We start from the raw sequence: 139,972 nt of genomic DNA, 5'->3' as shown, positions 1-139,972 counted from the left end.
ACATAGAATAAGGGAGTTTTGGAATAGCTTCAAACAGCTAAATATATATGTAATTGGAATCCCAAAAGGAGATGAGGAAGAACAGAAAACCTATTTGAAAAATTAATGGCTGAAAATATTCTGAATTTGATGAAAACCACAAGCCCACTGATCCAAGATGCTCAATGAACCCCAAGCACAGGAAACATAAAGGCACATCATAATCAAATTCCTTAACTCCAGTGATAAGGAGAATATCTCAAAAGTAGACAGAGGAAAAAAACATGTCACATACAGAGAAACAAAGAGTAAAGTGACAGCAGATTTCTTACTGGAAACAATTTGAGCAAGAAGACGGTGGATAAACATCATTGAAGTACTGGGGGAAACCTGTCAACCTATAATTCTATACAGTGAAATTATCTATAAAAAATAAAGGCAGGGATTCCAACTTCAGATCAGTAAGCACACTCCACCTGGACTCTCCCTCTGGACATGACTGTGACACCTGGACATGTGCATGGACAAGTTATCTGGGGACTCTGAAAAGTAAATTGCAGCAGGAAGATTGAGGGTGGGGAGCTAGATTTCAAAGTGCCACTGAATCAGCAGCGAGTCCACAATTCTCTTCATTAGCACCTGGCTGAACACAATGTAGCTCCAAACCCAAAAGTGGGCACTGGCACGAACAGAGAAACATTTAGGAGAAGCTCTTTAATTCTGGGTTAAAGAGCAGGAAAGGGGCCCTGTAACACTCAGAGAAAATGTGGAAATCCCACATCTTTCCTCTTCTCTATTCTCTCACATCCCAGCCCCCAAGAAATCCTGTGGCATTTTTAACAGAAACCACAACAGGAACCCACAAGTGCTGAAACACCAGAACTTCCTCTTCAGTTAGTGGATCTGTGATGCCAAGAGGGCAGGGCAAACACCCATTGCTCTTTTGCCTCTTTCTGTTCTTTGCTATTTGGCACCAGATAAGGGCACAGTCACAGAAGTGCATGTCAGAGCTGGGTAACTAGAGCTCTGGGTTTCTGGCCAAAGGGCTGAAATGGGCCATAGAGTACAGGGGAGATTGCAGAGATGGAAACGCTCTGGAAAGCACCCCCATACATTGTTTATGAACTCCTGGTCTCACCTCCCCAACACTGCACAGAGTGTGAATCTGATCCTGGACAGTATACCAAAGACTTTGAGAGCTGAACCACCTCCAATACAAAGGTCCATGCTAGAGGATGCACATGTGGGACAGGACTGAATAGAGCTCCAAAGGCTCTGAAAATTGAACTGACACTGGACCCACAATCCACAGAAGATGGGTTGGAACCTGTGTGTTTAACAACCAGGTTTGTTGCTTGCTGAAACAAAAATATCAACATTTTCCGAGGAATTTAAGTAAATCCAGAGTCTCATAACAAAATATTCAAAATGTCCAGGATACAATCCAAATACAGCATACAAAGAACCAGGAAAGTCTCAACTCACATGGAAAAAGGCCATCATTGCCACTGAAAAGATGACATGGACACTGGGATGATCTGACAAAGACTTTAAAGCAGCTGTTATAAAAATGCTCCAACAAGTAATCACAAACACTCCTGAAACAAAAGGAAAAGTAGAGAGTGTTGGCAAAGTAGAAAATATAAAGAAAAACCAAATGAAAATTTTAGAACTGAAAAATACAATAACTGAATTTATTTTTAAAAACTCACTGGACAGTGGATCAGAAACAATAGATGAAAGAGCCAGTGAACCTGAAGCTAGATCAGTAGGAATTATCAAATTATAGAGAGAATAATTATTGAAAAAATAGATTCAGGAACCTCCAGGATCAAAAGGGGAAAAAAGAGGTCTAGCATTTATGTCATTGGAGTTCCAGAAAGAGAGGAGAAAGAGTACAGTGCTGAGGCAAAATGAAGAAATAATGACTGAGAAGCTTCCTAGATTTGGTGAAAGACATAAGCCTACAGATCAATGAATCTGAGGAACCACAAACAGGACAAACCCAAAGAAATGCAGCTCTCCCCTGATCCAGGTGGTTCCTTTTGCACTTAGGAGACAGAGTTGACAAGCATATAACACAGCAGACTCATTACTGCATATACCCAGATGCTGTTGCAGCAGAAACAGTACATTGAGTGGGCCCAAAAGGCCACACCTACAAAGTCACTTTGACCTTTTTTTTTTCTTTACTGTGATTCTCTCAAACCTTATCAGTTCAATTCAGCACTTCTAGAGTTATAGTCACCACCTCCAGGAGATCCTGTAACTTCCAGGCTGAGTGTATTAGTCCGTTTCTATTGCTTCTAACACAAATACCTGGAACTGGGTAATTTATAAAGAAATAATATTTATTGCTTACAGTTTTGGAGGCTGGGAAATCCAAATTCCAGGGAACACTTATGGTGAGGGCTTCCTTTAGTGGTGACTTCAGTAATGCAGGGTCTCACATTGCAGGAAAGGCAGAAGCAGGAGAGAACTAAACTCCTCATTCCTTTTCCTTTTAAAGCTCTCAGAGCCATGCCCATGACCACCATTAAATCATCAGTGAATTAATCCATTTACTTGGTGTTTTAGTCCATTTTGTGTTGCTATGACAGAAATACCTGAGACTGGGTAATTTATAAAGGAAAGAGGTTTATTTGTCTTACGATTCTGGGACAGCTACATCTGGCACAGGCCTCAGGCTACTTCTACTCATGGCGGAAAAACAGCAGGCAGCCGGCGGGTACAAGCAGATCACATGGTGAGAGGAAGGAAGAGAGAGAAGCAAAAGAGGGAAAGCAAGAGAGAGAGAGAAGGTGCCAGGGTCTTTTTAAGCAACGATTACTCGCAGGAACTAACAGAGCAAGAACTCACTCACTACCCCTCCTCCCCCAGGGAGAGCATTAATCCATTCATCAGGGATCCACCCCCGTGTCTCAATCAGTTTCCAACACTGCCACGTTGGGGATCAAATTTCCACGAGTTTTGGAGGGGACAGCACATCCAAAATCCATCACTTGGTCATGGTACTCACAATCTAATCACCTCTTCAAGGCCCCACATTTCAATGATCATGATAGGAATTCTCACCCTCGGTGGGGATTAAGCTTCAGTGAGTTTGAGGGGACATTCAATCCACTGCACTGTGGGTGAGGAAAGGAGGCAGAGGGTAGCTGAGGGGGATGGAGAGAAGGAAGGAGAAGCCAAGAGGTGTTTTCCTGTTTGGCTCCTCATCCCAGGGTCCACCTCCTCTCCTGAGCTCCTCCTAGCATCTAGGAATTACCCTGGCTCAGGGACACTTTTTGCCCCCTCACTTGCCACCATGGCTTCATCCTACATCCTTGACAACTTCGGCCACACCAGCATTCAGCCCCTTTCCTTCATGGGACCGCGCAGGATGATGACTTGGGTGTCCATATCCAACAGAGCTATAAACATTTGATCCCTCTCCTCCCTGAAGTTCCCCAGCATATTTGGATGAGTGTGTAGGGCCTTTGGTTCCCACTTGGGGACAGAGAGAACTTGGCCCCACCCCTAACCTTAAAGTAGATGAGGACAGGATAGAGGGGGATCTGTGGATCAGGGAAGCATGGAGGAACTGTCTCTGCGCCAGCCTGTGAGACACACTGACTTTCAGGTTCGAGCAGCCTGGCAGCTGCTTGTGGCTCAAAGGTCGGTGTCTCCGGCCCATCCAAACCCTCTCACCAGCTTTGGGAACTGCTTAACCCTTTCTCCTCCTGCCTGCAGGGCAGGGTAACAGACAGACCCATAATGTTTTCAGCCCACCCAAAGTCCTGCGCCAGTGGCGAGGACCCCAGGACCTTTTCTCCTCCCACCTGGAGCAAAAACCAAACGCATCCTTTAGGCTTCTCGTTCCAACCCTACCTGCCCATGTTCAGCCTTCACCCGCCTCCCAGCCCTCCCTTACTAATGGGCAGCAAAGTGGAGGACCATGTCCCACCCAGGTGGGCGTACAGTTTGGCCAGTACATCTGCTACCAATTCCTGCGGAGTATCCTCAGGTACATTAAGCAGCCCAGAGGACCTGCATTGCCTTTGTCTTTCAGCAGGCCACATGGCCGACAGAATCCTAACCTCATCACTAACACCTCCAAGTCAGAAACTATGATGGGGCTGAGATGTTACCCTATTTGCAAGCTAGGAAGTTAGCCCGCCACAGTTTTACATACGTATTCAGACAGAAAATCACAAGACGTGGGGCCAGAAAAACAGGACACTTATTGCTCAGACCAAAAATAGCCTCCAGAGCAGTATCTTAACACTGGTTCCCCCAGCCCCAAACCCCACAGGGCAGAGCAGCCACAGCAAGCTGTCACCTGCATGTACAGCGCAGTGCACCACAGCAAAGAAACCCAAAATGTTGAGACCTGGAGCTTATATGAGGTGGCGGGCACATCCACCTTTTGTCCCCTTTTGAGGGACCCTATTGTGACTGGAATGTAAACAAACCATCTGCAGGCGTGGGAGCGGCAGCCCCCCAGGTGTACTCTTCTGGAACGTAGCATGCACCCTTGGAGAGGCACTTGCTGCTCTGTCAGCTGGCTGGTGCCCTTCGCTCGGAGAGCCCTGACCAACCACATGGAACTGTGAAATATTCATGAAGAATTGCCCTCAACAAGTGGCTGATCAAAATGCTTCCTTTTGGAGGGATTCATTTCTGGCTTTCAGAGGAAGTGGAAGGGGCAGACGGAGGTGGGCCCCTGCAAACGCCTAGGACGGGGAGCCATCCACACGACACTACCATGGGCAACTGCAGGAGTGACTTCAGACAGAACGGAATGACCCAGCTTGGACATGGACTGGACTCCCAGACCACAGCAGTTACCAGTCAGCTTCCTTGCAAGAAAGGATCAGATCCTGGGTGGGTGGAGGCCCCAGTGTAGCCTCACTCCAGGGGCAGCAGGAAGCGGTGTCTGCACCCAGTGCTGCCCGCCGTGCCACACCACACTGGACCACTCTCCAGGTGAGCCAGGGGCTGCAGAGCCAGGGTACCATCAGGACCACACGGCTAACAAGTCACCTCTGCCTCCTGAGTCAGAAGTGTTCTCAGGGACATTCTCTATTCTTCTCTACAAGAGCAGAGTGTCGAGTCCAACTGCTGGGGTTCAAATCCCCGCTCTGCCCGTTGCCAGCTGTATTCTCAGCCTCTCATGTCTGTCAAGGGGGCAATGTCAGTGCCTGCATTGCCAGGTTGTCTGAGCGCCAGATGAGCTCACCAAGCACCCGGACTGTGTTGTGAACAGGGGACATGCTCAGTAGCTGCTAAAAACAACCGACCTAGACTCGGCTTCTCAGCCCCAAAGGTGCTGCTTAAATCCAAACCAGGTGTCCACCCACCCAACCACTACCACTGAGAACAACTACCCCTCCACCTCTCCTTCCTTCCCAGGAGGAACAAAATTAGCTGTTTTAGTTTCCTAGGGCTGCCATAACAAAGAACCAAGGCTTGGTGGCTTTAACCACAGAAAGGCCAGAAGTTCGAGATCAAAGTCTTGGCAGGCTTGGTCCATTCTGGATCTGTTCCAGGCTCCTCTACCACCTTCTGGTGCTTTGCGGCTGTCCTTGGCATTCCTCGGCTTACAGATGCATCTCTCCAATCTCTGTCTCCATCTTCACATGGCGTCCTGTGTGTGTCTGTGTGTCTTCAAATTTCCCCTTTTTATAAAGACACCAGTCATGGTGGATTAGGATTCACCCAACACCACTATGACTGCACCTTAGCTAATTATATCTGCAATAACCTTATTTCCAAGTAAGGTCACATTCTGAGGTGCTGGGGTTAGGACTTGAACATAGGACTATCAGGCCTCGTGGCCGGCTTATCATCAGCACAGCCAGGTTAAGCAACTTTCCTCTTCTCCCCTCCCCTTTGCCTCTTCTGTTCTGATAACTAAAATTCCTCTCCTGGGTAAACATTACTGTTATCATCAAGGGAACATCTTGTAGGCTGCATCTAGCAGGCTTCGGGCTGGAATGCTTTGTACTGAGATACTGGCTAATCAAGAGCCTATAACTTAACCTACCAGATGTCATTGGATCACAAGGACTGTGTCACCTTGCATATCATTGATTTCAAAATTGCCCATTACTCTGTCTAAACCCTCCCTAAAAGTATTGTAAACGCCATGCTTTCCTTAGTTCGTGGGAACTGATCTGGTTCAGTCTCCCCTCCACATTGGTGGAAAAAACCTTTTGGCTGAAATGTCTCCTAACTCAGGTCTCTCTCTCTTCTCCATCTCGCCAAACCTAACAGGAGTTTGGAGGGGGCACTACTCATGCCAAGACCCAGCCCTCAGGTTAACAGATGCCAATGCCTTCCTGCCCAGGAGCCTGTGAGGAGGGGTTGGTGTTACAAAGTGGCACTAACGGTGGAGGGGTCAGTGCACGGTAGCCTGGGTGGGACCATAATTGGGCTGCTGGTGTCCTGTGGCCCCTCAAATGTCCCTGTGTGTCTACTTCTTTCTCCTTGGGTTGCGGGGGGCAGCGAGAACCAGTCCTTGGTACAGTTTTTCAGAACAGAGATTGCTCTTCATGGTTGCAACTTTTGGGGGAAAAAGCCAGGCAGAGAAGGGAGGCACAGAGAGCTAGCGATGGGAGTCCTGAGTCCAGGTGCCTCCACAGCAGCAGATCCAGAGACGTTCCAAGGCAAGCCCAGGTAGGGCCACTGCCAGCACCTGCCCGGCGGCCACAGGGCACCACCAGCTCTGGCACACCTGCCGAGGAGGAGCAGGGCAAAAACTGATTTCCCAAATTGCCATGGTTCTAATTTCCCTTGCCAAGAAAAACAAAACCACCAGGCAATTGCTCCTTGTTATTCTCTCTGCTCACGGCATTTTTCTTGGGTTCCTGGTAATTATCCACTGTGCCGGTAACTGCATCAGAGCGCAGACCTAGGACCCCAGTGACAGGCATCTGGGCCCATGCATGACCCCAAAGCCCCAGCAGACACATCGGTGGGGCTAGGAGTGGGTTCTCCTTGAGTGTCCCAGCTGAGGCCACAGGGGACCATTCAGGGAGATCCTCAGCTATACTGCCAGGTGCACTGTTGGCGGGAACTCAATAAACTGCAGTGTGAAGCATTTACTACTTACACTAGCCTAAGTAATTTAAGTTTGCTGGAAATCAACATCATGTTTCATATTTAATGAGCTTTCTGTAAAGCAGCTTCTTCTGTCACTGGCAGGTGTCGGGGAAGGGGCTTCAACAGCCAGATGCAATTTTAATCTCCCTCCACACACAATGCTGAATAATGCACCATGTTTGCAAAAGCTTTGCCTGAGGCTGCAGGGAGGGCTGGGCCTTTTAGCCCAGGCAGCCCGGCATTTGCTACAGAAGTTCAGAGCCTGGTCTCCTGTTCTCTCTGAACACCCAGGACACTAGACACTTCTTAGGCAGAGCTCAGGGAGCTATGGTCAGCTGAATAGTGCCCCCAAAGTCGTCTGCATCCTAGTCCCCAGGACCTGTGAATGTGCTACCTCATGTGGCAAAAGGGACTTTGCAGATGTGATTAAGGATCTTGAGATGGGGAATGGGATGGTTAATTTTATATGTCAACTTGACCAGGTTAAGGGAGGCCCAGTTAGCTGGAAAAACCTTATTTCTGGGTGTGCCCATGAGAGTGTTTATGGATGAGATTAGCATCTGAGTCAGTGGACTGAGTCAAGAAGACCCAACCTCACCAGCGTGGGTGGGCACCATCCAATCCATTGAGAGCCCAGACAGAACAAAAAGACAGAGGAAGAGCAGACTCTCTCTGCTCAAGCTAGGACATCCACTTCTCCTGCTCTTGGACATCAGAGCTCCTGGTCCTAGGGCCTTCAGACGCTGGGACTTACAGCAGTGGCCCCCATGGTTCTCAGGCGTTTGTCCTCAGACTGAACTACGTCACTGGCTTTCTTGGTTCTCCAGCTTGCAGGTGGCAGACCATGGGACTTCTCGGCCTCTGTAATCACATAAACCAGTTCCCAAAATAAATATCCTCTCATGTATGTACACTGATATCTATATAGATAGATAGATGATATAGATATGTAAAAAGATAATATAGACAGAGACAGAGACATAAACATAGTACAGACGTAGATATCCTATCAATTCTATTTCTCTGGAGAACCCTGACTCATACGGGAAGATTACCCTGGATGATCTTAGTGGGCCCAATGTGGTCACAAAGTGTCCTTACGGGGGTACCAGAGTGTGAGAGAAGACACTACACCGCAGGCCTTGTGTATAGAGGAGGGGCCACAAGCCCAGGAACACGGGTGGCCTCTGGAAGCTGGCAAAGGCGAGGAAACGGACTTTCCGCTAGAGCCTCCAGAAGGAACCAGCCCTGAGGACCCGTTTTAAACTTCTGATATCCAGACTTAAGAGAACAAACATGTGTTGCTTTAAGCCATCAAGGTGGTGGTAATTTGTTACAGCAGCCAGAGGAAATGAATACAGTGGCCTCTTTTCCAGCTTTCCCCCAACCAGTTGGTCGATGCTGGCTGAACAGTTTCTCTACAAGGCCTGGCTTCAGCCCACCTCCCACCACGCCTGGCTCTGTGACCTCAGGCAGGCAGCTCGTCCTCTTGGTGCCTGAATTCTCCTCTCTGAAATGAAGACAACAGAGCATGCAGGGGAAGCGGTATGGTCTCAGTGGCACCCCTGGAGTTGCAACTGCCTGGCCCAGGACTGCATGAGGATGACATGACTTACATGCATGACACATGGGAAGCACTGGCCTCAGTGTCGGCACATCAGAAGCCCATGTAAGGTGGAAACACCCTCTACATCAGCATGTCCGTGTGTCCAAGGAGAGATGAAATAAAGAGACCCAAACAGCTCCAAAAACTCAGTTGGGGATAACTGAGGCTGAATGGAGGGGCTTGGTGCTACATGAAGGGAGGGTTTGGGCTGGCAAAGTCACCTGCAGGACTCACGTGACATGACAACGCCCTCGGAGGACCAGAGGAAGGTGGAGAAACCTCTCACCTCCCTCTCAACCCCAGCATCTCCTCAGAGAGAGACTCGAGTTCCCCTGAATGTTCTGAGTCATGAGTCCAATATCCTGAGCACCAGCACAGAGGCCCTGGCTGAGCTTCAGGGACACACAAGGATTGAGATTCAGCTGCCACCCCAGGAAGCCCAAGGTATGGATGGAGGAAAAGACCCACACAAGGTACCAAGATGGCCTGCGGAGCAAGCGCTCCTGCACGTGGGTCCAGGTAGGATGGAGGCAGGTCCCACTCCCCAAGGGGCTGGAAGGGGCTTCATGCAGGAGAGAAAGCCTGGTTGCAAACTGTCAGGTCTTGGGAAAGGACTCCAGATGGTCCCAACTAAGAACAACAGCTGTCATCAGGTTGGAGACAAGCACACAAGTCACTTGCTAAGGACCACCCAGGGCAGGGAGGCTTGGGGGAGAGGGAGCAGACTCGGGGGCTCTGCATGAGGCAAACAGACATGACAGTTCTGCGGCTGATTCCGTGAGGGGCTTGGAGGGAAAGGGAGTGGCAGGTGACTCTGCTGGTTCTGGCCTGGGAGGCGGGGAGGACACAGCACAGCACTCTCAGCCAGAGGAGGGACGCGGTCAGGGCGAAGGCCGGGAATGCGGCTGGGAACTTGGCTTAGGGCTACAGACTTTGAGGTCCGGGCAGAACCCTCTGAGGGGCTTGCTGCCGCAATGTAGAGCTTGCTCAGAAGACAGCTAGCAGTGACAACAAACCAGACAGAGGCTGCCGATGGTCGAGGCTCTCTCTGAGCGAGTGGACTCTTCCCCCATCCTCTGTTCCTCTCCCAGGTGCTGACAGCTGGGGGAAGCGCCTGTCACTCCCCTTGCCCACACCGGCAGGCGGCAGGGAAGCACGCAAAGACTCTGTGGGGCACCTTCCCGGTGGGGGTGGGTGTAGAAACATTAACACCATCACAGGCAGGAGGCAGGCCCCAAAGAAGGACGAAGGAGCCGTCCGGTCAGTTCCACGTGTGGTCTTCCACCCAGGCCAGCTCCTCACAGCTGCCCTGAGGTCATCATGGCAGCAAAACCCTCAGGAGGGCCATCCTCAAAAGGACTCATCGGGAAGCCCGTTTCTCGCTCAGCCAGCCACTGTCAGAGTGTCTGTAATGACTTCAAACTTTTTCTTAATCCTCAGTCTCTGCAAGTATCTAACATAATCCATCTGTCCATCACCAGGGAAGAATGGAGCACAATGAACAGGACTGTCCCCAAATGACCCCAGACCACGTGCCAGCTGGGACAGGGGCTTCTCCCAGAGAACAGGCTGCGCCCAAACCCAGCATCCCGCAGATTCCACCCAGGCCAGAGGGCCACAAACCCCATAGGCCCAGGGGCCTCAAGTGCTGCATGTTGGCACTTCCAGACAACCCCGGTGCTGAAAAAATGGCAAGCTGGTTTCTCCCAAGTGTGCTACAGAAAACTGGGGTCATGGGGAGGCACCGTCCCTCCCCTGGGACCCAGGCCAGGTTCTCTCTCACTAGTGGACTCCAGGCCTGTCTGTCTCTCGTTCCTCCCATGAAGTTTACCCACTACCCACATTGTCTGACGTTGAGAAATTTGACACAGACACGGGCGTGCCACTGGGGAGAATGAGGAGGTGGGACCCAGATGGCCCAGCTGGCATGACACTGAGGCCCCTACCCATCCCTGGGTCCTGACCCTGAGAAAGTGCAGGATGAGGTGGACATCCAGGAGATGGGTGCTGGTGCCTGAGAGTCCCATGGCCTTGGGCACGTTGCTTAACCCTTCGGTGCCTCCCTTTCTTATCTATTAACTCAGGACGGCAAGAGCTGGCCATTTGTGAGCACTGACTGTGTGCCAGACACCGTGCCTGACGCTTCGTGGGCGTCCACGTGTTTTCTCCTCGCAAGACTTGAGAGGTGGGTATTAACACCACCCTGACTTCACTGATAAGGAAGCTGAGCTGTGGCTCGTCCCTGATCCCCAGCTATGCAGTGTCAGGAAAGGGACTTGATTGAAGCATCCGGCTGCAGACGGTCACTCCGCGCCTCCTCTCAGGACAGCAGCAGCTGTACCACAGGGTTCCTGAAAAGACTCAAGGAGGTTAAAAGGTGCACAGAGCCCTTTAATTGTGGCTGCAGAGGACAAGTTCTGATAAAAACTGCACTGCTACTGCTATGGGGGAGGACAAAGGACAAGGGCAGGCATCTCCAGATATAATTACTCCTGCTAATAGATGAAAAAAAAAACTGTAGAACGGGAATATCACCATTTTGCAATGGATCTGGGCTGCAGGAATAAAGTGTCATAGACTGGGTGACTTAAAACAACAGAAATTATTCTCCCACAGTTCTGGAGGCCAGAAGTCCAAATCCAGGCACCAGCAGGGTTAGTTCCTTCCGGAGGCTCTGAGGGAGAATCTGGTCTGGGCCTCTCGGCTTCTGGTGGTTGTCGGCAACCCTCGGCATTCCTGGGCTTGTAGACGCCTCCACCGACCTGCCTCCGTCTTCATGTGGTGTTCTCTGCATCTTCACAGGAGGTCCTTTCTATGTGTCTGTGTCCAAATTTCCCTCTCTCATAAGGACAGCAGTCATTGGATTAGGACTTGCCTTAATCAATTACAATCTCACCTTAACTTGATTATTTCTACAGCATCCCTATTTCCAAATAAAGCCATTTCACAGGTACTGGGGGTTTGGACTTGAACATATCTCTTTAGAGAAGACAATTCCACCCACGACACCTGCTAACATCAGAAGGACTGAAACCAGACATTACGTGCCTCCTGTTGAACGAAGCCAGCACCACCTGCAGTCTTGTCAAAAGGACCAACCCAGAGTCTGATTGAGCCTCTGGTTTCAGCTGCCTCTTGCCAGAAAGTACCAGGACAGAGGATCGAGATCAATGGTGCCATGCAGATGCCCAGGCACCCATAAGTCAAGTGGCCGGGATCACCATCAGATAAAGCGTAAGGAAAAGAAAGGCATCCATGGGAAGCCTGCCTGTTGGAAGAGACTCAGAAGACATATGGGGTTTGAAATGATGGGTAGCACTAAACCACGTTCCCTTTCTTGACGTGGGAAGTGGTTTTAGGGGTAATGCCTTATAATAATCCATGAAGCTACCCATGTGCTTGGTATGGTTTTCTGTATGTGTTTTATTTTACTATAAAAAGTTTTCAAAAGTTAACTACTCTATTAAAATGACCATTGTGTTCACCATCATCTTACATCATTCTACAAATGTTTATAAAGAGTTCCATGTGTCCAGCACTGTGCTGTGTGCTAAGAATTCAACAATGAGAAAAACAGACTTGATCCCTGCCCTTGTGAAACTTGCCACCTGGGGCAGATGGGTGCTGGACAGATAATAATCCGTCCACACGATAATCACACAAATGACCACGTTATTCCAGCATGAGCAACTTGAGGGTAAAAAAGGGACCCTGAGTCTGGAGGTGACACATGGAGCTTTTGGGAACGATGGATATTGAACCAACATTTTCCTTTTCCACTGAAGACAGAATGGGTTCTGCTTTTGTCTGAAGGATACGGGCTAAACACTAGGAATAATAAAAAGTAGTAATGATATTGACGGCTAGCCTTCATTGACCAATTACCATGTCCCAGGACTTCTAAGAGTTTTAGTTCTCACAACAACCCTCATTTATGCATGAGAAAAAAGCAAAACTGCTAGCTGTTGTTGAAACTTTTTAAAATTGAGGTGTGATTTACATACCAAAAAATGCACAGTTCTGAAGTGCTCATGTCTATGAATTTTGGCAATGGTATACACCCACATAATCACCACCCAAAAGAAGAGGCACAGCAGGACTTTTCCATCCCTAGAAAGTTCCCTTGGCCCCTATTCCAGTCCATGCCTCTCTGTCTGAGGCCATGACTTGCATGTTGAAAAACTCGATCAAGGCAGTTTTAAGAAGCCTTTCTGTCCTATTGTGGCTGCAGCTCTCCCTGAAGGAAGGACCGGGCCGGGTTATGTCTCCAAGGTCCTTGGTGCGTCCCTGCCCAGCATCACCCAATCCTGCAGAACTGGGCAGGGAAGGTGCCAGACAGTGAACACTGGGAGGGGACGGTAGGCATGGCACACAGGTACCTCTCACCCTCGGACATGCAGAGTTCACCCAGTGTAGCTGCATTCATGGGGTGAAGGCACAGAAACCAAGACAGTCCAGGCAGCAGGCTGGGCAGACACCCAAAGCAATTCCTGGAAGGGGAGCTGTTTCTAAATGGTTAAAAAGCACTGCTGGAACCGGACATCTGGGCCTCTCTCTCTCTCCTAGGCTCCACAGAGCTGGTGGTGCCCCCTCTCCAGCATGCGGAAGGCCGCTGCATCGGGCTCTTTCTCCGACAGGTCTATCTGTTGGTCCCTGGAATGTGAGTAGGCACACAGTTCCCGGTGGTGACTTACCCTCTGCTCCCTGGTGTCCCAGCCAGCCACCTTCCCCTACATGTACCTTGGTCACCAGGTAAAGTGGCCAAAGAGAAAGGAGAGGTCTCAAGAAAAGCCCGGTCCCCTGGCTCCCCGTCCGTGCCTGCTCGCAAAGGATGACTTCCTGGAGCGTGAAGAGCATCTCCATCCGCCACGAAAGGTCTTGAGGAAGAGAGAAGCTGAGAGGCAGATGACTTTGCCTCCCTGTTTGGAAAAGGGAAAAGATGTGCCTGCAGAAGCAGCTGATGCTGTGGGCTGTGATGAAAGGGCAGGCAGAGCTGGCCTCCACTGCTGGCCTGCCCAGCACACAAAGGCTTCCTCCAAAACATGTGGGAGACCCACGTGACCAGCGAAGCCACAAATAGCACTGGGGAGGCAAGCCTTTGTAGCTGGTGAATCGCCTGATAGGGGTCCAGAGGTGGGAGGGAGGCGGTCAGGCATCGTGCTGGGAGGATGAGGAGCCCTCGGGCACCCGTCCTCTGTGCCGGCCGCTCAGAATAGCCCTCTGCCTCCTCTTTGGCAAGCCCAGGGGTGGTGATCGTGGAAATAAATCCCCTATCCTATTAACAGCCCTTCAGGAGGGCTCCTGATCACCTCTGCCTGGTCACGACCTGCCATCCTGGGCTGTTTGCAGCACGTGTTTTTGGATAAGAATTTGGCCTGGAATTAGCTCTAGAGTTTCTCAAGAAATCTGCTACATGAATGTCAGCCAAGCGCCTCCGGAGGTCGTTTTTCGTCCCGCATGAGCAGAAATGCATGTGCTTATCCCAAAAAAGGAGGTTACGTGCTGACTCCCCACCCCCGGCAAAGACAGTGATGGAACTCAGATGTCTTCCTCTGTGCCCTTCACGGGGCAGCTCCACACAAACAGAGCCTGCCTTGGAGGAAAACTGTATGAGCCTTTCTCTGCGGGACTAGAGGCTCCGAAGTACTTATAGCCACCCACCTGGCCTAGTTAGCCCCAAAGAGCGAGTGACCCTAAATGGGAGGAGATGAGAGAAAGGAGAATCTAGTCTGTTGAGCCCCTACTAAGTGCCAGTCCCTGTGCCAAGTACAGCAGGTGCCTTGTCCCTGCACAGAAGCAGGTGCACTGGACTCTGACCTCTGGGCACCAGCACATAGTCCCCTCTCCTGGGGACATTTATCTCCCTCAGTAGTGATGACACAGATTCATCATTCCGATTCAGCCAACTCCACCCCCAGCTCCCGTGTAGGCGCTGGTGATGGGCTCATGGCAGGACACAGGACCCAATCAGGGCACTCGCATGGCAGATGCCCTGGGGGATGGGAATTTAAAATATACCATTATCTGCCGGTGTTGCCCCCGCCTGGAACTCGAGGCTGAAGCCCATGCGGAGGAGAAGAGGACCAGATACCGAGGCCAGGCCCCGGGATTGGCAGTTACAGTATCTGGTTGTCCTTTCTTTGGCTTGAGCTAGTCTGGGTTGTTTCTCCTTATCTCCTGCAACCCAAAGAGCCATAAGGGATGTCAGCCCCACTGTCAGATAAGGAGACAGGCTTAAAGGGATCAGGTAATGCTGTCAGCTGAGCTCAATGTTTTAACTCAGATCAGTCTGAATCTGCCTGGAGTAAATCACATATTTCATCAAATCTAAAATATACCGTTATTTGATGGACCACTAAAAAAGAATTTAAAATGCTGCCAATTAAACTTTAACACAATGCTTTCCCATCACTTATAATTTTATTTTAGAACTCTCGAAAAAAAAACTCTCTTAGATTTAGAGTTTTTTTATGTCATATTTCCTTGTATAATACAGAAAAAGGAAAACATAAGTGAAGTACATTAGCCCCTGTTATTTCGAAATGTCCTCGCATTCAGAGCCCCTCTCCTGAGTCACCTTCTGACTCAGTGTGGATGTCTGTGGCTTCCCACACAGTGTCGTTGTCAGGAATAAGGACACAGGGCATTTCTTCAAAGACGGCCCCACTGCTGCGTCTGGGACTTTCTTCCAAGCTGCTGACGCCCATTCCGAGTTTTGATGCTGGTAATTTCTAGGATTAAAAAGCAGGGTTTTCAGCCACAATCAGGACTCGTATTTCTTCTTCAGTTGTTCACGTGGCACCAGGAATAACCACCCAGTTCACACGTGAGCAGGCAAAGACGATCGCTGCCTGGCTGCCACACTGGCTGTCCAACGCACCCAGATTTCAGAGATGCTGGAACGTCTCTGAAATGTGACGATACAGGGCAGACCACAGAGGACTTGCTCATTCACTGTCTCACTTAACCCTGACAACATTAGTGGCAAGTATGTTTATCTGCACTTTACAGCAGGGACCCAGGGATTCGGCAGTTAAGCATCCCCAGACCACATGGCTAGTAAGTGGCAGAGCCCTCCAGAGCCAGTGTTCTGTTTAGAACAAGGGAAACGCCAAGGTGGAGGAGACAGCATGGATGCCTATAAATGCTATTTCAAAAGCTGCCTGTTGTCAAGTCTTTGAGGGCACCCAAATAACATTCCCCTCTTCACATCCAAGTTCTAGACCAAATAAGGAATAAGCAAACGAGTCAGAGGACGGAGAACCGAAATCTCACTGTGATCACAAGTGAGCCACACAGGCCTCCTGCCCCAGAGCAGAGCTGCTGGAGGCTGAGTCGGCCGGGCACTCGGGGCTCACTGCCTCACCCCACGCAGTCGAGAGGGGAGGAGCAGACACCCGGTCCCTTCAGCTCGCGACCGTTCATATTTTGTCTGCATCCAACTAGCAAGGGTGGACCACGGCTGTTACCCATCCACCAGGAGGTTCAGCCGGCTGCCATGGGGAGGAGCGAGGGCCTGGCCAAGAGGCCAGAGCATCCGGAATGGACACCAATCTGCTGGAAGGAAACATCAGGAGTGTGCAGTAAACACCCCTAGCACCCGCACTGGCCATCTGTTCTAGGGGTGTCAAAGGTTCACCTGCAGAGAACTCTCTCCTGTTGGGTGGGGAAATCCCACCAGTGGGCCTTAGGACGGAGCAGAGATCACGCGCGGAGCCTGGTGCAGAACGGGGAGGCTGGGAGGGCACCAAGCGGCCGGGCACCCACGCTTGGGCTCGGTGAGCGGCCGCACCTCTGCAGAAGCCTTATCGCACAGACCAGTCTGGGTTCGATCAACAAACAGTGTCACTCCACAAATTCCAGGAAAGGGAGTTCCATATAGGAACTATGGTTCTTATAAATAAGGGGGTGGCTGGGGAGGAAGGTCTGGAGGGAGAAGTGGAGAAAGTCACAAATGCCTCCAGCCTGAAGCCTGGGAGCAGGTGGGAAACTGGAGCTTTGGAGGAATCCTCGGAGCCGAGGCCACTTTTCTAGCCCACCAAGTGGCCACCATGCTATGGAGGGTTGGACAAAGCCCTGATGTCTGTCACTGCAGCCGGCCACCAGGACCTCCCAAAGGTCACAGCTCGGCTTTGCTGCCGCCCCAAGGATTTCACATGTTCCTCCCCCAGAAAACCCCACCCACTTGGGGAGACAGGTCTGGGAAGCACAGCCCCCAGCCTTGGCTGAGATGGTGTTGGCGAGTTGACAACAGACGTCCCAGCCCTCTGGCTGGGGTGAGAGAGATGAAGCCATCTGCATTCTGGAGCATGAGCAGCAGTCCAGCCACAGGCATTGGGAGGGGATCACTGCAAAACTGCGGTGGGCCAGGGACATGGAAACAGTCCAGTGGAGGGCCCAGCGTGGCAGGAAGGTGGAGGGACCCTTCAGAATGACGGCAGTTACGATTCTGTCTGAAGTCTTTTCCCTTCCTGGGGTATCTGTGAGTCAAGGGAGGCCTGTGACCACGGAGCAGGGGCTGATGGGCAACAGACAACTTTGGGGGACACTGTCAGTCTCCCTGGGCAGGCAGATAAAGAGGAGGGCAGATGCATGGCCTGTATGTGCTGTGTATTAAAGGAAAGCTTTCCCGGGGATGTGTGTAGGTCCACACAGCCTCTGCTGACGTGGTCTAACTACCTAAACACCTGCTCCAGCAAACATGACATCAGCACTCACACACGCGTTCAAGGATGTCGCCAGGCAGAGCTCAGCCAAGTCATTGGGGGACGTACCTTAGCCCCCGGTGGCTGCTGCTTCTTGCCATTGCCTCCTTCTCTGTCCTAGAAAATTTCAGTTGTCTCCTGCCTTGGTGATTTGTCAGGGTTCTCCGGAGAAACAAAACCAATAGGACATGCGTACATAGAAGGAGAGACTTATCGTAGGAATTGGCTCACTCAAGGATGGAGGCTGGGAAGCCCAAAATCTGTGTCAACGTCAGGCACAATATAGATGCTCAGTAAATGCTTGTTGAATGGTTGGATAATTGAGATTTCAAAACTGTGTTCTAACCCAAGCCTGCCTGATTAAGGCCCAAGCAGTAACCTGTGGTTTCTTTCCACAAACATCCACGTCGACACGTTTTATTTTCAGTCCTCTCCTCAAAAGGAAAAAAAGCACTGTCATTTGTCAGTCTTTCAAATGCAGCCCCAAGCAGCTTCGTCCCTCACAGCCCAGTAGGTTCCAAGCCACAGGCAGCTGCCAACAGGTCTGCAGGTGGCGGCGCACTGTGCAAGCTCGGCGAGGGCCACTGTTCGGGAGAGGCCCCTGCCTCCTGGGGCCGTCACGGGAGCCCCATGAACAGTAAGCCATCTGGCAGCCGGGGACCACCTGTGTCCAACCACCATGCATGGCATCTTCCGGTCACTGTGGAGGGTGCCCTGCTTTGGCCTGGGAAGATGAGGCTGCAGGCAGGCGGCCTCGTTGAGGGGACCTAAGTGCCAGCCAGGATGGTGGGGCCCCCCAGCAGCCCAGATCCAGGCCAGGACTGGGTACCGCTCAGAGCTGCAACTCCATTCCTGTGGGCTCTGCAAAAAAAGCCCAACAGCCCAGGGCAGCAGCTGCTCTCTGGACACAGGAGGACCATACCTGCATCTGTGTTTGTGTTGGCACCCAGGCCCCCGGCAGAACCCCTGACACTGTGGCCAGCAGCTGGCCCTGGGGAGAGCAAGGCCAAGACACTCTCCAGGTCTTTGCTTTGCTTCTGCTCACCACCAGACCATGGGCTCTCTGGCAACCCTCAGGGCACAGCCTCTCCTCTCAGGTCCCCACAGCATGGGCAGCAGCCCCCAATCACCACCCCTCCAGCAGGCTCAGTTCTTGGAGGAATCTGGATCATACTGCTCCTGCAAGCAGGTGTGGCAGCACTCAGTGACGTCGGTGCATGTTGAGCAGACCTGACAGTTGACCCGCATGTTTAATTCCAGCTCTGTTTCTCTGCCCCGGCTAACTGAAGACTCCAGATAAAGGTGCTGCCTAAAAGACTTAGCAGAAGGGCTGGGCTCCTGTGCACGGCACAGGGAAGGTCCCCCAGGCAGCAAATACTGAGAGAAGGGAAAGACAGCAAAGGGGTGAGGGGGCTAAGGATGCTCCGCCCAGGAGGTGAGCAAGCCCAGGCCGGCACCATGGAAGCCCCACCCTGGCTCAGACCAACTGGGAGAGGCCCAGAAGAGGGCGATTACAGTGGATTAGCAGTTTCCAGGCCATGTAGTAGCACACACGGATCTCAGGTCTCCCGAGGGCAGGTCAGGTGCAGGCCAGCAAGCCAGCTCACTGCATGACACACCCCACACTGGGAGCAGCTGCTGCTTTGTGCTAATACATTTTTAATATGCTGATTTCACTCCCTGGCTCTTGCCAAGGTGTTGGATCCCTGAGAAGCCGAAAATTCCCATTTTCTACAGAGGCAGCTGCTGCTCACTGCAATCCTGGCCTTCCGGGGAGATTCTGAAGGTCACTAGAAAAGGAGCCACCTCCCTTGCCTCCCACCTGCCACCCACGTCCACGCCTCCTCGGTGAGAGCCACTGGCTGAGCCGGCGGCCAGCCAGGAAAGGTCAGTGAAAGGCCAGAGAGACTGTGCTGTCTGCGCACCGGGCTGCCCATTCTCCTGTCTCATCCTGCCCCCTGGTGTCAGGACAGAGACACCCAGGCTCAACAAAGGCCTTATAACTGGTCACTCTCCACTCCACGACAGCTCAGCACCCAGCCCCTCTCCGAAGACAGAAACCCTTAAGGGGTGAACTGTGGGGGGAGTCTAGGTCCAAATCCTGTATGTAGCACCTCCTTGCTGTGTGATCTTGGGTAAGTTACGTCCCATCTCTATGCCTCGGTTTCCCCAGGTGCAAATGGGGGCAATGAGAGAATTTATCTCATAGGGTTGTTGTGAGAATCACATGAAGTGACCTATGGGAGGGGCTTCGCGCAGTGCCAGGTACAAATCAGAGTGGGGACTCAACCACCAAGACATCTATGACATCATCCCCCACCATCAGTCAGTGGTCACTCCTGTCACAGAACACCACAGCCCCATGCCAGCCACCTTTGCAGGTGGAAACCTGTTCTCTGCAAAGGTGAGAAACTGGTCAGAAGTCGAGGTGGTTGAGTCTGCGAGACCAGGGCTTCCCCGCCATCCTCAGGAGGCTCTCCAGCCCTCCCTGGTCCACCTACCCACTCCTAGCACCACCAGCCCCAGCCTGCAAGCATGGCTCTCTGTCACTGACCCCACGGTCCAAAGTGTCCTCCGCATAAACGCCCAGGCCCGGAGGCTTGGAAGTTAACTGGAAATGCCAGGCTGGACCACAGAGCTCAGCAGCAGCTCTGACACTACAGGGAGTTGGGTGTCCCTGACGTTGCACATCGGTGAAGCAAAGTCGAGAAAGCCATTACTAGGAAAAGCTCCACTGGGAGCCCCAAGCCAGCAATACCACCATCTGGATGCAGCACTCTATCCTGCAGGTGACAATAAGAACCACAGACTCAGGTGCTACTGTGCACAAAACCTCAAAACTCCACTGACTTTAAAACATCTGACTTTCAGAAACCCCGGGTGTAACTGAACAACAGCAACTACACCTCCGTGGGGTAAGGATAATGAGCTTTTCACCAAACAGGGAAGGCCGGCCTCTGGTTTGGAGAAGAGGCTGGGGTCATGCTGGGACCTGCCAAAGAGAGGAGCCTCGCTCAGGTTCCTGGGGATTTGGGGAGGGAAACAGCCATGCCCCTGCAGACTGGGACCCCGTGTTCATCGTCACAGTGAAATGGCAGCAATTGTGTTGCAGGTCACCCCAGTGTGGCACCCCTAGGCTTTAGCCGGCCTCGCTTGGGAGCAGCGCAAATATTAAAACATTATCTGTGTGACTCTCTGCAGGAAGATTGCATCCCCTTAGCAAGAGAATAAAAAAACTTAGTAAATTAAAAAATTATTCAAAAGAACATTTCTCTCTCTCACTGAGAAGGCAGGGCACCTCTTTTTCCCTGAGAGGAAGAATGTTCTATGAAACCGCTTTCTCCATAATCAGGTGCATACAATTGGCATTAGTTCCAGGGAATTTCAACAGAAATCAGGAAAAAAGAGATAAGAAAGTTCCAGCCAGACCCACCAGGGCGAGATTTTATTTCACTTTCTCCTTTGTGTGCTTACATGGGGTTTGAGAGTGAATGTGGTAAAGAAATTAATCTTGCCCAAAAAGAGGCCTGATCTTTGTCTCCAGCTGCACAGAGGGGACTTCTTAGACGCCCTCCTTGACAGGACTGTCATTGTTTGCTGGGGCCTGGGTCACCCTGGATAGTCCAGTCATGTGACATAGGGCGGGGCTGGCCATGCCAGAAAGACCAACTGCCTGACAGGGGCGGGGGCTTGGGCCACATTGTATCAGTCAACCAGAGACGGTGATTGACCACGCTAGCAACCGCTTGATCAATCACACCTACATCACGGTGCCCTAATATGACACCGAGGCTCAGTGAAGCTTCCCTGATTGGTCATACTCTGTGCGTGTTATCCCCCATCGATGCCAGGAGAGTAGTGCGTCCTGACCCCACGGAGAGGGGCAGCAGGAGCTCGGCTCTGGGCACTTTTCCTGGACTCTGCTCCACGCAGCCCTTCCTCTGGCTGATCTTAATCTGCATCCTTTCCCTGTAAGAAACCATAACTGTGAGTACAGCAGCTCTCAGTGACTTCTCTGAGTCCCTCCAGTGAATTATCGAAACTGAGGGTGGTCTTGGGGATGCCCGCACTTGTGAGTAGTATCAGAAGCGAGGTCTTGTGTGGGCTATGTCCTTTAACTTTGCAGTTGGCCTGAACTCTTGCCAGCTTTCTGATCTGATATAATTCTATCTCCTGGAATATTAAAGTTATATATTCCGGAACTGACAGATCCAAGGAAAAGATTATCCCCACCTTTCACCTCTAAATTCACGCCAACCGAAAACTCCAAACGGTTCAGTCATAAAATCCCAGACAAGGCCCTGACCTTGTTAGCTGCTCCGTCCATGCGCCATTGCCTGGCAAACCCAGAGATGCATGTGGGACCAGATAAGAAAGTGGGCCCTGCCTTGTATTTCTCACCCGGACTTTGAAAAGGAGGATGGAGCGAAGCAGGAGGGAACTTTGCTAGAATAAGACAAGGTGAAACCGTTTCATTAGACAGCCAGGAGAGAGCCGGGGAGCACGCCAGCCTTGGCAAAGCCACCATCCGAGAAGCAAGGTTATGTCCACGACATTAGTTCACATCCGTTAGCTGCTGTGAATTGGCGGCAGGTAGCCCCAGCTGTTCCACTTACATCCATGTACAGTGCCATTTATCCAACATTTAGCTGCCTCGAGATGCACTGACCTGAATCTGTTCTGGGTTCTCAGGAAACAGCACGTCAGGGATGCCAGTCACAGGGAGCTTAGCAGGCAAATGCCCTTCAAGGAAACTGGGGATTCCTCTGTGAAGAGGAGCCAGCAGAGTGAACAGAGACTGGTCGAGTGCCATTCTGCTTCCTAAGCCCATCCATGAAGTGGCAGACCCCAGCCTGACCAACGGTGAGACACAGGGGCCTTTCCAGCTCTTCTTAGTGCCCCTTCCCTGCTGACCTGCAGATTCGTGTGGGTCACATCTTTGTGAATTAACCATCTCCCTTACCGAATACCTCTGATCCTCCCTGAGGCCAGCCACGTCGTTGGGGTAAGTGACAGTTTCCTCCCTACCTGCATTTCCAAAGCAAATGCTGCTGTTGCGAGATCTCTCCAGCCCCACGGCTCTAAGAGCAAAACGATGCATGACAGCGGCTCATCTCTCAAGTGGCTGGAAGCCTCACGCACTACCCCATCCTCCAGGGCAGACACTCTGCCTCCCACACCTGTCCCTTATCGCACCCTCTGACGGCCACAGCTGCCCCTCAGAGGGTCTCCGCTGCCTTTATCAACAACTGTGGGGAAGATGCAGGCGCATTATGATGTCTTTGTAGCCCAGATGAATCCTGTCTGATGTGAAATATGACGAGATTTAGTTCTGAGAGACCACATATGGGAAGGGACCTGGATTTGAGTTACTTGTTCCCGGCCCTAATTGGGTCTATGTCCTGCCAAAATGCAACATCAGAACTGGTGGGGGCCCCGCTGTGTCTTCTCCTGGGTGGCCTTTGCCCACATCTGCAGTGGCAGGGGCACACGGATGCTTGGGCTTTGTCAATGAGGGTGATGCCTGGACACAGGCAGTTCCTGAAGAAGTGACTATTCCCGCACACGGCCCAAGAATCATGACGTAGCCAGAGCAGAAAACCACCACCAGTGAATGACCGTCACATTTATGGGCAAAATTCATGTCCTCGATGGCTGTCCCTAATGTACCACCAATATTTAGCCAAATAAGCCAAAAAGGGTGATGGGACACAGAAGCATCTGTGAGTGGGAGGCAGAAGTACATCTGCAGGGAGAGACTAATTCAGACATTCCGTCTCACAGTCTGAGCCTCTCTTGGTGTTCAATGCGGTCATCAGCCGGTTCCCACCACAGCCAGTAGCCCTCGCGACACCCGCTTGACAGCAAGGGCGCTCTCAAAACAGAACTTATTCATCTCTGTGTTTTAATTACTGCCTACCCAAAAGGTTCTCATGAAGTGGCTTTTTATTTTTCACCTAGCAGGAAATTTAGCCTTTTCCAGGCTCTGCAAATCCCAGGCCGTTTATTCAAAGGACACTATGACTGCAATCCCACCGTGCAGCTAGCAGACGGCTGTGAGGGTGCAGCGCACCCACCACTCGGGCGCTGGTGCCTGGTATGTCTGAGTTCATGATGTGAATTCTCCCGTCTGACTTGCAGTTTCATTTGTACCCACATGGAGTATGTCCTTCGTGTTGTCAGGACAACTGAGACTGTGGTAGTTCCCAAAGTTCAAATCCCTTGCAGGATTTCTCCCTTGCTTTGTGGGTGCATGTTGATCCCCAAGCAGATCGAGAGAGTTACCCCCTCGCAGGCACCGCACCCGCTGGTTGTCAGGGCCCTCACCATTTGGTGCTTCCTGCAGGGTTTCTTACAATGCACGTACACAGAGCGCAACAGACAGACGTTCAAGGAATGAAATGAATAGATTCCAACAACAGCAACAGGGTGCAGAAGAGATGTCAGGAGACAGTTCCTGGTTCATTCTGATGTGTTTCCACAGGGCCCATGTTGACGGAATGTAAAGGCACATGAGGATTTTCCTGGGCGTACGTTTACATCCTACTCACCAGAATGACTCTGAGTTGCTATCGATAAAAACAGAGGCACAATTAGATTTTTAGTAGACATTTTTTTTGGCAGTTGGTTGTTTATAGGGATCCAAACCCTTGACCTTGGTGTTTTAAAACCACACTCTAACCAACTGAGCTAACTGGCCAGCCCGCACAATTAGATTGTTAGAACACACACAATTGATTGCAGATAAAAGACAGAGCCAAGCATTCAAACACAAGTGAATAAAAAAAATAAAATAAAAATTAAAAAACAAGTGAACAGGATTAAGAAACTCTGAAAAAGGAACCCTCTGAGTTTCCTGCCAAGGGGGCAAAGATGAGATAGAAACAAACTGTGAGTTTAGGGATGGCGTTTCAAGCAGGTCTCTGATCAAGCCCACTGTGACAGGCCACAGATGATAACCTTCCGTCGATGACAACTTTACTGAGACAAGAGCAGGTATAATCGACCCACTGTGGTATCCAGATCCCAGCAGGTTGTAGGATATTTGAAGCAGAAAATGGTCTGTTGTCCTCAAACATTTTAATGTCATGGGCTATTGATTAGCCTACAAAGGAGGCTACAAAAATTCCATTAATGTTTAGCTGCTAGTGAGAGCTCCAGGAGGGGGGCCGCGGCCTTGGGCTTTCCACTCACCCTCGCCCATGCACAAGCCCCATCCACCTGCCCCTCCTTCGCCATCTCTGCACGCATAAAGCCTGATTCCAGCACCACCAAGCCCAGAATGCTTTTCTTGACCAAGCTAACTCTATAGAGACCATTTCCTGCTCCACACCGGTGGCTCTTTGAAACTTCTCGGCCTTTTCTGACTCCAGCAGCAGGAGCTCTGCAAGTATCTCAGGTGCCTTACGAGACTCTGAGCCCATATGTCCTATTCCAACCCACTCGCACCTGGCAGGACCTTGGCAAATTCATGTGGGATTGACTCATGTAAGACATCAAAACATTTCTCAAAAGCAGACGGCAATCCTACTGTAGAGTTATTATTGCCCAGCAAAGTCAGGCAGAAGGAGAGGGTGGGCTATTCAGAAAGCTTTTATTCAGGCCAATTAAAATGGAACGTTAAGAAAGCAGGCTGTGAACTTTTTTTGCATGCACTCTCTCTCTCCAACTATTACACCTTTCTTTTAAAGATAAAGGGTCAGAGTGTAAGAGACAATCCATCATACAAGTTACCATCTCTTGGCAGTAATGTGACAGCCCCATCCCAGGGTGGCCTCAGTTGATGAGTCCACTGACTGCCAATTAGTTGACAATTCCCAATTTCCTCATCAGCCCTGCGGTGTTTGCCAAAAGCAAGTACATACCAGTGTTGAAGCACTGGGTTTGTGGAATGGCGAGAATACAGTGTCCTTGGAATCCACAATCCTCAGCCTCTTTGTGTGCACAGCACCACTGTCCACCACTCAACAGATTTCTGAGTACCTACCAGAACGTCCAGGCCACTGTGCTAGGTGCTAGGTGCTGGGATCAGGTCGGTGAACAAAACACAGTCCCTGCCTTCGGGGGCTTACAATTCATGTGGGAGACCAGCCACACACAAGGACTGCACAGACATCACAGGCCTGCCCTCATGAGGATGCCCTCATTGTGCCCCTAATCCTAGAAGGGTGGGAGGTACAGCTGATCAGGAGTGAGGAAAAGAACTGTGCATGAGGAACCTAGAAGGACATGCAGAGGCTTGGTTTGGTCCTGTGTTCCCTCCAGGATCTCTTGCAATCCAAGAGGCTTGGGGGGATGCAGAGTGAGAATTCACAAATGGCTCCTCTACCCACTTCAGCACCTCCCATCCCCAGGAGGCGCAGCCTGTCCAGACTGGGGCTCCACTGGACATCAACCACTCCTCAAGAGTCCCTGCCTGTGTCCTCTGGTGGGTCTGCAGGGTGCTTGGGTCCTGGAGGTGAAGGAGGGAAGAAGGGACCCCTGGTCACCTTCTACTCATCACTCCCTCCAACGATCCTTAGCGGACCTCCTTGAGCAACTCTGATACCACCCAGCACACATGCTGTCACATCACGTGGCCTCTCTCCTGGGGCTTTATTGCATTGCATATTTACAATTTTTTATGTGATATTTCCACTAATGCCCATCTCCCCACTGGACTGAAGGTCTAAAAAGGCAGGCAGAATGTCTCTACCGAGCTCACTGCCACCGTAATCCCAATGCCTGGCACACACAGGAGCTCAGCAAACATATGCTGAGTGAATGAGTGAATGAATAAATGAATGAATGTGCCATGCTCCAAGACTGAGGGGAGAGAAGAGCCCAGCCTGCCACCATGACCTGATGGGAAAGTGCAGAATACTAAAAAAGCTATAATTAGCCAATTTCGTTAGGGGAGGGCCTCTGGTGATGTTCCCCAGAGACATAAAATTAAGCTGATTTGAGGTTTGAAAAATGAATTAGCCAGGCAAAATGGGGTGGGAGGAGGGCTGTGGAGGGAAGGTTTTTAGGCAGAGGGGAGTGGGCCAGGAACTTTGCAGCGAGCCAGGGGTTGATTGGGGAGCACTGTGAACAGCAGAGGTGAAAGGAGTGGGCACTGGGTCCAGATGAGTCTGGAGTGGGAAGGGGCAGCAATGGGCCAGCTCAAAGGGCCTTCCACACATTCAATCAGCAAACATTCATTGAGCACCTACTCTGTGCCAGGCACCATGCTAGGCCTTATAGGTCATATTAAGACTGTTGATCCAGATCCTAGAAGCACTGAGAAAGCACCCACAAGCTTTGGAGGGGTCAGGCCACCACTGTTGTGTGATCATCCGTCTGCTGTGAGCAGTACAGGCCAGAGGGGAACGAGGACCAGCTGTGAGGCTTTGCAGTCCAGCCTTAGCAAGAACTGGTGGCTGACTGGATGTGGGCAATAAGAGAGAGAGACAGAGAACTGCCAAGGCTGACCCTGGGGGTCAGGCTGGAGCAACTGGGTGGCTGGAAATACCATCCACATCATAGACTGGAGTGAGGGAGGAACAGAGCATATTTGTGAAGGAAGATCAAGAGTCCTTTTAGGATGTTAAACTCCGCATGGCACAGAGGCTGGAGCCCCAGTTGGGCTCACTCTGGCAGTGCAGTATTTATAACAATTGACACTAACCATAAACTGTAGAGCCAAAAACTGGCTGTGGCAATCAACCCCAAGTTTATGAGAACTCTGAGCTCTGAAGGACTCCAGAATAAAACGAATGAACCAAGCTTATTATGAAACCAATCTCAGTGAAAACCGGTTAGGTGTTTAATAGACTACTACTGCTCTGGTTCTTTCTTAACAGCTGGCAGCAACTACATTAGTTTCCTTTTCAAATGGATTTTCTGCCAGTTGCACGTCTGTCTCTTCCCTTCTGTGTATGCCATGGGAAATTACGTGGTGAGCAGCATGGGGCCGGGAAGCAAGAGGATGGGGGAGCGTGAGAGAGAGAGAGAGAGAGAGAGAGTGTGTGTGTGTGTGTGTGTGTGTGTGTGCGCACTAACACTGCAAGTGTCTTCACTCATTGCCAGAGGCAAAACCCCACGTGCAATCTAATTCCACGGTTCCACCTTATTACCTAACGACGCATTTCTAAAGAGAAAAAGGAGCCTGCACAGTACTGAAGAGCTGGCAGAATCCTTAAATACACTCACTTTTTATGCACTAAAAAGAGGCATCAACGGTATGTCTAGGCTTTGAGGGAGTCATTCCGTAAGAGCAAGGAACATTAACGCTTTTGGAAGGGAATATGAATCACACCTCTGCTAGGGAACGATGCACAGAGGGGCCCTCAAGCAGTCCATGAAGCAGGAGTCCAACATAGTTCACTTTTCAACCTCTATAGTATAACTGGAAAACCTAATGCTTCTGACAAAACTGCCTGATTTAAATGTTCTCATCTGTTAAAAAATATATATATATATACATATATATATATATAAACAAAAAAGGAAATACCACTCATTCGTTCCCGAAGCACAGCATGGGGCAGCCTCCTATGCACCTGCCCACCTGCGGAGCCGGCCGCCCCGGGCTCCGGCCGACCCCAGCGCGGTGTCCTCTCCTGAAGACACACACGGAAGGGCCCGCGGTGGGGACGATGCTGGAGGGCGACGCTGCCTTCTGGCTTCGTCAGCACCTCCCTGAGCTGAGGCCCCGGACTCCGCCCGCACGGAGGCTGTGGCCCCTCCGAGGGGACTCAGCCCGGGTGCAGGGGCCGGCGTGCCTTGTCCACCGAGGGCGGGAAGAGGTCGACGAGAGTCGAGTGGACGGGGGGCCACTGCCGGGGTGGAGCCGTCCGTGAACACAGCGGGGCCGTCCGGCAGCGCCCGGCCCCTCCGCGGGGACAGGCCGTGGAGACCCCGCTGGCCGCGCGGCCCGGGAGAACTCGGGAAGCCCACCCCGCAATGAGGGCGAGCAAGAATGCCGGACAGAAGTCCCTTCCCGCCCGATGCGGACACGTGGCCCGGCGCGGCCAGGACGGGCGCCCCTCACAAACACGGCGGCGCCGAGGCGTCGAGGGAAATGCCCATCTCAAACATGGCCGCCCGACCGCCCGCCTTCTGGCTTCTGCTTCCTGCCCCAAGGCCCCAGCCCTGGGACCTGCGCCCCGCCCTCTTACGTAAAAAGCCGTTTGTTGGGTCACATGCCTGGGATCACCGGGCTGTGATTGGCCGGCCCTCTGGTGACGTCAGACGCCGCGGGCTGAGGGCCGCGGGGTTGCGGCTCCGCTGAAAACCGTTGGGGCGAAGCAGGGGGGTGGCGGCTGAGGCGCCGCTCACACTCATGAGGAGCCGGAAGGTGAGCAGCCGAGGCCCGGCGGTGCTGTGCCCGGCGACGCGGGGGCTCCGGGCCACCCACTGACTGGGGAGCCGAGCAGGGGCCACGGGACGCCTCGGCCGATGGGCCGCCTGCGCCAGGGCCTCATCTCGAGGGAGGGGGCTCCCGACCAGTCCCCCGACCACTGCCCCGAGCTGGGGACTCCCGACCAGTCCCCCGGGGAGAGGGGCTCCCGGCCACTGCCCCGAGCTGGGGGCTCCCGACCAGTCCCCCGAACACTGCCCAGAGCTGGGGGCTCCCGACCAGCCCCCCGGGGAGAGGGTCTCCCGACCAGTCCGCCGAGCTGAGAGCTCCCGGCCCACTGCCCCGAGCTGAGGGCCCCCGGCCAGTCCCCTGGGGAGAGGGGCTCCCGACCACTGCCCCGAGCTGGGGACTCCCGGCCACTATCCCGGGGAGGGGGTCTCCCGGGCCACGGCCCAGGGAACTGGGGGCTCCCTCTGCAGGACTGGTCTCAGTTCGTGGAGGTGTAGCTGGCTGCGGAGCCAGATGCTCATGTCCCTCAGTTGCTGCCATCCAACGGTGGTGGCTCAGCACGTGACCCCAGCTTGGTCCTAGTTAGGTTTTGTGCCAAGTGGGGTGGTGGGGGTGAAATTAGAGAGAAAAATGGAGGACAGAGCACCTGCCACCCCAAGTGGCTTTTCCCCAGTGTCCCCCTTCACCTGGCCTCTCGTGGTTTGTTCAAATGGAATGGCCGCAGGTGAATTCTAATTCCTTTCTGACAGACTCTGACTTTTGATGGAATTGTTCAGCCTGTTTACATTTAATGTTATTGATACCATTTCACTTTTTTTCTTTATACTTGTATCTTTTTTTGCCCCCTGTTCAAGTGGATTAAAGTGGATATTTGCTTTTGCGTAAGTGAATAGTTTCTAACGTAACATTTTAATTTAATGAATATTTTGCTATATTTTTTGCTTCTTTCCCAGTGGCTGCTTTGTTTTACCACTTATACCTTACTTGGTCAACCAGATTTATATTAGCTTAATTCCAGAAATGTTACTCTTATATAGCCGTTTTCCCTTTACCCACTTTTTGTGGTATTTATTACATCTATTAATGTTACAGATTCAACAGTAGTGTTATAATTATTACTCTACCATCTGCAGTCATTTTCTTAGCTTAATACAGCTTAGCATCCACTAGCTCTTTTGTTTTATTGGCAAATATAGGACATTACGGTATATATTATATACATATTATCGTATACAATTGTTTTTAAAATCAGTTAAGAGAGGAAAGAAAAATATACATTTAAGCTATCTTTTATAAGCACCTAATTACCTTTACTGGTGCTCTCCGGTTTCTCTGTGTGGATATGAATTACTTTCTGGGGTTACTTGCTTTCAGCCTGAAGAACTTCCTTTAGTATTTCTTATGAGGTGAGTCTGCTGGAAACAAATTCTCTCAGGTTTTGTTTATCTGGAAATGTCTTTTGTGGCGAGGGTTGCCTTTATCTTTGAAGGAAAGCTTTGCTGGATACAGGATTCTTATTTGACAGTGTTTTCTTTGAGCACTTTGATTTTTTTTTTTTTTTTTTTTTTTTTAAAGATGACCAGTAAGGGCATCCCAACCCTTGCCTTGGTGTTGTCAGCACCACGCTCTCCCAAGTGAGCTAACCGTCCATCCCTATATAGGGATCCAAAACTGTGGCCTTGGTGTTATCAGCACCACACTCTCCCAAGTGAGCCACGGGCCGGCCCTTGAATATGTTTTAATATTCTTACTGTATTGTGGCCTCCATTGTTTCTGCCAAAACATCAGTTGTTCATTTATTGAGGTTCCTTTCTAGTAAGGAGTCCTTTTCCTCTTGCTGCTTTCAAGATTTTGTCCTTACCTTGACTTTCAGAATTTTTATAATGATGTGTCTATTTTTTTTTATCTCTTTGCATTTATCCTTCTTGGAGTTCAATTCTTTAAGATTCCTGGATGTATAAGTTGCTGTTTTCAATAAATTGGGAAGTGTCTTAGTCCATTTTGTGTTGCTATAACAGAATACCTGAGACTGGATTATTTATAAAGAAAAGAGATTTATTTGGCTCACGATTCTAGCGGTAGGAAGATCCAGAATTGGGCAGCTACATCTGGCAGGGGCCTCAGACTATTCAACTACAGGGTGGAAAAATGGAAGCGGAGCCGGGAAAACGGAATGGGAGCTGTGTGTGCATAGAGATCTCCTGGTGAGAGAGGAAAAAAGAGAAACCAAGGAAGCCAGATTCTTTTTAACAACTGCTCTTGCAGGAACTAGTCCATTCCAGTGAGAATTAGTACTCACCCCCGAGGAAGGGCATTAGTTCTGTTCATAAGGAATCCACACTCATGACCCAGACACCTCTCACTAGGTACCACCTCCCAACACTGCTACATTGGGGATCAAATTTTAGTATGACTTACGTTGGGGACAAACCATATCCAAACCATTGCAGGATGTTTTCAGCCATTATTTCCTCAAATATTTTTCTGCTCCTTTGTCTTTTCTTTCTGCTAGTCCCATTACATGTATGTTGGTGCACTTCATGGTGTCCAACATTTCTCTGAAGCTCTTTTAATTTTTCTTCATTCTTTTTCCTCTCTGTTCTTTGGCTTGCATAATCAATCAATCAATGCCTTGGGTTGAATGTTCCCCCAAAATTTATCCCCCCACTGTGACAGTGTAAAAAATGTGGGAAGTCTTATTATGGTAATTGAAAAGTGAAGCCTTGAAGAGGTGATTAGATTATAGGACCATGCCATAGTGAATGGATTAATAATGGTGGTCAGGAGCATGTTTCTGAGGGCTTTAAAAGAAGAGCACATAAGAGGTTGGTCTCTCTCTGCTCCACCATTTTCTGCATGTGAGACCCCTGGGTCACAGTCACCACCACCAAGGCCTTCTCCAAATGTGTTCCCTGGACTTTGGACTTCCCAACCTGTAAAACTGTAAGCAATAAATTTTGCTTTCTTATAAATTACCCAGTTCTGGGGGTTTTGTTATAAGCAACAGAAACAAACTAATACAATCAATCTTCAAGTCTGCTTATTCTTCCTTCTGCCAGTTTATATCTACTAGTGTGCCCCTCTAGTGTTGTTATTGTTTTGTTTTGTTTTCTTTTTGATTTTACTTTGTTGTACTTTTCAACTCCAGAATGTCCATTTGTTTTCTAAAATATAATCTCTCTCTTTACTGACAGTCTCTATTTGGTGCACCATTGTCATATCTTTCTTTACTTTATTCATTGTTTCTTTAGCTCTTTAACTTGTAAAGGAGTAATGGCTTCTTTTAAGTCTTTTTCCGATAAATCCAACATCTGGCCACTCTCACAGGCAGCTTCTGTTGCCCACTTTTATTCTAGTGTATGGGTCTACTTTCCGGTTTCTTTGCATACTTCATTTTTGTTGGAAACTGGACATTTTAGATAATACATTGTAGCAACTCTGGGTACTGTCCCTCACCCCACCCTGGGGCTTGTTACTGTTAATAAGATTGTTTATTTGTTTAGTGACTGGGTAGGTTATTTAGTCAAGTCTGTTTCCCCTGTCAGTGTTCAGCCTCTGATGTTGCTGTAGGGGGCTGGGGCGGGGGGGTAGCAGCAAGCTTTGGGTAAGCCTACAGCCACCCTGTGATACAGTGGTTTTAGTGGGGCACTTTTCCTCTCCTTCCCTGGTCACACCCCACTGTTAAACTCCACTATGCCAATTGATTGCTCTACTGTTCTCAGCAACAGCCTGGGGTATAAATTGCTCTACAAACCAATGTGGCTTCTTTGAGAGAATAGTTTCTACAGTCAGTGTTTGGTTAGTTTGTTCCAGCTCCAGCAGGGCTCCTCGAAGCTGGTTCTCTCCTGCAGACTAGCTTATCCCACAGCTGAGCCTGTGTCTTGATTCTCCTCCCAACTGCCTTTCGTCACAGTGACAGCTCCCTTAGGCTTGAACTTCACACTCTGGTGCAAATGAAGTCAGTGCCTTTGGGAAGACATTGTGAGCTCTCTGTTTTGTTGTCTGCCTCCCCCCCAGCCCCCACCCCATCCCCAAGGCAGTACCTCTGAGCCAGGGCTCTGTGGCTGGGGACAGTGACACAGAGGCTTCCCTCTGAATGACACCCCTGCTCTAGGAGCTGAGCACTCTTGGGGGGATGGGGGGTATGAGGGCAGCAGCAGCCTGAGATCCCCTCTGCTCACCTTTCCTGGCCCAGAATCACTGCCTCGTGAGCCGGAACAAGAGTGGTGGGGCCGGAGTCTTCCCAGCACGCTGCACCCAAGGTGGAGCCTCCATTCCACAAGTAGGGTTTGGCCAGAAGAAGGGAGGCCCCTCCCCTCAACCTCACTCGCTCAGGACTTAGCCTTCGCAGCAGGCAGGGTGAGGAGCACTGCTGTCCTGCTCCTCCTGGGAAGAGCGCCTTCCCACGGGGCTGGGCAGGGGCCCTGTTCGTGGCTGCAGCAGAGGGGCGTCCACACACCACAGACTGGCCTTTCTTACCAAACTTCTGTAGGCATTCTTGAGCAGAGGTTTCTTCAGTGGCCGTCTGCCCACAGGACCACTCCCAAAGATGTATAAGCGGTTGTTTCTCTACTTTCTGCCACTTCTGCTGGGGAGAGGGTCGGCAAAGTTCCTGGTGCTAGATGCTGGAAGTCAGTCTCTTCCAGCCCTTTTTGGAAAACTACATTTGTGCTTCTGACATCCCAGCTTTTAAACTCTCTACTTGGAATAAGAAAGTCTTTGGTTTTTAGAATGTTTATGTGGGAGCAGTCCACGTTGCCCAAGTGAAGAGCAAGAACTCAGCGAGTTAGAAAAAGTGTCATGGATTCTTGACATTTTGGAGCGGGTACCTTAGAGCTGGCTTCCCCACGATGAAGCTGAAGCACTGTTACATCTGGCTCTTGCAAACCCAGTGGGACAACACATGGCCCGCTCAAGTGCCCAGCCCCACCCCACCGAAAGCATTTGGAAGCACCCGCAACTGGAAAGGGCCCACACAGCTTAGAACATAGAGCCGTGACAGGTTCTCTGGTTCCGTCCCTTCTACGGGAAGCCAGTCGGTTCAGGCAGCTTTTGGGGATCACATCCGGGATGCACTGTAGTGATGGAGCAGGGACTTCAGAGCCAGACATCACTTATGTAACCTTGAACAAGCTCCTTGCCCGAGCCACCCTCATCTGAGGGGAGGATGCTGCACTTTTTGAAGCTGTTCATGCACCCTGGCACGGTACCTGGCACATCAGCACTAAGAGATAGCAGCTGTGGCCATCTGTGTCGGAGGACTCCTAGCAGGAAGGAGTGGATCATCAGTGGCTTTCTAAGACGAAATATTTGTTCCCTACTGTGCAAGGGACAGCATTTTAGGGAGACAGACTTGCTCAGGACTGGGTGGTAGGATTTTGTCCCTACAAGAGAGAGGTTCATGGCAGCTCTTAGAGGCCCTATGACCTCTGTAGGCTTAGTTCCCACTGTGTGACTGTGACCGTAACTGCTACCAGGGCTCTTTCAGCAAACCTCTGCTCTTCTTGAGAGGATGTGAGCCCAGCCCCAGGTGTGCCCACAGCAGCACCTACTTCATCTGGCCTGTGAGCACCTTGTTTGTACTGCCTGTAGCTGGGCAGGTGCTGTCCTTCCATAAGCTGGAGGCATTTTCTTTTCTCTCTTTTTCAAAATGCATTCTCCAGTGGCCGCAGTATCATGGAACCTTGGAGCTGCCACCTCCCGGGGCCTTTGGAGGCATCTTGGGTAGGGATGGGTAAGGCTTCACTGTTGACAATTTCTAAACTGGCCCATTTCCTTTTTTATTTCTTTTATCTGCTGTTCGACAGAGTGCCCTTCATCCGACCCCTCTGGATTTCCAGTTCAAGGGCTTGTTGTGACAACAGCTTTCGAGCCTTTTACTCACAATTTCTACCCTTATTACTCATATTTATTATTTCTGTTTATTACTGACTTTTATTTGTGTCACATTTTAAGGTGAGATTTAAAATGTATTACTAAATGCAATATGGTATCCTGGACTGGATTCTAGAATAGAAAAGGGAATTCATGGAAAAACTGGTGGAATTCAAATAAAATCTGCAGTTTATTAACAGTATTATACCAGTGCTGGTTTCTTAGTATTAAAAAATGGACCATGGTTGTTTAATATCAGCAGAAGCTGGGGTAAGGGTACATGGGAACCCTCTACTATTTTCACCACTTTTCTGAAAACCCAAAATTGTTCCTAAATAATTTTACATTTTATGACTTTAATTCTTTTCTTGTTACTAAGACTTTCCTTTGCATTCAGGATAAAATAGCGGCGGACCAGTTTGTTAATATTAAGATTGTGAGACAGAAGCTAACTGCTTTCAACTAGGAAAATTAGGACTACAGTTTAGGGAAGAGCCTGAGAGCAGGGCTGGCTTCTGTGTCTGATGAAGCCACAGGTATCTGTGAAGATAATAAAAACCTGGGGGTGGAAGGAATTGCCTTCAGGTTTTCTGTTGGGAAATTTCACAACACGCTCATGTTTCTTTCCTGAGAGCATTTCTGAATGACCATCTCAATCTGGTCCAGCTCACAGTTGGAGTGCGATCTTCAGCCCGCCTGAAAGCCCGAAGTTGTCCCACAGCCAGGTTGGCCTCTGCTCAGGAAGTCACTAGCTCCACGTCTGCCAAGACAGCATGTCTGGTGAGCCTCACTGCCACAAAGAACACCACGATCTGACTCACAGGTCCATTTTTATACAAAATTGTCACTCTAAGATGTGTCGTATTAGAAAAATACTGAATGTTGCCTATACGAGGGTACTTCAGAAAGTTCATGGAAAGATTCACATTATCTTTTAATTCTATTTTTTCACGAACTTTCAGAAGTACCCTCAGATACCAGAGGGGGACTATTTCAGAGAAAAAGGTGACACTGCTATAATTGCTTCCAAAGAAAGATACACTCTCCAGTCCAGGGCTTCCTCCCTAGCATCTGCCCACCAGTGTGTGTGTATCTCAGACACTTGGGCTCTGAGGCCCACCTTTGCTGATCATTCAGCTTGGCAGGTGGTCCGTTGGGTGGTGGTGGTACATTACTACTATACTTTTGCCCTAAAGCCTGCAAGAGAACTGTAAAGCAGGCTTGGGGGAGGAATCACTGTAGTTTGCTGTTCAATAGAGTGCAGCTGTTGTTTCGGGGGGAGTCTTGGTTCCTAGACTGACCCGGAAGGTAGAAGTGCTTCGCCGAGCCCACAGCCCAGTGGGTGGGACTTGGCTGTACCCCAGCAACTAGCAGTGTCTCTCTCAGTCAATTACGTGTTAAAATGTTCTTGAAGTCAATTTAACAAATACTTGTTGGGCACCTACTACATGTCAGGCCTTGTTGGGTGAATAAAGCAAAGATCCCTGCCTTCGTGGAGTTTATATTTGAGTGGAAATGAAGGAAAACTGGATTCTTGCATTATAATTTTTTAACGTGTAAATACATTCTTCTGAATTTGCCTCAGAAGATATAGCACCCCTAAGGAAAACTGCCAGTGTAGGAATGATGTTGGGACGTGTGTCTAGCTTCGTTCCCAGCCGTCAGTTTGGATTTTCTTTGGTGGCAGAACAGTGAAACAACTCTGTTAAAGTTGTGGTTACAGCATTTACATTGTTTGTGATGTGAGAAGAAATACTGGCCTCTGGATTGAGCCTTTTTTATTTGCTAGACGTGTCTGGTTTTCCCTTACATTTTTTTTTCTTTACAGACTTCTTCATCACACAAAGCCACGGACAGAAGAACTTCCAAGAAGTTCAAGTATGACAAAGGCCATCTTGTGAAGTCAGAGTTACAGAAACTAGTCCCTAAAAGTGATTGTGCTTCTTTGCCAGAAGAAACTCCTGAGACCCCTTGTAAAAATGAGTTTGCTGGAGACGGTGCCTTGCTTCTGGGCAGTAAAGCTGGTGTTGCCACACGACAAGAGACTGCTGCTCTTCCCCTGGGTCACTGCAGAGCTGTGAGTGATCCTTGCTCAGGAAAGACTGAAGGTGGCCTGTCCACACCAAAACACAGTGCCAGTTCTGGAGCAGAAGAGTCTAATAGCAGTGCCACCGTGCAGGATGAGTCTGTGCTAGAGTCAGAGGAAGTCCAGACGCCCCCACTTCAGATAGACAACAGCGTCTTTCTAGACGACGACAGCAATCAACCAATGCCTGTGAGCCGATTCTTTGGGAACGTTGAACTCATGCAGGTAAGACAGTGCCTCTTTCCTCCATAGGTACTCAGGCAGCAAGCTGCACATGCAAGTTATGTACTCCCAACCCACTGCTTGGAAATAATGCCTCAGCACACAATTAAACAAATTAATCATTTTAACCCACAAACAGAAAATAAAGCATTTGCTGATGGCTTGCTCTCACAGCCCTCATGTGTGTCTGGACCTGCCTCCACAGGGCTTGTCGTTGCATGAACAGCCACCCAGTACTTGCTGCTCTCTCTTTTGTTTTGAACTCAGTCTTTCCTTCTCCTCTTTACTTGATCGACCCAGCAGGGAAGAAGTTCTTATCTAGAGACGAGTGCTGGGACTCAGTCATCTCCACACGTCTAAAGGGAGGACCGCTCTGCAAGACCCAGAGCTGGTGGGTGGGGTGAGCAGTGTTGTGCGTGACCAAAGTGTCTGATCTCTTCCCCTCAGGACCTGCCACCAGCATCCTCATCTTGTCCTTCAATGAGCAGACGAGAATTCCGAAAAATGCATTTCAGAGCCAAAGATGATGACGATGATGATGATGATGCAGAAATGTAGAACATATACAAAATGATTTCTTTGCCTATTTAATACAGTGAACAATCTGACAAGTTAGCACATTACAAGATTTATATAAAGTGTATCTCCAAGAGAATGTGTTGTTAATCACACTTCAGAACTGACCCATAAATGTCAATGGTGCGAAACACCGAACACCTGTGGAAGGTTTACTGTTGTACCTGGGACAGTCTTTGAGATCATAAAGCTGCTGTTTCTGTGCTGATGTCTTTTCTTACGTACGTACGTACATACACGAGGATGATTTGAGTCAGCTGGGGGGACTTGGGGTTAATGAGAGAGACCTTGGTAAAGAAAACTCTTCACTTGAGCTCGCTAGTTTTAGTAATATGCAAGTTTATTTTCTATTGTCAAAACATGATCATTCTGATGATTAATTCAATACTCGTTCTTAAAGAACTCTTTATTTCTGTATATGAAGCTGAAGTTGACCTTGGAAGTTTTGCAAAATACATGTGGGAAAGAAAGAAAATATATTTTGAAAATATTTTTAAAGTCTTATGTCCCTAAAACTGTATTCCTTTCTAAAATGTTTGAGAGCCAAGTGGAGGAAAGGATTCTATTCCCAAGTCTTATGAGGTTGGGCCTGTCTCTTAGATCCACTAACCAGCGGGAGAGGCGAGGCCCTTGGGCTGAGCTCTGACCAGAAAGTGACATGGTCCCTTCCCTTCTCTTCCCCTCTGTCACTCATCTGTGCCGTAGAAGTGTTGAGCTTCCTCACCCTGTGTGTTGGGGAAGGCTAGCCGTCCAGAAAAGGTTGTGCTCCCTTCCAGGGTGTAGACGTGTTCCACCCCCGCCAGGGACTGCGCTCCCCAGGCCCCTTGCACAAGGAGCGCCTTGTGACATGCTCACCAGTGGGCAGTGGAGAGAAGCCACGTGGAGCTGGCTTCTCCACTGCCAGTTCCTGCCACCAGCTGCACGCAGGGGCCAAGCAGAGCGACCAGGAGGAGGGGCTGAGTCCCCGGTGACCAAGCACAAAGAGGAAAGGCTGCCTGCTATGTGGGACTTTTCAAGAGAGAGCAAGAGTCTTAACTGTTTTTGAGCTGTTACACATCTCTGGTTTAGTTATAAACAGCAAGGCTTAACCCCATTAAAACATCCTATGAAGTACAGGAAGTATTTTACCTAACAGATAAATTGGGAGTAAAATGTAGCTGAAGTGTCCTTTAATTTTTCGGCTCTTTTACTTTTCAAAAACTGCCCTCCAAAAGCAACATTCCCCAGCAGTCAATCTCTGCTTCCAGTGTGGTCACGTTCCTATTAGCTATGACCTTATCCCACAAGAATAATCTTGTGATTTATTGATCAATGAACTATAACTTGCATGTTGCTCACAAAGCCATTTTATGGTAGCCAGGGACAATCATTTACAACTTTAGATTGCTACATGAATGGCTAATAATAACAGGACCTGTGTCTGTGGTGTCAGAGCTGCCTCAGATTTGAGAATTTTGTCGTTACTGTAAGCAGACGTCTGCAAGCAGCACTGTCCTGAATGACAACACTCCTGCAGAGGAGATACATTGCTACAGTCCCAGCAAAGTGGATAGAGTGTCTGTTCTGGGGCCATCCCTGTCCACTTGGAGTTTCTAACTTGCACTGACAGGCCTCCCCAGGTAGAGACACCTTCCTAGTCTGCCTAGACTTTTAAAAGTAGTCCTCTGAAAAGAAGGTCCCCGCATGCACTGCTTTTCCTCTCTAATTGGCAATGCAGCTTAAAGTGAGGCAGGGCTGTCCCTTCCCCAGGTGACAACTGGCTCCACGCTGAAGACATATCTTTCCGTGTGGCAATTTGGGGAGTCTTTGAAGGACAGAAAACCCCATGCAGAATCTCCTAGGTGGTGAGACAGTGGCAGAGATGGCAGGTCTAAATCAGTGAAGGTCACCATCAAGTTAGAGTGAAGAAGTAAAACGTGGGTGTCCCAAGTGAGGAAACAGCCCAGACGAGGGCGGTACTGCGAGAGCCTTGCAGGATGTTTGGGGACGGTCAGTGAGGTTGTAAAGGGACAAGAGCAGAGGACTCGTTGTGTGTGTTCCCGAAGCAGAACCACGTGACAAAAAACGGGCCAACGCAGAATGGCTGTAGGGCTAGTGATACAAAACCAATGCAGAGTCAGCCCTCAGGACAAAGTAAAATCTCAAAAAGCACGTTAAAATAACTAACCGTGAGCACCCCAGTGATACACTCGGCCTGTACTGTCTGCCAGCATCTAAAATGAGTGCCCTACTGCGGGAGGCCAAGTTGTGTTACAAACATGAATTTTTAGAAACAATTTCTAATGTTTGCTTTGCAAAACTATACACACGTGCTTGAGCAGTGTAAAAGAATATTAGTAGGTGCGTGCCGAAAGCACTCCTTGCTTCACAAGATGGATTCTTGCAAAACTGACAACAGAAAAAACTGTATTTTCCTCCTCCCTATGCACACCGTGTTGGGACCCTAAGACCAGCCTCAGACTCAACGATTCTCTAGAAGAAATCACAGGTCTCAGAGAATGGTTAATTATAGCAAAAGGATACAAACTGAAACGGCAAAGAACAGGGGGCAGAGTCCAGGAAAGACCAGGTGTGAGCTTCCAGATGTCCCCTCCCAGGGGAGTCACATGAGGATCCGCTGAATTCTCCCACCAATGGCGGGTGCCAACCAGGAGGCTCAGCCAAGCCTTGATGCCTTGGGTATTACTGGGGGTCAGTCATGTAGGCATGGAGTGCCCACGTGCAGACCCTAGCTGCTTGCACCCAGGCCCCCCGCCCCAAGTCAGACTGATGCAACAGCACCAGGGCTCCAGGCACACAGAAATACTCCCAGGCAAGAGATTCCAAGGCCTCCGGGGTTCTCCCAAGAGTCTGGACTGGGAAGAGTTGAAGAAGTAAGTCATCCCCTTCCTCGATCCCTTCGACAGCTCCCCCTGGCCTCTGCAGTTAAAACCCAGTCCTCACCCTGGCCTTAACTCACAGCATGGTCTGGCTTCTTAACCCTTTGACCATTGTCCTTCAGCCACAGCAGCCTTTTGTCAGGACCCTAACATGCGTCATCGGGCCCCCAGCTCTCTGCTTCAAATCCCCCGCCCACCCCATCCCCCCCCGCCTCTGCCACTCTCTCCATCTTAGCACCGTAACTCAGCTCCTATGGCAGGCTGATGGCCAGCTGTTTATGGTGTGCCTCCTCCCGAGCTGCAGGAAGTGGTGTTCCCTGCAGCCTTGTGCCCTGCATGGAGGCTGGCACAGGGCAAGCTGAGGCCCTCTGCAGACCCCCCTACAGGGCCTCTCTCTTCGAAGCACACTGCTGACACCAGGACCCTCCAGCAGTAGGTGACCCTCACGCCCATAGATCATGTGACTCCACACTGTCAGCACTTAGATTTTTCTCCCTCCTTTTCTGTGCAAATGCACAGACCATTAACCCATTGCAGGACAGCTCTCCAGGTGGCCTTGGACCAACCCAGTTCCCCCACTTCTCACACGTAGTTTTCAAGAATAAATAGTTTTCAAGAATAACCGTAGAATGCCCGGGAATGCAACATCCTGAGTCAGGGAGAGACTGCCTGGAGCAGCCTGTGCCGTTCCTCTCTCCCCTGGAAGCAGGATGTCCTTCAGAGCTTTGTCCAGGGAGTCACATGTCATATAACCCAGGTGGGCTGCCTTGCGGGAACTCTCAGCTGTGGTACAAGTGGGGCACAAACAGTAGAGACTCCATCCACCGCGAGCAGCTTTCTTGAGCCTTAAGGGATCAGCTCACAACGGATCTGAGGCTTCCACTGTCCCCTGCCACCTCTCTGTAAAGTAATAAACCCGCTTCATGTAACACATGAGAGAGTTCTGTCTTTCCAGATGCAGACAAGTTGATAACCGGTTCACAGTGAACCCGTTTCACACACGTTTTGCAGAGGCCCAGCTACTTTCTCTAAGCTGGGAGTCTGAGGGTCTGGGTGCCAGAACTCCTCGCTAGTGACAACTCTCCTCCATAGCAACCACCTAGCACCTCGCCCAGCTGAGGACCCAGAAGTGAGGAAAAAAATCCCCAAAGAGCGGCGGCGCGGCTGGGAAGGCCTTGAAGCCTTGCAGCACTTGCCCATAGTTCACCCACGCGGAGCTTGAACCAGCCTGGATTTCCGGTGTCCCACCTAGAGCAGAAACGAAACCTCAGATTAGGAAGGGGGAGGAGGAACAGGGGACAAGATGGGACAACAGTGAAGGAGGCCCAGAAGTCCTAATAGACATAAAATCTCAGAGAGTTGGCTAAGGGAGTGGCACCGTGGAGCCGTGAGGTAGAGGGAGAGTTGCCCTGCATGTCCGAGGCAAGCTGGCAACACCACTCGGGAGCTGTGTTTGAGAAGGAAGGACGGCCATCGAGAAAGCTTATAATCAAGAGACTAGCTGTCCAGGGTGCACGCCACTCCTGGAAAATGGAACAGCTTCTCCCACCTCTGCACCTCACGGCCGTCGGGCCAGCCTCCTTTTTGCACAGGTGCAATCTGCTGAGTTCCAGAAGTTCTCCAGCCTGTGCAAGGGGGATCTGGGAAGAGGAACCACGCGTCCTGGCTCCTGGGCCCCGACTGTCCCACTTTCCTACTTTGCTGATCAGACCACATAAACACCATGTGCCGTAGGCAGGACTTCTAAAAGTTACGCACACAGAACTGGCTTGTTCCGAGATACTGCTCTGTCAGTGAAGAAAATGGAACCACCCAGGTCAATTTTTAAAACATCATTGACCCTTGTTTTTACCCTCGTGTTCATCATTAACAGTGAGTACAAACTTATTTGACATGTTTATTTTTGGAAAATCTTTATTGCTTTTTCTGATTATACAATAAATGTAAAAAAACCAACTACTATAAAACGTATGACTTTTTAAAAAGTACACTTTAAATGCTCATTTCAAAAAACTCAAGTAATTATAAAGTACATGATTAAGAAAATGAGTCCACCATAATGCAATCCCGCCTGGCCCCACCATTGCTGCTGCTCCCCGCTTGGCATGCCTGCTGCACACTCTGCACACACTGCACACGGGGAAGGCGTGCACACCACCCTTTCATAAAACAAAGGGTCACACTCTGCAGAGTTAAGCATCCTGTGCATTTAACATAAACACGTATCTCATGAACGCTTAAAACTGCTATACAGTTTTGCATTATGTAGCTATATTAGGTTGAATCATGAAATTAATATATGACCATTTGTGATCTACAAAAACAGCAATTTCATATTGTTCAACATAAAGCCACTATCAGCTCTTCCCCTGCTGACAGACATTTGGAGGGCTTCTCACTTTCTGACAGTATAAACAATTCAGCAGTGAATGTCCTTGTACATTTTTTACAGAGTTAGAAACATTTTACTTTAAAAGTGTGACACCTCTCTTTTGGGCATTTAGAAGAGTCAGAGGATGGGGCTGGCCATTTATCGTGGAAACAGAGACTCAACAGAGAGCTGATGGATAAACAACTTGTCCCTTGGCCACGGCACCGTTTTAGTATGGAGACCACACTACATGAACATACAAAGTACTGGAAAAGTAGAGAATGGAGAAATCCCCGAGCTCAAAGACAATTCCCTGTCCCTACCAACCCGTATGACCAGGGACCCACAGAAGTCTGTGAGTACCCCAAAGCTGTTCTCTGGAAGTTGGGCTGTCAGAGGTATAGAAAACAGACTCAGAAATGGACTGAAATCAGATTTGTAGGAAACATTTTTTCTTAATTTTTCTAGAGACTACTGGAGTTACAAGGAAAGGAAACTAGCACCTGTTACAATCACACGCACCCTGTGGGGCCATCACAGGGGTGCAAAGGCAGTGCATGCGCGGCGCTGGCATTTCCGAGCAGGCCGCCGCTTCTTTGCCCTGGTCTGGGGCTTGTAGATTCTGGTCGGGTCACAGTTGCACTTGTGGGTGGTCTTCGTGTGGCAGGCAATGTGCACCAACTTCAGGTTCTCTGATGTAAAGAGCAGGCTGTAAAAATACTCCCAGTCTACTTCTCTTCCATCTCGTTCCCTAATTGCTTCCGCCAGCGTGGGGACGATGGTGCGTTTCTTTTCTATTCTGCAAAGTGAGGGAGAGACAGTCATCTGTGGCTACGGTGCCACAGGCCACAGGTTGCTGCAGCATGTTTCCTATCAAACCACAGAGATCCGGTTTCTACTTAAGTGTAGCTAAAACATAAAGCCGTGTTTGGCTGCTTACAGGAAAAGACCAGTGGAGAATTTTCAAGATTGCAAAAGGAAGCACACACAGAAACGGCCCCAGAGGACCGGGTGGCAATGAAACGGGCAGGGCTTATCCAACGGGCCCAGGCACCACTCTCCGAACGCGGCCAGGCCTGTCTAGCAGAGCCTGTGCCAGTGACGCAGCACGTCTGACTTCTCACAACTTGATTTGTGGCCATTGTTCAAAATGCTGAAAAGTACACACAAAAAAAGGGAGTCAACCACATTCCATCAACAATTTGGCTTATTTGCTTCTGCCTTTTCTCTATGTATATAGACTTACCAGAAAGTTACACAAGAATATATGAGAATTTTTAAAATAGAATCATCAATAAAGCTAAAGTCACCTTTGACTGCCACCTTAACTGCATTTCCCTCCTTCCCTTCCCAGATCAGTACTCAGGTTCAATATTCATCTCTCCAGTCCTAATCTTGTACTTTTACATGCATGTATGTGTGTCTACTTAAAAAAATACAATATGGCTTTGTGTGAAATTGTTTCACTTATAAACAATTTGAAAGGCCATGCAATAACAAGTGTAAGAACTTGTAAACTGATGACATGGAATTAGAAAGACCACGGCTGGGAGGGCTTGTGGCCAGATGGGGGACTAAACTGGCCCAGATAGACTCCTCTCCCCTATGACACGGGAACGCTGAATAAGTACCCTTTTTAAAAACACAAAGTTGTGATCAAAAGAAAGAAGGGGGCTCCCCACAGGCAGCTACACTCTGGGGGCTCCCCAGGGTCCCGGTCCCTGATATAGGCCTGAGGAGCCCTCGAGGGTGCGGAGTGGGGGCCGAGATCCCACTTCAGCCACTAAAGAAACGGGAAAGCTTGCACTGAGTGCAGGACTGTGGGTAAGAGGAAGGGAAACCAGCCACTGTGTCAGTTACCTTCTGCTGCATAACCGACTGCCCGAAAAGCAGTGTTTTCCGGAACTGGCCTGGCTCGCTGGCGGGGTCGACCCTCCTCCTCTGTGGTCTAACGCCCTCAGGGGTGAGGTCAGGCTCCCTCACACAGGGACAGCAATGTTCAGAGGACAAGCCCCAGTGTGCAAGCACTGAGCAGGCCTCTTTTGCTCTCTGCGTCCTGTCTGCTGTTGTCACGCAGCCAAGCCTGAATTCAGCATCAGAAGGGGGGCGGGTGGGGGTGCACAGGGTCCAGATGCCAGGAGTGTGGCTCCTTGGAAGCCTCCTGTGTAACCCCCCTTCCACTGACACCCACAGAGCCTGAGGCCTACGCCTTGCACAGGCATGTGGCCCAAATGTACAACACCAACGTGGCACAGGAGCCAACAGCAAGAACTAGTATAAAATTGTTCAGAACCACTGAGAACACTGGGCCTCTGGAGGAATCGAGGGCAAACCGCTCCGCAGGGATCCTGTGAGAAGTGACGCACAGAGGACACCCACGGGAAAACAATTCCCACTGCACATGAGCCCAGAATCCAAACGCACGCACGCGTGCAGAAGGAACAACAACACTGCGACAGGCAAGGGAGGGGACCAAGCAGCACCATCAGCACAGGCCTGCCCAGGCAGATCACTCTGCAGCAGACCCTGAGAAGCATGGGAGTCCCTGAGACCCCAGCTGCAGGGCATGGGGTCCCCAGACCCCCACTCTGACACCAGCTGCAGGGCATGGGGGTCCCCAGACCCCTCACTTCTGACACCAGCTACAGGGTTCAGGGGTCCCCAAGCCTCCCTCACTTCTGACACCAGCTGCAGAGTTCAAGGATCCCCAAGCCCCCTCACTTCTAACAACAACTGCAGAGTTCAGGGGTATAAAACCCCTCACTTCTGAAAACACTGCAGAGTTCAGGGGTCCATGAAACCCTCTCAGGTTCAATAATGTACCAAAGGACTCACAGAAACCACTGAAAGCTATTATACTCATGGTAACAGTTGATTACAGCTAAAGGCTATGGATTAAAATCAGCCAAGGTTAAGAGGTGTGTGCGGCAGAGCCCAGGAGAGTTCCAACCCAGGAACCCAGGTCACCCCCCCATGAAGTCACAGGCAGCACCAGTTTTTCCAGTGACGCTGTGTGACATCACACAGGGAGCACCGCCAGCAGGGAAGCTCACCGGGCATCAGTGTCATCGGTCCTTACAGGCCCTTTCACATGGACATGGCTGACTGCCCATGTGACCAGCCTCAGTCTCCAGCCTGTGAGGTCAAGTGGATACCGAGTGACCCAAAGCCCCCACCCTAAATGTCGTTAGACTATCCAGTGTGGCTTAAAGATAAATAAAGTAAATATAAAGATGCTCCTCCTGTCAGGCAGGACATTCCAAGGGCCTAGAGACATCTTCCAGGGTCAAAGACAAGGGCCAGACCTCTCTTTGGACCAGGTTAAATTCTTCACACACAACCATAAAATAACTATGCTTAAAACGGATGATTAAAGTGACTAAAAAGAAACAGAAATAATGAGACAAACTGGATAAAAGAGGCTTTTTTAAAAAAGAACCCAAAAGCACAACAAAAAAGGCAACACCGGCACACAGACTGGACAAGCTGCAGCTGGAGAGTGCGAGAATGACACGGGGAGTGCCCTGGTGACAGAGCACCACAGACTGGACACACTGCAGCTGGAGAGCACGAGGGGGTGACACGGGGAGTGCCCTGGTGACAGAGCACCACAGACTGGACACACTGCAGCTGGAGAGCACGAGGGGGTGACACGGGGAGTGCCCTGGTGACAGAGCACCACAGACTGGAACCACAGACTGGACACACTGCAGCTAGAGAGCACGAGGGGGTGACACGGGGAGTGCCCTGGTGACAGAGCACCACAGACTGGACACACTGCAGCTGGAGAGCACGAGGGGGTGACACGGGGAGTGCCCTGGTGACAGAGCACCACAGACCGGGCCTGCACAGCACACATTCCCGTTCCCCGGTTCTGGAGTGGGAGTCCCAGGTCCAGGTGCAGCAGGGTTGGTTCTGGTGAGTGCTCCTCCTAGCTGGCAGGTGGCCGCCTCCTCACTGCATCCTCACAAGGCGCGAGGTGGGAGTGGGGAGGAGCAAGCCTCTTCCTCTTCTTATGAGGACATCAGTCCCACTAGATTAAGGCCCCACTCCCATGACCAAGACCTCATTTAACCTTACTTACCTCCCAAAGACCCTATCAGCAGATGCAGTCATATCAGAGGTTGGGCTTTCAGCAGGTGAATTTTGGGGACACAATTCAGTGCACAGCAGGACACAGTAATGCAGCAGCACAGAGCTGGCAACATGAAAGAGCAGACAGCACGAGGAGGGTGGGATGAGAAGGCCCCGCACGGCCCAGACCCGAGACAGCTCTGGAGGAGCCACACGGGGGAGCGCGAGAGCGACACCCGCCGGATGCTCATGGACCTTCCAAACTAAAGAACAGCAGGTCTTCAGAACAAAGACAAGTCCTAGTCGCAATGAAAAGAAAGACCTGTACCTAGAGACATATCATTTTCGAAGAGAAAGAGAACACTAAAACCATATAAAAACGGCAGAAAATCAGACTAACAGACTTCTCAAGATCAGATGCTGGAAGACAATGGAATCTTTCTTCAAAGTACTGAAGGTAGATACTTGTTAACCAAAAACCCAATATTAGCTAATTACTCAAAGGTAGAAGCTGTGTGCACATTTTCAAAGACTGGAGAGAACTCACCCTCCCAGACCCTCGTGAAAGACAACAAAGGGCCAGACACAGAAACAGGGTGTGACAACAGCACGAGGGTGAGCAGCACGTGGGGACAGAGATGGTGGCTCTGCTGGTGACTGTAAGGAAGTGTTGGCCACAGACACACACCAGCATTCTGTGCAGCATTAACACAAGGGGGTGCTCTGCAAAAAGAGCACTGAAGGGTGGAGTGACAGGCAAGGGAAAAGAAAACTCAGTTAAATCAACAAAAGACACCAGAAGCCCCCCAAAAGGTAAGAAAATGGTACAGCAAACAGGAAACCCAGAACAAAGTAGCAAAAACAAATTCAAATCTATTCACTCAATGAAATATCCAATAAACATTAGCTGCCTGGCCACTGTGGCCAGACACTGGGACACAGCTGAGAGCGGGAGACCTGCAGTGTTGCTGTGCTGGTGGAGACAGCAGTGTCCTATCACACACACGGGCTCCCGGCACCCACGGAGAGATGGACAGCCTCAGATGAAAACAAAAGGTGGCTAAACTTGCACGACGAGACACACCCAAACCCAGTGACACGCAAAGGTCGAATGAAAGCAGTGGAAAATGCCATGCTAGCCAAGAGAAAGCTGGCAAAGCCACAGAAACCCAACGAAGTGGAATTTGGGGCAAAAGCATTATGCGTATAAAGAAAGTCTTAGCACATTCACAAATGTTGACCATTTACAAACAGAACACAGTGGAAGATACGTAGGAATATAACAAGACATTGAGAACAAGCACAAAAACAAGTCTGGAAACCACACACCTCTAGATAATTCATGGATCCAAAATAAAATCTTCCATCTTGCTTCCTCTCGCCATGTGATCCTGCACCTGCCAGCCGCCTGCCACTTTCCACCAGGAGTGGCAGCAGCCAGAGGCCCGCGCCAGATGCAGCTGTCCCAGAATCGTGAGCCAAAGAAACCTCTTTTCTTTATAAATTAGAAAATAAAATAAAATAAAATAAAATAAAAGCATAATGGAATTAGAAAATGTTTAGCACTGAATGACAAATTCTGAACTTGTGGGATGCAGACAAAGCAGCATTAAGAGAAATTTGTAGCCTTAAATATATGTTAGAATACAAGAGAGAGACAAATGAATGATTAAGCACAAACAAACCCAAAAAAGGGAGTAGGAACAAAAAAATAAAAGCAGGAGTTTACTAAGGGCCAAAGACGGCCAAAGACCACTGTGAAGAACGCTGTGAGGGCAGTCCACCATGGACAACACGACCCGCACACAGCAGGTGACACACAGAAGACGGCGTTGGCAGAAATGCCCTCCGACCTAAGCAGAGGGGATACCTGCTTTCCAGGGCCACACTGCGGCCCATCCCCAGAGGCAGGATTCTTCAGGGCCAAGGAGCGAGGCCCACCCAGAGCCCATGTGGAGACCCCGTCACCACCCTGCCCTGGCCATGCTCCCAGTGCCTGGGACCTGCAACGTCCTTCCCAGAGGCCTCCAAGCTGCTTCAGGGCCTGCACAGGCCTCTTCACCAGTCCACCCTCCTCGGACAGGCTTCTACCAGTGCATATACCCCTAGCCTGAGGGGCGGGGGTTGAGAGCCTGGATGTACCATGGCAGGCTCCCATGGCATGAAGTGGCACTAGGTGTGGGACAAGAAGGGGCAGGCCTGGGATGCCAGGCCACAGTGGGCCAGGGGCCAGCTCCCCTGTGCTGCCACATTCCAGAACTCCAAGAAATCTACGAATTCTTCTCGAACCTGGAGCCTGGCCTTCCAGGCCACAATGATGTCTTAGTCCAAGTAGGAGGACAGCGTGTGTTTTATTCACAGTTTGTTTGCCTTTTAACTCTTAAGCATTTAAACATGTGGCAGGTGACTTTGAGCCCCACAGATGTCAGGGCAGGCCTGTGGCTATGGCATGGAGAAAACAGGCTAGTGTTTCTCCAACTTTTTCATAAATGGTGGTAAAAAACACATTTTTCATTAAAACCCAATACACATATCTATGTGTAAATATATATATTTCAAAAGAAAGAAATATAACTAACTGAAACAAACATTTCATGAAACATGCCTCTGGCTCATGCTGTGCATTCTGTTCTAGGCTGGCCTATGTCACTTTTTAATGCTGGTTGTGTTCCTAGATTGATGTCCCCACCCTCTAATGGGTCATGAGAAGGACAAGAGCAGAAAGTCATGGACAGCCCAGAGATCACCTTTGAGTGCTCAGTGCATGTGGGCAGGGGTACAGCAAAACAGTAGAGAAAAAATAGCAGAAAATCACTATGATAAACGGGGCAGGGAAGGATTTCTAAACATACAAAAAGGAAAAGATATGTCTGAGTACATTAAAATTTAAAACCTGTCCTGATAAGAGACATCATACTATTAAAAGACAAGCCAACACTGGAAAAAGATACCTGTAATACAAATAGCCACCAAAGAAATAGTAATACAGAATATGTAAAGAATTCCTACAAATAAATAAGACCAAAAACTCAATCAAAACTAAGCAACGCAGAAGACAAAAATGGCCAATAAACATCTAAAGAGGGGCCGGCCCGTGGCTCACTCGGGAGAGTGTGGTGCTGATAACACCAAGGCCACGGGTTCGGATCCCATATACGGATGGCCGGTTCGCTCACTGGCTGAGCGTGGTGCTCACAACACCAAGTCAAGGGTTAAGATCCCCTTACCGGTCATCTTTTAAAAAAAAAAAAAAACAAACAAACAAACATCTAAAGAGATATTCAATCTTCCTATAATCAGGAAAATAAAAATTAAAGCAAGAGAGTCTGTCTCTCACCTATCAGACTGGGAAATGCAAAGTAGTGCCACGGCACCAAGGGGTGTCTAGTGGAGGGAGTTATGTCCCCCAAACTCACTGAAGCTTGAATGTGTCCCCCAAGTTTTATGTACTAGAAACTTGGCCCCCAGTGTGACTGTTAAGAGGGCGGGAAATCCTATTACAGTAATTGAAAGGTGGGACCTTGAAGAGGTGATTGGGTTGTAGGACCCTGCAGTAGTGAATGGATTAATAATGGTGGTCAGGGGCGTGGTTCTGAGGGCTTTAAAAGGACAGAGAGGAAAGTCTGTCTCTGCTCTCTCTGCTTCCACCATTTTCACAATATGATACTCTGCCTTCACTGTCACCACTACCAAGACTCTCACCAGAAGTGTTACCTGGCCATTGGACTTCCCAGCCTCCGAAACTGTAAGCAACAGAAATAGACTAATACAGGGCAGCAAGGACAGGGAGCAATGTGAATGCACAGGACTGATGAGTGCATAAACCAGGACACTCCAGAGAATGACCTGGCGACACAGAGAGGGGAGAAGGGCATCACCAACCCCCAGCACTTCCCTAGAGGAACTTGAGGGCAGACCCTGGGGCAGTCCCTCCCCACCTGGAATGCACACCCAAACCCCAGGCACCTGGCTAATGGGTGGATGGGGCCTGAGAATCTGCATTCCTAACCAGGTCCCAGATGCTGCTGATGCTTCAATGTGAACACACTTTAAACAGCATGAAACCAGGAGATCAAATGAGTTCATTCCATATGAGTGTTCATCGCAGGGTTTTTATAACAGTGAAAAATTAGAAATAACCTATATGCCAAAAAAAATTTTTTAATTAAAATTAAAATTAAAAAAAAGAAACCACCTGAATGCCTACCAGCATGGAAACAGATGTTAAAACCAGAGTGAAGACCATACTTCTTCCAAAAGTGAAGAAGTATTCTGCACCTGTTAAAATGAATGTACCAATCCACAAACGCGGCACCGTAAGTACAGACGGGACGAGAAGGCACACTGCACAGGAGCAGAGCATGACATCCCCTATGTGTATGTTAAACTCACACACATGGTAAAGCTTTATAAGCAGGTATCAGAAGGACACACAGAACGTTCAGGAAGGGGGTGAGTACAGAGGGATAAAAGGAGGCTTCAACCAGAGCTACAATGTTTTACGCACTTTTAAAAAAATCTGATTCCAAAAAGCAATAGAGCCATTTTAAGGGCATTTGAAGCTCTTCGTCTTCATAAAACAAGGTCAAAGATATAATTATACTCGAGGAAATTGTCTCGATTTAAAAGAATGAAGTCTTCCATCCTGCCTTGTTTTTAGAATGAACTGGCATAGAGCTGGGATACCTCTAAAAACAATCCTGCTGGCCAAGAATTGGTTCAACAAGGAAAGCCCTACACAACACAACAAGACAAGGGCTCCCACTTTCCGAGTTCGTCCTTGTCCGTGCACACAGCACACAAGCTCTGGCAGCCGATGACCAGTCCCCGCATGGGGCCAGGCCCTGTGCCCTGGAAAAGGCCTGCAGCCCCCAGCTCCTCCCACAGACAGGACCTGGAGGGGAGCACAGGCCAGCTCGGGGTCAGGCACAAGCACTGACGGTGGGACGAGCAGCGCACACCCACCAGCAGTCTCTTCCATGCTGCACCCCAGGGCCATCCCAGGTGGTACTACATAGGCACAACAGGCAAAACCATGCCAGGGCCAGAAGCCCACTCAGCGCCCTTCTCGTTTGTGAACCTGGTCTCAGCGACAGATGCTCCCAAAACTGGAGAGTGCACACTTACATGTGATCCAGGTTCCACGTGCTGAAGAGGATCCGGCTCTCCCTGTTGCTGTATGGGTTGATGGAGTGCCTCGACACGCAGGCGTCCTTGTCGAAGGGACCCTGGGGGCCAAGAGGGACGAGGGAAGGCTGGCCAGTGAGTCTCTTCCCCACTGTGCCCAGCACCCATTCAGAGGAGCCTCCTGGGAAGTGTGCCCCGTGGGGAATCTAGGCCCTAACCCCTCTGCTATTTTGGAGGGACAAAGAATTCAGCCTTTCACGGGAAACAGGCTGGGGAAGGTGCTGACTTGTCCAGGCCACATGGATATTTCCCTGAAATTCCAGGAGTCTAAGTCTGAGTGGGCTGGGTCACAGCATCCACTGTGGCCACGTTGCTCGTCATCCGCACTCTTGTTCACACGCAGGCTTTTATGGAACACAAGCTGAGCACCCGCCACCCTGCACGCCACTGTGCCAGAGACTTGCAGCTCCCCCACTGCCACGCCAGGGCCACTCCAGTGCCACACGGCCCACTCCCACAGACCCCTGGGCATCGTTCACCTCAGCCCTGAAGCTTCACCTCCCCCAAGGCCTCCAACTGCCTCCACTGCAGCCCAGGACACTGGCTGTCCCCCACAGGCCCTCACACCCCGGCACTAGCCACCTCTGCCCTGGCTCCTGTGCACGTCTCTCACCTTCCACTGCACTGGGGCCTCCATGAAGGCAGGGCTGGGGGATTTTCCTTCTTCGTGAACCCAACACAGCGCACGGTGCCTGGCACCGAGTACTCGCAAGTGTTTGTGTGACCTCATCTGAAAGCTGGAGGGTTAGCTAATTTGGAAGAAGCATTCTTATGGTCAGGGTCCATCGGTCCAACACCCATGGGAAGAAACTACCCTGCAGAAGCGGCAGGGTGCCTTTTTCAGTGGTATGAAGCCCCAGAGCCACCGGCCCCTGCTGCTGGAGCCACTGCAGGGCACCGCAAGGGCCACGGGCGTAGGGGAGGGTTTTGCTGCAAATGTAATTTGCAGTTTGTAAGTGGCAAGAGATGCTACCTTGATAGCTCTCCATGCCACAGTGGGGCCCAGGTATTCACCAGTGCCCCAGATGCCATCACCTCAAGGTTGAGCCATGCTGGACACTCTATGAGGGACACCCAAGAAAGCAGTGGCAGCCCGTGCGACCTCACAAAGGTCATGGCCTCTGGCCTCCAGACACCTGGTCTGCAGTGCCAGAGGCGGCAGCACCTGCTTGCAGTGGTGCTCATGTGATTTGTTCAAGTGTCCATGAGGAGGCCCAGCCGGAATCTGGGGTGCAGCTCAGAAGGCTGCTCCTACCCGACGCCACCCTGCCTGGTAGTCACATGCAGCCGCAATTCCTGAGCTACCAGAACCCTCTGTCACCTGGAAAGTTTGTCTGGGTGGCTCCTGAACTGTTTCCCTCTCCTCAGTCCCCCCAGATTAGTGTCGCCACCCCTACTGACTTCAATGACACCAGCCACGGCAAGCCCTCTGCTCTCCTGCACCTCAGTCCCCACGAGGTCATCAGCTCTGAGAGTGAGGTCCCTGGACAGGGATGTGTCAGCAACGCAGATTCTCGGGCCCTGCTGCAATGGTCTGAATGTTTGCATCCCCCAAAATTCACTTGCTGAAATCCTAACCCCCAAGTGGATGGTATTAGGAGGTGATGCCTTTGGCAGTGATTTAAGTCATGAGGGTAGAGCCCCCATGATGCAGTTAGTGCCCTTATAAAAAGAGACCCCAGAGAGCTTGCTCTTCTCTCTCCACCATGTGAGGACACAGTGGGAAGGTGCTGTTTGCAGCCAGGAACAGGGCCTCAGCAGATCTGCCAGCGCCTTGATCTTAGACTTCCAGTCTCCAGACCGTAAGAAAGGTCTGCTGTTTAAGCCGTACCGTCCGGGGTAATTTGCCGTAGCTGCCCGAGCTGACTGAGACCCTGCCCAAACCTACTGAAGCAGAAGCTCTGGGAAGGGCCCCGCAGTCCTCTCCCAGCCCTCAGGGACGCCCTCGCGCACTGGGAGTGAGCGCCGCTGGCTGAGGTCATCATCCCGCACTCGGAATGTGAGGGCTGCACCTCCTCGCGAGGCCGTCCCAGGCAGGCTGAGGGCTGACATCCTCACCCGCCTCGCCTGGAGGGCTGCACTCGCAGGCCTCTGGGTGGCCCCGGGACACGGTACACAGCTCACCTGGCAGGAGAACCAGCCTTCAGGTGTGCAGAGACGGTCGCCAGCCTCAGCGCCTCTGTCGAAGTAGCTGCCGTTGTACTGCACATACTTGAGCTTCTGGCCCATGCAGCCGAGGACCCGCGTATATTCCTCTTGGGCTTCTGCACTCATCATCGATGTGTAAGAGCTCACCTTGAAAGACAAGGAACATGTCTGAGCCTGTCACACATGCCCTGAAACCTGCACCAGGTCCCAACCCACCCCACTCCACAGCCTCAGAGGCCCTGCCCCAGCCCCATCCTGCAGCCAGAGGGGCTGAGTTCACAGGACCACACGGCCACTGCTTGGCTGTCCCTCCTGGGAAGCTGCTCTGAGCCCATGAAGCTAAGCACAACAGGAGGCTGGGTGGGAACTAGAGGTGGCAATGTAGCTCACGGTAGCGGCTGTCTCACTGTCTCACTGTTGTCAGGCGAGCAGTGGTCATCGGAAGAGCCAGGGCCATTGTCCTTGGAGCAGAAAGCATCAGTAGTGGTTGGTAAAACTACAATGAGCTAGGTTAGCAAATTCGGGGAACAGTCACCAAGACCTCGCAGAGATGCAGAAAAACAGAGAAGGCAGCGAGTGCTAGCAACGTGCTGTGCCAAGTGGGGGAGCCGAGGGCATAGAAGCTTGGCCACGTGTGGCAGCGTGGGGACAGGACATGCCCCTTGAGGGGCCTCCGCGGGGCCCTCCACATGCTTAGGGTGTGTTGTGGCATGTCACTGCATGTCATGGTATGTAATGAGGACACCCAAGTTCAGATGGGGCAGACAGAAATGAGGGGCAGAGCTGGCTCCACCCTTGGGAGGGGGGTGGGGGGAAGGGTTTAGAGAACCAAGGACAGGCTCTCAAGAGGGAGGGCCAGGTGATGGACGAGGGGTGACCTGCGCCTCAGCTTGGGCTGCCTGGACCCTCAGACCTGGGCCAGCACCTGTCGACTTTGGACCCAGTCAGGCAAATAACGAACTCAAGCTCTGGACATCCTCTCCACTGCTGCCTGGAAGAAGCTTGGCATGGGGGTAGGGAGTAGGTGGGCAAGGACCCACCACTGTCCCCACCTGCACTCCAGTGTCACATAGCCCACTTGAGCACAGGGGAAGACACCCGACAGGTGCTTGCCTTCCTGGGAGGGAACAACGATGGCAGGGCAGGTGCAGGATAAAGGCACAGGGGTGGCAACACAGCAGAGAGGCCCCAAGCAGGAAGATGTGCCAGGCGGGAGCAGGAGCTCGGGAGAGACATGGGGAAGGGCCGAGCAGGGAACAAGGTGAGGCACACAGGGCCAGGAGGGGCCTCAGACACCCCAGCCCCAGCAGCCCTCAGCGGAGCATGCTCCCCAGGAATACACTCCTGTGCCTGCTTCTCCACCAAAAACTAAAGTTTGTTCAAGATCTTGGTGGGGGTGGAAGCTGAGGGAACAGGCCGACCTCAGAGTTACTTCCCACCACACAAGCACAAGGCCAAGCTGGCACGAAAACAGACTGAGGAGCTCCAGGCCGTGTGCCCCCACCCCACCCACTGTCGCCAGAGCTCCTGCTGCCGATCGCGATCGCGCACCCACAGGACAGCCACCGAGGTGGACAGCTGTCCCTAAGCCATCCCTCCTCTGTCTGCCCCATCTGGGAAGGCCTGAAGGGAGCTGCCCAGAACCCAAGGTGCCAGGACAGCGCAAGGCCCACGCGACCAAACCCCCCAGAATGGGGACACTTCTTCCGCCCCCAAATCTGTAGCTTTCTTTCAATCTGTCATCTGTCATTGGGGTCTACTTCTTTGTTGAGAGGAAGCAGAACAGATCACACCAGGGCAATGGACCCAGGGACTGATTTCTTCTTGAAAGCCAAAAGCAGTTTCCACCGGGAGCTTTTAAATGTTAAATTTGCATCTGTCTGCCTCTCACAGCTCCCAGAGAAGGAAGGACTAGTCTACTCAAAAATTCTGAGCTCAGACCCAGCAACTGCTCAAAGTGCCTCTGGAAAGCGATAACTCAGCCGCTGCCACCTCTTCTCAGAGGTCAGATACTGTCACACCACACAGCGCCACAGGAGAGAAAAACTTGAACACGCTGGAAAAGAAAGGCTCCTGCCCAACTGTGGAGTATCCATCACAATGGTGGAGAAAGAAAAGATGCTTATTTGGGATAAGTTCATGTTATAACTGAACTGAGATAGGGAGATATTCAAGGGTCAGTTCTGTTCAGAAACATTTAATGAGAATTACATGCAAAACAGAGGGGGAAGAGTTGCTCTGGCTTGGCAACGGCAATCCCAGTGGAACGGCAGCCAGGCCCAGGAAAGGGTCTAGCACCCCGCCTTGAGAAAAATGGACAGATGCCAGATGTGCAGAAGAGACAGACCAGGAAAATGGTGAAGCCGTGTGCTTCTCCCAGGCACTCGGCCCATTCACTGGCTCATCACATCAGAGCAGCCTGAGCAGGTAAATAATCACGGGAGAGAGGGCCCCGCCAACTGCCCACCCATCCTGGGAACCAGGAGCTTCCTGAGCCCGCAGAGATAGGATCCCTGAGCCCACGCAGCATACCCGGCCTTAACACAGGTTTACCTCTCTCAAGTAACTCCGGATCCGGCTCTCACAGCTATATCTCATATAGCTGCACTTATTCTTAAAGCGGGACTCCAAGCCTGCAAGGAAGGAGAGAAGACCCCATGGAGCCCACGGACAGGCCAGGGGCCTCTCAGTCTGTGCCCTGCCTGGCCCGGGCACCAGGCACAGCAGAATGCTCGGGTCAACTGCTCTATCTTGAGAAATACTCTGATAGTGATGTGCCCAGTGTCTCTGCATGGTTTCTGTCTGTTCTTGGAGGCACCCCCAAAACTACTGAGGGGCTTCTGCTGCCTGGCCCCATAACACTCCTTTTCCAAGAGGGCTGCCATCCCTTGTGGTTTGAACTGGCCTAAAAGGCCATTCCAAAAAGAGGAAGCAACCCAGGCTTCCACTGATGAATGCATGGATGAGCAAAATGTGGAACATCTATACGATGGAATATTATTCGTGCTCAAAAAGGCAGGAAATTCTGACACATGCTACAACATGGGTGGACCCTGAGGACACTATGCTAAGAGAAATAAGCCACAGTCACAAAAGGACAAAGACTATGTGATTCCACTTCTGTGAGGTCCCTAGAGTAGTCAAATTCATAGAGACAGAAAGTACAAGAACGCTGTCTGCCAGGGCTGGGAGGAGGGGAATGGGCAGTGTTGTCTCACAGGGACAGAGTTTCAGTTTTGCAAGATGAAAACAGTTCTGGAGGTAGATGGTGGTGATGGTTGCACAGCAACGTAAACGCACTTAACGACACTCAACTGTCCACTTAAAAATGGTTAAGGTGATAAATTTCACGTTACATGCATTTTGCCACAATTTTAGAAAAATACAAAAAATAAAAGGCCCATCCGACAGCTGTTCAGGGACTCTGACCCACCACGGGAGTCCTTGCTGGGTGCCTTCCCTCCAAGGCCCAGGAGCTCCCAGTGAGTCCCCCAGCGCAGCCCCCGAGAGGCCAGGCCAGCCCTCTGTTGGAACCTGGAATGGAGCCCAATTTCTCCCCGTGCCTCTGGCTCCAGGGAAGCCCTTCCCCTGCCCGCCCCAGCCACCTGGTGCCCGAGTCCCCACACACCTTCAAACCAGGGGGCGTCCTGGGCCCGGGTCTCTGCAGCAATGTTCTGGCTGACGGTGTGCAGGAGGTCAGCCAGTAGCTTCTGCCGTAGCGGGGCCTGCTCATCGCACAGCAGCTGCTGGGCGGCCTGGATGAGCCCCTCGTGCAGCTCGTGAAACACACTGAGGAAGCGACCGATGTCACTCGCATCTGTTACCCACATGAGACACACAGAAACACATACAACCCAGTAGAAGACATACCCACAAGAAGAGGCTCTGACCACTCTATGACCCCGTCACTCAGAGTCTAGGGTCTGCCAGAACTCAGACCCCAGACGTCCCAGCCTTGTCCTTGCCCTGACACAACCAGCTGGTGTGACTCCGCCCCGACTCCATTCCTCTGGCCACCCACGTGTCAGGGTGGTGTGAAGACAGATGAGGAAGGCACAGACGTGCTTAAAAAATGACGGAACAAATGGCAGAGTAAACATCCAGTCTTCCTTTTGGCCTCTCTCCTCCAAAGCCGCCTCTTTTCTGCACCTTCCCTTGAGACCTGACTCTCAGCCCTTCCAACAGCTTTCCTGCTTTTTCCTGCAGCCTTTCCACAGCTCCCTAAGGTGATGAGCTCTCCAACCAAGCTCTTGACATGAAGTGAGCCAAAGGCTAGTGGAGTGGATTGAATTATGTCCCCAAAGCTCATAGAAGCTTGAATTGTGTTCCCCAAGTTTTATGTATTGGAAACTGAGCCCGCACTGAGACTGTTAAGAGGGTGGGAACTCCTATCATGGCAATTGAAAGATGGGGTCTTGGAGAGGTGATGGGATTGTAGGACCATGCAGTAGTGAATGGACTAAAAATGGTGGTCAGGGGCGTGGTTCTGAGGGCTTTAAAAGAAGAGGGGAGTCTGGCTGTCTCTCTCTCTCTGCTTCCACTACCTTTCAATGTGAGACCCCTGGGTCACTGTGGCCACCACCAGATGGACTGGACTTCTCAGCCTCAGAAACGGTAAGCAATTAATTTCACTTTCTTTATAAATCACCCAGTTCCAAGTATTTTGTTATAAGCAACAAAAACAGACTAATGCAGTCTACCAAGGACTGTCACAAAATATTAGCAGACAGAATTCAGTAATATGAGAAAAGCAGCACACAGTCACGGCCAAGCGGGAACGCAAGGCTGGCTCTATATTCAAAAATCAATGTGATCTGCTCTATTAACAGGCTACAGATGCAAAGTCACAAGATCATCCCAAGTGATGCAGAAAAATACAGAAGGGAACTTGCAGCCATAGGGCTTGGTGAAAATTTCTCAGACTTAACACCAAAAGCACAGGCATTAAAAAAAAAAAAAAATCTGACAGAACAAAAAGACAAGCAAACAAGCTACAGAGTAGAAAATATCTGTGAACCAAATATCTGAGAAAGAACTCATATCCAGAAAAAAATTAGGAAAAAAGGGGCTGACCTGTTAGCTCAGTTGGTTAGAGCAAGGTGTTGTAACACCAAGGTCAAAGATTCAGATCCCCGTACAGACTAGCTGCCAAAAAGAAAAAAGAATTAGGAAAAAAAATTGAAAACTCAATGGTAAAAAGATCAAATGAGAACATGTACAAAAGACACAAAGAAACACTCCACCAAAGAGAATCTACAGATGGCAAATAAACACATAAAAATACATTCAACATCACCAGCCATCAGGGAAATGCAAATTAAGACTAGATGAGATATCACCACATTCCAATCAGAATGACTAAAATAAAAAATGACAACATCAAAAGCTAGCAAGACTGCAGAGCAACTGGATCTTTCACGCACCACCAGTGGAAAGGTGAAACGGTACAGTCACTCGGGAAAAGTTCGGCAGTTTCTTTTCCTTTTGTTAAAACAGCTTTGAGATATAATTCCCATTTCTTACAATTCACTCATTTAACAAGTACAAGTCAATGGTTTTAGTATATTCAGAGTTGTGCAACTATCTCCACAGTCAATTTTAGAACATTTTCTTCATCTCAAAAAGAAACCTCGTACCCTTTTGCTATGAACCTCTCTCCTTCCATCCCCTGGCCCTAAACAACCACTCATCTATTTTCTGTCCCTAGACTCCCCTGTTCTGGATGCTGCATATGAATGGAATCTTATTATCTGTGGTCTTCTGTGACTGGCTTCTTTCACTTGGCATGTTTTCAAGCTTTCTCCATGTTGTGCTTCATTTGTTCTCATAGTCAAATGATATTTCATTGTATGGACATACCCCACTTCGTTTATCCATTTGTTCATCCATGCAGATTTGAGCTGTTTCCACCTTTTGGCTTTTATGAGTAAAGCTGCTACAAACACTCATGTACAAGTTTTCATATGGACGTGTGTTTTCATTTCTCTTGGGTATACACCTAGGAGGGTAATTGTCAGGTTATATGGTGACCTTGTTTAATCATTTGAGAACTGCCAGACTCTTCCACAGCAGCTGCACCATTTTACATCCCACCAGTGGTGTATGAGGTTTTCAATTTCTCCACATCCTCGCCAACACTTGTTCTCCTAGTGGATGTGAGAGGGTATCTCATTGTGGTTTTGATGTGCATTTCCCTGATAACTAATGATATCAAGCCTCTTCTCATGTGCTTATTGACCATTTGAATATCTTCTTGGAGACTGTCTCTGTTCATATCCTTTGCCCAGCTGTAAACTAGGTTGTCTTTTTACTACTGAGTTGTAAAAGTTCTTTCTTTATATATTCTGATACAAGTCTCTTATCAGATTGGTGATTTACAAATATTTTCTCCCATTCTGTGGGTTATCTTTTTACCCTCTTGAAGGTAACCTTTGAAGTACAAACATATTTAATTTTGATAAAGCCCAATTTATCTGGGGTTTGTTTTTTTTGTTTGTTTTTGTTTTTTTGTCTTTTGGGGTTTTTTGCTTATGCTTTTGGTGTCATATCCAAGAATCTTTTGCCAAATCCAAGGTCTTGAATATTTACCACAATGTTTTCTTTTAAGTGTTTTATATTTTTAGCTCTTACATTTATGTCTCTCATCCATTTTGAGTTAACTTTTGTGTATGGTACAAGGTAAGGGTCCAACTTCATCCAGAATACAAAGAGTGTATTCTTTCCCCCCATTAAATGGCCTTGGCATCCTTGTCAAAATCAGTAGACCACAGACACACAGATTTGTTTCTGGGTTCTCTCTTCTAGCCCACTGATCTATATGTCTATCCTTGCACCAGTGCTGCAGTCCTGATTACCACTGCTTTGCAGAAAGCTTTGAAATCAGGAAGTGTAAGTCCTTCTACTATGTTCTTTTTCAAGATTGCTTTGGCTGTTCTGGGTCCTGTGAAATTCTATATAAATTATGGATTGGAATCAGCATGTCAATTTCTACAAAGAAGCCAGCTGGAATTTTAATAGGGACTGTGTTGGATTTGTAGACCAGTTTGGGAAGTACCACCATCTTAACATTGTTAAGTTTTCTAATCTATGAACATGGGGTGTTTTTCCATTTATTTAGAGCTTTAATTTCTTTCAACAAAGTTTTGTAGTTTTCAAAGTATAAAACTTTTGGTACCTTTTCCCCAAGTATTTTACTCTTTCTGATGCTATCATAAATAGGATTATTTTCTCAATTTCATTTTTGGATTGTTCATGATAAGTATATAGAAGTACAATTGGTTTTGTGTATTGATATTGTATCCTGCAAAATTGCTGAGCTCAATTATTAGTTCTAATGCTTTTAGTGGATTCCAAGGATTTTCAACATACAAGATCATGTCACCTGCAAATAGAGTTTTACTTTTTCCTTTCCAATCTGGATGCCTTTTATTTATTTTTCTTGCCTAACTATCCTGGCCAGAACATCCAGTACAATGTTAAATAAAAGTGGCAAGACATTCCCACCCATCTCCAAAGTCTGTGCCACTTACAGCCCTGCCAGGTCTGGCCCTCTGTGAGCAGCACGAGCTCAGCGTTGTCAGGGATGCTGGGGAAGTAGTCTTCAGTCACCTCCGTCCCATCCTCGTACAGGCACAGCCGGGAGCCAGGCACAGGGAGCTGGGGTGGGAGGGGAGGAGGAAAAGCAGGCAGACCCTTACTCACTGGGTCTCAGGCGGGCCACTCTCCGATCAGCAAGAGGAGGCCTCATCTGCAGACCTCACAAACAACAAGAATGAGCCGTGTGTGAAGAACTGAGCTCAGGATGCCGTCTGTGTGCAATGGCTGCATGAACACCCAAGACAAGCTTTCAGCATCCAAGAATCCACCGGTCAAAATGAGGGTAACATACTATAGGTCCTTCTAAGGACTTTACATGAAAAGTCATGTAAAAATAGGCATGAAGTGGTGACTGCTTTGCGGGATTCACCACAGGGGCCTTTTTAAAATGAGCTCCTTGAGGGCACTTAAAATACGAGCCTGTTTCAGAAAGGGATGCCTCACTACCTCCGCTGAGCTCGTGAACATGTCCCTGTCGGTGACTGCGCGTCCACTGACAACTGCAGTGACAGAGGCTGAGCCATGACGGAGAAGGCCTCACCGAGAGTGGCCCGCTGCCTCCGTCCGCGGCAGGTGACCGGCACCCGGCTCTGTTAATCTGCCGAGGTCTGGCTCCCTGTCCCTCCTCGCTGGCCAGTTTTCGGCATGTTCATGGCCACTCCCATCACGAGCACCACCGCCCCCACGTGCACACACGTGCGACCCTAGCGCAGATCGGAGCCCACTAAAGAGAACAAAATAAGAATAAGAAGACTGACGGCTGAAAAGCTCAGCCATGGGGGCCGAAAGGGCCTCGAGAGGCCCCGCCCCTCCACGTCTCAGAAGGGTAAGCTGAGGCCGGAGGTGAGGGGGCCGGGGCCGAGGGAGGTGAGGGGGCCGGGGGAGGTGAGGGTGCTGAGGCCCCCGATCCCCGGTCTCCCGACCCCCCGTCCAGGGCGGTCCCTACCCGAGGGCCAGGGCAGCAGCGTTGACGTGCCACGGCCGCACCCCTAACCGCAGCCGCGCCCGGCAGCCGGAGGGACGCGCTGGCTCCGGCGCGGCGCCGCCGGCCCCTGAGCCCTCCCACCGCCCGCGGCCCGGCGCGCACCTGCAGGAGGTGGCAGCCCTTGCGCAGCAGCTCGCGGCAGCTTCTGCCCGCCACCCCGAACTTCCCCGGCCTACGCAGCGCCCGCAGCTTCACGGCCTTGGGCTTCCGGAACACCGCGGACATCCTCGAGGCCTGTGGCCCGGCCACTGGTCGTCGCCCGGGGTCTGCGCGGGGCGGGCACTGGGTGCTGCGAGCCCAGAAACTACACCCCGGAAGTGTGGGGCGGGGCCTCTGCTCGTCCGCAGGCGGAGCGGGGCCTCTTGTGCGCAGGCGCGGGGGCTCGCGCGCATGCGCGGAGGGCGGGGCCGCGTAGGCTCTGGTTTCCGGCTCGGTTGCCATGAGAGCGGCGGCGGGGACCCGGGCGGTGGGCGGAGGCGGCCGGGGCTGCTCCTCGGCGGCCACCGCCGCAGCGGCGCGGGGGTGCGGGCCAGCCTGGGGCGGCGGGGCAGGCGCCGCCTGAGTTCCTCCCGAGGGCGTGTCGGCGGCCGAGTGGTCGGCGGAGGACCGGGGCCGACGCCCGCCGCCCCGGAGCTGAGCCCGGCCTCCGCCCTTCCTTCCCCGCGTGGGCTTCGCGACGCGCCGAGGACCGTCCGGCTCTGAGCAGGTACCTCAAGCCGGGGGCGCCGCGGGGTCGGGGGAGCAACGCCCTGCCGCCGCGCTGGTCCGCTTCTATGCGGGCTCCGGGCCTCGGACTTACTGTCGCCGGGGACCGGTGCGGTCCCGCGGGGAGGCCGAGACCAGGGATCCCGGGAACGGGTGTTGGAGGAGCCGCCGGGCCGGGCGGCGCGAGGCCTGCCGCGGTCGTCCTCGCGTGTGAGGGGCGGGTGTGCTGCTGTCACGTCCCGGTCCTTCCTGTCCTGGACGCGTGGCTGGTGACAGTGGGCCGGCTCCGAGTATGCTCTGCTGCTCTGCCCCTGGATGAGTTAAAAACTGTGATTTTTTTTTTTTTTTTTTTTTTGGTACTTCAATTTCAGATTTCTCTGAAGCTCTTTCAATTCTTAAGATTACTTAACCAAAAATTATTTGATTGTGTAACATTTAAGTTGTCTTAAAAAAAAAAAAAAAAAAAAAACCTGGAAACAAGTTTTGTTTCCTAGTCTTGTAACAAAATGTTTGGAAGTTGTTATATTGAGTTTTAGTTTAATTTATAGTTAATTAGTTTTCACCGTGTGGTCGTAAGGTAAGTGTAGTAAGGGGGCAGTAAAGAGAAGTTGCTGCCCGGGGAGACATGCCATCCCGCTCTTGCTGAGATGAGGGTGGCTGTCATTGTCACAGCTGGGATCCCACACGCCTCTGCTGATAGCTGAGCACTGAACAGAGCTTGGGCTCTTCCCACATTGTTGACGGTGATTTTTATAGAGCCTAAAGGTAACATTCTTTGCTGACACCCCAAGTATCTCATGTAACACTTGAAGGTTTACACAAAGGGGACCTGAGGGTACAAGGTGGAAGGGGTGGGCTAAAAAGGAAGCCTTTTCGGATACCCAAACTGAGGTAATAACGTTGCCTCTGGAGTGCCCATGCATTTCTCTTGCCTGGTTCTTAAATACCATTACTTTCTTTTGGATTTATCGGAGCAATATAGCATAGTGGAAACACCCTTATGTTTGACTTAAAAGGTCCTATGCCTGAGTTTATTGCCATAGCAGACTGTATTGGTTAAGGTAAGCGATTCAACCTCAACTGCCTGAGAACAAACGCTATTTTCAAGGTGAGGTAGGGTGTGACAGGCCCTGCTCTTGAAGATGGTCAAAGAACTGAGAGAATTTGGAGCAGAGGGATATTAAGTTTGAGCTTTAGTTAAGTTTGGCTGGATTTTAGAATTCAAGACAAGAAATGAGGATTGGAAAAGCAAATTGTGTCAGGACAGAGAGTTGGCACTTTAATCCCTAGAGAGGGAACCCTTCAAGGGTTCTTGAGTTAGGACATGGATGAGATGACTCGAACCAGGCTTGAGGAATGTTCATCTGGCGGGAACATAGGACGAGTCAGAGGGGCAGTGCTCCAGGTGGGGAGACCAGGCAGTTGTAGCTGTCTAGAAAAGATGGTGGGTTAGGGAAGAAGAGATGTATTCAGTCACCATTCCAAAGTTAGGACCAATAAGATTTGGCTCTCCATTGGGTAGGGAGTGGGTAAGGGAAGGTGCCTTGACCAAGGAGAAAATAACTCCAGGCTCGGAGCCCCAGGCAACCTGGAGTGGTGGTCACAACGAATGTGGGAGTAGCTGCAGGCCATGCATTTCTGGCATCGGGTGCCTGGAAGGCAGGCGGGCCTGTGCGCCAGACTGTGGATTAAATCACACTCGTCCACTTTTTTGTGCCTGCTTTTTCTTATTTTCTGAGTTAGTTTTCCTCTAATATACTATAACATCCTGCAGTGACCTTTGTGCAAAAAATAACTAGGATCTTTAATAACGGTTCAGCATTCTACTTTTAATGCTTTTGTTCTTACATTCCAAGAAACATTAGCAAGTGCCAGTTGATAATTAACTTATTGAAGTGGTCCTCTTCAATTTCTCAATGAAAGTAAAAGACAGTTCTAGATCATGCATCAAGCATGTTAAAGTAAGCAAAGTTTCATATGTGATATGTTTATGTTACCTCCTATTGAGAATTTCAATTAATAGTGTATCTTATCCCCTAGAACTTTCTGATGGAGTCTTCTTTATCCTCCATTTTGGTGAGGAGTCTTTTTTGTACAGACGATTTAGACCTAAGTCAAATTGGCTTACTGAGGAGGAATTTGTCTGGCTTAGTGACTGAAAAGTGACCGAGAGTTCATGAGTAGTTTGGGCTTTAAATAGGGCTGAGTCTCAGGGCTCTAACGGGGGCTCTGCATCTGCTAATCCGCGGATTAGCTCCCCCTGCGTGTGGCCTCCCCACCTGATGGCCACTGGCAGTCCCAGTGGGAAGAAAGCTTCTCTTTCCCAGTAGTCCCAGTGAGTCCAATTGGAGTCACCTGCCCACGTTCCCATCCCTGAACCCATTGCTGTGGAGGGATGTGGAATTCATGGGCTGACCCAGCCTGGGAAATGTGCCCACACAGGAGGAGAGCTGAGGAGTACGGGGTGGGCGAGTGGCCAGCCCCACCAGAAGTAGGAGTGGGAAGGGCAGAGTCTGTCCAGGAAAGTTGAGATTGAGGTGCTGTGTCCACACAGAAGAGGAGACGCTCCGCAGGCAGAAACCTCACCACGTCGACCCTCAAAATGATGGTTCTGAACTATGAACAAATCATCTTCACTAGGAAGTCGTGACATTTAAAAAAAGTCATCCAACCAGTGTTTAAATATATGCTATGAGTCAGTTACTTTTCCAGACTCTGTGCGCATCTTTGTACTTCGTATGTCTGTCTGGACTTCCTTGCTCTTCCTTCTGGTCATACAATTTCATTTAGCAATTATTATTATGCTAGTGATTAAATTGCCTTTTTTCCCCTTGTAATTGTGTGACTAACACACTGGTTGTATTAGCTTCCTAACTAATACAAAAAACTTTCTATTTGTGTCCTAGCAAAAAAGCTTTGCTTTTGCCATAACAAATGATCACAAACTAGATGGCTCAAAACTACAGAAATTTATTCTGGAGACCAAAACTCTGAAATTGAGATGTGGACAGGGCCGTGCTCTTTCTGAAGGCTCTAGGGGAGGATCCTTCCTTGCCTTCCCTATAGTTTCTGGTGGTTTCCAGCAATGTATGGCATTTCTTGGCTTCTAGATGCATCACTCTAATCTGTGCCTCTCTTGTCACATGGCTTTCTCCCAGTGTGTGTGTCTATGTCTTTTCTTATAAGGATGGCAGTCACATTGGATTGGGCCCACCCTAAGGGCCTCATTTTAACTGAATTACCTCTACAAAGACTCTATTTTCATATAAGGTCACATTCACAGGTACCATAGGTAGGACTTCAACATATCTTTTGTGGAGACACAGTTCAATCCACAACACTGGTCAAACTTTTTGGACAAATACTTGGGGAAAAGTCAAGATAATGTAAATGATATCTTAAGTAGAGTAGTTAGAAGCATCTATAAAAAGTGTTTCACAGAAAAGCTAATCTCCTTCAAAGCGATGGAAAAATTCTGAGTACTTTGTGAATTACCTTGTACGTTAGCAAGGCATGAACTAACACTTTAATGTTATAATACATTAGTAAGTTCCTTTACTTTAAAAAATTCTTTCCTGCCCTTATAAACAGCCCAGGTGTGCAGAATGCCCCACAAGATTGGATTTGTAGTTGTCAGTTCATCTGGACACGAAGATGGCTTCAGTGCCCGGGAACTAATGATCCACGCGCCGACCGTCAGTGGGTGGAGGTCACCAAGGTAAGGTCTGGGCACAGTGGGCCATGGGCTGTGTGACGGAGTCAGGTTCCTGAAGAGCATGTGGGTTCCTTCCATTCTGCGTTTGTAATTTTGTTAACTCGGATGTCAGAGCCATAAGACTGTCAGATTGTGGTGCGGTGTTGTAACATCTCATTCTGTGATGGATTTTTTTCTGTGTTTTTAAAGAAAATTTGTTGACCCTTTCTTCTTTACATCATTAAGCCACACACACTTCAGAAAAAACACAAATACGGAAGAGAAGAAGGGAGAGGTGCTCCCCCGTAGCTGTCTAAATGTATTCCCTGATCACATGCTGGTCCCACATTCTCGTCTGTTTTCTGTGCAAGTGTTGTGTTTGCAGGTATTTTTTGCTTTCATGGTTGGGCTCCTATGGTAAAAGATTTTGTGGCTATCTGCTTCGTGCACCCCAAGCCTTAACAAAAAGTCTCTTGCGAGTTTCTGTTAAGTATTTGTACGCCATCATAAAAATGTTCATTATTTGAGTGTTAGTTTTGTCATTTTTCTGAAACACTGAAGTCTTTTTAATCTCTGTGGCTTTCTGCTGAGAGGTCTTCATTCTTCACCAAAGACAGAGTCCTAGTCCGTTGCTGAGTAGCTCGGGCAGGCTTCATGGGCCTTACCCGCGTTCGCCATCCACCGTGTGAAGCAGACCTGCCCACCCGTCCCCAGGCTCGGCCCTTGCTCTTCGTGACTTGTTTGTCTGAACAGAAGTTACTATTTATTCCTAACTCATGAACGTGTAAATATGTATGATGTGTGTCGTTTTAAATTTAATCATATAATTGTATCTTGTTTTTATTCAGAAGATGCATTGCTGAAAATTGAATGTAAATCACATTTAAAATTAAAATGTATTTTCCGTTTGGAGTTTTTTAGGGGACCCAACAAATGAGACTCGCTGGCTCTGCCTGAGTTCTGAATGAATTTAGAGATGAAACAAGACAGTAAACTAGATGGGGTGAAGTCGCACCTTTATTGCTGGTGGAGCTGCTGCTGCAGTCAAGTGACCTTAGCCGCAGGGCAGGAGAAGGGCAGGCCCATCTCTCCTCCCACTCTTGCCACATCTGTCCGGTCACGCCTCTCCCAGGCAGAGGGAGCGATGAAACTTCCATTGCCACCTGTGGCATGTCCACTCAGCAGAGGCTCTTTATGCCAACTGCATCTGTTCAGTGTTATGTGTGGATTAAATACACAGATGGGGTGTATTACCTTTTGGGTAATATTTATAAAAATAACACTAATATGGTTCTTCCATGCATTGACAAGGTATTTCTTTAAAGGCATAACCTATATTATGTTAGTAACATACTTTCCAAGGACATAGCAAAGAAAAGGATATATGTACTCTTGGTCACCACACAGACTCACCCTGGGTTTGGCTCAGGGGTCTTCTGACTCCCCTAAGAACAGGCACAGTGCAGGGAGGCAAAGGAAAATGTCCTCTAACCATGGTCCCTAAAGACTGGACAAGGTTCCCTGTTCCCACAGGCTATAGAGAGCACACTCAGGGCTCTGGTAGCCTCAGCTCTGGGGGTGGGACTCACTGGGGTAGTTACAGGGATCAAGGGAAGTTCCTCCAGTACCATCCTTACAACCTAGGAATTGGAAGATCCTAAAATCTTCAGAGCAAGATACTTTTCCAAGACAGCATAAAGCTTATACCAACAACTGTAGCCTCTGGGCATCAATTTTTTATTGCCAAATTATTTTTATTCAAAAAGAGTTCTATAGCTGTCTGTCTGTATTGAAAGGATAGATAATGCTGGCCTTTTTAAATGCGTTGTTTCTTTTTATATTCAGCTTGAAGGGTATTTTTAATTCACCCCCAAACTTTATCAGCTACATTTGAGTAGCTAAATCATAGGCCCTTTTTTTGAAGGACTTTTTTAAGTATACAATTTCAGAGTTGTATTGGTTGTCTTAGTTTAAACTGTTTTGGAGGGTTTTTTTAATTAATAAAGAATTTTTCAAATAATAGATTACTAATTGTCCTTATGTTTGGAATAATCTCACCACAAATTACAGTTATGTGCTACATAATAACATTTAGGTCAACTGTGAACCATATACATGATGATGGTCCCATAAGATTATAATGGAGCTGGAAAGTTCCTGTTGCCTGGTGATATCGTAGCTGTCCTAACATCCTAGCACAACACATTGCTCAAGTGTTTGAGGTGATGCTGGTGTAAACAAACCTACTGAAAAATATGTTGAGGAGGAATGTCTGGCTTACCCAGGGGGTGACCTTCCCAATGGTAACTGAGACCTTTAAGATAGAGCACTTCAGGTCTGACTCCAAGTGAAAGGGTTGTTGTCTACTTTAAAGGTCTTGCATTTTTAAATTATTCCCACTCATCCCCATAGCAAAACCATAGTAACAGTTAGCTAACACTTGTTGAGTCCTTGCTGAGTGCCAGACACAATCCCTAGCTATAATTTAATGTCCCTGACTTTACAGGGGTGGCATTATTCTTCTGTCCATTTAACAGATGAGGGAAGTGAGGCACAGGGAGTCTTGTAGCATAATTAGAGGCCCACGCTCACGCAGCTAGTGGCCAGAGTAGATAATCGGAAAATTCATTGGTGTTTCATTTCATAGTAAACTTACACACAGTGACAAAATCACCTAAGGACTCATTTTGCAGAACATATCCCTGTCATTAAGTGACCCGTGACTGTGTAATACATGTGCCCTGCATTTAGAAACAGTAAATATCTTCAGTCTCTGAAGCAGCACTTTACCAGTGTGAAAGAGCAAATGGTATTTATTTCAGGAGCTGCTTGGCGTCCACAATGTTTCCTAGCTGCTCTCCTGTCCCAAATGTGTCTCTCCTATGACCTCTGCGATTGTGAAAACTTGGTGTTAGGAAAGAGCAAGTGGGGCTTTCCCTCAGGGTAGCACAGGGCACGTCCATTCACTCTGTTCTGCACCGAGTGAAGCGTAAGGACCTGCACAGACGCAGGCCCGCCCCGCCTAGCGCTCCTTTCTTCACTTCTCCCTCGTTCTCTCTGCTGACTATGATGTGCTCGCCACGGGCCACGTGTGATTTCAGGCCTTGATTATACAGCAGCAAATCGAGAGGGAGGGCCACAGACAGCGTTACCCTGTTGTCTTGTTAGGAGCTTAAGGGGGAGGCCTGGATTTGTGGCAGGTCTGGGCCACAGGGTGTGTGGGGGTACCACTGCTGAGGTGGAGGAGGCTGGCAGGGGCAGGAGGGGCAACTGAGGGCCCGAGTTCTGTTTTACGTACGTCACGTTCCATGCCTTTTAGATGTCTATGTGGAAGGAAATGTCATGTCTCCCACTAGATACAGAGGAGTCAGACTCACGGCGATGTCCAGTTGAGGTTTTTAAAGCAGGACATTTTTCAAGTCATGTGCTGATAGGATCCCATGCTTGTAGAGAAGAGAAGGAAGCCTGGAGCCCGGCCCTGGGGTACATTCAAGGAGGGACAGAGGGGAGGAGGACCAGGAAGAGGTGATGTCATGTTCATGTGGCCGACTAGTTTCATGAGGAATGTGAGCAGTTACGTGGCCCAAGCGAGGTTGGGACCAAGAAGGGAGCGTTGCAGTTGGTGGCAGGGGGGTCCCTGGTGGTCTTCGTGAGGGGCACCCATGGGCAGTGCAGGACAGAGCCCTTCTGGAGTGGGATGGGGAGAAGTGGCATGAGAAAGTTGTGGGACACCTGGGAAGGGGTGCAGAGTCATGGGATGGTGCTCTTAGGGTGGGCTTTCCAGAGTGTGTGCGTGTATGGTGGGGCCAGTCTGGCCAAGAGAACTGGGGATAACCACAGGAGCCAAGTCTTCAAGCAGGCGGGTCGTGGGTCAGTGCTCGGCAGGCTTGGCCATGTCCAGCTGGGCAAGTGGAGGAGGGCGGGCACACCAGCGGGGAGCTGCTCCATTTGGTGGAAGAACCGTAGAGGAGCCCCCATCTGACCGCATCTATTTTCTCTGTGAAGTGCAGGGTAGGGTTGTCAGCAGCTGAGATTTTGGGGGAGGAGAGGTGGGAGGTGGGAGGAAGAGAGGGACGAGTGTGGGCAGGCAGGTGGGAATGCATGCACCCGCAGGGTCCCCTGCTCCATGTGCTGGTGATGCCTCCGCTGGCCCATTACCCAATGCTTGCTATGTAAACATGGGAGGTCTTTACTGTCCTCTAAGCATTTGGGCTATTGCCTCCATCATGATCATATATTGCAATGTGAGGTCTTTCCTGACTACCGTGGTTCTCTACCTGATTCTCACTTAGTTTTGTAATTGTGTTATGTCACTTTTAAGCAAAATTAGAAGCTCCAGCATGGGTCACAGCATGGGCTTCTCCCCTGAGACCACTGAGCACCAGTGGTAGGCATTCCTTAAACATTGATAACTCAGGATCCTATAAGCAAGTGGTTTTCCTTAAGTGTTTAGGTTCCTGTGGAAAATCCTCTGGCTCTGTCTTGCCCACTAGTACAGCCCTTAAGGTTGATTTGTTTATCTCATGGTAAACCTCAGGTTCCATTTTAGTCGATTTACCAGCTGCAAAAGTATGATTCAGGTGGGGTGGCAGGTAGATCAGACCAAATCCAGCTCCAACCATGGAAAGCAAGAGAAGCCAGGAAAGGCGTCCTGGTCATCCTTGTGTTTTCAGTATCTGCAGACCATCCAGCTCACAGCAGGGGCCTGGTTCTTGGTTATTACTCAGAAGAATTGGATGCTAGCAGCTAGGTACCCTCCACAGTAACTGTTCAGAAAATACAGAAAAGTATTTGCTTTCAGATTTTGCCAGTTTCCACAAGAAATTGTTCTTCAGATGGTGGAGAGATGTCGAATAAGAAAACTACAGCTACTCGCTCACCAGTTTATGATCTCAAGTAAAATCGAGTTCTACGTCAGTGAAAGCTTGCCTGAGTATTTTGTGCCATATCAAGCAGAGCGGTTTCGAAGGCTTGGGTAAGAATGAATTTAAAATTTATCATGGTAATTTTTAACCTGACTAATTCTGCCTCAGAGCTCTTAAAAATTAGTGATTTTCCCCTTACTTTTGGTCCTGTATTACATACTTCTGTTTGGTTCAACATTGCACAATTTGTGAACACACCTGCCTCAAACTAAATATGCTGATAAGCAGAGCGGTCACTTCTATCAACCCTTCTGTTCAACTCCACCTCCAGATGCAGAGCTTTTCTTGAAAATGCGAATTAGGATTTGACTTCAGGTTTTTTCTTAGGTTTCTCATTCTAAGCTTAGCTTTTATTTGAACCTACAGAGTTTAATGGGAGCACGTTCTTCAGTTTGTTTCCTCTTTCAGGTATGTCTCCCTCTGCAATAACGAAAAGACAGGCTGCAAAGCCCGAGAACTAAAATCAGTCTATGTGGATGCAGTAGGGCAATTTCTTAAGCTGATTTTCCACCAAAACCATGTCAACAAATACAACATATATAATCAGGTAAGATTAATACATCTTCACCTGTGACTCTGCTCCCCTCCTCCTTGTAGGGTCATGTAGTTATATACATATTTTTTATTAAATGCATTTTCAAGACCTTATTAAGATTGGATCTTTCGTGGAAGGGTGTTGAGCTCTGGTGCTGTGCCATCTGATACAGTAGCACCAGGCTCACGTGGCTGTCACACATTGGGGGTGTGGCTATGCAGAGTTGCTGCGAGTGTTCCCAAGATGCTGACTTCAAAGACTCAGTGCCAAAAGACAATGTTAAAGAGTTTGTGAACATTTTTATATTAATTACATGTGATGAAATGATAGTATTTTGGATGTATTTTGTTAAACTATATTACTAAAATTAATTTCACCTGTTTCTTTTTAATTTTTTTAATGTGCCTACTAGAAAACTTCAAATAACATGTGGCTCACATTCTGTCTGTATTGGACAGCATGGTTCTAGATCTAAACTTTGACAAGATAGATCCCCTGGTAGAAACCGAGAACGTGTTTAATGTTGCATGCAGTCCAGAATCTCTGCAGCTCTAAGCTGTTGGTTCTTAATTTCTTCCTCCCTCCCTTTCTTTAGTTTTTTGCAGGATTAGTGTACAGTAGTAGAAATCAATTATATCCAAGGCAGTCTTGTTAATTAGCACAAATATCTACAGCACTTCCTGCCCCCTCCAAGAGGAATGCAAGCATTCCAACAAGTCATATTTTTATACCGAGCAAATGAATTGAAAAAGAGCTCTAACATACAGTTATGTTATTTGGCCCATTGCAGCATTACTTAACAGTAAATTGGCAGAATGATTTTTAACCTTTTTTTCTTCTTTCATCCATCTGCATGTATTTACCAGTGATGACCTGGTTAAGTAGTTAGGCTCCAGTGATTCTCAGTTGGGGGAGGGGGTATGGGAAAGTGACTCCTTCCCTTCAGATGACAATCACTGACTTGGATAAACTGAGCTATGTTTATTTAGGTTTTCATTTCATTATCTAATTTACCAAGGTCATGTAGATATGACCTCCATACTTAACCTTGAGTGGATGGTTCATTATGAGGCTACATTATAACTTTGGGGCTTTTGGCTTTTTAGCTATTATTTTAACATCCTTGAAACAATTAAAATAGCTTGGTTCAGCATTAGAATATTAACTTACATAATTTATAAAAATTAATGACAGTCTATACATTAGCATAACGTTTTACAGTAATGCACTTGGATGTACACCATCCCATTTGATAATAGTACAGGTCAGAGCTGTTATAAAGGGGTTAAGTCATCTCAGACATTTTATACTTAATTTCTTTTGATTTAACTCTCTCTTAGGTTGCTTTGGTTGCAGTAAATATCATTGGAGACCCTGCAGATTTCAGTGATGAAAGCAATATTGTAAGTTTGGGAAGTTTAATTCCTAAGGAAGAAAATGTATTTCTAACAGGAGGAGACCATCATTTATTTTCATCCCCAAAAGTATCATTTTAAAAATTTTTATAAAACTGACTAGTGAATAGCTGTCGGATAATTTTTAGCAGCTATAATATATTAAACTTTTCTTTCACTCAAGAATTTTAGCTGTCCCTCCAAAAGACTAAGACTGTTGAATCTTGCTTACAACTTCATATCAAATAACCTTGTAATTAAGATTTTGTGTGTTCTTTTTCTGCTCTGAGAAACTAAGCAGATGCTTTGTTTCCTAGACCTCTAGAGAGAAGTTGATTGACCATTATCTTGGGCACAACACTGAGGATCCAGCTCTGGAAGGCACCTACGCGGGGTGAGTCCTGCTTCTCAAGGCAATAAGCTTCTGGAACTTTCCTCAGAATCACAGAACTGTCGGTCATTTCCAGAGGATTCTGGAACTGAGGGTCTCTAAATTCAGGTTAGAGCTGGATAAGCCACTGATTGGATTGTCTTAAAGATGCGTGGAGATTGAGGTCACCGTCTTGTCTAGTGCCTCTTCGTCATTGTGCTTGAGACCACTTCATTTCTCGTGTCTAGGTATTACCAGGTGGTTCCTAAAATGCACTGAGGAAAAAGATCTGTCAGCCGTCCTTTGATATCTTGTTGGCACAGGCAAATTCATAGGTAAAAATCAAAGGTGTTAACTGACCCAAATTGTCAGTTACTAGAGGCTGCATCCTACGACTACTGTAAAACTTTGTTCTTCAGAGGAGTGAGAAATACTTATCACATCAGTTTTTAAAAACATAATTTTTACCAACCTTATACCTATTAAGGTGTTCTTCACATTAAAAATTGTATATACCTATTTCTTTTGCTGCCTCCTTTTTTTTTAGCAGTGGGACCCTTGGTGGGTCAAGAGTAGGGGGAGCTGAAGAGCCCTATCGCACCATCCTTGGCCACCCTGTCTGTCCCCAGATGCCTCTTTGGGACAGATGTCTCCTTCAGAATCCTCACCACATGCACACCGTTGATGACAGCATGGGGACTGCATTCCAAAGGTGCCCGATCTAAAGAAAAGAGGAAATCCTCCTTTCCTCTTCTCTGACAGCACCTTCCCAATAAAGAAAAGATAAAACATTTCAGTTTTAATAGAAATTTCAAATTTGTCTGCAATTTTTGATGTAACTTCACTTTTACCTGCATACAATCAAACTGCTGACATGAAGTAATTAACACTTGAGCCAGGCTCTTCTGTTTGCACAAAATATGGAGTTGATTCTCTCTAGGGCTGCACGGAGCCATTTGCTATTTGCCGAGTATGCGCACTGGTGGACAGTGAGCCTTTCTTCCCGCAGAGATCGCCTCCTGTCCCCTGCCAGCCTGGTCTTCATGATGACTCAGCCTGAGAGAGGCTGTGAGATGGAGGAGGTGCAGACCAGGGCGGGCCCAGCACTGGGCAGCTGCGAGTATGGGCTGCTTAGAACGTGGGGCTGTTCTTACAGTGTTAGTAAAAAGTAATGATGGAAGGTCGTTTACCTAACCTGCACCAGCTTCCCAGTCTCTGTCTCAGACCCTCCTTTGCCTAATGGAAAAATAACAGTACCCTTGTTATCTTTCAAGACAGCCATCTCAAACACTTTGGGGGAAAAGCACTGAAGAGTGGAGAACCGTCCACTTCTTGTCAGCATCATCACCACGACAGCACCTTGGTTCCTGTGCTTACTGACACTTGTGCCAATGGAGCAGAAGCAACCAAACTGATGCGTTTTTTGCTTAATATCTCCAGTGAAAGTTCTTTCTATTATTTTGATTTATACTTTAAATCAATTATGTTAATCAAATCAGGCAGGTGGGATGGCAGACTGTACTTTTCCTGTCCTGCCATATCCCCCAACCTCTTATGAAAGTAAAGTCAGAGGCTTGTGCCTGGCCCAGAGTCTGCACACTGAATATTTGGTGCATGAATGAGTGAATGCACCTCAGGTGCCCTACAGTGCAGTTCAATTAATGGTCAAGAACATGAACTTGGGAGTCAGAAAGACCCGCTTGCATTTAAGAGCTGTGTGATCTGAAGCCCATTGACTGATTTCTGTGACCTTCCATTTTCTCATGCAGTGGATGCTCTGTGAACAGTGGGTCAGGGGCCACTTTTTTCAACTGTGTATCTTCAGCACTCAGCCCATGGGGCTCCCCTGCTGTGACATTATTCCCTAGATTGAAATTAGCTATAAAATATTCATTTCTTTCCTTTAGGAGATCTGACTATATTTCTCCACTAGATGACTTGGCTTTTGATATGTACCAAGATCCAGAAGTTGCACAGATTATACGGAAATTAGATGAAAGAAAACGTGAAGCTGTCCAAAAGGAACGTTATGATTACGCCAAGAAACTAAAACAAGCTATTGCTGATTTGCAAAAGGTATTGTTTTTGGAGAATACAGTTCTTATTTTGTGAATGTTACAAGTTTTATGTACAATTATCATAGCCACATGTTAAAACATTACTAAAAGCTGTGAAGTTAGTGTAGGTTCAAAGAACTCAGCAACAGAAAATTATGGACAGATGAGCACCTTAAAAACCTAAGTGAAAACACGTGCCTCACACTCAGATGCCATCTGCGGCCACCTCGGTGCTTGAACCCTTATTGGTGTGGGAAAGTGGTAGGAAAACGAGCTAGCCCGAATGTTACTGTGAACTCGTGGGTTTATTAGATGCTGGTCCAGCAATAAGCAGTGCAGCCTTTGCAACAGATGCCTTCAGTTTTCCTGTGCTCCTTCCCTTCTCCCTGTAGAACATGTACGTAGTCATTGAACTGTCGTTCAAGCAGTGCTCTAAAAATTATCTGGGCACTTGACATAAGTTGATCCAAATTTGAAACAGAAAGCACACATTTCTGCTTCAGGTTGGTGAGCGTCTTGGAAGGTATGAGGTGGAAAAACGCTGTGCTGTGGAGAAAGAAGACTACGATCTTGCCAAGGAGAAGAAGCAGCAGATGGAACAGTACCGCGCCGAGGTGTACGAGCAGCTGGAGCTCCACAGCCTCTTGGACGCCGAGCTGGTGGGTGCCGGGCAGGCACGTGAGGGGCCCAGGACAGGGTTGTGCAGCGGTGGACAGTAGCCCAGGAGAGGAGAGATTCCATTGTGTTGTTCATAGCATCGGGTATATATTTCGTAAATGTGATATAAAAGATTTTGTAATGCTCAGGTGACAGTAGGTAAAGTCAGCTCTTGAGTGTCTGCATCACATAGATTTTTGCCATGGAGTGTTCTTTCAGGAGGATTCACCATGGAGGAAGGGAATGGGGCAGGGGCCAGGAAGATCAAGGCTCTGCTGCTTTTGCCAGTGAGTCCCTTTGCCCGGCCAGCTCTCAGTTTCCCCCTGCCCCACTACCTCTCAGAGTTGTGAGGATACAGTGAGAGAATACTACTAATGGCTTCTGCACATTAAGAAAGCATTTTGCATGATGTGCTCTGCCTGTTCTCTAGCTCATATAGACAGGTGGTGCTCATCCCATGTGACAGAGTAGGAAACTGAGGCCCTGCAGCATACAGAATAGTAGTCAAGACCACAGACTCTGGAGCTGGACTGCCTGGGTTCAAACTCGGGCTCCACCATTCTAGCCATGTGACCGCAGGTTAATTCTGTCAGGTTTTTAATGGAGGTAAAAATGGTAAGCATTAATGAGACCATCTGACTTGGCACTTGGTACCATGCCCAGTGCATAATGACTGGAAAGTCAGTTTTGCTTGTTATGATTACACAGAATCACTTGCTTTTGCAGACACAGAGGTAAATAGCAGTGCCAGATTTTGAACACAAGTCTGTTTGGGTCCAGCCCGGGTGCTGTCTACCCCCCATCCTGCTTCTGCACAGGCACATACATGTGGATGTGCTCCGTGTTCTGTGGTGAGCCATGTACAGGTACTCATTCTCACACTAGTATTTTAGGTGTGCGTGTCACTTTTGTAGCCCACACAGTGACCACGGAGAGACAACTGAGAGAAATGCCACATGACTGTAGGACTGCAGAGTAGACCGTCACTCTCTGGCAAAGTTTTAATCGGAAACTTTGTAGTGTGCCAAGGATCCTTTTCCAGCACAGCCTTTCATCTGGGGGAACAAGATGTAGCATTTGAAGTCAAATATCCCTTTTCTTCTGTAGATCCGAAGACCTTTTGGTTTGCCCCTCCAGCCCCTTGTTCACTCTGGCAGTCCTTGCCACCAGAAGCCGCTGCCCTCCCTACTACCACGGCCAGAAGAAAGAGTAGCTGAAAACTGGTTTGCAGAATCCTTCCTCCAGGAAAAGCCTTCGTCCTATTCTCTGACTACTTCTCCTCGGCGTTCTGCAGTAGACCACTTGCTGCCTGCCACAAATCTTCATCCAGAGGTCAGTGTGGGTAACTCGGGTCAGGTCAGTATTCCGTGTATTCAGCAGATACTTGCTGAAGCCCTGCATTGTGCCAGGTACTGTTCCAGTGCATGGGAAACATAAGTGCACCCCACAGCCAACCCCTCCACACCACAGCCCAGGAGGGAGACGTAAACACTGAGGCAAGGACATGACACTGTAAGCAATGGGCCTGTCAGCCAGCTCGTGTGGGGGCCCCATCTGCAGTCAGGCATGCCGGGGGCCCCCCCCATGCCTGCTCTTGTCAGCCTGTGGTCTTACACACCCTTCATCCTTCTGAGCCTCTGCTTTTCTCTCTATAAAAATGTACAAACATCTGCTGAAAGCATTGTTTCAAGGAATAAGAGGGACAATATTTGTAAAATGCCTAGTGCATGAACTGGCCACAGTAGAGCCTCAGGAGTGTTTTGTGTCTAGTCACCATTCCTGCAGGACCTCCTGTGTTGAAAGGAACAACCTGGGAGTCTTGTTGGCTTTTTTATCTAGGAACTCTCAAGAGATCATATGGGTTTCAGGGTTGGTTTGATTCATTAGCATGACAGCATTTTCAGAAACCTGGGCTCTTCCCATCCTTCCGCTCTCTCTGGCTCCCCGTCACCAGAGGGCTGGCTCCTGTCACGGTGGCTCTGAGCCCCACGTCTGCGCCACACTCCACCTCAGGGAGCGAGCCTGTGCCGCTCTAAGCAGGAGCTTCCAGCCCACCCTGAGAGCGTCAGTCACAGGCCAGCCTGTGAAGCAGCAGCTAGCATCGAAAGATGGCCTGTGGTCTTTCCCTGACTCATCATCTCAGAGCGTTCTACCACTACGAGTCAATTCTAAAATATAGGAACCCTGTGCTCGCACGTGGTGCACACTGCATCAGTCTCTTAGTAGGTACTGAGGATGAATGGTCACCCCCTCTGCTTCAGTGTCACAGGAACACCCACCTCAGAAAACGAATCAGGAATCATGCCTCTTTATGGTCTCAGTTACCAAAATTCTGCTACGTAATTACGTGATTAATTGTGTACCTTTGCTCAGGTGGCTAGAGCACAGCCTCGTAACATCAAGGTCAAGGGTACAGATCCCTGTACCAGCCAGCCACCAAAAATATATATGTGTATATACATATATACACACATACACACACATATAAATTGTGGTGAATTGTGTAACTTTGTCTCTCCCATGAGGCTGTAAACCCCTTCAGGGCTGGAAGTTCATCTTGTTCGTTGCTGTACATGGGGCACCAGAACAGGGCCTGGCGCAAATTAGGGGCTCAGTAAATACGAGGGTACTTGAGAAGTTCATAGAAAGATTTGTATTATCTTTTAATTCTGTTTTTCCACAAACTTTCTGAAGTGCCCTCGTAGTTGTTGGAGTGGTGGGTGGAATAGACAACCCGTCCCGAGTTTTGGTGGGCACTGCAGAGAAGGCTTGCGGAAGGACTCTTTAACTTCGGCTACCTGTTTTAAGTGTAAGGTCGCCTGATAATGAACATGTTTATTAAAATCAGGTTTGATACTTAGTTCTAAGGAGTAAAATAAGAGAATATCAGAGATCCCGTCAGAAAAAAAAAAGTGTAATAACTTTTACTTTAGTAATCCCCATGTCAGTTGCACTGAAATCGCTTACTGGGAAGTAGTAATTGAGGCAGAGTCTGTGTTCCTTTCTTTTTATTAGGTCTATAATGAGTTTAGAAGGGCATAGAAAGCCTCATGTAATTTTTTCAGTTACATCCTATTTGTTGTATAAATTATCGTAATCGGATGATACTGATTTTTAGCAAATAACGTCTCTCAGATTGTCCTTCACTGTCCTGCAGGCAGAGTCCCTGCCCTATGACGAGCGGCCTCTCCCAGCCATTCGCAAGCAGCAGGGGGAAGCATCGCTGGAGCCAGCAGTGGGTGAGGTGGACGCCAGCACTGCTGGGAGAGGAGGCGTGTCAGGGGAGCCGGAGCCCTTGACAGAAAAGGCCTTGAGAGAAGCCAGCTCTGCCATCGACGTGCTGGGAGAGACGCTGGTACAGGAGGGGGAGGCCGCGTACACACACGGGGGAAGGAAGAAGGGGGGACACCTGAGCTCTGCATCTGTGATGGTGTTGATGTCCCTCGGTCCTTCATTGAACTGGAGAGTCTTTTGTAAATTATTAATTATGTGAAACTGTAGGAACGTGAGCTAAAATTTTATGTATGAATATCATTTAAGACTGGGTGTTTCTGGTATTCACAGAGCTCGTATTAAACATCAGCTCCCTTCTGTGAACACCAGCTAATTCCAGTGAACAATGTTGGCAAAGTAAAAGATGAAAGTCTCTCCTATGGCTCACTTGGGAGAGTGTGGTGCTGATAACACCAAGGTCAGGGGTCCAGACCCCAATACCAGCCCCCCCCAAAAAAGTATCGCCTTATAGAAACGAACCCAGTGGGGTTTTGCCCCTGGTTCTCAGCTTTAAGACGTTTCTTCTTAGTGGATTTTTAAATATTTTCCATATTTTAACATAGTCTTAAGTTTTCTCCTTATTAGAAAAATTATTTCTCTAAGTAGGCATATTTATTCTGTAGAGATCCTGTTATTAGAAAAGATTCTTAGTTTTAAAAAAAAGCCTCAAGTTGTCTGGCGCTGGAGAGGGTAGTCATGTGCTGTCACAAAAGTGCTAGCTCTTGCGTAAAGCCAGGCTCCTGTTTTGCGGCAGGTGGCTGGGGCCTATTCCAAGACGTGGTCCTACCGAGAGGATGCACTGCTTACTTTGTACCAAAAGTTGATGGAAATGCCTGTTGGAACCCCAAAAGAAGATTTAAAGAGCACACTGAGGGCGTCCATCTTTCTCATTAGAAGAGCCATCAAGGACATTGTGACCTCAGTGAGTTTCCTCAGCTGGCGCTGGCTCCAGATCACATGACATGCCACAGTACACCAGAACAACTTGAGAGAGAACCTGGTCACTGACATAGTCACCAACTCTAGCTTAATAGCATAGCTAGGATTTAAGGTTCTCTTAGCAAGAAATAGAGGGTACAGTTGGTTGTACATGAAGGGTCCGTGAAATCTATCGTTGCTAGGGTCATACTCTCCAGCCTTGAACAGTGATCACTTTTCCATGGTCTTCAAAGCCAGGTGATTGCAGTGTCCTGATTCACCACAACTAACAAGTGTGCAGCTTATGTTTTTATTTTTCATGAAACCTGAGGAGCTTAGGAGTTACTATTGAATTTTCCTAATTCCAAATGGGCCTTCAGAAGGAACATTTCACAGTTATCCTGCTGTCTGCGTTAACACAGGAGCGGATCCATTGAGGCAGTAATGCTAGCTGTCTGGTGTCCAGGAAGTAGGTTGAGCACTTCGTGATACAATGAAGTAAGAGCATGCGTCTTCTACATGCAGGGTCCTCATCTGGAAGCTTTCAGTTTGCCATTTCAGCCCTTCAGACAAGGTGTAATTTTCAATATAGTGTCCGTATTTACTACTAATAGTGAATTTCATGTTTACTTTTGGTGGAATTCAATTATAGTAGCTCATCTGTGTTTATCACTTTTTCTTAGGTCTTCCAGGCTTCTTTGAAATTGTTGAAAATGATAATCACACAATATATCCCCAAACATAAACTGAGCAAACTCGAAACAGCCCACTGTGTGGACAGAACCGTTCCCGTTTTGCTCTCCAGAACTGGAGATTCTTCCACCCGCCTCCGTGTCATAGCTGCAAATTTTATTCAGGTCTGAACTGCATCATGACATTTGAAACCATAAATAATAAACATATTCTACAGACATCTGCCTTTCTTAATGCCTTACAAGAGTATGTCTACTCAAGAGCATTATAAATTACCCTTTGGGGTTCATTATCACACTGTCCTTATGTTCCAAAGGTAAACTTGTGTTAGACGTAAACTTTGGTTAAAACGTACACTTTGGCTTCCCAGTGTTTCTCTTACCAACATTAATTTTTTAAGTAAATAAAAATATATGAAAAACTATATCAAAATAGAACATTGAGGGTAAAGAAATGATAAAGCGTAATTGTCTTAATGTACATATCTTCTTTCTTTCACCAAGCAGCCTGCTGTAGATTAGGCATTGTGGGAAAAACCAAAGTAGAAGTAAACGTATGAGAGTTTTCTGGCACACAGTTGTACCAAGTAGTTGAAAATGTATTTCACTGTCTTTAAATTAGCTAATGGATTCATCTAGTCTAGGAGTTCTTAAGGGTCAGAAAGTCCTTGGGCTTCAGAAAGTCTAGGAACTCAATGTTTCACAAAATTTTGTGAGTGTGCCTATCACTCTTAAGAAGGAATTCAGAGCTTTCATAGTTTCTCAAAAGGGTAATTTCTCCAAAATATGAAGAACCACAGGCCTAGTTTCATTTGATAAACTTAAATTTTTAGGAAAAATTAATAAGGAAAAATAAGTCATAATGGTAAGAAGGTAAACACAGGTGATACTAAAGTGCTACAGTGCGTTCCTTGTTAGCGCGGGTTAGAGCGTGGAGGGGCCGTCTTTCAAGAGACAGGTTGGAAATGAGAACTTGTACCGCTCCGTTTAGTTTTCTTAAGCCATGTTGACTTCCGAGTAGTTGGGGGTGAGGTCATCTCACCACAGCACACTGCAGGGTTAAGACTGCAGCACACCAGCGTGCAGACCGCTGACTGAATGCGCCATACTCGCGGCGTTGGTTGTGGTTTAGGGAGTTCACCGTTCAGATTTCTCTGAGGAATGCTCTTATTCTTCTTTTGTCTTTTACGTCTGTACAGAGCCACTCATAGGCCCAGATATACAGTTTATCATGCTGGCAAAGTGAGAGATTATTGACTTACAGACTTATTAAAAATGGATTTTTTTCTGTATTGCAACTTAAATGCTTCAATATTTTATCATTTCTTTCTCTGTATCTGGCTAATAAAATGATAAATATCTATCACAGAAAGACTTTTTTGTTTAGAGACATTAACATATGTAATGGTACTGACATTTTTTCATCTTGGCCCACTAGTAGTCATATTAACTGGAGAACCTACGTGGTTACACTCTCGGTTAATGTTCAATAAATACTAAAGCAGTGATAGTTCTAGCAGCAAAATTATAATTTATTTTGTAGTTTTAGAAAACTTTTTCTTGAGGTTTGGCAATACTGAGAACAGAAACCTTCAAGTTTTCAGTTATGTTTTCTGTAAAGCTTTCATTAATGGCCAAGTGATCACGGTTTTATTTCTTATGCTTTAGGTTTTAGTTCCTAATTGTTATTATGCTTTCAATAGAGATATGCTCTTGGGCTGGTCTGTTAGCTCAGTTTGGAAGAGCACGGTGTTGTAACACCAGGTCAAGGGTTTGGGTCCCCATACCAGCCAGCTGCCAAAAAAAGAAATATGATCTTACAGACCAAGGATTTTACTGCCACTCGTCACTATTATCTTTTATTTCCCTATTTTTTCCTTCACTGTTTAGTTTGGAAACTATACTAAATCGTACTAAATTTCCTCTAGCATTTTCCAGCAAAAATTAACAAACTCTATTGACTTTTATAGGAAATGGCCTTGTTTAAGGAAGTGAAGTCCCTGCAAATCATCCCATCTTACTTGGTGCAACCATTGAAAGGAAACTCTTCGATTCACCTGGCAATGAGTCAGATGGGCCTTCTGGCCCGACTGCTTGAAGGCCTGGGCACTGGGAGCTCGGGCTTCACCGTCGACAACGTGATGAAGGTGAGCAGGCCTCGTGTCATGTGCCACTGTGTCCCCAGCACTTAGGACAGTGCCTGGAACATGGCAAGCGTCTGATCTTTGTTTGCTGAATGAATGGACGAATGAGTGATTGATTTTGGAAAAGTTATCACTGTTGCATCTAGAAATAGCAATTGCAGTCTTCCTGCTTTTATTAATTTCATTAGTTGGTGCCTGGTATGTACAGATCTTTGTCCACAGTGGGAAACAAGTCATAAGAAACATTTCCTTGTGTATAAGAAATAACTGCAGTATAGCAGAGACTATCAGGTATACTAAGTGTACGTGTTTTTTGTGCTTTGGACAACTGTAATTAAACCATGGACGTTCTAAGAAATTTTCTGGCAATCAAAAATTCCCTATGTCCTGATTCCAAACGTGTTGGCAATGTAGCTCTGACTGTGCGGCCAGCATCTTAGCCAGTCGTGTGGATAAATGCTTCGCGGTGAGTGTTACCAGTCCAGTCCAGAGACGGGCTCTCCGCCTCGGTTCCTCTCATGCGGAGAGAGGCGGAGGCAGCTGCGGTGAGCCAGTCACCAACTTTCTTCTCTGTGGATTCTCTGTTCCTGTTGGACCTGACATAGTAAAATGCACAGCCAGGCATATTGCTGCTCACCTGTCTCATTGATAGATGTGGGAGTTCAGAGCCCCGTGCCCTCCTGTTCCCTCGCCGCACAAGCCTCGCCATCTCAGTTGCTTTGCTGGTTCTGCTCCCTCTTCCTGCCTGTCGCATTGCAGCGTGACACACCTGTTCTCCTTTCTCCCTGCTCTTACCTCCCTCAGCCATCTCACTGACTCCGTTTTTTGTTTTTTGTTTTCTCACCGGTAAAGGGATCGCAACCCTCAGCACAGTGTTGTCTGCACCACGCTCAGTGTGCGCACCGGCCATCCTTATATAGGATCCTAACCCGCAGCCTCGGCGCTACCAGCACCTCACCCTCCCAAGTGAGCCACGGGGCCAGCCCCTCACTGACTCCGTTTATTGAAGACTCGAAATATATATCGAAGGCCTGTCCTGCTCCCCTGGCCCCCTGACTCGGCTCCTGTCACCTACTCGTGCCTCCACTTTGATGTTAGCAAGCCTCAGACTCACCATGTCCCAATCAAACTCCACTTGCTCATTTCCAGCCTTCCCAACTCAGTACTCAGCAGCTCCATCCTTCTGCCTTCTCAGGCCATGACCTTGGAGTCTCCTTTGACTCTCCCCCTTGTCTCGAGCCTCCATTAGCAAATGCTTTGGGCCCTCCCTGAAAACATGTCCAGACCTGACCAGGTCCCACACCTTCACTGCTCCCAGCTGGGCCAGCCACCTCTTGCCTGGGCTGAGGTCACAGACTCCGCAGTGGACTTTCCTTCCTCTTCCTCCCTTGCCCCTGTAGACTGCTCTCAGCAAAACACTGGGAGCTCTCCTGTGGAACACAGTTTTCGTCATGGTACCCTCCCCTCAGGCCTGCCGGTGGGTCCCCATCGGACTCAGAGAAGCCCAGTCCTTTCATTTCTGATTGCGCACTGCCAGTTCTGTCCTGAGCTCAGCTTCCTTTTGCATAGCTTGTCAGAGGCAGCCAGCTGTAGCCCAGACACTGCAATACCCCAGTGATTCCCCTGTATCCTCCTAGCACTGCCAGCTCAGCAGGCCGCACTCTGCCTTCTGATTTGCAGTGGGCAAGAGCTGTGGCAGAGGTTCTGCACAGCATGGTGCCCCCTCTTTCCTGCCTGCAAGCTCAGTTCCTTGCTCCCCACCACAGAGCCATGAAGCCTGCCCCACAGATTCAAATTCTTACAGCAGCACCCCACTTCAAGATTAGTTACAGTTGGCTACAATACAGTAACAGATGCTAAAATTTCAGTGGCTTGACACAGTAAAAGTTTATCGCTGTCTCTCTTCATGGTCCCCTGCAGTTAGCAAAGATAGAGCATGCTCTGCTACGTACAGTCATTTGGGGACTCGGTGTCCTACATGTATGATGCCACCAGTTTTCACATATCACGTCCCAGGGCACTGAATAAAGGAATGTGACTAGAGGATTGTGAGAGGGAGGTTTTCATGGGTTAAGCCACTGCCCACATTCCCATTGACCAGGATGGCCCATCGTAATTGTCAGGGACTGAGTGTGCACTGAGGAAGAAAAGGAGCTGGTTTCGTTGAGCACGACTTCATGTCTTGGGCCATCTAAATGCTGGCAGGAATGATCCAGCCAGGGGGTATGGGGGGCAGAAGACGGAAAAATGGATAGAATTAGGAGACGGGTATGGGGAGTAGTGGAAGCCGAGTCCTTGAGCTCAGGGTACAACAGCAGGGCTGGCCTCAGATGGGAGGAGGACCGTCATGCTCCTCCCAGGAGGAAGTCAGCTCCAAGCTGAGATGGATAGTGGAGGTCTGAGAGGCAAGAAGGGAGTATAAAATGCTCCCCTTGACATTGGAGTGGACTGACAAGGGTCTGCTATGCAGTGCCCAGGGCCCCCTTGCTGTATATGGCTGGAAGTCTAAAGGGAAACCAGCCTGCGTGATTCTGAAGTCTGCCATCACATTCAGCTTCTCCTGGTGACACAAAGAAGGGAGAAAGGGCCCGGGATGTCACAGGTGTGCATGGATGAGCAGTGACTATCCCGGTGACCGTACAAGCCAAACTGGACACAGTGCAGTGAAAGATGTGAGGGAGATGGCAGATGTGGAAAGACAGCAGCAGCAGCAGGGATGGACTGCAGGGCCAGCAGGGTTGGGAGACTCGAGGAAGGAGCACAGAAAGGAGGCTGGAAGTAGGAGGCGGCGATCAGAGTGTGGGGTCCCTCAGAGCAGTGCTTTCGGGGATGGTACAATGACTGGAATGACAGCGTCTGGAGAGAACGTCAGAGTGTGGGGCTCAGTCTGAGACCGTCTGAAGTGAGGATGCCCAGGAACTGAGAGCCCTGGATGCCCAGAGGACCATTGGGCAATGTCGATTTCCTAAGAACGTCAATGTTGGTCTGGGGCCGGATGAGTATACTACGTGTTCATATGATGCGGCACCACAGAGCAGTTCACATGAATGAAATGGTTCAAGAGGAATGAATGCGCACAGACGCGAAAACGTAATGTTGAGTAAGGAAAGAGGAAATTTCAGAAAGAAGCACAGTATACTGTTATAATGTTTAAAGAGAAAAAACTACGCACACATACACCCTCGCAGCTGTGCACACACTGCAGTAAGTGAAGACACGTGGGTGGCAGCTTCAAGAGAGTGGGCACCTCCAACAAGGACAAGAAGACAGTGGCCGGGGAGACCTACACAGGGGACTGACACGTAGCCAAGGTGTTCTATTTCTGACAAACAAAAAGCAAGCATGTAAAATTGTAACATTGGATAAATCTAGACGGTGGATCCATGAAGTTTCTCGTATCCCTTCCTCCGTATGTTTGGAACGTTTTGTAATACTCAACGGGAAGTTTATGGAAGGATATGACCTAAAAGATGCTTGTTAATGCGTTAAGTAGAAAAAAGCAAAACACAAATGAGACATACGTGAGTTCAACCATGTATGTAAGGTCAACTAAGAGAATGACTCTCTGTATGTGTCTTAATATATAGGATTCTGTGTATGGTGTTTTCTTTTTCTTTTCTTTTTCAAATTTTTAGAATGTACTTTTATGCTGGAAAAAAATAACTTTGTCATTTTAAGGCTCAGTAACAACAAGAACCCCTCCCAACTTTATTTTTAGTTTTCAGTGAGTGCCCTGGAGCACAGAGTGTATGAGGTGCGAGAAACAGCGGTTAGAATTATTTTGGACATGTATAAACAGCACCAGGCTTTTATTCTAGAGTACCTCCCTCCAGATGACAACCACACTCGCAAGAATGTCCTCTACAAAACAATCTTTGAGGGATTTGCTAAAATAGATGGCAGACCTACAGATGCTGAAATTAGGGTAAGTTAACTTTAACGAAATCACAATCTAACCCTGTATTTAAGAAGCTACTTGGTGCATGAATAAATAACAGATTGTTCTCCAGAGCCGGGTGCTCGGGCAGCACAGGCATGCTGGCTATGAGTTTTGCTTCCCTGAGTTCAGATCTTGGCTCTTCCACTGTTTGCCTGTGAGACCGTCAGCTTCCCAGTCTGTAAATAGGAGTAACGATAGCCATGAGGACATTCGCAGTTTCATCTATTGATAATCATTTATTAAATTAATCAGAGAAATTTAACAGTATAACCCTAGTTATATTAGTGGTCTTAGTGACTTTCATAATGTATAAGAAACATAATTTATATGCCATCATTTGTCTCCCAATTTCTAAGAATACCCTAAAAAGCTATTCTAATGGAAACATAATTTTCTTACCAGGCACAGAAAAAAGCTGCTACAGAAGCAGCAGAAAAACAAAAGAAAGAAGAAATCAAAGCTTTACAAGGGCAGTTGGCAGCACTGAGAGAAATTCAGGCTGAAGTCCAGGTGGGAGAAGTTAATGTATTTTCATCAGGCTGCTTTAAGTTGAAATTTATTTCGTTATTTAGATACACAGTGTCCTTGATTTACCTTCAGTGGGATTGTGCAAATGGGTGTCTTTATTGTTTTTAAACTAGTTTGGGGGTAGATAAAAGAAGTCCTCCCTTAGATGGTTGGAATTCGTGTCTGATCATCTGTCATGTGCTTCTCTTTGTCGGGACTGGAGTGAGCTGCTGCCAGTGTTTAGAGAGGAGTCCTGGAGCTGTGCAGAATGAGAGAGGGGAAGAGACAGAGGTCCTCTCCCCTGAGGCCCCTAGCCTCCTTCAGAGGCAAAGGAGCAAAACTGTTACACACTTCTCACTATGTAACAGAGATGCAAAAAGGATTACTCAAAGCAACATGAATGCAATGAGAAGCCCGAAGGGCCTGCACCTCAGCAACTCTTCTGTTAGAAGGAGAAAACTGGGTACAGCCCCGAGTCACAGTTAGCTTGTTTTTATTGTAAAGACAAGGAAGTTTCACAAGAAAAATCACTTGATTCAGTCATTTCAAAAGGACTCAAAGACATGGACAATGTGACAAAAGTTATCTACAGCTAAGTATAGCTTAAACAATAGAAACTAGGAATTCATTTAAATCAAGAATGTGACATTCCAAAGTACAATTTATGAAAAGCTAGGTTGATCAAACTGCAATCATTATCTAATCCAACATATAACCTCTCCTTAAATGATTTAAGCAAAAGTTACATTCTTATGATTAAATCTAAGTATAATTGTCTCTAAAGTTTCCACCAACAAACAGCTTGCCCTTAGCAAACATTTTTCCCTACAGCAATTCTTTCAACATCTTTTAACAAAAATCAGTATGTTAAATAATCAAAGTACATAATCCCATCCCTAAACAGTGATTAGAATTGATTAGATGGGGCCAGCCCCATGGCTCACTCGGGAGAGTGTGGCGCTGGGAGTGCCGAGGCCACGAGTTCAGATCCTATATAGGGATGGCTGGTGCACTCACTGGCTGAGCGTGGCACAGACAACACCATGCTGAGGGTTGCGATCCCTTTACTGGTCAAAAAAAAAAAAAAAAGAATTGATTAGATGGGCCATTGCCCACTAGCTGTGGGCTTTTGCCCCCTAGCTGAGGACTTTTGTCCCCTACATGCATTACCTAAAAACCCTATCTAAAAATCAACTGAGAATCAACGTATACTTGATTAGATAGACTTTTTGCCCCACTAGCTGTGGGCTTTCCTCCCATAAGTTTTTCAGCTAAAGAACCCTGTCTAAAAGTCAAATGAGAATCAAGATTTGTAACCTTCTACACAAAACCAGCTTGAATGTGAAGATCTGATTTCAGTGCATTGGAACAGGAAGGATTCGGGTAAATATTCTGCTTAGCAAGCCCTTACTCTTCAGCCTGTGGAGGAATCACATACAGTGGGATCAGATAGTGTTTGGTTGAGTGTAATCCTCTTCCTCTTAAACTGCCCTGCTTCTGAGATTTAAGTTAGTTTCATAACACTAATTTTGTATTAAGTTCCCTAAGTTGAAAAAAAATTTATTTTAAAAAGAAAAAGTGGGGTTCACGGAAAGCTGCTGTTGAAGGTCTAAAGTTTCAGCCGTCAACATGAGCAGGGTCTGGGCCGGCTGTGCTGCTGCCTGCAGGACCCTGCTGGACTGCACGCTGCAGCACACGCTCAGTGTCCTCACCACAGTGAAAAGGAGAAATGGGTTGGAAGGGAAATAAAAGAGAAAAGACGACCAAATGTACATTGAACTTCCTATGGCAGAAAGCCACAGTAACATTTCCACTAGATGCCTGAATGACAGAAAGGTGAGAAAAGGAGAGAACGGGGCAGGGAGGTGGGGGGCTGGGGGGCGGTTCCTTGGCTCGTGTGGTAGACTGTGGCGTATGAAGACTTTCATGTGTAGCCATGCTCTCAGTGACCTGGCGCACATAAATTATTATTCCTGATGGCATACAAATGAGGAAACAAACACAGCAAACTAAAGGGACTTACTCAAGGTCAGGAGCTGGTGGGTGCCTCAGCCCTGACGCTAAGCGCTTGCTCCCCGTCACGGCACAGAATCCCGCGGCTGTGACTCCTATTGCTGTGTCCCATCTCAGAATTTTTTCAGTTTTTGTAGATGATAGTAGTGTTGGAAGGCTGAGTGGCAGGGAGGAAAACTTGAGGTGTGTCTCAAGACTGGGAGGATGCGGGAAGCCGCTTAGGAGCAGTGGCGGGAAGGGCCCCAGCCCCAGAACCAACCGTGAACCACATGTCTGCCCACGAGCTGCAGCAGCACGGCCCTGCAGCCAGCGGGTGACACTCTGGAGGCAGAGCGGACCTTTTCTGTCCAGGTTATTAAGTTAGAACTCCACCTGTCATCAGCACCTGAGCAGGAGGAAGAAGAGGAGAGAGAGAGGGAGACTAGTGGAGAAGGCCCAGATAGATTCCTGCCTCTGCTACCGGAGCCCACTGGGTACAAAGAATTTTCCAACTCCTAAATTATTCATGTAGTCTACGGGTATTTCTCAGGACTCATATGTACCAGGTACTGGGGTACTGGGGAGTCAGCAGTGAACAAAACAGACACAAATCCTGCCCTTGTGGGCCTTCAGTTCCCAGAGTGGAGACAGACAGTAAACGAGATGAATCAGGAAGATGCAAAGCACGGGAGGCAGTGGTCCGTGCTAGGGAGGAGACTAAAGCAGAGATGGGGTTCTGAAGCGGGGAGGGTGGCCCATGGCAACAGCACATAGAGCTAGAGGAGGTGGGACAGCCTCCAAATCACTGGACAAGGACTGGAGCAGAGCTGGTGCAAAGACCCCGAGGCAGGAACGGGCCCAGCCCCTGCAGGGAGCAGCGGGGAAGCTGGTGTGGCCGGACCACCTCAGATGGTGGGGACAGGCTTAGAGGGTGGCTTAGAAGTTTGTCAGAGGGTTTTGAGCAGAAGTCAGTCACCTTACTGAGGTGCTAACAGGGTCACCCTGGCCCCCGTATTAGGAGCAGCAGGGAAATCCTTTACGAAGCTATAGCCACAGTCCTGGAATTGGTGGTGGGGGTGGTGAGAAGCGGTTGCGTTCTGGGTGTGTTTTGAAACCAGAGCCTATAGGATTTGCTGGTGGGTCTGATAGAAGTTGGAAAGGAGTCGGAACTCTGCAGGTTTGTGGCCTGAAGAGTGGAGAGCAAAGACACCACGATCTGAGATGAGAGACAGAGAGAGGTGTGGGCTCAAGAGGGAGAGCAGGAGTTGGGTTTAGATGCGTGAAGTTGACAGTGACTAGAAACGCATGTGGAGGGAGGGCCTGGCTGAAGGTGGAAATTTCTGGGCTCTCAACAGAGAGGTGTATCTAAAGCCTGGGAACTGGATGGGAGCACCATTAGAGTAAACATAGACAGGGAAGAGGGGGACCTGGAGAAAACAGTCACAGCCAGAGCTGTTGGAGGAAACCAGATTCGAGGGGTGTCCTGGGAGCCTGGATGAGAAGGGGCGACCAACGCGCCACATGCCACTGAGTGGCCAAGTGAGATGGTGGTGAAAAGGGGTGGTGGGTGAGCAACGTGCAGGAATCCGTGGCCTGGACAAGAACCACCTCCATGAGGCGGGGGGCTGAGGGCCCGAGGGGAGGGGCTTGCGGGAGAACGGGAGGAAGGAATGCTGATACCTCTTTCAAAAAGTTGTGTTACCTGAAGATGAAAATTCTAAAACAAAACCTAAGAGCATACTTTCAGCATTAAAACATGTCCCAGGTAGACTCTATGCCCGCTGCAACCCTGACCCTGACCTCTCTGCTTTTGTGTCTCAGGAAAAGGAGAGTGATGCTGGGAAGCCAAGGAATCCAGGTACGTAAGCACAGGTCGTGGGAGCCCCGCGCAGAAACCGCCCTCGGTCATGTGGCAGGTATCTGCGTGACACCTGCTGCATTTCAGACGTCTTAAAGCCGAATGTAAAATAACTTGTATAATATTTTAAAGTATCTTAAGTAGTCCACATTGAAGTGATTACTAATAATTTGAAAATAACTTTTACAAAAAGTTACTTAAATTGTTTTCTTTTAATCTATTCAGACACTCAAGGAAGAAAAGCAGCTTTGCCTGATGCTCTGGCAATTCCAGATGATCACTATTTAGATAAGTGAGTCAAACTGTCTTTAACCTATTACATGATGACTGGAGAGACTGATCACATAAAAATACTGAAAACTACATACCTTCTCCCTAGTTCATTATGATTTTGTAGATTAATTGGCTTTTTCAGTAAATTTAAAAGCTAGGAAAGTTGTCTTCTAAACTAATCAGCATTAACTCCCAGTAAGTCAGGATAACTTTCCTTCTCTGTACCCCAACAGAAGTTACCAGCCTGTTTGTCAAAATTGCTGTCACAGGGCCGGCCCGTGGCTCACTCGGGAGAGTGCGGTGCTGATAACACCAAGGCCCCGGGTTCGGATCCCTTAAAAAAAAAAAAAAAAAAATTGCTGTCACAGACACAAAGTATTGTAGCAGCAAAACACTTTTCTTTTTGGCCAGGACAAACCTACAGGAATTTAAGGGAAATGTCTTTGGCATGTCTTTTCTTGTGACTTGAAATGCGCTTTGAGCTTGAGTGTGCTAACAAAGCTGGGACTTGGGAGGATCTTGAGCTAATTTATTTCAAGCACCTACTTGGTGAAGACTCTGTTGCAGGGCTTTAACAGAGGACCCAGGCAGCCCCCGCTGCACTCCCTCCAGTGAGGTCCAGCTGGGCTGCAGCAGGCTTGGCGACTCAGGTGGGGGAAGGCACCAGCACAGAGGGATGGGAAAGTGTTCAGGGTGTCCTTGGGCCATGGGAGCAGGGGCCACCGTGAACTGGACTCTGCCTTCACTTCCTGCTCTGCTGTTTCCTTGCAGCTTGTGTATCTTTTGTGGAGAGAGAAGCGAGTCCTTCACGGAGGAAGGTCTGGACCTCCACTACTGGAAGCACTGCCTCATGCTGACGAGATGTGGCCACTGCAAGCAGGTCGGACCCAGGCACAGGGCTGTGCCACTTAGATACCCCAAGTCCCCATGCTTTCAGAGGGGAAGCTGTGAGACCAGTAGTTGAGGCACAGCACACACACGTAAACACCCATAAGCCATGAGGTGTCACATGCCCCTCGGGTCTCCTCCCCAGAGTTGTCACCATCCTGGGGTCTGATGCCACAATTGTGTTACCTGCTTTTTGAGCTTCACACAAATGGAATCACACAGCATGTAATCATCTGTAGCATGTTTGTGTTCTTGCTTCATAGCATCCACGGTGCAAACAGGCCAGGATTTACTTATCCTTTCCATTGCTTCTGTGGTTTAGGGTATCTGGTTTGGGACGGCTGTGAGTAAGGTTGCTGCAGACATTCAGGCCTACACCTCCTGGGGCACCCACGAGTGCACTCTGTGGGGGCACATCTGGCAGTGGACTGCTGGACATGCAGATGCTCAGCTGCAGGGCCGATGCCACATGGGGCTGCAAGGTGGTTCTGCCAGCTCCCAGCCTGCCAGCAGCACCTCACAGTGGCCCACGCCCTCTGCAGCACCCTCCTGGCAGTGCTCGGTGCTGCCTCGGGAGCTTTCAGTTTGCAGTTGCCTGATGGCAGTGAGGTGGGGAACCCGTCCACTTGTCTGCTGGCCACTGGCTGTCCTCTTCTACAAAGCACTCTTCTAGTCTCTTGCCCATTTACATTGGGCTGTCCTTTTTTACTGCTTTGTAGTCATTCTTTGTACATCCCGCTGGGCTGTGCATTGTAAGCATCTTCTCCTGTTCTGCATCTCCGCTAGTTATCGTCTTAGTGTGTCTCTTGATGAAAAGAAATTTTTGATTTTAATGTCCATCCTATCAGTCTTTTTTATGCTTTATGCTTTTCATGTCCTGTTTAAAAAATCTCCTACCCCAAATTTTTAACCTATTCTCTAATGCATGGGCCTTCCTTTTAATAAAGAAGGAAGACGAAAGGAGAGTGAGCTTCTCTCAGTTGCCCTGGGCCTCTTTCAAGCTTGCAGGGAAGTTTGAATGAGTGACTGTTCCTCAGCACAGCAGTGCACTCTTCTCCAGCAGTGTGTAAATTCCTGTGGCATGAAATTTTAGGGTGTATAAGTCGTTCCTGCCAAAGAAGTCAAAGTGGCAAGAGGATCTCTTAACACTTTTTTGCGATCCCATTTCTGTGCATTCTTAGCAATCGTGGGGAGCCAGGATTTGAACCTAGGGCCACATGTTTAACCCAAGGTACTCTGCCCCCTAATACAAGTATCACACCAAATTGAATCAACTAGCTCCCCCAGGCTCCCCTCTAGCAGTAGCAGTGACCTTTACACGATACTAGGGTGCCTGAATGGGATGTGGGGTCTCAGCAGAGCATAACAAATGACCACAAAAGCTCTGGAGGATGAGACAAATGAGTGTACAGCTCACCTTCACGTGTGACCGACAAGCTGTGGTTTCTGCAGGCACAGGACAGGGCACAGACCATGCAGGCTGGCCAGCAGGGTGCCTGCCAGCGTTCTCAGCGACATGTTTTGTTCTGTGTTTTGGAATCCAGGTGGTTGAGATCTCCAGCCTGACGGAGCACTTGCTGACAGAATGTGACAAGAAAGATGGGTTTGGGAAGTGTTACCGCTGCAGCGAGGCCGTTTTAAAAGAAGAGCTGCCGAGACACATAAAAGCCAAGAGTTGTAACCGTGAGTGTTTCTTCTTAGGCCCTGCCCTCTGGTCACCAGGCGTGCTCCCGGGAAAAGGCACAGCTGCTTGCGGGGCATCTGCAAGGGCCTTTGTGCGACTAAAGAGGGTCCGACAGCCACGCAGGCAACATTCCTGTTGGAATGTCCTCCCTCTTGTTCACATTTCGTAGGAGTAACTAAATCTTACTTTATTGAAATCATTTCAGCTGCCAAACCAGAGAAGCTGGCAAACCGGTGTCCTCTGTGCCATGAGAACTTCACACCAGGAGAAGAGGTGAGGGCCCATCTGGGGACGGTGACCAACATGCGAGTAATCGGCACACGTTTAGACGGCCGCGGCAGTGACCCGCTGTCTCCACTGCTGCCGCTGCTGGACTGCAGGCGGTGTAAAGCACGCTGAGTGTGTGGGGGCGGGACGTTTCTGTTCCAGCTTTTTCTGAACAGTTATTCCATTTGCCTGCATGGTCACGCGACTTCCTTCCACAACACATATAAGTGGTTTATTTGAGGAGTCTCAACTCATTGGGATATAAGCATGAAATGATTTATTTTTTTCTGGCCACTGCTTTCTTTTTTGTATTGAGGCCCTAAGTGGCATCTTGGCCAGATTCTATAACACTCTGGTCACTTCTGATTCCTAACACGTAGGCCAGATTGGTCTGATGGTTCTACAAGCTCTCCTCCCTTCCCCAGTGCACGCTGCACTCGAGACTCAGCAGGCCCGCTGGGGACGGGCAGCATCTTCCATACGCACCTGCTTCTCTGGCGTGGGAGGCACTGAGGAGGGACGAGGGACCAGGGCAGTCTACGGCTCCACGTCTGTTATTCCGGCTGTCTAACGCAATTGGCTGGAGATGCCTTTTATCTGCCAGGCATGGAGTGCCAAGCCCTGCTGGCCCTCCTGGCTTTGGACACCTGTGTCTGGCTTAGCTACTTCCCCTCCAACCTCCATAGCTGCTGCCACCTGCAGTCCACCCACTGTGTCCTGCTGCTGGCCTCCCCTTGTCCCAGCCTCTGGGACATGGTACCAGCAAGATGACTCAAGCCCAGCAATCCTCTGCCACTTTCTCTTGACCTGAGAAAGCTCACAGACCAAACAGGGAAGACAGGCTTCCCCAGAGGGGGATCAGGGAGAGGCAAGCAGTTGTGTCTTGTTAAGATGATGATCCAGGAAAGACCAAAAACCAGAAGCTGTAGGGGGGCATGTGGAGAACCTTCTGGAGCAATGTCCCAGGGATGGAGGGGCACTGTTCACAATATGAAGGAGAAGACTGGGAGTGGCCCAGAGGTCCAGAAGAGCCAAGAATACACGGGGTACATCTGCACACAGCCATGGCAATGAGTGAGCTCCACGTGCCAGCACAGACGAATCTCACAGATGACCTTAGAGAGAGGAGCAGGCTGCAGAGCAACATCTACGTGTGGTTTCTCCATGCAAATCTCACAGCCAGGCCCATGCGAACAGCACACTCTAGGGACACGTATGAACGGTGTGACTGTCAGGCAACGCACAGATGAGGACAGCAGTAACCATGTGAAGAACTGAGGGAGCAAGATGGAGGGGGACCCTGGGGCTGGAGTGTTCTGTTTCCCAGCTTGGAGGTGTTCACACACAGCATTCTGCTTTTTACCCTTAAACTGTACATGTGCACTTGCATATTCTTACGTGAAAACATCTCACGACGCTACAGTGCTCAGAGACACTGGCACTGAGGTGCCCTGTTGTTCTGGGTGGGATGGATGTGAGGGGCAGGCTCGCCTGGTTATAGGACTCAGGTGCTGCCAAGGTGTGGGCTGCACAACAGCACAGAGGCAGCACCAGGCACAGCCCAGGGGATGCACACAGGCCCGGTGCAGCTGCCTCTCGTTTTCACCTTGAACAACGAGTCGTCTTGGGTCTATGAAAGCATCCCAAATCCATCTCCATTGCCTGATGGACATGCTCCTTTTGTATTGCAGGCCTGGAAAGCTCACCTGATGGGCCCGGCTGGCTGCACGTCACACCTGCGTAGGACTCACCTTCTGCAGAAGGCCCTTGTGCTGCCACCAGGTAAGGGCCAGTGCTGCCACCGCAGGGTCTCCACCTCCATTCCAACTTATTCAGAAGAGCATCCCAGTCTTTGCTTATGTTTTGGATCCTTACTGAGCAGGGTAGTCGTGTGACCAGAATCCTCCACATGCACCAAACTGTGGCTGCTCTTCTGAAGGCTCCACAGGTGGCACTAACTCAGTAGTAACGGACCAGACCTGCTGGGCGTCCTCAGTCTGCACACTCTGCTCCTCAGCACTCTCTACATCCTTGACTCCAGGGCCCCTAGAAACACGCAGTTAAACAGTAGACTCGTGGGTACTGCCTCTACCTGCTTTATAAGTCGTAACTTTAGCTATTTTCTGTCAAATTTAGGATGCCATGCAAGGAAATATGGTATCTTCCATTAGAAAATTATTCCTGACCAAAAGATCTGTGGATACACAGCTTTAATTTTGGGAGTGAATCCATAGTAGATGGAGCAGGAGAGGCAGTGTGCATGGGGGCCCAGCCTGTGATGGGCCCTGGGCAGAGGGCCACAGGAGGACAGGGCGTCAGCCTCATGCCAGCCTCTTCACCAGTGAGGAAGGAAAGGCATGCCAGGCAGCCTGCCCATGGCTGCTCGGCCAGGCAGTCCATCTCTGGTCATGGCTGCCACTTCCTTCGTGTTCGAAGCTCCTGGTTGGGTAAACGGCTCAGTGCCGTGTTCCTTTGCTCCCGTGGCAGGCATTTCTCTGAGCTCTTTGTTCTTTCCTCTCCTGGTGCCACCACGTGTGCATCTTCATCTGTGGCCGGCACAACCACATCTCACTTGCCACAGTCAGCCTGGCCATTTGTGGACACTTGACCACCATCCACTGTGCTGACCCCACCAGGTTCAGCCTAACTCTTGGAAGCGGGTGACAGCCGTGGTCACAGCGCCGTGACGCAGTCACTCATGCTGTTACTGTGAGCTCTGCACTCTGAGCCGTGGGTAAGAGCCTCCCTCTGGATGCAGTTCTTGTGTCTCATGTGTCTGTTTCCACTGCAGGGAAAGGCTCCATAACAGCCAAAGCAGGGACCTCAGGATCAAAGGTTGGAAGCAAGATCCCTACCCCGAAGGGAGGCCTGAGTAAAAGCTCCAGCAGGACACACACAAAGCCATGAGGTGACAGACATTCTGTCTCCTTTGTCTACCTAAGGGAATGAGCAAGTGTCCTGACTCAAAACCATTTCTCCTCTTTGCACTTGGCAACCCCGTGCTCGGTTCCTGCTATCCCTCAGCTGTGCTCAGCCGCTTGTGAGTGGGTGCCCCATCAGCTCTCGTGTCACAGTGTGTGTAGAACTGACCCAGAGCTGTGTGCAGCTTTTGGGCCTGCCTCTCTCAGGCCATGATCAGACCCGGAAGAGCAGTTGTTCTGCTGGAGAAAGCCAGAAACCATTGCCTGGAAGGGCACTAAAGCAGTGGACAGGTAGGGTCAGCACAAGCGTAGCACTCTCTCTCCTCAGTTGTTTGGAGTGATTGCCATAAAATGTTCACCGTCAACCTTCTGCATATTGGTCTCTGTCATACACGGTAGGATAGCCACACAGGCAGGGCCTTGGCTCAGCAGGGCAGTGGTCCCAGGAGAGCGACATCTGCATGAGCATGCCTCACTGTGCCTTTTGTCCCCAGAGGCCCTGTCTGTTAGGTTTTCTGCCTAGTGCACTCAGTCACAGGGTAGCAGGGTGTCACTACTTGCAGAACTTGTTTCCACTGTAACAAGAAATAAAGGCAAAAAAGAAAATCTAAAAAGTGGTTACTGAGATCAGTCCCACTTCAGCACACATCTTGCTCTAGATGCTTAAGTAGCACTGTCTCTGCGACAGACTTCGCCCTCACTTGACCCCACAGTGGAGTTTCCCACCTGGAGCTGAGGTCAGCACCCACGGAGGGCTGCATCAGCCTTTATGCAGAGGAGCCTCAGATTCTCTACACCTGTGAATTACTAAAAAAAATTATGAACTAACCTTCCACCTGATCACTCTATGCTCACCTGCCCACAGGTGTCAATCAGAATCCTTTCTCAATCCCTTGTTTGTGATTCTGGCATGGAGTAACTTCTGCTTTACACAAAGGAGCCTTCAGCACGTATCAGCAGACTCAGAGTCTTCCTGCTTTAGGCCTGTCCTATCCCTTTCAAATCCAGGTTGTAGCTGGAACCTTAATGTCCATATGCTTAAAGCACCAAAACAGTTTGAAATGGTGAAACCAAACTTGAAAAACAGTCTTCTAAGCAGCTCCTAAGCAACCATCCCATCCTATGGAAGTGATTCGTGGGTTTCCTTCGAGTAGCTTTTGTTAGCTAAGAGAAGAGAGCCAGGGTCACCCGGAACCTGCCCAGAAGCGCCCCATCCTCCTCCTGCCGCTATCCGTGCTTCCTCAAGTGCTGAGCCTACTGCAGACCGAAGGACAGTTGCTCCCGCCCCGTCCCACCCAGTGACCAAGGGTTATGCTTTCTTCCTGAGCATTACATGGGCAGGCTTTCAAAACGCCAGTTAGAGATGTCTGGGATTGATGAACTTTGTATCCTACAATTAGTGTACAAATATATTTCAATTCCCAACCATGTGAAACAATGTATATAAAAACCAATAACTGTTTGAGAAATGTACTCCCTGGATATGTTAGTAACCATGAGTTTGCATTAATTAATCTCCATTCTTGGTAAACTAATACCTTCTGGTATGGTTGACTCAGAATATTGAACAAGAATATGACCTACCAGAGAATAACCTTTAAAAATACAATCTATTGAAAATTTTTAAAGTCTGAGGGGAGAGATAACAAAACTGTATTAGACAAAGCAAAGTACGGATGCCAAAATGTTTACAAAATAATCCTTTCTGGCTTCAAAAATACTTTGGCCATTATTTTCTAATCCCTTTTTAATGTACAGATGAAACACTTCTATACATTGTAACAAAGAAGATATTTGTAAAAATACCTCATTTTTAATGTTTGACAAAGCGACGTGGGCTCACGTTAGCAGGCGACTGCTATTGGTCACGGAAGAATCGTGTGTTTATGCTGAAATGATTCTGGCAGTGATCAGCGGCTGTTCAAAGCTTTGCAGAGCTGTTCACTCTTACGAGACCAAGAATAAAGGATAAAAATTAAAAAGGAACTGTAAGATCCCTTTGCTATTTATGAATATCTACATCTGGAACACTAATAATTGAATTTTCACTCATGAATAAGTCATGGATATTTAATCATTTATTTCTGTTTTCATATTTCAAACTATTCTATTAAATAACTTAATTTAAAAGAACTGTATCTATGAGTGTGGCATTGGAATACAAATGTAAATACTTTTAATGAAAATTTGCAACTTTTTAATGTTTTAACATAGTTTTCTATTTGTCTTTATTTCAGGTACCAAAATTACCAAATATCTAAGTGATATATTTTTGTTGTTGTTGTTCTAGGGCTTAAAGGTTATTTCACCCTGAGCATATTAATATAATAAAAAGATAACTAAATGTTTTGTCACTATTATTTCAAGATTGTGATTACAAAGCAGTTAGTTTACTAAAGTCAGTGTAACTTACAAAGTGTTGCTCCACCCCGACCCTCAGACGCAGACCAAGGACTGCTGAGGAAAGAGACCACAAGTATTAAGTTGCTTGGAGAGAGTTTGGTCCCTACAGCAATTGGTCACAATGGGTTTACTGCTGAGGAAGCTAAAAGATTTTAAGCTGCGTACAAGCTAGAGAAAATTATTGACCAATTTCATCTTGTGGAATAAATCCAGAATGTTCTATAAATTCTCTAATTGTGCCCAGCAGAGGATTATTCTTTATGATCTCTCCATGTGCTTTTCCCCCTTTGAAAGAGGATATTTATACCAGCCAATAATGCTACTTTGCTTTTCAAAAAAGTACAAATTCAGCATTTTCTCTCCAAATTTGTACAGTGGTTTTAGGCTTCCATCAGCTTTGATAATGATTTTATAATTGCTTCCATTTTTGAAGTTATGGTGTATAGTTTTTTTCTTACACATATATTAACTTAAAAGAAACAGTTTAAACAGCAAAAATTACTTTAAAATCCATATCTTACTTTGGTAGATGGTGTGTGTATTGCTAGGGCTAGGTCCCACAGACCCTACAAACCCACTGTACCAACTGGGTCACAAACCCCTCACCTGCAGGTCCACAAGCTAGGTAATAGGAAAAAGATCCTGGGAGCCAGGGGTAAAAATTAATAAGCTTTATTCAGATAGAAGCTCAGGTGGCTAGCAGCAGCCACCCTAGTGGCCTCCTGGGGCATCCCGAGGGCACTGTGTATCAGAACCGTTCATCCTTTACACTTAAGTCCAATAACCCAGGAACACCTGGGCACGAGTCAAACAACCCAGGAACACCTGGGTGCCCACAGGCATCCACAGACAATAGCCAAAGAACACCTGGGCACACGTGCACAGTTATCACATCAAATGCTCGGCAAGGTTCCAAACCCTCCCCCCTCCCCCTGGGATCCTGACCATTTGCTTTTACTTTTCATTTTCCCTACAGTGTGTGTGTTGCTCTGGAGAGAGAGAGGGAGAGGAGAGCACTTTAGCAGAAAACTCAAGTGCTCCTGCACAAGCTATAGATCATGCCTGAGATTAGCCCTTGCAAAAAAAAAATCACACACACACACACACCCCTCAGTACCCACCAAGAGAATCTTTAACACATGTTGCTTTGAGCTACGTTTTCATTTATGCCATCGCTTATTTGCTCTTAAAATTAAGTCAGTTCTAAAAACAAGAGCCCATCATGACAACGTGCAAGCCTTGGCACAGGCATGTTTTGTTTCTCCTTTACCTGCCCCCACCATTGTCACCCCCTCCTGCTCACGAGAGCCTTGGACAGTGGCTGAGTCATCCTCAATTGGGATGCTAGGCGAGACGGGCTGTGGGAGCAAGGTCAGGACCAGGGCTTGGAGCTGTGACCCCCTGCGAGCTGCTCCTGCAGGGAGGCAGGACTTCAGACAGACCCAGCAGGGACAGAAGCAAGTCTGCAGAGGGCCGTCCTCACCATAGTCACAGTGGAACCCTTTCAAGGATTAAGGGAGGTGTTCTTATCCTCCACACCTGCCCAAGTCCTCACAACTAGAAGGTGGCGGTACCCAGAAGGGGACCCTGGAGGGACTTCAAAGTCCCTGCTGCTTCCACTCACCTTCTCCCTGAGGAAGGGTGTCATGCAAGGAGTCTCGGGACACTGGATCTTGAAAACACCACAGAGGATTCTGACTACACAAACGAAAGAGCTATCAGGGAACGTCTGACAGCAGCCTGTCATGCCTCAGTTTCCTCATCTGTAAAATGGAGCTAAAGACCACCTCCTTTCGGCACATTTCTTAGCACTCTGGCCCTCTCTGCACAGCCCAATCTCAGGGTGTGTGGTCCTGACCCAAAGTGGTGAGCACTGCGGAGTTTTGGCCCAGGCTGCCCCCTGCCCACACGAGGCCGAGCCAGCAGTGGGCAGACTGAGAGCCCAGACGGCCTCAAAATTCCACTGAGTGTCCTTCCAACCTGACTCCCCAGGGTTCCTCTGTGCTTCAGAAGAATGACACAGGACGAGGGAGCAGGACCACCCCACCGGGGAGTCTGCCAAAGGGGGAAGGGGGAGGGGAATCTCAGCCTCCCAGCCCTCAGGATCTTACAGGCGAAATATGAGGTCAGGCTCAGGGGCCGGAGGTGACACACCACGGCGCGGTTTTCTCATTCCAGGGAGGGAGGCCTGTGGCGTGGGTCACACCCAGGACCCCTTCTCAGCCACCTGTCCTCAGAGTCAAGGCCTCCACAAGAATGGTGTCCTCCGTCATCTTCCCCGTTGCCGCAGGGTCCCCAGACAGTGTCCCGCCTGAAGGAACCGCTTCTCGGGATCAGGGTCGAGGTGTGTCTCTCCCGAGGAGAAAGCAGCACCCGGAGAATGCAGTTCACCAAAACTGTGATCAGGTGGTTGGTTAGGAGGCCAGCAGGAGGGGCGCCGGGCCCGGGGCTGTGCCCTCTGTCCCCGCTCCCCCCAGCACCGGGCGTGGACACGGACACCTGGTCCTCGCGGCATCCACTGGCTCCAGAACGGCCTGCTGCCCACCTGGCCCCCAGGGCCCAGCCCAAGCGAGGAGCTCAGCACACCCCGGCGGGAGCGACGCTGTCCCCGAGGCGGTCGAAGGAGAAGCCGCCCCCAGCACGCCCACGTCCTTCCAGGTTCCAAGCCCGCGCAGGGCGCACACCCGGGTCCGCGGTCCCCGGCGGTGCGGGAGGCTCCTCCGACGGGCTCTCTGACTCAGGGCCCGGCCTAGGCTGCTTCGGCGGGAGGTTTCTGACTAAGTCGTCTCCCGGGCCCCTCCTTCCCGGGGCCGCTTCCCCTCGGCCGCCTGATCCGAAGCTCCACGGAGAGGCCGCTCCGGCGTCGGGCCGGCCCCGCGCCGCTCCCGCGAACGTCTGCAAGGCACCCGGGCCGGCGCCCCGCGCCCCGCAGGCTGTGGCCGCTGGCAAGGCCAGGGCGAGCGCGCAGAGGGGACGTCCGACGGGGACAACGCGCCGGACCCGCGGAGGCCAGCCCATCCCCTTACTCGGCTTTGCCGCCACGCGCAGGTGAAAAGTGCAGAAACCCGGCCCTTCCCCACGGCTCTTCTCTATGGCCCGCGCTGCAGCTCTCTAGCGACCGACTGCGTTCTCTGTAGCCGTTTCCGGCGCGAGCCGGAAGTGACGAGCTCCGCCCCGGAAGCACACGCGGTGGGGGTTGTAGGTGGCGGCGGGGGCGCGATGGCGGCGGCGGCCGTGCCCGAGGCCTGGCCCGAGCTGGAGCTGGCGGAGCGCGAGCGGCGGCGGGAGCTGCTGCTGACAGGGCCCGGGCTGGAGGAGCGGGTGCGGGCGGCGGGCGGGCGGCTGCCGCCGCGGCTCTTCACGCTGCCGCTGCTGCACTACCTGGAGGTCAGCGGCTGCGGGAGCCTGCGCGCGCCGGGGCCGGGCCTGGCGCAGGGCCTGCCGCAGCTGCACAGCCTCGTGCTGCGGCGCAACGCGCTGGGGCCCGGCCTGAGCCCCGAGCTGGGCCCGCTGCCCGCCCTGCGGGTCCTCGACCTGTCGGGGAACGCGCTGGAGGCGCTGCCGCCGGGCCAGGGCCTGGGCCCCGCCGAGCCGCCGGGCCTCCCGCAGCTGCAGAGCCTCAACCTCAGCGGCAACCGGCTGCGCGAGCTGCCCGCCGACCTGGCGCGCTGCGCCCCGCGCCTGCAGAGCCTCAACCTCACCGGCAACTGCCTGGACTCCTTCCCCGCCGAGCTCTTCCTCCCCGGCGCGCTGCCCCTGCTCAGCGAGTTAGCTGCCGCCGACAATTGTCTCCGGGAGCTCAGCCCCGACATCGCCCACCTGGCCTCGCTCAAGGTCAGCAGGGGCTGCCTGGGCGGGGCGGGGTGGGGCCCTGGAGTGGCCAAGGAGAGGGGACCCGTGTCAGGGCGCCCCGCGGGGCACCGGGCCGGGGGAATTCCTGCTCCGGAAGGAGACGGCTCCAGTGTCGTCGCCACGGGAAGCTGTTCCCGCCTCCCAGCTCCTCCTGGTCCTGAGCGGAACAGCAACTGGATTTTAACACGTGCCCGGCTGTTTTGTAGTTGTTACAAACTTAGCTTCTCCCTCAGGTCGGAAGCTGGTTAACAGCGGGGACCTATGTCTGATTTTTTGGTGTGTCTAATATTTGTGAAATGACTGAGCTTTGGGGGCTGTGGGCACCCAAACAAGGCACGAAGACGTGAGATAACTGGGGTTCGCATAAGGCCGTGTAATGTGATTTCGTAGATGATATTTCGCTTACCCCAGCAACGGCCTTCGAAGGTAGGAGTGGTTGTTTCTGTCTTACAGAAAGCTTCCGCTTGCCCAAAGTAAGCTGCAAGTATCTTGGGTGTTCCACTTCGTCTAGGGACTGTTTACTTCTTCTCGGATCCCCAGGCCCCGGCATTATGCTTGGCTGTGACAGGTGCCTTTTAAGTCTGTTGCAGGAGCCAAGGAGCAGATCCAGGCTGGTGTTCTCTGCATCTTCACATTTCATTACATCCTCAAGGCAGTTCTGTGTTTCTTCGTCCTGGTTTTCATCACTGAGTTGATGCAGCTGTCTCTTAATCAAGTCTGTGTACAGTCTAGCAATTGATTTATTTGCAGTAGAAATTATTCTTAAAATACTGCTATTAATTTTGCAAATATATACGAGTCTGTACAGGCGTGTATAGGTTTGTAGTTAAGGGCAGTAGATGGGCCCACTCTGCACAATGACGGCTCACCTGTGAGAGAACCGAGAGGGGCCCGTGGTGCATGTGCAGAGGGCGAGGTGAGGGCAGTTGTCTGGGTCAGCGTGGCTGCATTAACACTCCAAAACTTTGGGGCTTAAAACAACAGTCTTCTTGTTTGCTAATGGTCCTCATTCTGGGCTAGCTCAGCTGGATCATTCTGCTGCTCTCTATCACTTGTGTGGCTGTGTTCTGCTGGCCATGGGCTCAGGGCTTGGCTTTCTCTTTGTGTCATCTCAGGACCTCTCCCTCCTCTTCTCACCAGCATTATGCAACTTCATCACATTCCACTGGTTAGGAAAACTAGTAATGCCCGGTCCATGTTCATGGGGAGGCACCTCACAAAGATGTGTGGAGAACCAGGAGGGCTGGTTCTTTAGGGGCCACCGGAGTAACAGTACAGAGGCCTCTGCTCATCTGTTCACCTCCCCCAGCTCCTAATGCCCAGCCCAGGGAGCTGCCACCAGGCCAAGCCTGGGACTGTGCATCGTGAAAGCCCTGATCCTCTGCAGTCCCTTTACTTCACCAGTGAACTGCCTGCTGGCGAGCCTGGCTTCATCATCATCCTGGCCTCTGACCCACTGAGCTTGGTGTCTCTCTGGGGGGATCTAAGAGATCCTGAAATGGCCTTCTCTCTGCTTGCATGCTGGGTTGTGTGACCTGTTGGGCAGTACTTCCAGGGCTGTGGTGAGTTGGGGGGTACGAGGATGGGGGGTCATATCACATCGCTGCTGCCTGCACTTTCAGTGGCTGTCACCCAGGCCTGTGGTGCTGATGAAGGGATGGACAGGACAGATGTTCCCCAAACTTCCGAAGTGGGCAGGACAGCACCTTAGGTAGTAGAGACAGCCCCCTCTCCATGGGGATTTCTCCCAGGCCCTGCCAGGAATTGCTCTCCACTGTCATCCATTGTGGCTCATATAGAGACTACTCCTGTGCTCAAGCTCCACAGAGAAATTCAACTTTGAGTGTGAAAACTCTTGTCCCATGACGAGAAATTGAGGTTAAAAAAAAAAAAAAAAATCCTTCCCGAGTGTGCTGATTTTCTCAGTTGCTGCCAGAGGTGGTGGGGCTCCCTTGGCGGCTGACGCCCGGCCCTCACCCACCAGATCTGAGACAGTTCCTTGCATGCCTCCTCAATGGGATTGTTGTCTGCCAGCCTCTCAAGACCACAAGGTTAGGATCCCTTCCCTAGTAGCATGTCCCCTGCAAAAGTGATGGTCTCAGAAGGCAGTCGTGTCCCTGGCTGGAGTAAGAGAAGCCCCACATTGCTGGTGTCAGCGTGGGTCATAGCAGTTTGTGTTTCCTGCAAGAAGAGAGTCTGACCCGGTGACTGCAGGTAATGTCGTCAGGCACAGATAGTTCATCCCTACCTCCTCCACTCCCCAGGCTTGGAGCGCACAGCTCACAGGCAGTATCCCTGCAGGAGGTGAGAGCGCAGCACCCCTGCTCTCTTGTATGATTTACCATTCACCTGACGTCACCTCCCCAGTTCAGGGTATATCCTGAGGTCCTTTCTCCCCGTTGTTCACCCTTCATGTGTGAAGCCTATGACTTCATTCCCACGTTGAGGCTGCCACTATGGGTGCCCCACGCCGAGCTGAGTGTAGTTTTAGAGTGGGGATCGGTGGGTCCTCTCATCAGCACAGCTTCCACATGTCTAATGAGGACACAAGGACTCACCATAATCTGTGGCTTTGCAGCCCCAGACCCCGGTGTGCTTTCTTCCCCCTGTCCCTCCCTGTCTTCACACAGGGCCTCCAGGCAAGTACTGCGCTGCTGTCTGTGCACTGCTCACTGTGCCAAAACACCCTTTATTTGGTGATTGTTACGCCTAAAAGAAGACCCCTTTCCCCAAAAGATGCACCCTTGTCCTTTGTGGGGCATCTTTCTCAACGTGCTCTGCTGTGGTAGATGCTCTCAGGAGCCCAGCGAGGCCTGGTCCTGCCTCTCCCCTGCTTGCCTTGCTTCTTGTCTGCTGATGTTTCCAGGCCCTAAGCAACTTGCTTTTCATCAGTGGAAGCAGAAACACCCCATTCAGCTGGGTTTTCTTGTAGTAATGAGGTTTTACCTCCAGTGGATTTCTCAGGTTTTTTGACCAAAGCCTCTTTGGGGAATGCAGAAGACTTCGAAGCTAGTATGTGGAGACAGCTGTGTACAGACCACCACAAACCCACCTTCCAGCCCCAGCCCCGCACTGGAGCTCATGGGCCTCTGGGTGGCAGGCTTTTTCCAGTGGCCTGGGTGGCGCAGCTGGTCCCATCCCGCTGCAGGCTAGCCCAGGCTCCTTTTAACGGTGCAGACGGGGTTCTTGCGAGATCTGGAAACCTAAGCTCGGGATTGCACACAGCTCCTGTTGCTTCCGGCTAGTGACACTGTCAGTGATAGGTTGGGAAGGGGTCGCAATGGGAGGGGCTTCGAGTCCTGCCTGCAGAATGGACACAGGCTTGGAGAGGCAGAAAATAGTGATGACCCAGGGCTCAGGTCACTGCTAAGTAGCCCCGGTGGCACTTGGGCACAGTGTGACTGCAGACCCTTCGAGGGCACTGCGCCTCCTCGACCTCTGGCCTTGCATTCTTTCCCAGCCCTCCTCTCCTGCAGGCACTGCAGGCCCTCTTGTCTCTTTCATGCTGTTCCTGGTGGACTTTTAAAGTTGTCCCCTTTCTCCTAGAGTTTCTGCTCTCCTTTGTGGGAGGCTTGTCCAAGCACCCCATCGTGTGCTGATCTGTGCCACCCCCTCCCCACTCTGGGCTTCCCTGGCCTCTGAGCAGCCTGACTGCTTGAGCCAGAGGGTTCCAGCAGATTCCTTTTTCGTGTCCTTTGTAACTTGGGATTTGAGAAATTCTATTACGCTTGTCCTCTGTTCCAGCCAAAACAGGTGGTGTCTTTTGAATAATCAGGGCCCCTTCTTTTCTGTTCAGAGTGAAAACACCCACCCACCTCTCACCTCCACACCCACAGCCAGACGGGGGCTGTGCAGACCATTAGTGAGCGCTTGCTGCGAGGGGGCTGTGTGGGGCTGCCTTGTCTCCGGTGCAGGGCATGAGGCATTCCCCTTTCCACGGCTGCTGACCTCCCTCGGGGCTCTCCTGGAGGGGCAGGTGGTAGTGTCACCGAGCAGGCATCCAGAGCTTCCTGCCAGCCCTGGAGGAAAATGAGGAAGAAGCCCTAATGCAGTGCCTAGCGCCGCCGCCTGCCCAGGCTGCTGGCAGGGAGGAGAGGGCATGGGGAGAGGCAGAAGGCAGGAGCCCCATGCCACTCAGTCACGTGGTCAGAGTGGCTCCACCCATGTGACCTCTCTCCTGCCCTGGCTCCGAGAAAGATGTCCTATGTGTGTGTGAGGTGGCTGCTGGGATCCTTTCATCGTATGGTGACGGCAGCAGCATGTTTTGTCTCAGTCCCATCAGCAGTAATGATGGAAAATCCTTTATGTGGCCCTGTCACCCTTTTCCTGGGCCACACGAAGGGCTGAGAACCCGCTGCCATCCAGGCCAATTCGTACTTCTCTGTGAAGAGTGATGTGTTTGGAGATCTTGCTCTATTCTTTTTAGCTCATTTAATTTTTAAAACTCTAAGCATCATTTGGGGGAACTCCTTTCTCTTCTGAAGAAGTACTAGTTTGTCCCTGAAGCGAGTTCACATTTTATAACCAAACATCCCCTTGTGACTTGTTACCTCTTTTTCCTCTAACGTAATGGTTTTTGTTTGTCGTTACCATGACCTGTAACCAAGCAGGGGGAGTGAGAGGTTTGGGTCAGAAGAGGATTTTACAGAGATTCTTGTCCTCACTGCTGACTCCTCCCCACTGGAGAAGCCTCTCGGGTGGGACATCCTGGCAGGTGCAGGGTTGGGAAGCAGTTCACAGGTGAATCAGCAGCTGGAAGGTTGTGAAGCTGCGGCTCCCCAGGGACGGGCGACAGTAGACATGCAAGCGGTGGCTTTCATGAGTGGCGAGTGTCCTCCCTGCCTCTGGAGCCTGATGGCTGGGAACTCCCAAGCTCAGGTCATCTGACGTGCTCTTGTTGTCTCTTCCAGACGCTGGACCTTTCCAATAACCAGTTAAGCGAGATCCCCTCTGAGCTGGCGGACTGCCCCAAGCTCAAGGAGATCAACTTCCGCGGGAACAAGCTGAGGGACAAGCGCCTGGAGAAGATGGTCAGCGGCTGCCAGACTCGCTCCATCCTGGAGTACCTGCGCGTGGGGGGCCGCGGGGGCGGCCGGGGCCGGGGCAGGACAGACGGCACAGACAAGGAGGAGAGCCGGAGGCGGCGGCGGGAGCGGAGGCCACGGCAGGAGAGCGGCGAGGATGCCGATGCGGAGGCCGCAGGCCGCCTGCTGCTCAGGGTCCTGCACGTCTCCGAGAACCCCGCGCCCCTGATGGTCAGGGTGAGCCCCGAGGTCCGGGACGTGCGGCCCTACATCGTGGGCGCCGTCGTGCGGGGCATGGACCTGCAGCCCGGGAACGCTCTCCGGCGTCTCCTGGCCTCCCAGGTGGGTGCATGGCGGAAGGGCAGCGGGAAGGTGAGGCAGGTCCAGCCCAGCGTGACTACCACAGGCCCTTTGGCCTTGCTCAGGCCAGGCGCTGCCGCCTGCCTCTGTCCTCTGCTCTTTCACGTGCAGCCTCACAGTTCGTCCTCATTTCTGAAGACAGCTGCGTTGCCATTGAAAACCGGTGCTCCTTGAGTTTTCTGATATTCTGGTGATTTTCTCATTTTTGCAATAAGTTATATATTGCATTTTATATAAGACAGTATTAAAATTGTCAACACTTGCCAGCATGTTCTTGAATTGTTTAGTTGTTTAGCTTTTGGCTAGACTGACTTCCTAATTTGTAGTTTTTCAATGACGTCTGTCCAGCTTTTAAAATAAAAGCACACCTTTGCACGTGGGAAAGTCTCATGTGCTACAGACGTGGTCCTGGGGAGGGCCTTGTGTTGCTGTCCTGGGGATGCTCCTTCCTGCAGTTTAGGGAGGAAGCAGATAGCCACGGCAAGCCGGCATTGAGAACTTACTGATCAAGAGGCTGGCCGGTCAGCTCAGTTGGTTAGAGCACAACCTTGTAACTCTAAGGTCCTAGGTTCAGTTCCCCTTTAAAAAAAAAAAAAACTAAAACTTATAGATCAGTGTTTTGGAAGAAAAACATGCTGTGACGATTTTTCTTTTTAAGTCATACTTTTGTTTATTCAGTGACACATTTTAGTCCGAGATGGGTTCTTTGAAATCTCAAATATTGCGTTCTAGAATTAGAGAAAAAAGAGGTGAGACTGTTTTCCTGACAAAGCCTGCGTGAAGTAAATTTGTGGTTGGCAAGGCCGAGGGGAAGGGCCCTCTGGAGAGCGGAGCAAGGAGGTCATCGTGGGGGAGGACGGGGAGCACATGGGCCTCGCTGTGCTTTGGGACAGACCTCACTTTTGCTTGTCTCTGCTTCTGTGTTGTAGACTAAGCTCCATGAAGATCTTTGCGAGAAGAGGACGGTGGCAACCATGGCAACCCACGACCTCCGCGCAGTCCGAGGGCCCCTGGTGTACGGGGCCCGGGCCCCACAGGACCTCAAGGTGCCACCAGCGCTCTCTTTGCTCTGTGCACTGTAGGAGCATCTCCTTAGTGTTTTTCAAAAAAACGCTCATACCAACAATCAAGCCCAAGCATCTTATTTATTTTTTTTAAGATGACCAGTAAGGAGATCTTAACCCTTGACTTGGTGTTGTCAGCACCACGCTCTCCCAAGTGAGCCAACCGGCCATCCCTATATTGGGATCCACACCCGTGGCCTTGGTGTTATCAGCACCATGGTCTCTCAAGTGAGCCACGGGCCGGCCCTGAGCCCGAGCGTTTTAAAGTAGACTCTGACACTACTTCTGGCAAATACAAAAAATGGGATAATAAACAAGCCATGCTCACGATTATGTTTATGTGTTTCTTGGTGGCTGGCCTGTACAGAGATCGATCCCTGGCCCTCAGTGTTATCAGCACCATGTTCTAACCAATGGAGCTGACCGGCCGGCCCTTACCGTTAACTGTGAAGCAGCTGCGCGACTGACAAGAACACTTGTCAAAGGAGGCAGCCACCGAAGTGTCTCCTTTATTTGTTCACTGGCTTTAACCAACACTTCTGGTGTCTGTCCCAGATGCAAAACCCCTCACTCAGGGTTGCCTGAGAGTGAGTCGTTGTGTAGTGGTGCTTTCCTGGGCTCTTGAGCTCTGCACCGTGCACTGAGGTCCCTGAGTGACAGAGGTTCCGCAGCCGGGGTGCAGACCCCAGGCACCATGCTGCAGACCAGGCTTTTGCTGCTCAGCTCTGCCTCTCCTCCACTGGCCTTCTGAGGGCCGGCAGGCTTTGGAAACACAGCTGTGCTTTAGCTGGGTTTAGGCTAAGCTCAGCTCAGGTTTGAGTGGGTGTTCGAGTCCCCAGAGGGACTGCTGAAGATGCAGCCTGCATGCAGCTTCTTGTCCCAGGATCACATGGGATGCGGGGGCAGGCTCCATCCTTGGTCACCTCAGTTTTTGCTTGGGAGAATTGTCCATTCTCCCCCTGTTGTCAAGACTAATGATGGAAAGAACTGAGAGGGGTCATTAATGCTGAAATCCATAATCCACAAGGCAGGTGGGTTGTGGTTGAGACCTGGTGCTAGTTGGTGGGTTTCTGCCCCAATAGATCATCCCCTTGGGGCGGAGAGAAGCCAAGGCCAAGGAGCTGGTGCGGCAGCTGCAGCTAGAGGCCGATGAGCAGAGGAAGCAGAAGAAGAGGCAGACAGTCTCAGGGTTGCACAGGTAGGTGAGCGCCTCACGGGGCCACTGCACACATCCTCCGCTGAGCTAACGTAGGCCCTCAGGAAGCTCCCAAAGTTACCAGAACCTGAAAGCTCCTTACAGGCATAGAAAGGAAGGAAGGAATAAAAGAAATCTCCCCAGACAACTTCCCTCAAAAGGAACTATTGTTAAGTCAGTCCCCTGTCTAGATGGGCTGACAGTGGGGGAGCTGGAACCTTGTCCAGTGGAGCGAGAGCCATCGGGGGGAGGTTTTGTGCCCTTGGGACCAGATGGGATGTGAACTAGCCGTTAGGAAAGAGGTATGGAATGCCAGTCAGACATGCAGTGTTGGACCCAGTCCCCATGCTGCTGGGAAACATCTCCAAGTGAAGGTCCTGAAACAAGGTAATGGTTTGCAGGTGGCCCTGTTATTTCTGCGTAGGCTTGGGCTCCCACAGCATGCTCAGCTGTGCCCTTGACATTACACTTAATTTGTCTGATGAGCACTTTGATTTGTCCAGTTCCACCTCTAAGTATGTTTTTATATTTGTATTTTTGTTTGTTTGTTTGTTTGTTTGTTTTTGGTAGCTGGCCAGTATGGGGACCCAAGCCCTTGACCTTGCTGTTACAACACACACTAACCGAGCTAACCGGCCAGCCCTGGGTGTGTTTTTTATAATCTCTGTATTTTTTCCCACACAGATATCTTCACTTACTGGATGGAAAAGAAAATTACCCGTGTCTTGTGGACGCGGATGGTGATGTGATTTCTTTCCCGCCCATAACAAACAGTGAGAAGACAAAGGTAGGGGGGGGTGTGTGCACACAGATGCCTCTTCTGGGCTGTTCCCTATAGAAGTAACACACAGGCCAGAGAGACTGAAGGCCCTTAGCTCCCTGAGCTGCGTGTCGCACATCACATTTGGTGCTGCAGGACATGCACGAGTCACCACGTGTGCAGCCGTCCAGTCTGCACCTCTTTTTAGCAGGCGACAGTCTTGGCTTGTGTAGCAGCGTCTCATAGACTCTTCTTCAGAACGAGTGTTGCGGCTACCAGTGTCTACTCTTGATAACTTTATTCTCCTTTGAAATCTTTCTCACTTTTTTTTAAGATTAAGAAAACCACTTCTGACTTGTTTCTGGAAGTAACAAGTGCCACCAGTCTGCAGATCTGTAAAGAGGTCATGGACGCTCTCATTCTGGTGAGTAAGCTGCCAGTCTCCTGGGGGCCGGTCTCCTGGGGATCGGCTCCGAGTCACAAGGTCTGCCGGGCTCTGCTTTCCTGCCCTTGCTCACTGCATTGGGTCACAGCAGCACTTCTTCCTGGCTCATCTCTCATTTTTAGGTTAAAAAGATATTATTTATTTGCAGAAAATGGCAGAAATGAACAAATACACTTTAGAAAATAAAGAGGAAGGATCACTCTCAGATGCTGAAGGTGATGCAATGTCTGGACAACTTTCTGATCCCAAAATGAATCCAGCTGCTGGGAAGGATGGACATAGCCCGCTGGTGGTGGAGCAGGTGCGGGTGGTGGACCTGGAGGGGACCTTGAAGGTGGTGTACCCCTCTAAGGCCGATCTGGCCACCGCCCCGCCCCATGTGACTGTGATCCGCTGACGGGCCAGCTCTGGCTGTCAGGCCGGCAAGCTGCCTGTTTGCCTGTTTCAGAGAGGCTTATCTGTGCTGATACTAAGTTATTCATTACATTTTCACCTCAGCATTTTTTAAGATAAATGTATTCTTTGTTCAGTTTTTCCAGATGATTCTCTTGTAAAGTGATGCAATGTTGTCATTACAACACCAAACTGATTTTATTGTGTTTTTTGAAATTATTCACATATGTGAACTAATTTGTTCAAAATACTCTAAATCATGTAAACATACAGCAAATGACAGGAAAAAGACACTACAATTGGTTTGAATATCCCATCCTAAATTGGGAAGCAGAGCTACGTGCATTTTATGGAACTGCACAATTATTTTTCTATGATGTAGCATCTTTTTAAACTATATTGTGCCAGTGGTGCAGCTTAGAAATGTGCAAGGCCACCATGTTTAACAGTTTGCAGTGATCATAATCTTTGTTAAAAAAAAATTTTTTTTTTAATCATTTCTTATTTTTGGTGGCCGGCCAGTACTGGGATCCGAACCCATGACCTTGGAGTCATAAAGCTCTGCTCTAACCAACTGAGCCAACTGGCCAGCCAAAAAAAAAATTTTTTTTTAATGTGACCTTAGAATTGGCAAAATTATTTTTCTTAATATTGCTGTTGGAGTGCTATAGGGGAGTAGGGATGTATATAGAACCTTCCAGGCAAGCAGCCCCGCAGGTCTGAAGGCCATGGCGGGACTTTGCTTAGGTGCCCCTGGGCTGAGAGGAGGTGAGAATTACCAGTGGCTTTCCATCATCGGTGCGTTAGCATAGCAGCACTGGGCAGGTATCAGAGTGCCATGTCCAGGTGAACAGGACAGCTCTATGGATGGACTGGCCACAGTCCTCAACCAGCAGGACAGACAGGCAGTGACTAGAGAAGGCCTAAAGTCCTTGAGTCAAAAATCATAAAGCGTGCCCTCCAGATGAATGGTTCCTCAGCATTTATATTTTAGGTATTCACAGTTTTTAAAGTCTCGGGCCACAGGCCTTCTGCGTCCGTGCGTGTATTCGTTTGTGTGCCTGGGTCCCAGGAATCTGGCCAGCCAGAGGCGGCCTTATGTGACCTCGCTACCTTAGGGTCTGGCCACAACGTGAGAAGCAGCCTCATCAGCCTTCTTTAACTTAATGACACCACTCTTTTCTGTTCAGTGGTCTTTGACCTAAAAGGGCAGTTTTTGTGTTCTGTAGAAATGAGCCACGACTTTCCAGAGCATTTGCAAGAGCCCCACTAACCAAGCGTCTGCGGAGGCCCAAGGCACCACGCGGTGGGCATACCCAAAAAGCTAGTGGCTTTTCCAGAGCCTTGTGAGACAGGGGCTGGGCTGCTTTGAGACCACGACCCAGTTAGCAACTACTGCCAGGCCTTTTGGTCAGTCCCACTGGAGGTGTGGGCTCCAGACAGGACATGCCAGGTGACTGCCTTTCCTTGTCCTGGTCCCCAAACCTACCACATGTGCTGGTGGCCCTGGCCTGTCATTTCATGACACCACGGGGCAGCTAAGGCTGCTGATGCTATAGCTGGCGTGGGGCCTGCCCTGTGAGGGGCTCCAGGAAGTTTCCCCAGGCCGGGACTCAGCCCAGAATGGTGAGGGAGGGTCAAGCTGCCCTTTGTTTTCTGGTGGCTGGCTGGTACAGGGATCGAACCCTACACCGTGCTCTCTTCTGATGCCGCTTTACAGTGTGTGAGATTCTGGAAATATACTTAGCTGACAGCAGAAAACCTCTTTGATGTTGTCTTTGCTCATCTGACTCTCTAATAAAACACACTGAATAAGAAACATCTCAGCTCCTTACCCAGTGAATGTTTTCCCACCGGCATTTCCAGAGGTGGTTGCTGGAAGTGTCATAGAGGTCCATTCCACTCCAGTGCAGGTTTGCACACCACCCAAAGAAGCCAGTGCCCTCGATCTGGATCCTGGGAACCAGCAAGGCTACCCACCCTGCTAGGCCCCCTGCCCAGAGCATGAGATGGACCAGGGGTCTCAGGCTGCTGGACCCACCCCCAACCTAGGGGCATGCTCCCAGGAGTCACTCAGGCCCCACCCCCAGCAGATCCTCCTGTTCTTGAATCTTCTCTGGGAGGGGAGGCTGGTTGGCCACTCAGCATGGTCCTGTCCCATCCTCTCCCCAGCCCGGGAGCATAGCCCTGGGGGTCACTCATTGAGGCATCCTGCATACAGGCTGTGGGCAACTTGAGTGCCCAGCCTGACGAGCACCCTCAGCCTCTGCCTGCAGCCTCCCCTACAGTAGCTGGCAGGGGTGCCAGAGGAGCCCTTGGCAGAGGATGTTGTGCATCTGCCAGGGGTGGGCTGGGCACATCGTGGCTCTCTGTCCCAGAGCCCCTGGCTGGCTGCAGGGGTCACAGAGTGCAGCCGGCCAGATCCAGGAAGCACGTAGCACCAGCCTCTGCCGTCCACTGCCACGGACCACCAGTGGGTAGTGAGGAGTGTTTGAGGACGTGTGGCTGGGCACCTCTCTTCCCCATGCCCTGTATCCTCGCCTGCCTCCTGGCCAGAGCAGCACCAGGCCTTGGGGGAAGCCCAGCCCCGGGACCTCCAGAGCAGAGTGTCAACTCCTGGAGCTCACAGAGGCCGTGCATCCACTGTGCTGGGCCTGGTGGCCTCTGCCACTTCCCTACAGCACCTGCCTCATCTGGCACCCTACCCCCCCTCCCAAGACCAGGGCTGGCTGGAGCAGACTCCCTGCCCCACCCTGCAGGAGGCTCCCATGGAAGTGTCACTGCTTGGAGACCCCAGCCTGGCCTCCCTCCTCGTGTGGGTTCTCTGCCCTCCCTGCTCAGCATGGCCAAGCCCCTCGCGTTTACTTGACTTGGCATAGTGAGGGGCACTCAGGTTCTCAGCCTGGGGGCAAGCACAGCCTTAGCTGTGGCCTCCCTGCTTTGTGCTCATGAGGCTGGTGGCTGCCCCTGGCCCCACCCTCAGCCTAGAGAAGGGCCACTTTCTAAGGGGGTGTTTGTGGAGAGGGTTTGCAAGTCCCGAGAAAGACTTTGCAGTCGGCAAAGGCCGAGTGCGCAGCCCAGGAGAGCATCTGCCAAGAGGGTGGAGGCAGCCGGCACTCCCGGGGCAGGTGAGGAGCAGGCCCGGCCACATCCTGGCTCTCGGGCCTGGCCCCGTGTCCTGCCAAAGAGCCTGGCCAGGAGGGGGCACATTCCACGGCCAAGAGCCAAACAGGTGAGGCCCGCCAAGGAGGAACTGGCCCTGCTCCCAAGTGAGTCGCACCACCAACATTCACGCAACACACGTTTAATGACGCCTTCGCGGGCAGGCCCTGTCCTGGGGGAGGACGGGTGAAAAGGTCCTTGCCGGCCTTGGCAAGCCTCCAGCGGACCTGCCCTGTGCAGTCGGCAGCCCAGGAAGGACCACGCCCCCTTGACTGAGGACACGGTGGAGGGTCTGGGACAAGGGCTGGAGCCTCTCCCTGTTCCGCACAGGAAATTTCTGGGCTGGGTCTCAGTCTCCTGGGGAAGGGTAGGCCGGGCATGCACAGCCCTTGTCAGAACTGGCATTGCCTAGGGCCTCACAGCCCCACAGGTTGTCTGCAGAAGACACCTTCGCCCCAGCCCTGACAAGTGAAGGGTCTGGGCCCTCAGCTGGGGAGGAGGGCTGCTGGGTAAGGCCCGGGGCCTTGGGGCCTAGGCTGCAGGGTCTGGTTTGGGTGTGTCCGGCAGCTCCTGCCGAGGCTGGGCCCAGGCCTCCCAGCCACATGGGCATCTGGATAGCTGCATGTGCCAGGGTGTTTGTCTCTTGGTCCTTCAAAGGGAGTGTGTCATGCGCAGGCAGGCGCATGTATGTACATCCATGTCTGTTTGCCTGTGCACCCTCGTGTAGGGCCCATGACAACTGTGCACACTGGTGTCTTCACCTGCCTGGATGCTAGTGTGTGCCCCACATGCTGTGCCTGCCCCCTGGGGTCTTCCGCACATGGAGGGGGCTGCGTATACAGGATGTCCCTCTGAGCACACACCCAAAGCACATGGGCAGCCCTGGGTGTGCGCTGGGCAGCGCTCACTTGCACTTGTGCACGTAGTAACCAGTGACATAGCCCAGGGTGAAGATGACCCAGAAGAGGGCCACTCCGCCCAGCACCTTCATGGCGATCCCCAACTTGCCTGTGCACAGCTTCCGGGAGACCCTAGGGTGAGGACCACCAGGATGTGAGCCCGAGGCCAGGGCCTCAGGAGAGGCCCTTAAGTTGATTGCTGGGCACTGGGTTGGGGGGACGGCCACCCTGGTTAGGACGAGGGACCTAGTGAAGGCAGGCCTGGGTGTGCTCCCGAAGTTGGGAAAAAGCTCTGCCACCCAAGAGCCAACCCGAGGGAAGCCCGAGGGGCTGAGGTGTGCTGAGACTGCCAGGCACGGGCACCAAGGCGGGCTGGGGCAGAGGGCCAAGCCCCGTAGCTGGGAGGCCTGCAGGCTCCCCCTCCCAGGGCCCTCACCTCTGGCAGCATGAGGCCTCCTCTGTGCTGGACACAGCCGCCAGGCTGACCTCGTCCCGGCTGTTGTCATCCCACCTGCTGTAGTGGACGCCGCTCTCCTGGGGCTGCATGTTGTGGGGGCTGCAGCAGGAGGGACTGAGGCCTTCACGGGCAGGGAGATGAAAGCAAGCGTTGGGACCCTGACTTCACAGTAAAGTGCAGCCCCATCGAGGGCAGTGGCCAAGGCTCAGCCTGAGGCTGGGGCTAGGGTGCAGGCCTGCCTGGGGGAGTAGAGTACTAAGGTGTCTCATCTGACTCACCAAGTGACCAGATGCAGAGGGATTGAGTAACTTGCCCAGGTTACACTAGGAAGACAAGGTCCAGGGAATTCCAGCCTGGGGCGGCTGAGAGGCCCTGACCTCAGGAATGCAAGAGGCCCACATGTCCACCCAGAACTGCTCCCGGGGCCTCTCCTCCCCAGTGCATTTATCAGGAGGGGCCAGTACGGCTGGTGCCACCCTCAGAGATGACACTGGCAAGCCCAGGCTGCTGTGGCCCCTGATAACTGTCTTCCTCCTCAGCCGTGCTAGATGAGGCCCCAGCACTAACCTCTGGAGAGGCTGGCAAGCAAAGGGATGGCCAGGGCAGAGCAGCAGGCCCCACAGCCAGTCCAGTCCAAGGAGGCCCAGCTGGCCCTGGGCAGCAGCAGCAGCAGCTGCGTCCTCAGCCTGTCCATGTGGCAGCCTCTCCCTCACCTGCCACCTGTAGGAGGGGCCAGGGCTTGGGGACCCATGGGGGTCCAGAGGCTCAGGGAGGCCATACAGAAAGAAGAGGGTAGGGGGACCAGTGGGTGCCTGGAGCAGGAGGGGGCCGCGAGGACAGCTCCCTGCAACTGGTCTTTGCCTCCCAGCACTTAGCACAGTACCGGACACCCCAAGTGCCTGGTGAGGCAGAGAGTTGGGACTGAAGTGGGGGAGGGGGGCTCCTGGAGAAGTAATGCAGCTGCCCCATGCTGCTCTTCTGGCTGCTGACAGGCTGAGCTGGCAGCTGACTTCGACTGTCTCGTTTACCCTCCAATCTCTGTCACAATCTTCTATTTATCTAAGAGCAACGGGCGCCAGAGGTTGAGTACTCACCCAGGGGTCTGAGACTTTGCTCCAGCAGTGGGAAATGCTGGCCTTTCTCCCAGGTAATCCTGCACACAGCGGCTCAAAGGCACAGCAGGCAACTTACCTGCAAGAAGTCAACCCAGAAACTGAGGAAACCAGGCCGTTGTTAAATCCCCAACATTCTTCCACCTGCCCTTTCCCAAATCCCAGGCCAGCAGGGAGGAGGAAGGGAGCCATCTGAAAGCCACAAAGCACGTCTATGGGAGCCCCTGCCCGGTGGCAGCGGGGGGACCAAGCTACTCTGCCTTCCCAGAGTATGTCAGAGACATGGCCACCTCTGTCAGCGACCTACCCAAGGTTCACCCCACCTCCTGGTGGGCAGGTGAACCCAATCTTGTTTCAGGCAGCAATGTGCTGGCCCCAGGTGATAGATAGCCAGGTCTAGACAAAGATAAGCGCTGGTCTCTGCTTCCCCATGTCACCCAGCTGTGGGCAAAATGTGGGTTGCAGCAGGGCATGGGGGATGCTTCTGCTTTCATGAAAGAAACAGTACCCATCTCCTTCTTCCTGTGTGATGTGATGGCCGGAGCTGCAGCAGTCGCCTTGCAACCCAGATGTCCACACAACACTAGCCCTGACAATGCCAAGTCTCCAAATCCACACCAACTGCCTGCTATGGGCTTTGTGGTGTAAGGAGTCAGTCCCAATTTGTTAAAGTGGCAGGTTCTTGTCATTGCTGGCAGATGTAGAATACATGGCTCCCAAGTCATCCTGGTGGTCAAAGCCACCACAAGCCAGTCAGGCACCTAGAGCCAGCTCTTGAGGGCTACCTTTGCTCACTTGCTCAGTAAACATCTGTCCAGTCCCCACACAATGGTCACAGATATAGCGTAAGGAGGCTGTCGGGGATGACAGCCCCCCAAGCCCTGGGAGCCTCAGGGGCACCACCACTTCCTGGGAGGCTGTGACCCAGAAGTCCTTGGCACACAGTGGTTCCTTGGCACATTAGACCCCTCCACCCCCAAAGCACCTCCCAGGATCCCACACTTACCAAGGAGAGTCCTGGCCAGGGTCTGAAGCCTCAGGGGCCCAGGAAGATGGTCAGGGCCTGGCCAGAGGATCTCACCTCCTTTGAGCTGGGCAGGTCCGGGTCTGAAATGCAGCCAATGCCTCAAGCCTTAAAATAATATTTTTAAAGGTGAAGAGAAGAGCAGCCCTGCTGGGGGGCCGGGAAGGGAAGGTGGCCCTGGGAGTGTCCCCAGGCAGGGAGGCCCACATGAGCTGAGCAGGCAGTTCTCAGCCTGGCAGCCCCTCCACGGGTTAGGCCGGGGCTCTGTCCAGGGCAACTCGCAGGCCAGGGAGGCCCTGGCCTCGGCAGGCCTCAGAAGGCTGCGGCTCAGCTAGACCTCCCTCGTCGCTGTGACCGCGCAGGGAAGCTGCAACCCGGACTCTGCGCGTCTCACCGGCGCCCCCGCCCCAGGCCGCAGCACGCAGTGTAGACGAATCTGCAGGCCCGGGCGGGGTGGGCGGGGCCATGCGGGGAAGGATGTGCCCGGCGGGGGAAGATGCCAGGTCCGGAAGGGGCCGGGCGGAGGGGCGGGTCTGGGCCGCCGGGGAGGCGCCGGCTGGGGGTCGAGGGTCTGCAGAGGGCGTCGCTCCCCCAGCCCCGGGCGCGTGCGGGAGCCTCCCTCGGGCGCTCCAGGGCCCCGAGCCCCCTCCCCCGCCGCAGCCCCGCGGGCTCGAGCACAGAAGAGGCTCCCGGAGGCTCCGGGCGCCGCTGGTCTGAGTCCAGGACGCGAGGACGCTCCACAAGAGCCTTCTCGGAGCGCGGTGACTGGCGACTGAGGGCCCGGCCACGGGAGGGGCAGGATGCTGCACAGGTGTGCGTGGGGACAGAGAGAAGGTGCGGAGGACATGGCTGCGCGTCCAGAGACTTCCGTGGCCAGACGTGGGCACTGTGGAAATGTCGGTGACCACAGATGCGTTCCCGCCCTTGGAGCTTTCCTTCCAGGAGGGAATGGATGGGAGCAGAGGCCCCCGCTCCCACCCCACCACCTTCCAAAGGGGTCTCACGCGAAGAGAGCGCCCCAGCCAGGTGAGCTCCCCTGCTAGGAGGTGGCAGGTAAGTCCCCTGCCAGCTCAGAGGTGCGAGCGGCTGGCAGGAGGGGGAGAGGTGTCACATCGGAGCTGGGCTGGTGCATGGGCACCCGGTCTCAGGCCTCCTGCAACCTGGGACTCCTAGGGTCCCTGCCCAGTGTGGGGTCTCCCCGGGAAGGAGCTAGGGGCACTGGCTGGTGTGCTGACCCCCCAGGAGTGAGTTTTGGGATGGGGGTGTCCACGTAGCCCAGGGCCACGGAGGAGAATAAGCCTTGTATGGACACAAAGGAAGAAAAAGCTGAGCTTATTTAATTCTCCACCCGAGAGCGGACATGCAGGTGGCGTCCCGACTGGGTCCTGGCCACTGCGGGCTGACCACGTCCCGGGGTCCTGGGCTGGGCCTACTTGGAGGTCAGCTTCTTGGCCTTGCCGGCCGGGGAGATCTCCGACTGCAGCGGGGGCACCTTGACGCCTTTCTGCTTCAGCTGATTATAGTAGTCGCTCCTCTCCGAGATGATCTTCTGGACAAGAGACAGCCGGCGAGGTGGCCTTGAGGCCGGTCTGCCCTGGCTGCCGGGAACACCACCCTGAACAGCTCGCTGCAGCAGGGCTGAGCTGGGAAGTATTGACAGCCGGCTCTCCAGGGGGACAAAAGCTGGGGTTTGTAGCATTTACCAGCTGCTACCAACGGCTGCTCCCCAGCCACGGGGCCAAGTCACAGACGCAGCCGGGAGGAAGCCCGCGCCTTGGGCTCCTGGGGCCAGCTGACCACGGACACCTGTGCTCACCCACTGCCAAGGTCCTTTTAGACTCGTGGGGAGTCCCAGACTCCTGGCGACCTTTGAGGTGCTCACTCCTGTCCCTCAAGCTCCTCTGCCCTGTGAGAGGAAGGTGGGCCCATCCTCTCCCCAGTCCATGGCCGTTTGAAGTCGAGGCCTTCTTTCCCGGCTCCTGTGCAGTGGGAACAGCTGCCCCCGCCTCCATCTCCCTTCTTGCCTCTCCTGTCCCCTCCCCTCCTTCATTCCCCGCCCCCACTAGGGCCCCAGGGTTCCTGCCAAGGCTCTGCAGGGTCACCACTGACCAGGCCCCACACTTCACAGAGGAGGGAGCCAGGCCCTAGGGAAACGTGGGTGCTGGTCATGGGTGCATGCTGCATTCAAAGGGCAGCACCAGGGGAGGAGTTTGGGTCTTGGGGACAGAAGGAGCTGCTAGAGCACAGGCCCCCCACAGAGCAGCATCAGGTCACAACACCTTGGTTGGCATGCCCTCCCGCCACCAGAGGGAAGTGTCTGTGACTCAGAGTAGTGGAGTGGCCCCAAGAGGTGGTGGGTGGTGACCCTCTCCTGTTGTCCTGTCCCCTCCCCCCGAGGCCTCTGCTTGGGGACCCTGGTCAGTGGGGATCCCGCAAGGCTGAGGCTGGGGACGGAGGAGTCTGTGCCAGGGCCCGAGCTCAGCAGGTGGCAGTTCCAGCTATTCCAGCGGAGTGGAGTCTTCTGGGGAGGGGGCTGAACTGGGCCAAGCCTGGACCGGGCTCCTGCTGTGGGAGAATCTCCAGGACCCCAGCAGCGTTGGGTCCCTCCCCATGGCAATCAGAGGGATTGTGGTGGTGGCTGCTGCTGGTTGCTGGACACCCCTGCCCCTTCTGCTGAGAGCAGCCCAGATTCTGTCCTGGCCGCACCTTAGGGATGATGCAGTCCCCTCTGAGCAGAAAGGGCAGTACTGGGGTCACAGGGCATGGGTGACACAGCCAGGATGAGAACAGGGTTCCCTAAATGCAGTCCAGGGCTGCCCCACTGCCCCGTCACCCCAGACCGCAGATGGGTGGGCTGTGGCTGCAGAGCACTGGCATGTACCTGCAGGGCTTCCAGGAGGTCACCGTCAGAGATCTCGGTGGCCGAGGACTTGGTTCCGGTGACGTTAAAGGTGGCCTGGATGATCTTATTTCTTAGTCTCTCAAGCTACAAGCAGAGGGGAGACACAGTCGCTCACCTTCACCAGAGAGAGGCATGTGGCAAGTTGGCTGCCCCACGCCCACTGCCTTATTAAGTTTTACAAGCCAAGAAGGTACATCTCGCTCTCACTTTTCATGGCTTTAGAAACTGGAAACCAGGTCAGAGAGGTCAGCATGTCCTGCCTGAGAGGTAGAAGGTGCCGGATCAAAATCCAGACCCAGGGCCGTCCGGTTAGCTCAGTGGGTTAGAGCATGGTGCTGATAGCACCGAGGTCCAGGGTTCAGTCCCTGTACCGGCCAGCCACCCAAACAAAATCCAGACCCAGGGTGGCCTAGCGGCAAAGCCCAAAGCCTTTCTACTGTTACGTAAAAGTTATCAGAGACCACTGTTTTGGACTCAGTTCCTGTACTAGGGCTCCATTAGGCCAGACTAGAAACCAGCATGAAGTCACCCTTGCTAAGTTCCAGGTCACTTAGGCTGTGACCTGGCCTTCAGAGAAGTCCGAAGAAAGAGATAACAGCCAATTTCCCCGAACAGGCCAGTTAAAGTGTTCTATGGTAACGAAGCGCCCAGTGCTTTAATTCTTGCACAAAAGAGATAGCCCGAGGGAACCTGGTGTTAACTAATCCGGTTACTTTTCTATTCTCTGTGGTGTGAGCACTCCCTGTCCCCACCTTACAAGTGACCCGTCCACTTTTCGTTCTTTGTGTCTGCTTTCTTCAGCCATTCTGTCCACAAAGTTCGTTATTTGTCATGAATTCTGGAGCACTTCTCTGACTCTGGGTCGATCCTCACATTTGGCTCCTAATAAACTTAACAAAATTATTTCTACCTCGACAGCCTTAATTTCGGTCAACACTACTCTGCTAACTTTTCTTTCCTTTTTTTTTTAGAGTAGGTCTGGCCGGTTAGCTCAGCTGGTTGATAGCGCCAAAGTCAGGAGTTCGGATTCCCGCACCCGCCAGCCGCCGGAAAACAAAAAGAAAAAGTAAAACCTCCACAGGGTTTAAAAACAAGCAAACAAAACTGAGCCCTACGGAAGCTCCACGGGACCCCCAAGCCATCCCCCCCTTCCCAAAAGAGCTTTGGTTGACAGGCTCTTCCGGGCCTAGGGGATCCCGTCCACTAAGGGACCGGGACAGTCCTTTGAGCTCTGTTGTGTCTCCCCCACCCCCAACCCCACTTTGGCATTTAACAGTCAACTGGCAGTCCCTCCCTGGGTACACACGGCCCTTCCCTCTCTCCTGACCACTAGGCAGTCCGAGTGTGGACACAAGCGCTGAAGCAGACCTCTGCAGGTGGGCAGGCCGGGCAGGTTTCCGAGGCTTGCTGGGTGCACGTCCTTGCCACTGCCTGCCTCCCCAAGGTGAGCAAATCATGCCTCCCAGGAGACTTAGGGTAGTAAACTCCTCCAGTCTGTGCCCCAGAGGCCTCTGACAGGGTCCCCGCAAGTTACGCTGACAAGCTCTGCACCAGCTCCTCACCCCTCAATGTCCAGAAACGCCAGTGTGCAGAAATGACACGTGAGAGCCTGTCCAGAGAGACCTGGCATTGCCCGGGAGTTGCAGGCATGTCTGTTTTGCTTCTGGAACGGGTGTGACAGCAGGAGCCTTCTGAGCTCCTGGGTCTTGGGGGGGGGGGGCTTTCCTCTCCAGTGTGTACTGAGTGCCAATCCCGTGCTGAGCGCCATCCTAGCTACTGGGGGAACGAGGGGCTTGGTCTCTGTACTTTGACCTGGGTAAGTGGTGGCCGTCACCTGGGGTGTCCAGCCCCAGTTCTCCACATCTGTGAAAGCTTCGTCTATCAGTCACGGCACTATTTCCTGCTCGCCCCTGACTAAGCCTCAGAATTTTTCCAATCAGAATTCCAGGTGCTGCCAAGTCAACACGAGTTAGCACCGAAATGTAACTTGTATACCATCACCAGGCTAACACCTTCACTGGGACCACTGCTAGACTGGACACATCGTTTTCTAAAAGATGCCAGGTGTGGGGGCCTCGGTGACACTGTCTGAACCAGCCAGAAGGAGACTGGCCTAACAGGACAGAAGACATGGTTGAGTTATGTCTGGCATTCCTGGCAGGTGGGGGAAGGGGTGAATGGTCTTTCAAAGGCCCTGAACTTATGACCTTTACATTTGCCCACTTAGGGATTCTAAATCAAGGTCGGCTCCGTATTGACTGTCCCTGGCGGCATGGGACCTTGTAAGCAGGGTGCACCATGCCTCCCTCTGTGCCCTTGCTCGGTCCGAGTGCTGGGGTGCTGCAAGCGGGGCCAGCAGTGAACGAGGCTGGGCTCACACCCCAGCACCCCCACTCAGCAGGTGTGGGATCGCAGTTGCAGATTTATCCTCTCCTGCTTTGTGGAAAGGGTTCAATGAGTTCAATATCAATAAAGGGACCTAGAGAGCACTCTGTAAGAAAATAATCTAAGCAATTCATTTTCAGAAGTGACTTCTCTGAGGGTGTTTGAACTGATTCAGGCCCAGCCAGAAAGTTGTCTGACTGGTCCAGCCCATTCCTGGAGGGTCTGTGAACAGACAGAGCACTCCTGAGACAGTGGTTAGTTACCAGCCCCATTGCTTTCTTCATTCCCTGGTGTTTCTCCTTTCACAGGGCTTTAGTGGGCCTTTTTCACAGGCTTGTCCTGAGCCCCAGACAAAGAAATTTCTTACAAGGGGGTAATAAATCTTAGGCGTCATCTGGGAAGATTGTGCAGCCCATAGTCCTCAGCCAATGAGGAAGTGGCAGGAGGGACTTGCATACTAGGGAATAAATTGCTTGCTACAGCCTTTTTCCAGGTGCCTGTCCCATTCACAGACACCCAAACCTTGCAAGACCGTAATAAAGACTCACTTCGCTGTTACCTCATGTCTCCAAGTGCATCCTTCGGCACTGGACAGGTGAGGGCATTTCTCACACGCTCCATGCATGATAAGTGCGTAGGCATTATTATTAGTCCTCCCTCCCACTGGGAGCCCTTCTCCTTCCTGGCCTGCTGTCCAAATCCTCTTGCCCTTTTGCAGCACAACCAAGACCCACTTTGTCCATAAACGAGGCTGGCCTTGCCCACAGGGCTGCCTCCCGCCACATGCCTGGGGTGCTCCGTTGCACCCTCACTTCCTCCTCCACCAATATTTCTGGGGTGTCAACTCCATGAGGGGCCTGGGATATGAGGTGGAATGACCTTGAGCCCCTGCCCACTCACTGCACGGTCTACCTGGGTGGGCAGTGGGCAAGGGTCCAGGTGCTCTGCCTGCCAGCTGCCAGACCCTCAGGGAGAAGGAGCCAGGCATACCCTGGACTGGGTGCTCTCCAGGGCCACGCGGGCCTGCAGCTCCGCCTGCTGGGTCATCTCATTCCTGCTCTGCAGCTCCTCCTGGAGGATCTTCCTCTTCTGCAAGCGGTTCTGGTCCAGGGCAACCTGGTCCTGCAGCTGGCTGACCTTGGTGTCGAACTCCGAGATGATATGCTCCTGCTTTGTGAGCTCACTCTCCAGCTCTGACACTCGCTAGGGAGAGTCAGGGAGGACGGAGAAGTAGGCCCATCTGGCCTGAACTGATTACATGTGGTCCCCACCACTTTCCCCCAAAAGAGGGTGGGCAGCTCTCATTGGGTTCCCCTAGTCCAATCTGGACCCAACAATCACGAGGAGCCCTCTGCGTGGATCTGTGGCCCTAAGGTTTCTCGAGTGAGTGCTGCCTAAATGCCATGCACCCCAGATGCCCCAGCCCCACCTTGCCTGCCACCATGTGGGGACTCACAGCAAGAGCCCGGCTGACCGTCTAACAACACCCAGGCCATCACCTGTCGGAGGAGAAGGTTGTCCTTCTCGATGTGCCCCATCATCTCCTGGTGTTTCTTATCTTCTCGGAGGTTGGAGAACTGGAAGGCAGACAGAGGTTGGCCTGGAGGACTCCCGGGTTGCAATAAGAGGTTGCACACTGGCATCTAACTTTTCCCCTCCCTAGACTTCCCTCAAATGAAAGCAGTGGGATTTCTGTCAGAGAAGAGGAGTCCTGAAAACATTCTGGAAAGCTGGAAATGAGCCCAATTCACACCTGAGTTCCTCAAAGTCTGCTAAATTGGTGGTGCCGGCTTCTTCCAAGCGTGGAGGCTAAAATGAGAAGGACTGGGGCGGTGTCGTTTCAGAAACTAAGAGCCCAGATTTGTCCCTGACCTTGAGCTGCTGGGTACCTGCACTTTTCCACCCTGGCAGTGACTGGGTGTTGGGGGATATGACAGCAGGCTCAGGCCTGGGGACGCCAGCTCCACTGAGGATGGAAACACCAAACTGCATGTGTGGGTGCTGAGTGCACACACCCCAGCCTTCTCCCCTGACTTGGCTCCCAGGACACCAGCAACAAGGCCTTTACCTTCCAGGCAAGAAATTCTGGTTTCCTAGATTTTCTAGATTTCAGGGGAATCAGACAAAACCAAAAGCAAAGACCTAAAGATACTGCCACTAGAAACTCTGCATTGACAGGCCCAGACACAGCCCTCTGCCACAGAGCACAGCATTGCCCCCGTGTGCTCAGAGACTCCAGGCGGCTCTGACATTGGGGCAAAGTTCTCCCACGACTGGTGGAGACCAAAACAAACGTGAAAAGGGCAGGTGCAGGAAACAGGTGGTGCGAGAAGTTAAAAACAATGACCGTAATTAGTGCTTTCATCAAGGGAAGAGAAGATCCTGAAATTTGAAAAAGAGTGTGCTTCAAAAAAAGAAGAAAAATAGGGGTCAGCCTGTGGCTCACTTGGGAGAGTGTGGCGCTGGTGACACCAAGGCCATGGGTTCAGATCCCTGTATAGGGATGGCCGGTTCGCTCACTTGGGAGAGCGTGGTGCTGACGACACCAAGTCAAGGGTGAAGATCCCCTTACCAGTCATCTTTAGAAAAAAAGAAAAAAGAAAAATAGGAACATTCAGAGAACAGAAGAGAGATCTTGGAAATTTAAAATATTATTAAAAATTTAAAACTAAAAAGGAGGGATGTTGACGAAGTTAAGAAAGTCTTCTCACAAGTAGATCGAAGAGACAAAATGAGGAGGAGGAGGGAACATACAGGAAGGAAAGAGGAGCCAAGTGGGAGGTCCAGTGGCCAGATAAACAGGCGCTGGAGGGAGACTTCAGAGAAAACAGAGAGGAGGAGGCGCGAGATGATATAGCCAAAGAAAAAGTCCATTTATATTCGTATAGTGGCAAGGAAAAAGAAAGAAAGAGAGAAGGGAAGAAAGGAAGGAAGGTTCCAGAACTAAAGGACATCAGTTTCCAGATGGCCACTGAGTGCCCAGCGCTGTGCATGAAAACACACCTTCCATAAGCACGGCCTGTGAGGTTTCAGGACACCTGGAACAAAGACAGAATTTCACCACTTTGCAGAGAGGAACGACCACCAAGGACCCTGTTGTCTAAAAGGACAAGAACCAGGATGATGGGACTTCCCACCAGCCACTCAGAAAGCAGAGGACAATGGTGTCACCTTCTCATGCTGAAGGACGGTGTTTTCCAAACTGGAATGCTCTACCCAACCACATTTTTATTGATGTGTAGAATAAGGACTTTTGTAGACATATGGTGTCCCCAAAACTTTACCCCCTTTCATCCATTCTTGAAAAAGTACTGAAGGATGTGCTCCACCAAAAACAGGGGAGTAGATCAAGAAAGAGAAAGATACAGGATGGAGCCATTTTAAAATTGTGGTTTACGATCCTAATACTGCTCTGCAAAACTCTTGCTTCTGTTACGCATGTGCCGCAAATAACTGTCCTGAAGATGTCGGCACCATACTGATCTCACTAACACTGTGACAGAATGACATTGGGGGGAGGGTATGGGCAGGGTGCCCCTATTGGAGGGGGTGGGGAGGAGAAGGTGCAGGAGGAAAGAGGGAAACGTTCGATAATGTTAAGAGGAAGAAAAATGTGGAATGGGCGTTGAGCATGCTATTTAGAGAGATGGAGAGAGGTTCCAGAAGAATCTCCCAGAAGAGTTGAAAACAGTTGCTTTGGAGGAGGGCCCAAAGGGAGGCAGGTCAGAGGTTCCTGTTTTTCATGTCAAGGCTCGTGGAACTATTTGATTCTGTAAGCAATGTATATGAACTACTTTGACAAAAATAAAAATTAAAAACGCTTAACAAACACAACAAGAGTGGGCTCAGCAGAGTAGCCGCCTCTCTAAGCACAGACAGGACTTGGCAGCAAGGAGGTGCTTGAGAAGTGGCCAGGAGCACAGTGGCCCAGGACACAGGGACACATGCCAAGCCATGGGCAGTGCGGGGCTGTGGCCGGGCATGTAGGCTTTGGCTTCCCACAGACTCAGGGGGGACTCCCGGCTCTGCGGCTGTCAGCTGCTCGGATGCCACAAGCCCCAAGTCTCCATCAGTAGGACTGGACGGGCGGTGGCCACCCCGAGTCCGGGGCCCACACGGCCACCTTGTCAGTCATGGCTTGTAACTGCTGCTTCCTCTCCCGGAGCTCCTTCTGCAGCAGCTCGTTCTCCGTACTGATCTTCCGCAATTGGGATTCTTGAAAATCCAGTTGTCGTTGTAAAGACATGATCACTCCTGCGTGAGCAGAAGGAGAGGAGAGGCAAGGGCCAGGAAGGGTGAGGAAGAGCCAGAAGAGAGGGGCCAGCTCGGAGGTGCTCTGTGACCTCCGGGCCACCGTCCCCACACTGCTCCCCACCGAGGGAGCCCCCTCCTGCCCACTGACACAGCAGGCAGGGTCTGGGCGTCCCCACTGCTGGGCCAGGACTGCTGGTCCTGCCTGGGCAGCCTCCAGCGTCCCACCTGCTGCCAGGAAGTATCTGGTCCTGGCGACCTCCAGCTCGCACTGCAACTCCAGGATCATCTGCTCGTACTCCTCCAGCTGGGCCATCAGCTCTTCCTCAAACGACTCGTCCAGGGAGCGAGCCCTGCTCCTGGAGTCCTCCGCCTCCTCGGGCAGCTCCCTTTCCTCCTCCACCTGCCCCTCGTCCCCTTCCTCCTCACTTTCCTCCTCATGCGCAGCCCCCTTCTTGCCCACGCCGCCCTGGGCTCCTGCCTCCTCCGCACCGTCGGGCTCCTGTTCCGGGCCCCCTTCCCCCTCGATGCCGCCCAGCTCCAGCTCCTGACCTCTTTCCACCATGGCAGGCTCCTCCTGCACCTGGGAGACGGGGAGGAGAGGGCTGGGCAGAGCTGGTGGGCACGTGCCAGGGGACGGGGCTCTAACATTCACGGTGGGGACACGTAGGAGGGGACCTCCTTCCAGGCTGCTACAGAGTCCAGGCAGAAGGGGAGCCCCCGGCGGGCATCGTCTGGTCCTTCCTCTGTCTGGAGACCACAGCTGGCCTGCACCCTCGGGGCTTGGAGGCTGAGCTGACCTGCCCACCTCACCAGCTGCTCCCCTGGAGGTGGCTGAGGGCCTGCATCTGGGGAGGGTCACCCCAGGTCAGGGCTGCCGGGCAGGGGGATGCCCTTGGCTGGGCCTCTTTAGGAGATGAGGCCTGGGTGGCCCTGCACCTGCTTTCAGGGCTGCCACTGCCCCTTGTCTCTGGGGAGGGTTTTCAGGAGACTCAGCTTACCCAGGTTCAGTGGAGCCTCCGAGGGCTGTTCCCGCAAGACGCCAGGGTGAACACTTGGGCAAACCCTTAGCCTTTCCAGCCACCCCCACTGCAGCCCCAGGTGAACTGCCACTGTCACCTGTCCTCTTGGAAGAGGATAGCAGCCTCTCTGTGTCCTGTCTGCCCCCAGCATAAACTCAGCTGTGTCCTCAGGTATGAGAGAAGTCAGGTCTTAGAAAGATCAGGTGAGCACTCCTGGGCCCTACACAGACTTGGCTCATCCAGTCCTCTGCCCAGAACCGGAGGACGGGCAGCATCCCCCTTCCCATTTTACAGAAAAGGACACTGAGGCCAAATCAGGAGCCTCCTATAGCGAGATTGTGGCCAGGTCAGACTAAGCTACTGCTGCCCAGGATGCCCGCGGTGAGGCCTGGGGAATCCACCTGTAGGGGGCCTTCCATCCTCCAGGACTTCAGAGCTGAGCTCAACCCTCACTTTACAAGTAGGGAAACTGAGCCCAGAGAGCTCTGACTTGCCCCAAGTAGAAAGCAATTTGGAAGCCAAGCGAAGGTGTCAGACGGTTGCTCACAGCACTTCCGCCTACTTCTCCTCTGGATTCTGGCCGATCGGTCAGAACCCGAGACCCATCCATGCTCCAGTGAGGACCTGGCAGCACTCCAGGAGGACTGGGGATTTGCCAGGGTGCCTGCAGGTCCCCAACAGGTTTGGATGCTTTGGAAATGGGAACACCTTAGAGCTCTGGCACTCTGCCCCCAGGAGCTGGCTCACCCGCTTGCCCAAGGACATGGATGTCTTGCGGCCTTTGCTTTTGAGGAGGCATTTCAGCTCCTTCTTCAGGGCCTCCCTCTCCTCCTGGAGCACCAAGATCTCCTCCTGTTTCTTCTGAACCTCTATTTCCAGCTCGGAGAGGCGCTGGATTTCCTTTCCCAACGTGAGCAGGCAGTGATCCTGGCAGAAAAGCAGTGGCCGCCCGCATGGGCCATGCAGCCACAGCGACTGTTCCCCCACTCCCCGCCTCCAGTCCACCCCCAGAATGGCAGCTCCCAGCCCAGGAGGAGCACGTCCACTGTCAGGGAACCTCCAAATCCTGAGCCTGAAAAGTGTGCTTGAAGCCTGAAAAGTGTACTTGAAGAGCCTGCCCTGTGGCATCTGTCGCCTCTGCATCTGTCCTGAGATCAGATCTTAGGTCCTCGTGTGAGGAGATGCGGCAGCTTCCCTCCCAGGCCTGGCTCCTGGCTGCCCCGACCCCCCTCCCGTAATGCAGGACAACAGTCTTCTATGCGTCCTCCAAACGTGACCAGCACCATCCTCCAGGACCCATCCCTGGGCCTGTCAGGGAGCCCCTCAACCTTCTGTTATCAAACTTGAAGACAAAAATAAAGATGTTTTCAGGCAAACAGAAACTGAAAGAATTTGTTACTAGCAGATCTGAACTTAGAGAAATACTAAAGGGAATTCTTCAGGCAGGAAGAAAATGATCCCAACAAAATACCCAGGAAGGAACAATAACCAGAAATTCCCTCAAATGTCTGGAAGTTAAGTGATAGGTTTTTACACAGCCCATGGGCCAAAGAAGAAATCACAAGAGAAATTAGAAAGCTTTTGAACTAAATGATAATGAGCATTTGGACATATCAAAACTTGCAGGATGCAGCTAAGGCTGTGATTAGGGACAACTTTATAGCCTTAAACTGAAAATGCATATATTGGGGGGGGAAATGGGAAATTAACGATCTAAATTTCCAGCTCAAAATTTGGAAAAAGAATTGCAAATTGAACCCAAAGAAAATAGGAGAAAGGTAATAATAAACTAGGTGCAAGAATTAATAGTATGGAGAGAGGGGGAGGAAGAGGAGGGGGAGGGGAAAGAAGAGCCCTAACGAGGCACCAGCTTTACATTTGGGGAATCCACAGGGTGCACGGGGGCTGTCCAGACCATCCTTACAGCTCTTCTTTATGTCTGAGATGCAACGTGAAACAGGAAACGGTAATGCAGAAGTCACATTTCGTCGCTCTGGCCGTGGTGATTTCCAACACTCACACGTATCTAAACTAGTTCAGTAACTACCGGAAGGAACATGCTCGTTTTCCACTGGGGCTGTTTGCACAAAGCGAGCGTGTGGCAGTTGGCTCCCTCGTCAGCAGACGAGAGAGCTGGTCTATGACAGCTCAGGTGAGAGAAAGCAAACCCTACTGGTACCATCTGAGCTCCTGGAGGCACCGAAGCCTGCAGCCCTTCCTCTGCATGGCTCACCTACTCGAGCTAGCAGACCCCTCCCTGCTGTCTGGATTTAAACAGCAGTGCGGTGGGCATCCTTTTACATCCATCTGTGTTGACTCTATCTCATTATATCCACAGGCTATTTCTCAGAAATGGAAGTGCTTGGTCAAAAGGTAGAAACACTTTCGAAATGATGAAATCTATCATAACGTAGAGCTCCAGGAATAAACATGAAATGAATGTCATGGGCCCACACTAACTGGGACTAGCAGGTCCCGCTGTGCCTCCAACCAGTGCCCCTGTGACCCCCGCAACTGCCCAACATCTTGTGACTCACATCCATAATTTTCACTAAAGCTGCACTAGCTTTAAACAAACAAACAAAAAAGGATGAATGAGATAAAAAACAAACATACACTAGAGAAAACTGACAAAACCTCAAGCTGATTCTAAGAGAAGGCTATTAAAATGGATAATTCTCTAGCAAGACAGATGGTGAAAAAGGAGAGAGAAGGCGCAGGTTACCAGTCTGGAACGGATAATAATGAACCTTGTTTTATGTACAGCCACAGGCTACACATTTGAACAGTCGTAGGGAACAGACACATTCCTAGAAAAGCACAGCATACCAAAACCGGGAGGAAAAAGGAAGTCTGGGTATCTTGCAAAGGAATTGAATTTGTGGTTTAGCAATCCTTCCCTGTAAGACATCTCCAGGCACACATGGCTTTGATAGTGACTTCTTCAGAATTTAAGGAAGAAATAAAACCAGTCTTAAACTCTTCCAAAAAAACAGAAAAAGAGGAAATGCTCACCAGCATTTTTTTTTTTTTTTTTTTTTTAATGAGGCCAGAATAACTTTGACACCAAAATCTGACAAGGGAATTACAAGACGGGTAAATTATAGGTCAGTCTCTCACAAACAGATTAAAAAACAAAAACAAAACCACCACCACCGCCACCATGAATCGACTTGTACGTGAATCTTTGCACATCAAGCTGACGATAATGATGATTTAGAAGCCATTCTCCAAAGTGGAATTTCTGGATCCATGGGTATATGGACAGCTGGGGGCCATCTGTGCTGGCGAGCTGCCTGCCACCCTAAACTGCCACCCCCTAGGATGAGATGGACCAGGGCCAGGAGTTTGTCAAAGTAGGGGGTCTGGAGCTGATTTTAGGCCACACCTGGACACCTGCTTGACGCAGCTAAGCAGATACCAGGACACGAGCCTCCAGCACAGCGGGCAGGGCCGTGCTCTCATCAAGGGAGTGGAAGACCAGGGCGTCCCTGCCCCCCAGCCAGTACCTTCTCCTGGATGACCAAGATGTACCAGGGCATCCTCTTTTCTGGGTGGCTCTGGGCTGCGCCTGGGCTGCTGCTGACGGGGCTCAGAGTCTGTGATTCGCTCCTCTTCCGCAAGTAATTGAACTCGTAAACACTCTTACTAAATGGAAGGAGGCGCCCTGTCGAGAAGGCAGAGGCCGAGAGAGAAATCAGACTCCTCCCTGCGCAGCTCTGGTTCCTTCCATGATAACACCTGCCTTTTCCAGACTTCCCCCAAGTGTCCCTGTCTGCCCACAGTTTGGAGAACACAGCTATGGGCCACTGGGAACATCAAAATGCTCGTCAGCTTTCCTGGGATCAAGGCCTGGGAGTCAGGACTATCCTGATGCTGTTCCTGTGCACCTGAGGGCCTGTCCCCTCCTTGGGCCTCAGCATCTCGATCTTTAAACTGAAGGAGGTGGATTCTGCACCTTCCCGAGCATGATGGGAGCTGGTCACCACAGGTTCTAGGCTCCCTTGCATTAAGGCAAAGAAGGAGACATCTTGGTGTGGATTTCATCTTTTGGCAAACAAAAGTAAGTATATTTGTGTGTAGAAACAGCATTTTACGGGTCTCTCTACTTAAGGTTGGATGCGTCCCACGGGCCCCTGTGTAGGGGACATAGTCCCAGGTGGGGGACAAAACCTTCAGCTGCAGTTTTGCCAAAGACAAGGGACCGCTGTCCTGGGGGAACGGCAGTGCCCAGTCTCAGTGAAGGCAGAGCTCGTCCACAGCCTCGTACTGTGGGCCTGGCAGGTGCAGGAGGGGCCCTCAGGGCTTCCTCACCTTCCATCGTGTCCGAGTTCTGCCTGCTCAAGAAAGGCTCCTTGGCTGTCTTGCAGATCCCAGGCAAATCGACCGCAGTGGCTAAGTCTGCAGAGAATTAGAGATGCCAACGGGCAAACTGCTCAGGTCTGATCTTCCCTACATCTCCAAGGCAGAGACGATTATGTTATTTATTTTAAAACATCAGGTAGGGGTAAAGGTGACTTTTCTTGGTGACCACAGGGGACCGATTGAACAACAGGGCTGAATAAAAACACAGGCTCCATCCTCCTGCCCACCATAGACATATCCACCTGAACAGACCCGGGCATGGGTGAATCTCTGCAATTGGTGCCTCCTGTCCCATGGAAAGGCAGACCCCATTTTCCTGCTGTAAAAACCCACCCCTACAAACCACGCAGAAGCCGCTCTGCCTCTAGAGCAGTCTACCCAAAGAGCAGACCCCATGTCCTCGAAGCCATCGGGAATTGTACCAATGGCAGGCACCCTGTGAGCGGTATGTAGGCACGACCCCACACCCAGTATTCTGTGTGGCCCCTCAAGCCTCCCCAGAGACCTGCCCACAACAACTCCCGGCCCTGGAGCGCTGGTCGCCCAGCGAGGCCCCCTCGCTGAGAACAGGGAGCGTGAAGCCTGGGCTGGCAGAGGCCCCTGCTTTTCCTGCCCACTAGTTGAGATCCTTGAACAGGACCCTCTCACCCCCCGCCTGGAGCTGGTCACAGGCACTAAGCCTCAAGCTCACCATGCCTAAGGATAATACCATGTGCGGGGACATGGGACAAGCCCAGGCCCAAGAATGGCGATGTTGGGATGAAGCTGTGGCTGTGGCCAATGTCCCCCTGGGTGACCCCTGGGCTGGGCAGCTGCCTTCTTCTCTGAGTCTCACGTTCTTACAGGACAGTGAGGGGTTAGATGACTTGGTGGGGAGGCCCCTTGTGGGTGTCTTTCCTAATGAGCTATCTGTGGCCTTAGGGCCTCTCTCCTACAGCTTCCAGAATCTCTCACCCTCTCCCTCTGCTCTGCTCCCTACCCCCTCTCTATCTTTGGTAAGTGAGATAAGAAAGGAAAGGACTGGGAGACTGGTGATAACGGTGGCAGGGAGAAGGCGTGCCCTCCGTCCCCCTTTCCTGCCACCATCCCCCTAGCCCCGCAGGCAGCGAGCTTCAGAGGCAGCGGCTCTGGCCACCACGCAGGCTGAGGGCACGGGGAAGGCTGCCCCACTCAGACCTGAGGCAGGCGGTTGGTGGCTCTTACCATAAAAGGACATGGACGTGGCTCTGGTGCTGAACTGGGGGCAACCAGGACGCATAAGAAACATCCTCCGGAGTTCCTCCATGGCGGGCACGAAGCCAGAGGGGCTGGTGGCATCCTTGAGTTCACTCTGGCAGAGTGGGAAAAATAAGACAGTGGCTGAGAGGCACGACCCAGAAAGCCACCCTGCACATGTCCCCTGCAACCGTCTGTTCCCTCTCTGGCAAGCTGGGATGCTTAGCAAGAGCAACTGCGGTCAGCTAAGGGCCAGCAGCATGTCCACGGAGGGAGCCCCAGGAGCTGGCATGACCGCTGGGCTCCCTGGAGTGGGTGCGGCCGTGAACTTCCCAGCTGCACCTGCCCCCGCCGGTCCCTCTCCGCCCGCCCCCGCCCCTGCCCCCCACGCTCCCTCTCTAGCCATGCCGAGGAAGTCTCAGGCCAACTGAGCGGCTGCTCGCCTTGCTCAGGGTGCCAGCTCTGGGCCTGCAGGAGGGGTGCCAGGCCCTCGGAAACCAGGAGACAGTGAGGACCATGGGGACTTCACTACCCACAGCTGGTCACCCGCCACCCGAAGGTCTAGGGAATGGGGCTCTGCCAGCCGATGCTCAAGAGGCCTTCCTGGCAGGCGGGTGCCCATACCAGCTGCCCACAGCAGTGGCCAGCAGCCCGGGCGGCCTTGCTGTGGGTGTGCTGCTGTTGGCGTGGTCCCCATCCTGGGTCCTGCGTGTCCCGGCAGGCCACACTCCGGAGGATAGCCAGGCCCCTGGTGATGGACGTGCAGGTCAAGCTGCGCTTCTCAGGCGTGCTGGCTTCCTGGTGTAGCATTGGCAGCTGGGACCGTGAGACAGAGGTGTGCCCCTGAGTGACAAGGCTGCACGGCACCCCTGCGGCCCTCTCTGCAGCCGGCTGGGAGGGCAGGGCAAATCCGGCCTCAGCGTGGACCTCCGACCACCACCAGTGGGAGAAGACCAGCTGCCAAAGCTCTACGTCCCATGGGAGCCCGGGAGCCGTGTGTGGCATCACAGATGTCTCCATAGAAACAGCTCATGTCACATGTACCTCTACCATCCAGTTAGGGAAAGGAGCTGGGAAAGGGGCCCAGTACCTGCTCCCATCACATGTCAGGATGTCACAGGGTAGGAGAAGTGGCTGAGGCAGAAGCAGCCCATCCTTTTTCTATTTTTTCCCATCTTCATCATTTCACCTTATTTAAAATCTGGTACACGGGGGATGAGGAGGGGGTGGTCGGTGGATGCAAAGCTGTGCAGCGCTAGAAAGGGTAAGCTCCAGGGTTGCACAGCGACGCGGGGAGACCGCGGCCAGCGGCAAATCACCGCAGAAGTTCAACGTCCCAACGCAGAGACGGGACATATGTTTGAGGTGACAGACATGCTAAATACCTTCATATGATCATTGCACCCCACATGAAGGTACCAGAGTATCATATTATACTCCATAAATAGATACAGTTATCATGGGTCAAAAATAAAATGAAATAAAATCTGATACACGTCGGTGGCTCGGTTATAAAAACTTTAATGTCCTTGGTTAAAATGCACAATTTAGAAGCATTTCTTAAAACCCGACAAAGTAATTCTATAAAATAGAATTGGGGGTAGACAGAGAGACCTCTTCCAGAGAAGGCTTGTTTTCATTTTTTGTGTGTGTGGTAACGTTTACCATCTTAACCATTTTTAGGTGCACAGCTCGGTGGCATTAAGCACATTCACAGCGTTGTGCAGCCGTCACCACCATCTTCCTCCAGAACTTCGTCTCCCCGCACTGAGAGTCATCCTCATGGGTGTCACGGGTGTGCGGCGGCATCTCGTTGTGGTTTTGACGTTCATTTCTCTAATGATTAGTGATGCTGAGCGTCTTCTCATGTGATTATTGGCCATTTGTATGTCTTTTCTGGAGAAATGTCTGTTCAAGTTCTTTACCCATTTTTTTTTTGTCTTTTTCGTGACCGGCGCTCAGCCAGTGAGTGCACTGGCCATCCCTATATAGGATCCGAACCCACGGCGGGAGTGTCGCTGCGCTCCCAGCACCGCACTCTCCTGAGTGCACCAGGGGCTCGGCCCTTTACCCATTTTTTAATTGTATTCTTTGTGGGGTTTTTTTTTGCTAAGTTTTAAGAGTTTTTATATATTCTGAATACCAGTCTCTTATCAGACATATGATTTGCAAATATTGCCCCCATTCTGTGGGCTGCCTTTTTACTCTGTTGATAGAGTCTTTTGAGGCACAAAAGTTTTTCATTTTGATGAAGCCCAATTTATCATTTTTTCATTTTGTCATCTGGTGTCATATCTAAGAAATTGTCACTAAGTCTAATATCATGAAGACTTTGCCCTATATTTTCATCTAAGAATTTTATAATTTTAGCTCTTATATTAAGATTTTTGATCCATTTCGAGTTAATTTTTGTATATGATGCAAGGCAAGCATCCAGTTTCATTCTTTTACCTGTGGACATCCAGTTTTCCCAGCACTATTTATTGAAAAGACTGTCTTTTCCCCACCAAATGATCTTAGAATCCTTGTTGAAAATCATTTGACCATATACGCAAGGATTTATTTCTGGGCTCTATTTTATCCCATTGGTCTATATCTCTGTCTTTATGCCAGTACATGCTGTTTTGATTACTGTAGCTTTGCAGTAAGTTTTCAAATCAGGAAGTGTGAGTCCTCCAACTTTGTTCTTTTTTGAGAGTATCTTGGCTATTGGGGTCCCTTGAGACTTCATACGAGTTTTAGGATAGGTTATTGTAATGTTTTAAAACTTCACTGTCCCAGATTCTTGGAACATAGACCCTGGGTTTGAAAAAGAAATTGAGAAATCACGTTGGTGAGTCTCTAAGTCCAGGGAAAGTGCCTGGAAAAGTTTCTCTGTGGCCACCTGCCAATTCCCCATTGAGATGAGGAGCTGCAGTTTGACCTTGAAAACATCATTCTAAGGAAAAGAATCCAGACCCCAAAGGGCACTTATCGTGTGATTCCATTTCTGTAACATGTGCAGAACAGGCCAAGCCACTGAGTCAGAGCACACACAGAGGCCACAGGGGCTGGGGCTGGAGGGGAGGGGGAGCAACTGCTGAATGGGTACCGGGTTTCCTTCTGAGAGGATGAGATTGTTCTGGAACTAGTTAGATGTGATGGTTGCACGCTTGTAAATGTACTGGTGCCACTGGATCTCACACTTTAAAATGGTTAAAACAGTGATTTTTATCTCAAGTAAGACAGCAACAGGAGCCTGTAGTTTGAGCCCATGTCCCTCAAGCCCATCCCGCAGAGTAA

At 50.6% G+C, this 139,972-nt stretch overlaps 6 protein-coding genes across 12 annotated transcripts; 3 read left to right on the top strand and 3 right to left on the bottom strand.

The window, feature by feature from the left end:
* Nucleotides 1–28,591: 28,591 nt before the first annotated feature.
* Nucleotides 28,592–37,674, top strand: C8H1orf174 (chromosome 8 C1orf174 homolog). The gene is made up of 4 exons (XM_063106485.1): nt 28,592–28,696; nt 35,249–35,362; nt 36,411–36,893; nt 37,338–37,674. Exons 1-4 carry the CDS (start codon nt 28,682–28,684, stop codon nt 37,446–37,448), a joined length of 723 nt encoding a protein of 240 aa, XP_062962555.1. The 5' UTR covers nt 28,592–28,681; the 3' UTR covers nt 37,449–37,674.
* Nucleotides 37,675–41,560: 3,886 nt separating this feature from the next.
* Nucleotides 41,561–62,962, bottom strand: DFFB (DNA fragmentation factor subunit beta). 4 transcript variants are annotated; one of them, XM_063105968.1, is made up of 8 exons: nt 62,809–62,962; nt 61,655–61,781; nt 57,754–57,942; nt 56,679–56,758; nt 54,102–54,272; nt 51,918–52,018; nt 43,220–43,515; nt 41,561–41,593 (listed from the first exon to the last, which is right to left on the bottom strand). In XM_063105968.1, exons 1-7 carry the CDS (start codon nt 62,929–62,931, stop codon nt 43,251–43,253), a joined length of 1,056 nt encoding a protein of 351 aa, XP_062962038.1. In that variant the 5' UTR covers nt 62,932–62,962; the 3' UTR covers nt 41,561–41,593; nt 43,220–43,250. The 4 variants fall into 4 exon arrangements, with proteins under 4 accessions (XP_062962038.1, XP_062962037.1, XP_062962039.1 ...); XM_063105967.1 differs by lacking the exon at nt 41,561–41,593 and having other exon boundaries at nt 42,306–43,515; XM_063105969.1 differs by lacking the exons at nt 41,561–41,593; nt 62,809–62,962 and adding an exon at nt 62,169–62,229 and having other exon boundaries at nt 42,306–43,515.
* A 192-nt stretch (nt 62,963–63,154) lies between these two features.
* Nucleotides 63,155–100,461, top strand: CEP104 (centrosomal protein 104). 3 transcript variants are annotated; one of them, XM_063104790.1, is made up of 22 exons: nt 63,155–63,412; nt 67,003–67,129; nt 71,907–72,080; nt 72,439–72,577; nt 73,906–73,968; nt 74,277–74,353; nt 76,237–76,405; nt 76,890–77,045; nt 78,181–78,375; nt 80,201–80,398; nt 81,071–81,238; nt 81,918–82,091; nt 83,897–84,073; nt 87,789–87,995; nt 88,413–88,520; nt 92,331–92,367; nt 92,593–92,659; nt 93,412–93,520; nt 95,073–95,211; nt 95,418–95,485; nt 97,171–97,261; nt 98,271–100,461. In XM_063104790.1, the coding sequence occupies exons 2-22, from the start codon at nt 67,017–67,019 to the stop codon at nt 98,384–98,386; spliced, it is 2,745 nt and encodes a 914-aa protein (XP_062960860.1). In that variant the 5' UTR covers nt 63,155–63,412; nt 67,003–67,016; the 3' UTR covers nt 98,387–100,461. The 3 variants fall into 3 exon arrangements, with proteins under 3 accessions (XP_062960860.1, XP_062960859.1, XP_062960861.1); XM_063104789.1 differs by having other exon boundaries at nt 78,151–78,375; XM_063104791.1 differs by lacking the exon at nt 81,918–82,091 and having other exon boundaries at nt 78,151–78,375.
* Nucleotides 100,462–103,962: 3,501 nt separating this feature from the next.
* Nucleotides 103,963–115,715, top strand: LRRC47 (leucine rich repeat containing 47). The gene is made up of 7 exons (XM_063105119.1): nt 103,963–104,637; nt 109,566–110,021; nt 110,969–111,085; nt 112,186–112,301; nt 112,983–113,085; nt 113,393–113,482; nt 113,652–115,715. The coding sequence occupies exons 1-7, from the start codon at nt 104,023–104,025 to the stop codon at nt 113,898–113,900; spliced, it is 1,746 nt and encodes a 581-aa protein (XP_062961189.1). The 5' UTR covers nt 103,963–104,022; the 3' UTR covers nt 113,901–115,715.
* A 1,489-nt stretch (nt 115,716–117,204) lies between these two features.
* SMIM1 (small integral membrane protein 1 (Vel blood group)) lies at nt 117,205–120,998 on the bottom strand. 2 transcript variants are annotated; one of them, XM_063106592.1, is made up of 5 exons: nt 120,758–120,998; nt 120,533–120,658; nt 119,509–119,605; nt 118,394–118,535; nt 117,205–118,089 (listed from the first exon to the last, which is right to left on the bottom strand). In XM_063106592.1, the coding sequence occupies exons 4-5, from the start codon at nt 118,501–118,503 to the stop codon at nt 117,963–117,965; spliced, it is 237 nt and encodes a 78-aa protein (XP_062962662.1). In that variant the 5' UTR covers nt 118,504–118,535; nt 119,509–119,605; nt 120,533–120,658; nt 120,758–120,998; the 3' UTR covers nt 117,205–117,962. The 2 variants fall into 2 exon arrangements, with proteins under 2 accessions (XP_062962662.1, XP_062962661.1); XM_063106591.1 differs by having other exon boundaries at nt 120,533–120,998.
* A 981-nt stretch (nt 120,999–121,979) lies between these two features.
* Nucleotides 121,980–138,499, bottom strand: CCDC27 (coiled-coil domain containing 27). The gene is given in 13 exon segments (XM_063105687.1): nt 121,980–122,099; nt 123,432–123,536; nt 126,828–127,040; nt 127,337–127,414; nt 129,961–130,091; nt 130,317–130,671; nt 131,028–131,124; nt 131,862–132,037; nt 134,620–134,777; nt 135,425–135,511; nt 136,679–136,805; nt 137,315–137,506; nt 138,425–138,499. Coding segments are annotated over 13 exon segments (1,914 nt in total).
* Between the last annotated feature and the right edge of the window lie 1,473 nt (nt 138,500–139,972).

Source organism: Cynocephalus volans, chromosome 8, assembly GCF_027409185.1.
Source record: "Cynocephalus volans isolate mCynVol1 chromosome 8, mCynVol1.pri, whole genome shotgun sequence".
Taxonomy (NCBI): Eukaryota; Metazoa; Chordata; class Mammalia; order Dermoptera; family Cynocephalidae; genus Cynocephalus; species Cynocephalus volans.
This window is presented reverse-complemented; position numbering and strand designations above follow the sequence as displayed.

Bases quoted from the DNA above. Each gene is read 5' to 3' on its own strand.
- C8H1orf174 (XM_063106485.1), top strand. The intron at 35,363-36,410 runs GTGAGCCTCACT...TTTTCTTTACAG, and splicing joins CTGCCAAGACAGCATGTCTG to ACTTCTTCATCACACAAAGC. The intron at 36,894-37,337 runs GTAAGACAGTGC...TCTTCCCCTCAG, and splicing joins GGAACGTTGAACTCATGCAG to GACCTGCCACCAGCATCCTC.
- DFFB (XM_063105968.1), bottom strand. From the start codon at position 62,931: ATGTCCGCGGTGTTCCGGAAGCCCAAGGCCGTGAAGCTGCGGGCGCTG. The intron at 61,782-62,808 runs GTGCGCGCCGGG...CTCCCACCCCAG, and splicing joins AGGGCTGCCACCTCCTGCAG to CTCCCTGTGCCTGGCTCCCG. The intron at 56,759-57,753 runs GTGTGTGGGGAC...CCTTCCTTGCAG, and splicing joins GGACGCCCCCTGGTTTGAAG to GCTTGGAGTCCCGCTTTAAG.
- CEP104 (XM_063104789.1), top strand. From the start codon at position 67,017: ATGCCCCACAAGATTGGATTTGTAGTTGTCAGTTCATCTGGACACGAA. The intron at 72,578-73,905 runs GTAAGATTAATA...ACTCTCTCTTAG, and splicing joins AATACAACATATATAATCAG to GTTGCTTTGGTTGCAGTAAA. The intron at 88,521-92,330 runs GTGGGAGAAGTT...TTTGTGTCTCAG, and splicing joins AAATTCAGGCTGAAGTCCAG to GAAAAGGAGAGTGATGCTGG.
- LRRC47 (XM_063105119.1), top strand. From the start codon at position 104,023: ATGGCGGCGGCGGCCGTGCCCGAGGCCTGGCCCGAGCTGGAGCTGGCG. The intron at 110,022-110,968 runs GTGGGTGCATGG...TCTGTGTTGTAG, and splicing joins GGCGTCTCCTGGCCTCCCAG to ACTAAGCTCCATGAAGATCT. The intron at 113,086-113,392 runs GTAGGGGGGGGT...CTTTTTTTTAAG, and splicing joins CAAACAGTGAGAAGACAAAG to ATTAAGAAAACCACTTCTGA.
- SMIM1 (XM_063106591.1), bottom strand. From the start codon at position 118,503: ATGCAGCCCCAGGAGAGCGGCGTCCACTACAGCAGGTGGGATGACAAC. The intron at 118,090-118,393 runs GTGAGGGCCCTG...TCCTCACCCTAG, and splicing joins GAGGCCTCATGCTGCCAGAG to GGTCTCCCGGAAGCTGTGCA.